The 121,896-nt window shown below is 41.5% G+C and overlaps 1 protein-coding gene across 8 annotated transcripts; it reads left to right on the forward strand.

Annotated features, from left to right (window-relative positions):
• The first annotated feature begins 1,341 nt into the window (after nt 1–1,341).
• On the forward strand, nt 1,342–121,615 carry TNPO1 (transportin 1). Of its 8 annotated transcripts, none has more exons than XM_059725089.1 (30): nt 1,362–1,423; nt 8,593–8,736; nt 22,582–22,692; nt 25,894–26,092; nt 26,420–26,612; nt 35,605–36,701; nt 36,888–37,001; nt 41,177–41,252; nt 52,922–53,071; nt 59,339–59,445; nt 60,731–60,864; nt 63,433–63,514; nt 68,875–68,997; nt 76,267–76,385; nt 77,545–77,605; nt 78,584–78,752; nt 84,452–84,604; nt 86,795–87,020; nt 90,740–90,911; nt 95,397–95,483; nt 96,832–96,939; nt 97,154–97,312; nt 97,394–97,481; nt 99,011–99,109; nt 99,279–99,374; nt 102,369–102,444; nt 103,320–103,419; nt 110,815–110,889; nt 113,946–114,088; nt 116,274–121,615. In XM_059725089.1, exons 7-29 carry the CDS (start codon nt 36,897–36,899, stop codon nt 114,051–114,053), a joined length of 2,673 nt encoding a protein of 890 aa, XP_059581072.1. In that variant the 5' UTR covers nt 1,362–1,423; nt 8,593–8,736; nt 22,582–22,692; nt 25,894–26,092; nt 26,420–26,612; nt 35,605–36,701; nt 36,888–36,896; the 3' UTR covers nt 114,054–114,088; nt 116,274–121,615. The 8 variants fall into 8 exon arrangements, with proteins under 8 accessions (XP_006268873.1, XP_059581071.1, XP_059581072.1 ...); XM_059725087.1 differs by having other exon boundaries at nt 26,543–26,612; XM_059725088.1 differs by lacking the exon at nt 8,593–8,736 and having other exon boundaries at nt 1,343–1,423; nt 26,543–26,612.
• Nucleotides 121,616–121,896: the final 281 nt, after the last annotated feature.

Here is a 121,896-nt window from a genome sequence, read left to right on the forward strand (position 1 = left end):
TCAGCCTGGAAAAACCCAGGCTCAGAGGGGACCTGATGGCTGCCTATAAGTATATAAGGGGTGTGCATCAGGATCTGGGGGAATGCCTGTTCACCAGAGCAACCCATGGGATGACAAGGTCAAATGGTCACAAACTCCTCCAAGACCGTTTCAGGCTGGACATAAGGAAGAACTTCTTTACTGCCTGAGCCCCCAAGGCCTGGAACAGACTGCCACTAGAGGCGGTACAAGCACCTACTCTGGATTCATTCAAGAAATGTTTGGATGTTCATCTTGCTGGGATCCTTTGACCCCAGCTGACTTCCTGCCCTTGGGGCAGGGGGCTGGACTCGATGATCTCCCGAGGTCCCTTCCAGCCCTAATGTCTATGTAATCTATGAAATGTGCAGTGTGTGGTGCCACAGATGGGTCTGTGGTGTCACATACTACACAGGTGCACTCATCTGGGCACAGCCCTAGTATGAAAGCTTTTCCTAATATCTAACCTAAACTTCCCTAGTTGCAACTTGAGACCACTGCTCCTTGTTCTGCTACCTGGTCCCTTCTAAACTCTTCCTTCCACCAGTATTTAAGACCCGCTCTTCTTTTTAATTGTCCACCAGTCAAGCTGCCCTTTGTTCTACAGTTCTGCTGTCTGTGAGCTGCTCCTGGCCATGAAGCATTGATTTCACAGCCCTGCAGATTGTTTTTAGTGCATGCCAGTGAAGTGCTATTTGTTTTGGCTTCTATTTTAGATGGAATAATATAGCCCTAGTCCCCTAGCTTATTTGTAAACCTAATTTCTTTTTAGCTGGAGAAAAATGTTATTTGGTATGTCATGACACACCTCACCATCTGCACCCCTCTTTTCCAAGTCCTAGATCCACCAGAGTCTGTCAGTCAGTACCCACACTGTCTAAAGGGGCGGAGAACCACCAGCCCACACTGTGATGGCAGCCCAGGCAGCTGGACCGACAACACACCAGCTTTAACCCACTAGTATTAAAGAGCATTAGAAGACTAGCAGCTCTGGTGCCACTCGCCTCCGAAGAGCTGGGGCACCAGATGCCAAGGAGTGCCACGGGCCTGGGCGCTGCTGTGAGGACTGCGCTGTTCTGAGGCCCGTTCAACTTCATTTGGGGCTTACTGGGCAGGGACGTTGCGCGGTCCCTTCATGTCCCCACGCAGCCGTGCCCGGCCCTCGCGTCGGCCGCCGGGGAGCTCCAGGGCAGCGGGGACAACCCCGCTCGGGAAGCGTGGCAGGCCCGGCGCGTGCCCGGGCCCGGGCCCGGGCCCGGGCCGCTGGGCGGGGCTCGGCCGCCATTTCCCCGCCGCGTCGCCAGGGTTACGGCCCCGCCCCACCCCGCCCCCGGCCAATCGCTGGGCCAGGCGAGCTCCCTTTGTTCGGCCATTTCGGGGCCGGCGGGAGCTTGGGGATGTGCGGGTAGGTGCGCGGCGCGGCGGGAGGGAGGAAGGGGTGTCGGGGCCCTGGCTCGCTGCGCCCGCCCCGCAGGGAAGGGAGCCGGGGCCGCATGGACCCGCTGCTGTTCCTTCCCCGGGGCCGCCCCGCTCCGCGGGAGGGTCGTGCCCGGCTGCCCCGGCGGCTTGCTCTGCAGGAACCTCCTGAGATGGGAGCTGCTGCCCTCAGTCCGGCGTGTGGAGCCCTCCCTCGCGTTCCGCTGCTCCGAGTCGTCCGTGTAATTGCTGAGGTTTTGTTTTCGGTCTGTTTTGGTTTTTAATGTGGGGCCTCTCGCTGCCTCCTCGGAGCGCTTCAGACCCACGGACCGAGTGCTCACGGCTCTGAGACTGGAGCCCGTGCCCGGTGGTGCTAGGGACAGCTGGACTGTGGTGTGGCCACTGTCACGCAAAGAAGCTGTGGGCAGGGTGGAGGATGACCCCAGCAGCCTGGTCTGGCCTCACTTGCAGGGTCTGCTCCTTGCACCTCGCTGTGATGCTTTCTGAAACTGCCTCGTTTTCCCCTTTATCCTCCCAAATATCACTCAGAAAGGTGGTTGTAATTTTTTAAATAGGAGATAAATGTGTCTTATTTTTTAATACATGGTAACTCTGAATTGATCGGAGAGAGCATTCATATTTTCTTTCAAATAATCTGTCGTTGGATCAAACTGACAAGTTGAGGGTAACAGGTAATTATTTGGAGGATGAAGGCTTGAGAAAATGGGGTTTAGGAAGTATACTGCCTCATATCTTTAAGTGCAAAAGCTGAGATTGACACGAATAGTGGTACAAACCATATTCTACCATGGGATGTGAGCAGAGAGCCTTGGTTGATGTGGGGGACTGATTCTGGGCAGCAGCTGAATTAAGTCAGCATAGCCTGAGGGGGGAAGGGTAAAAATAGGGACTTTTTACCATCTTTAATTTTCCCTTAGCCTGAGGAAGTGCATGTGTGCCCAAAAAGCTTGCAGAAAAAAGGTATTTTTTGTGACTACTTAGTTGGTCTAATAAAAGGTCTAAGAGGATAGTAGGTATCCTCTCTGAACCAAGAGTTCTAGAGTTTCGCATTGTTTTTTGTTTCAGACCAACACAGCTACCAAAAATACATCCCTGAAAAAGTGACAAGTGGCATTTTTTTCCCTAGAAAGTTTGGTTTCTATAGTCGTGGATTATCCAGTGCCCTTTTCTCTCTTCCTCTTTCTGCCGCGCTGCTCGGGCCACAGTTTGGGAAATCCTCCATATCTGAGAGTGCGCAGAAGCATGTTTTAATTTTAAGCTGCAATCGGAGTAACCTCTAGAACTATAGTGGCTTGTCAGCTGCTAAATCTCCTTATGGAGCTGTCCAACACCCATGAAGAAGAACTGAGTCTGATTTGGCTCTACACACATTCCCCATATCTGTGACCTCTTAGTCATGTTCCTGTCACAGTCTGATGCCAGAACTACAAGGAAGAGTAACAAAAGACTATTATACGTACTGGTGCAGCACTAAGCACCTTAACACAGAGCTGACATACAGGGCTGCAGTGGAAGCCAAAATCAGGGCTATTCTGTTTATATGAAGTTCTTAGCTTAAAAATTGTGACCAGCGTAGCTGCACTAGCATAGACTTGGTATTGGTGGTGTTGACACTGGGTTGTATAAACCAGAATTCAAAATGACTGGTTGGTAAAACTGCTAGCAGCTAGTTTGTGTTAGCAGTGTCACCAAAGGAGCTGTACTACTGGTGGGAGGTTTTTCTTTTTAAAGCTCAGTGTTGACAGAATTTTGCTATATTCAGTCTTTTTGCCTTTGTCCCAGTGATTGGGATATTATAAAGTTAACCCACTCCATTAAATTTTCCAGGCTGTACCAAAAATTTAAATGTTTCTGAGTAACTGAAGCTATAAGCCTGAGTTTTAGATTTCTAGGAGTCAAATCTGACAGAAGGTGCTCAGCCTGAAACCTTTTTATAAATAAGGGCTTACTGGTAAAAAAAATAAAAATAAAAAAAAATCCATTACACATTTTTAATTGCATATAGCATCTTCCATAAAAGTTATTATAGACTACTTTATGAAGTTGAAAGTGTGGTTAGCACTGTATGAGGCACAAGGTGCCTGCCTTTCACTCTTTTATTCTTTAAATAATTTAACCAGAGTGTGGCAGTGCACCTTTGGGTGCCTGGCACTTTAAGGACAGAGTCGGGCAGCAGCCAGTTGCCTGATGAGGGCAGCCATTTTGAGCACGAGGCTTATAAAGGCTGCAGTTTGCTGCTTCCAGCCCAGACAAAAACATCGCCTGGCTGAGCTGCATGGAACATCTAGCAGGTAGGAGCAGGAGGCTCTTGGTCCTGGGCATAACCTAAAAAAAACTGCACCCTGCCAGGGAAGGATGGCCTGGTGGGGCTCCTAGTGGTGTCGGGGCCCCCAAGAAATGCCAGGCCAGTTACGTCCCTGATGAAAGGTGAGGAGGGGCACCCTTAACCCCAGCCCCCATCTTTGGGTGGGTTTTGGAGGCAGTTGTGGGGCCCGGCATGGCAAGTGCAGTGCCACCTGAGCCTATGGGGGTGGTCGACCCCGAGGCCCTGAAGGAGGGTGGCACAGAGTAGGGCTGTAGGCCTGAAGGACTGTGCACGAAGGGCGCGTTGAGTAGGGCCAAACAGGTAGTAGGCCTGAAGGACAGTCCCAGGGGCACGTTGAATAGGGCTGAACTGGGAGTAGGCCTGAAGGGCAGTGCAAGGGCCAGCCTATTGAGTAGTCAAGTGTAAGGATGTAGTTGAGTGCGAGGAGGATGAGAAGTCCCCCGGGTGGGGTGTGGTGTAGAGGCCCTAGAGTGGACACAGTCAGAACCCCAGGAGTGGGGAGTAGGCTAAGGTATGTCTTCAGATGCCTGAGGCTGTAGTTGGGCGAGAGGCTGAGTTGGGGGCTCAACCAGAGAGTTAGGGGCAAGTCCTGACCCCGGTAAGTCCTCCGCTGCAAGGAGGTCGGGTTGTGGGTCAAAAGAAAACCTAAAGGTTAAGCACAATGACCTGCTGCTCCAGGGTCCCACAGGGACTCTGAGACACCCTGGAGCAGCAGTTGTGGTGTAGGTTATTGTCACAGCGGGGTCCTGCAGGAGGGCCGTGATCTCCTTGAGGCCCCCTCTCCGTGTCAAGTCGGCCCAAGGGCACCCTCTATTCTCGCCCGCCACATCTTTAATCTTAAGTTGGGAGGCTGCCTCATGCCCTCTTGGACATGTAGACTCCTGGACCCCTCATGGATCTTGTCCAGCACAAATGGGTGCTTCGGGGCACCCTAGCCTTATGGGCTACACGTGGCTCCAACCACCCCTGATACCACTCCCCAAGCCTCACAGATGGGATAGATGTTGATTTGTGTCTCTACGTACACTGACACCCCCTCCTGGGGCTCTCCTTGCCCACTCCGGGCCTTTGCTGCACCGTCGCCCTCTCTCGGGGCCTTCTCTGCGCTGCTGCCCCCAGTCTGGGCCTTTTCAATAGTGCCCCCTCCTGAGGCCTGCTATGCCCTTGCTGGGGCTTCTCGATAATTGCCCCGCTCTGGGGCTTGCTACGCCCGCACGGGGCTTCTTAAAAAGGCTACCCCTTCCTGGGGCTCGTTGTGCCCAACTTGGGCTTCTTAAAGTTGCCCCTCTCTAGGGCTTGCTACGCCCACACTGGGGCTTCTCAAACTCCCCTTCTCTGGGGCTGGGGTCTAAGCACCCCATAAGCTGCGCCCTCACGGGCGCCAGGGTCCACATGTCACTGTGGGTTCCCCCTGAGTACGCTGCGCCCTCACTGGCGCTAGGGCCCCCACACCACTGTGGATCCCTACGAGTATGCTGCGCCCACTCGGGCGCTGGGGTCCTCACCCTGTGTTGCGAGTCCCCAGTGAGGCCTCCTCCAACCCCATAGCCTCACTCAAGCCACTGGTTTAATAAATAACGCCAAAGCAAAACCACAAGCCCCTAGGCTACAACATAACTATAAGCTGCCTGGCTATAACTTATTATCATTGCTCAAGCCTCCAGAGCTATCATGAGCTGTACTTGCAATCAGGTGTCTTCCCATATCTTGGCTGAGGGAGCTCCTGCCTCTCCAGCTGCTGGCAGGGAACTACCAGCCTGGCCTCAGCCCTGGGCTTTATAAGAGCCAGGCTCTGCCTCCTACAGGCAGCTGACCGCTGGCAGGTGTGGATCGTTTGTTCCCTCCAGTTGCCCTGGCAACCCACAGATGGGCTCCTATTCCCTGCTAGGGCTCCCTATGCACTGCCAGAGCTTTTCCTCTGGCAGTTTCTGCCCCTCTAAGAGCAGTGCACCTCGGTGCTCTGCGACAGTTATGATTACATCATGTGGATGCCATCTGCAAGGCATGGGCTGCAGTGTAGGGAAGGCTTGGAGCTGCACATAGTACTCCCTGGTATCGGGGCTGGGAAGGGGCAGACTCCTGCATTATAACACCAGTTTATGGGAACAGCAAAGTCGTGGCAGGTGAGACTGGGTGGACTGCCCCATAGAGACAGGTGGGTGGGCTGGCATGAGACCCGGCCCCAAGCATGCCCCCTGTTACCCATAGTTAAATATTTTTTTTTGCCTTATCCCTCTAGTATTTATGTTTTTAGTTGAAATTAGAAGATGGGAGCTGAGTAGGTAGAAAAATGCAAGAAAACAATATCAGTATCAAGATCTGGAAAGAAGGCCTTTATATAAATAGTGTGGAGAAACAGAGGGCACTGGAAGACGCGCTGATAGTGACAAGGGGTTTCGTTTTCATCAGAGGCTTCATTTACAAACTCAGACTTTTTAACTAAAGATATGGGGTCTTCTTAAACCAAGCTATTAGTATGTTGGTGCAGAACACTGTGTAGGCACACACGCTTCAGTTTAAATAGGCTTATATTGGTTAAGCTGAAGCCAGTTTCTTCCTGATTTTAAGAGTGACATTGGTTTTAATTTAAACTAAAGAAAATGTGTACCAGTTTAAGCAAATGTGATTTGAAAATAGATTTAAATTAAACCAGCGCACCTGTCTTTTGTAGATAGTAGTGGAAGTTATACTGGTGGAAATCGGGAGCGATTCCAATGGTCTCTCTTAGGTTACATGATGTAAGAGAGATCAGCATTAAAGATAAACTTGTGATTAGTTGAAGGAGATCCATGGGGAGCAGTTAAACCAAAAAAGAAGGAGGTTTGAACTTTGTCTTGAAACAAATGAGAACCCAGTTAAGTAACTTTGAAATAAGGCTGATGTATGTAGATGTCTTCTTTGTGTGTGAGAAGAGTCATCGGTATGCTGGAAATACTGTGATCTGGAGAGCCGGGACTTTGAGACCATGGGGAAAAAGTCACTGAGTAATCAAACTGAGAGAAAACAGTCACTTTGAATGTATTCATTAGGGCTGTGTGAAATTTGAACAATTGTTTTGTTTCAAAACTGTTTTGATGCGTTTTGAGCTTGAAACAGCGAAATCAAAATGAAACAAAAGGCCTTGAAACAGCTTCAAAATGAAATGAGGGCACTCAAAAGGTTTTGAATTGTTTCAAGTTTTGAAGCAGCCTGGTGGCAGGAGGTGGGGGAGAGCCAGGGCTGTGCTCCACGTGGCTCTGCCAGTTGGTGGAGCCCAGCGGAGCTTCGAGGCAGCCTGGTGGTGGGAGGTGGGGAAGAGCAAGTGACAGAGCTGCTCTGAGCACAGCCCTGGCCAGTGGGTCTCCCCTGCCACCTGCCGCTGGCCTGAGCTTCATGGGGCTGGCAGAGCCGGTCAGAGCGTAACCCTGGCTCTCCCCTGCCTCCCACCACTGGGCTGTACTCCATCTGGCTCCGCCAGCCCCATGAAGCTGAGCTTGGCGGCAGGAGGCGGGGGAGACCCACTGGCCAGGGCTGTGCTCAGAGCAGCTCTGTCACTGGCTCTCCTGCTGCCGGGCTGAGCTCCATAGGGCTGGTGGAGGCAAGTGACACAAGTTTTGCTTGTCAGCACCTTGAGGTGTGGTTTCCCAGAAACCCCTGCACCTATCTCTTTGAAACTTGGCAGGCTCCATGCCCTCAGAAGGAGCTACCATCCCTGCAATTTTCATCTGAATCAGGCAAGAAATGACAAACTTACAGGCATTTTCATGATTCCCCACTGTAGCCTATGGGCAAAACGTCAAAATGCGTTGAATCGGCGAAACAATTTTGACAAAATAAAATGGAACAGTGCTTTGAAATGAAACAAAACAAAACACTGTCCCTTCGAAACGGCGAAACAGAAGTCAGAATGAAATGGTGCTATTTCACACGGCTCTAGTATTCATGATTACCAAATTGATGCGACTGTGTATTTAATTTTTGTAGTGCACCAGCAGATATAAATTTATAATAGCTTTTGGAAGTCACATGTGGTATAAGATCCTTAAACCTTTAGTATTTTAAAATACCACTGGCTAATGTTTAGCCATATTACCAAGGAGGTCCTGCTGACAGCCTTCTTCCAAAACGGCTGTTCCCTCTCTCTATTTGAAGAATGATTTGGGAATGATTGGAAACAATGATAAGGGCTACACAAGGATTTCAGGTATATTGTTTACTGTTGGACAATGTTGTTGCTACTGCCCTTTGAGCCAGCTCATATTTGTAATACATTTCACAATCTATGATAATGGTACACATTCTAAACCATAAACTTACATTATGTTGCATTTGAAGTTATTACTACGTGCAACCTGTTCAGTGATTTCATTGGTTTCACAGAAACTAGAATACCTATTGTCATGGAATCTAAGTGTTGAACAAAAATTTAAAATAGCATAGGGTAGCCTCCATGAAAATATTTCCACAGCCACCTTTGCTCACAGTATGGATGTTTAGTTCTGGTTTTGTTTTGACTCCTTATTTACTTTTTGCCCCTTCCCCTCTACTCTGCCAGATCCACCCCACAACTGAAAATATGCTACTAATAAGGGAGGGCCTTGTGAGAAATGAATCTTTCCTGTTGTAAAAACACATTAACAAAAGATAAGGCCTTAACAATTGGAGTCTAAGATACTTGGAAAAAGGTGTCCTGTCCCATTCTCGCACCCCGCCCCGGGTAGGAAGAAACTCATAGTACAGTTGTGGATGCTATAAATGGCCTTATTTTCCAAGTTTGGAAAAACTGTAATGTTTGTTAATGTAAACTCATTAATTCTATGTTTGAGTCCTAGGTCAAAATTCAGGAGACTTGAGGTAAAGTCCAGCATAAGATTCTCAGAGCCCTGGTTCTGCCTGAGGAAAATTCCTACACTTCAAGCACTGTGAAAAATGGCTATGGGTGTCCTCAGAAGGCAGCCCTGCAGATCTGCTAAATGGTAGGGTCCTATAAAGATTGAAGGTCAGAACGATAGGGTCCAATAAGGATTGAGAGTAAGCTCACAACAATGCAGCAGGAGGGATGCTATAACAGTAATTGCAGCTTGTGTAAACATAGGTACCCAAACTACCTTTAAATTAGCTACTTGGTTACTGCTAGTTGTAGCAACCCAGAATTGTGTGTGGGCTAAATGCTGTCTGTTCTTGGGTAAATTTTGCAGTTTAACAAGGTCTGCAGTACTTGAGTTACACTGTTATCAGTACCTGAGGTAGCTTCAGAGACAGTAATGAGTACAGTGCAGATATAACCATAGACTAGCCCCCAGGGTTATTCAAGTTAAGTTGAGACCTCTCCAAATCTTGTAGGCAGGCATGGATGGAAGGTCATAAAGATGATTAAGACTACGCTAGGGCCAGAGTGTAGTCTTAAACACATTTTCCCTCTTATCTCTCTTGATTGGGGTATGGAGTTTGTGGTTTACCTTTTAGAGATGAAGAATAGTTACACTTATGGTGTTTTTTGTATTGCTGCTGCCTTTGCTGTTGACAGATTTCATAGATTTCATAGACATTAGGGCTGGAAGGGACCTCGGAAGATCATTGAGTCCAGCCCCCCGCCCAAAGGGCAGGACGTCAGCTGGGGTCATAGGATCCCAGCAAGATAAGCATCCAGTTTCATCTTGAAGGTGTTCAATGAAGGCGCTTGAACAACCTCCGGCGGCAGGCTGTTCCAGACCTTGGGGGCTCGGACAGTAAAGAAATTCTTCCTTATGTCCAGCCTGAAACAACCTTGTAGTAGTTTGTGACCATTCGTCCTCGTCATCCCTTGGGGCGCTCTGGTGAACAAACGTTCCCCTAGATACTGGTGATCACCCCTGATAAACTTGTAGGTGGCCATCAGATCACCCCTGAGCCTGCACTTTTCCAGGCTAAAGAGCCCCAGGGCTCTCAGCCTGTCATCGTAGGGTCTGCTTCCCTGACCCCTGATCATGCGCGTGGCTCTTCTCTGGACTCTCTCAAGCTTCTCCACATCCTTTTTGAATTGTGGAGCCCAAAACTGGACGCAGTACTCCAGCTGCGGCCTCACTAAGGCCGAGTACAGGGGGAGAATGACGTCCCGGGATTTGCTTGAGAAGCATCTATGGATGCAAGCCAGCGTTTTGGTCGCTTTACTAGCCGCAGCATCGCATTGCAGGCTCATGTTCATCTTGTGGTCAATGATGACCCCCAAGTCTCTTTCTTCCATAGTGCTAACCAACATAGCACTGCCGAGCCTATAAGGATGCTGTGGGTTTTTCTTCCCAAGGTGGAGAACCTTGCATTTATCGGCGTTGAACACCATCAGATTCTCATCCGCCCACTTGCTGAGCCTGTCCAGGTCAGCCTGGATCACCCGCCTGTCTTCTGGCGTGGATGCTTTGCCCCAAAGTTTGGTGTCATCGGCGAACTTGGCCAGTCCGCTTCTGACTCCAGTGTCCACATCGTTAATGAAGATGTTGAACAGTATGGGTCCAAGGACAGAGCCCTGGGGGACCCCACTGGTCACAGGACACCACGATGAGTGACTTCCATCAATTACTACCCTCTGGGTCCGACCCCGGAGCCAATTTTCCAGCCAGTGGATCGTGGGGGACCCAAGGCGACAATTGGCCAGTTTCTCCAAGAGACGATCATGGGACACCAGATCGAAGGCTTTTTTGAAGTCAAGATATATGACATCAATCTCATCTCCCTTGTCCAGGTGATAGGTCACCTGGTCGTAGAAGGAAATGAGATTGCTCAAGCAAGACCTACCCGCAACAAACCCATGCTGGCTATCCCTTAAGATGTTGGCGTCGGCCAGTCCATTAAGGATGGCCTCCTTAATAAACTTTTCTAAGATCTTCCCTGGGATAGAAGTCAGGCTGATGGGCCTATAGATTAGGCAAAGTCAGTTCAACCCTTGTTGCCTATGTAGCTTAATCTATAAAAGGAGTATACTAACTATTGTTATCCTTAGTAAAACCTCTTTTTCCCCTCTAAAGAAGTGGAAAACCAGAATCATAGGCCCTCCTCAGCCAGAAGGGATTTAAACCCATATCTCCTACTTTCTAAGAGAGTGTTCTGACCACTAGGCTCTGAAGAAGTTTGGTTATTAGCATCCTCTGGCTGTCCTGTTGAAGTGGGGGAGCCAAGAATGCAAGAGTCATGGGGCCAGAAAGGAAACGAGGAAGTATGGTCATGTTGCCTGTTGCTGAGGGCATTCAGCTGGGAGAAAGTATTCCTGGCTCCTGCTTCTTGTTCTTGGGTTGGTTTCCAATTTTTCTTCAATTACTGGTTAATGTAAAATGCATGTCCAGCTCTGGCAGCAGGGATACCTCTGTGAATGTTTACAGGGAGCTCCTTGCATCTGAAGGGTAGGTTTAGAGAGAGCACAAGGTTGCTTTTCTGAAAATTTAACCTCTGGATGATGAAGGTTGCCATCCTTGGCAGAGTGGAAGCCACAGCTGCCATTGTGACAATGTATGAGAGGACAGGTAGAATGGAAATAGGACATCGGAAGGATTTGAAAGTAAAGGCAGGTAATTTGTGTTTGATGTGATACAAAGAAAGCATAGGGCAGAGGAAAGATGTTTTGTGCAGTACCACAGCATCATCCCTCACATCACTGGGGGACAAATTGCATATGTTATAACCAGAGGGGAGGATGTTGTGGTGTTCAAACCTGCCTTTAGGCACTGGTTTTTAGTGCTACAAAGTCTGTAGCAGTACAGAAAAAATAGGGCCTTTTGGGCAGCCACACATTCAAAGCCTCCTGGCGGAAGTGCAACAAAGGTACGCTGTCGAGCAAGGGGGTAGTAGGAAGCTGCTGTATAGCTCCCCCAACCCCCAGGAGAGTTTCAGTGTGCTGGACAGGTTCACTGAGAGGGTGGCTAGCAAGTCCAGCTCCTGGGTAGCCTGAGAACAGCCATTCTTAGGGGGGCAGCCCTTTAAAATTTCCACGGCTTTAATGGGCTGCTGATGTCTAAGCACCAGCAGCCCTTTAAACAACAGCAGTCCTTTAAAGTTCCCAGGTTGCAGGCAGCCCTGCCACCCTTGATGACAGGTGGTGAGGGTAATGGGACTTCCTGCAAGCTTTCTATGGGAGCAGGGTCTCCACTCTCCACCCCATCAGCCTCTGCTACTGCTGCTTGCATGGAAGCATGGGTGAGGGGGCTTCCTGCAAGCAGGGCAGGCACCACCCCCTTGTCAGCCCCTGCTGCCACGTGCAGGTGTCCCCTCTGGGTTCTGAAAAGTTTAAAGGGCATCATGCCTGCAGCCTGGGATCCATGAGTACTGTTGGATGGCATTTGAGAGTCCCAGACTGCAGGTACACTGATCCTGTTCATGGGCAACCTGGGAGAGTGGGAAAGGGAGAGCAGAGCTCTGTGGGATTGCGGGGGGTCAGGTCTTACTACCTGGACAGACTTTAAATCTGTCCTGGCATGACAAACAAGTTGCTGTTTAAATAGCAATATCATTGTGGAGTTGCTGTTTTTTGTGGCAGATTAATCATTTTTAACCTCAAGGCAAATTCATTTAATGTCTAACGTGTTATTTGTTGTGGGGTAGCTTGCATATGTCCCACAATAAGTGTAACATATGCCAGGGACCCAAGGTGCAAGATGAGGGCTTGTTTGTATGGCATTTTTTGTGTAGTTCTGTTTCATTTGTTTGTTCTATGTCAATGGAAGGGGAAAGCTGTATTTTAAGGCTGTTATAAATATTGGTTTTTTTCCTCATATACAACACATGCCTTTTCCCCTAAAATCAGATCCCCAAGCATGGTGTGAGTGTGTTAAGTGGGGAAGCTGGCTTTCTGCTTGGGTAGAAGCACCTCCTTTGATTTGTGCTCCATAGTACAGTAGCTGTGATATTACAGGCAGCTACAGAGTCATTTGAATTAATTGCTCCTTCATTTCGGAGTTATTAATTATCATTTCTCCTTTTTAATGGTCTTGATGTTCTACCAATCGAACTAAGCTTTCTCAGGGAAATGTTGCTGTGTTGTAGCTGCTCACAGTCTCTCTTCTCTTATATCACAGCCTTTTCAAAATCAGATCCACTCTTGGAGACCAGTCTTCAGCAACAGCTAGGGTTTTAGTTTTAGTTAATCAGGAAAGGGAGAGTGAGTCACATGATGATTAGGTTCTATCCCTGCTCAGTGCAGCAATAGCTCTGGGGAAAAAATCTCTCTTTTTTTTTTCTCTCTTCAGTCTGCTTTCAAAGAAAAGTGCATATTGTATTCCATGGCATGTTGTATACAAGAAAATACCATAACACTGCCCTGGAACTGTGGAGGAACCATGGTGAGGGCCATGGGGGTACTAATATTTTCCTTAATTAGGAATCCTAGGGAGTCAGGAGAAATATTTAACTTAAACTAAGATATTTTAACTACCTCTACCTTCTTAAAAGTTTAATAACATTTTTATGGTACAAAAATGACACTTTTCTTCCCATCTCATACATGGAAGAACTAGATTTGGGGCTCCTGAGGCAGCTCTCGGAGATCATAAAAGCTAAAGAGGCGGTAGTCGTGGGGGACCTAAACTACCCAGACATCTGCTGGGAGACGCAGATGGCAAAGTCCCACCGTTCACGCAGGTTTCTAACCTGTGTACAGGACCTCCACCTGACACAGGAGGTACACGGTCCCACTAGAGGGAATGCCTTACTGGATCTGGTATTGGCAACGGGGGATGACATGGTAGCGGACCTCCAGATCGGTAGCCATCTGGGGGACAGTGATCACCTAATAATACAATTCACCATAAGACGTCGAGTGGGTAAAGTAACTAGTAGGGTGAAAGTACTAGACTTTAGGAAAGCTGATTTCAATGAACTCAGGCGATTAGTCAAGGACGCACTGCAGAGTAGGAGTTTTGAAGTGATGGGAGCCCAAGAAGGGTGGCTGTGCCTTAAGGAAATGATCCTTCAGGCACAAAGGGAGACGATCCCGATGCGAGAAAAAAGAGGGAAAGGGGCCAGGAGGCTTCCTTGGCTGACCAGAGAACTCCAGGGCAGCCTAAGGGCCAAAAGGGGAGCACATAAAAAGTGGAAACGGAGAGATCACCAAAGATGAATATACCTCCTCTGCTTGCGCTTGTAGGGAGGCAGTTAGACGGGCCAAAGCTACCATGGAGCTGAGGATGGCATCCCATGTGAAGGACAACAAGAAATTGTTCTTTAGATATATAGGGAGTAAAAGGAAGGCCCAGGGAGGAATAGGACCCCTGCTAAATGGGCAGAAACAATTGGTGACGGACAGGGGGGAGAAGGCTGAACTCCTCAACGAGTTCTTTGCCTCAGTGCCCCTAAGAGAGGGGCACGACAAGTCTTTCACTGGAGTTGTAGAGAGGCAGCAGCAAGGCGCTAGACTACCATGCGTAGACCCTGAGATGGTGCAGAGTCTCTTGGAAGAACTGGATGCCTTTAAGTCGGCAGGCCCGGATGAGCTCCATCCGAAGGTACTGAAGGCACTGGCCGACATCATTGCACAGCCAGTGGTGGGAATATTTGAACGCTCGTGGCGCGCAGGGCAAGTCCCGGAGAACTGGAAAAGGGCCAATGTGGTCCCCATTTTCAAGAAGGGGAGGAAGGAGGACCCGGGCAACTATAGGCCAGTCAGCCTCACCTCCATCCTTGGCAAAGTCTTTGAAAAAATTATCAAGGCTCACATATGCGAGAGCCCGGCAGGACAAATTATGCTGAGGGGAAACCAGCACGGGTTCGTAGCAGGTAGATAATGCCTGACTAATCTAGTCTCTTTTTATGACCAGGTTACAAAACACCTGGATACAGGAGGAGGGGTGGATGTCGTATACTTAGACTTCAGGAAGGCCTTCGATTCGGTATCCCACCCCATGCTGGTGAACAAGTTAAGGGGCTGTGACAGGATAACTACACAGTCTGGTGGGTGGCGAATTGGCTAGAGGGTCACACCCAGAGAGTCATGGTGGATGGGTCGGTTTCGACCTGGAAGGGTGTGGGCAGTGGGGTCCCGCAGGGCTCGGTCCTTGGACCGATACTCTTTAATGTCTTCATCAGCGACTTGGACGAGGGAGTGAAGTGTACTCTGTCCAAGTTTGCGGATGACAAAGCTATGGGGAGAAGTGGACATGCCGGAGGGCAGAGAACAGCTGCAAGCAGACCTGGACAGGTTGGACAAGCGGGCAGAAAACAACAGAATGCAGTTCAACAAGGAGAAACGCAAAGTGCTGCACCTAGGGAGGAAAAATGTCCAGCACACCTACTGCCTAGGAAATGACCTGCTGGGCGGCACGGAAGTGGAAAGGGATCTTGGAGTCCTAGTGGACTCCAAGATGAACATGAGTCGGCAGTGTGACGAAGCCATCAGAAAAGTCAATGGCACTTTATCATGCATCAGCAGATGCATGACGAATAGATCCAAAGAGGTGATACTTCCCCTCTATCGGGTGCTGGTCAGACCGCAGTTGGAGTACTGCGTGCAATTCTGGGCGCTGCACTTCAAGAGGGATGTGGATAACCTGGAGAGGGTCCAGAGAAGGGCCACTCGTATGGTTAAGGGCTTGCAGACCAAGCCCTATGAGGAGAGACTGGGGCACCTGGACCTCTTCAGCCTCCGCAAGAGAAGGTTGAGAGGCGACCTTGTGGCTGCCTATAAGTTCATCACGGGGGCACAGAAGGGAATTGGTGAGGTTTTATTCACCAAGGCGCCCCTGGGGGTTACAAGAAATAATGGCCACAAGCTAGCAGAGAGCAGATTTAGACTGGACATTAGGAGGAACTTCTTCACAGTAGAGTGGCCTTGGTCTGGAATGGGCTCCCAAGGGAGGTGATGCTCTCCCCTACTCGGGGCGGGGGGGTCTTCAAGAGGAGGTTGGATATGCATCTAGCTGGGGTCATCTAGACCCAGCACTCTTTCCTGCCTATGTAGGGGGTCGGACTCGATGATCTATTGAGGTCCCTTCCGACCCTAACATCTATGAATCTATGTTCTAGACAGCAGATCTAAGATGTTGAAAAGGGGTATGTGGTGGCAGGAGAGAGCTTGCTGCACATGTGTTATGAGTATGCTGCACTGGTGTCTGGCATCAAAGATGGGAGCTGTCAGCAGTGCATGAGGGGGTAGTAGAACCACTGTGTACCCCTTCTGATCCATCCCTGATTCCAGAGGGAAGGAGAGGATAATAATTTGATTCTTATATGACTTAAATATGTGATTTCAATAAAGAAAAAAATGTATGTGAATCAAATGGGTCTCCAATAATTAATTAAAATGCTAGAATCAGACTTTTAAAATTATTTCACGGATAACTTTTCACTTTACATTAAAATCAATCAATATGCAACTTGGTAGATAAAAGATTAGCATTCAGACTCCCCATGTTTGGAGATTCTGTATGGCCAAAAGTGGAGTATGACCATATTTTCTGGCATATAACATACTTCCTGTATGTAGTATGTAACTTGATGTCAAAAGGGAGCCTGAACAGGGGAGGAGTGTGTGTGGGGGAGATCTTTGATTTGAGACAAGTTGCAGTAGTTAGGGAGCTGAGCCAGGTCCTAAGCCTGCTGCCAGACCTGTGCACCAGATAGGGTCCACAGACTGACCTGGTGCACTGGGTCCAGAGCTGTCTCAGACCTGGTCCAGTGCACTGATTTCAGTGCCTCATGCTGATTCCAGGACTGTGCATTGACTCTGGAGCCTTGCACTAGGCCTGACCTGGCACGTGGCACTGGAATCAGCACGCAGTCCCGGACTTGGTGCACCAAACCCTCCTGGCATGTGGCCCCAGAGTCAGAGCACATCCTGGATTTGGCACACCTGGTACAACTTGGAACATGGCTCTGGAGCCAGTGCCCAGGGTCAGACCCAGCACACCAGATCTGGGGCCATATGCCAAGTTAGACTTGGTAAACTGAGTCCAGCTGTGGACTAACTCTGCATTCTGGCGCAGTCCAGTCAGTATATGCTGGCAGGTCCAGAAATGTGGCGATGGGGAGTGTTGGTAGTGTTTAAATTATGCAGCTCTGATAGTCAGCCATCAACATTGCCACTGCTCTGTGTTCCTCCTCCCACCCACGGGGATCCTTCTTACTCATAAAATGTGCACCTCGATTTTTCCCTAGCTGGTTTTGGAGGAAAGGGTATGTGTTATATGTGGGAAAATACAGTAGCACAGGGACTGCAGGTCTACGCTTTGCTTTTCATATTGGAGTAGTTGCTACTAGAAACCTGATATTGACCTGGTGTGTAACCCTTCTAAGTATTGAACACATTAACCCAAAGCCTGCAGTCGTTACTGAGGCAAACTGACTGAAATGACTATAAGGTTTGGTCATATATTGTAACATAAAATCCAACAGGAGTTCAAAATGACAGTAAATGTACATGGGCCTCCATAGAGATAATAACATTGGATTATTTATTGATTTGGTTTTCCAGTACTTTGTCTGCAAACATTGTCAGTCTTCATAAAATAGATTTACACATTTTTACATTTACATTGTAGATTTACACTTTTTTATTTTCTCTTTCTTTTCTTTCACAGGGGACAGTTAAACACACATTTAATTAAATGTTTTGAGGACTTTAGATGGGTTGGAATCTTAGATGTTGCAAAACTTTTTGTAGAGTTCTGTTTGTTTCTAAAATGAAGCAGTTTATAGGGAGTTGTATAATTTTCCTTTTCTTTTCAGGTTATCTTTCACTTTGTCATTGCAGTTGAACATGAACTAAGCTCATCTGTTCTAGGCACCTGCTCAACCCCCTGTATTTTCATCTTTTTGTGGGGAAAATGGAACAGACAACTGCCTTTAAAGTTGCTGCCCCTGCCAGTATATGGGTTAATTTTTCCCTTAAAACTCTTTTTACTTGTGCTAGTAACAATTTTCAGACTTCTTTAAACATGTTTCTTGCATTTCTGTGAGAACTTCTCCTAGCCAAACAGTGTTAAACTGAATAACTATATTCAGTTCTTTTTAAAACTACCCTCTTCCACCTAGATATTAGTTCAGATAGGACCATACTGCTTTTATCACTTATTGAAAAGATGGTATTAGTGCTTACAAAGTTTTGTATGATGGTTAAGCTATTAAAACAGGACAGATGTGGCTCCAGTGGAAACCAGTTACCTTATTTCGTGAAGAGATAGAGAAGTCTCATGAGATCTGTTATACATGTAACCTTGTCCCATAACATGAAACTAGATATTTGAACAGCCTGTTTAAAGCAGGTATTAATTTAAGAGTGTTGTTGTTTATGAAATGCTGGCTAACAAGCTTCTGTAGCAATATTCTGAAAAGTTACTTTTAACAATTGTTTTAAAATTAGATATTGAAATTGTAATTATTAAACTGTTGGTAGACTCTTAATTTGTCACTTCATAGGGGAGTGGAAGTAATAGTGACCAATTAGTAGGAGCTGATAATGTGGCACAGGGAGAAGGGTTTGCTGGCAGGGGATTAAAGCTACAGCAAATTGAATCAGAATGGCAAATTGAACCAGAGTTTACAGTAATTAGGGAAGATCAAACTAGTTTAAATTAGAATATCCTATTTATTTGCAAATATTTATTCATCCATTCAGAGAGCCCTGCTGATCATGGAGCAGGGAAAGAATTACTATTTTAAAACCTCTACATATTTAGTTTCTTTGTTTCATTATTATTAGTTTAATAGTTTATTTGCAATAATGTAATGGTTTATTTTGCTAAAATGATATAGTAGAATTCACAATTGTATTATAGGCTTGGCAGAATTATATTTTTTATTTTGATGGCCAAAATCAATGTTTATTTTTAAACATTTATTTTTATTATTATTGATTTTTAAAATTTCAGGATTGAGTAAAATTAGGACTGTGGGGGGCAGACAATTTAGTAATGACAGTATACTTTTAAAAGCTTTATAAAATCACGTGTCAAAATAGAAAAAGTAAATATCCATAAGTCAATAAAGCCTATCTGCTTTAAATCATTTTGTTCATTTGGTAGTACATTTGTCTCATGGGATGGAGTGTGGGAGCAGAGGCCAGGTTAGGGGCTGCAGGCTGGGGCTGTGGAGGAGGCTTGTCAGGAGACTCCTGGCTGTCAAATGCTACTTAATTCCCCAGCTCCATGCTGCACCAGGAGACAGCAGCCACCCAGTCTGGGGTGGGAAACAGCTCCCTGTGGCCCCTTAGTGAGCAAGACCCACCTGGCAGCCACCAGTGGAGGGGGTGGCTTAACCCCTTGGTGGTCACAGTCTCTTGCCCCTCTGGGCAGCAGAGGGGCAGTGGCTGGGCCCTGGAGGCACCCTGCCCCAGTGATGCAGGGGACAGGCTGGGCTCAGTGGGAATTTGGTACCCAATCCCCAGCTGGGACCTGGACAGAGCAAATGGCCAGCGGTACTGGGTTCCTGGCTACCAACAGCCCTGCCCCTTGGTGATGGGACCCTACAGCAGTGTCCCTGTCCCATTTCCCCTCCCCCCCTGCCCCTCCCTCCCCAGCATGGCCCCCATTTCCTGAAGCAGCTGCCCAAACCACTCTCAGAGAAGCAGTGTGCGGTCAGTGGAGCCAGGGCTCCCCCCACCCTGCCTGCAGTGGCCGTTCTGTGTGTGCAAGTGGCATGCCCATGCCTGGATTTTCTTTACCCCCATCCCAGATTTTTTTTTCTTACGTCCTCTTTCTATACATTTTGATTATTACCAATGATAATATTTTTCTCTCGGTTTGCAAGTCTGAGGTGTAGTCTATGTTTAACGATAAAAATTGAATCCTGCCACACCTAATTATATAAAGATAATGTGACATGACTTGTTATTGGTAAAAGCATACAATAAAATTACACATTTACTAATTTAGGCAAAAATAAAATTTAACATAATATGTTATAATAAAATAAATTAAATAGTACAATTAAATTAAAATCAGTGAATTTATTTGATTTTTTTTTGGCCCTTGTTTTTTGTGCAAGTAGTGCAAATGCACTTACAGAATATAGACTAGGCTGTAAGTGGTTGGAGAGGAGCCAAATTGTGTTTGTTTGTTTGTTTATTTCCTTAGTAGCCCAGTACTTAAAAATTTTCACTAATGGAGAGCTGCGTTTTCCTCTTATTTAAAGAATGAACAAGGCCACAAATAGTGATTTAGGTTGTCTTTCCTGCAGGAATATATCTTGTCTGAATATGGGGTCTGATATCACCTCCCAGTGACGACTGTAGATCTCATTAGAGTTGCAGTTTCATAATGGCCTTGTTGTTTGTGTTTTTGTACTTCAGGTAGATAGGCTTCTAGGCCAAAAGAATACTTTCCATTATTACTTCCTTCTTACAGGAATTTTCTTATGTCTTTAATTGCTTGAACTAAAAATTAACTAGCAATCTAATGAAATAAATACACAGTGAAATACTTGGGGAGTGAATAATATTCACATAACTAACAAAAACTATATTAACATATGTAAGATTCTCAAATACTTAAAATTCACTGTTCGAAGTAAAGATGAAAGTGAATTTCCTAAAATATTACTTCTTGACCAGCGCTGATTCTTAAGTTTGAACAGGTACTTTTTCTCTTGGATGATTGGTCCATTCTTTATTTTAATCTTTGTTTGTTATAGAAATGCAGTGAAATAAAGTAAAATAATTCAATGTAAATATGTATGAAGTACATAATTACTAATAGAGTAGAGTTCAAACACTGTTGATCTATTTTGGTTGAAACTCTCCAGAGAATGTTAACTGATGACTTGTCTTCGTAGTGACATTTTCTCCCAGCACCTCAGCTGCTGCAGCCACATTGCTGCAAACCTATATTAAAGATACACTACTTGGTGTAAAAATAACTTGCACCACAGTAAGCTATAACTACGTAAGTTTCTTCTAGCACATCTGCATTTTCATTTGTATAGCTACATTGGTGTGGTTTTAATGGAAGGAGCAGGGAGAGCATAAATAATGCCCAAGTTCCCTTGCTTACACTTACAAGAACATAGTATGACTAGCTAATTGCCTGTCAAGAATGATGGGTGGGGAGGAGGGCTGGGATGGAGTCCCGCCACTTAATGCCCCATGCTGCTGCTCTTCTGCCTTGGCTCCCCCACCCTCTGTCTGGTCCTCAGCACGGTTTCAGAATCATGGCAGCATTTCCCCCATGCTTGGAGCACTCTGATTGGCTGTTTCTGTCAGCCAGTCAGAGTGCGAATAAAGTGTTATGGATGGACAGGCAGACTTAGGCTTTTATAATATTAGAATGGTTGTCTTTTGTTTTTTCCAACAAGGGTGTTACTATCCATCTTAGAACGAACTACTGGGTTCAGAAGATTCTTTGCGCTTGAACAAAGGACGTACTCACGGTTGTTCTCATTCTTGCAAAGCTTTGTTTAAGGATACTCACAGAGGCAGGCAATAGGACAGAGCAGAGGAATGGTCACTTCACATCGGCTCTAGGTGGCAGTCGTCACTCTGCATAGTTCTCTTGGCTTCGGAGTGTTTCGATCTCGGGGATGCGATAGCCTGCACCGGGGCTCTGCACAAGTCAGAACTCTTGCTAGAGTGGAGGAACTCATCGTAACTTAAGAATGTACAGCTTATATAGTCTGGAGTAAATAACGTGATCTCAAACTGGGGATTTGTTTATCTCAAGCTAAGAATTTGGGGATGAGTTGTGATCTAACACACTTGGTGTTTACTACGTTCTGCTGTATTACAACATTCTACTATCTAGGTTTATGGTTCGGTCACACACACAGCAAGAAGCTACGTGCTGTTTCGCTGGCTTACTATGGAGTCAGCATACAAAACTCTTGCTATTAGCATTTAGCAAAGCTCTTACTATCATAGGTTAATTTTCTATTATTTCCCACACAGATTTGTCACCAAGTACCATATATAAATATATTTCACTAGAACTATTAAATAGTCTCTAGGGCATGCTGCTAGATAGGGCTCTGAAAATCTTTGTTAGTAGAATTGCATAGACCGGGGGTGTCAATTTTTGGTGCAGGCCTGGGGCTTCTTGTGGTCTGGGCCCAGCCTGGGGCATGAGGAAGTGTTGGTGGCAGTTCTAGCTCCAACATGGGGCATTCGGCAACAGCTCCAGCCCCTGTTGTGTGCCCTGTGCCAAAGTTAGAGCTACTATTCACTGCGCTCTAGTGGCAGCTCTAGATTCAGTAGAGGGCATGTGGTGGGGGCTGACAGGGAAGGTAGGACTGGCGGTGGCAACAGGTGAAGTGGTCAGAGGCTGACTGGGCCTGTACCAGCCTTCACTTGCCCTCCTGCTGCTGATTCTGTGTTAGGCCACTCTCCCCGCCATGCCCCTTAACTTCCAGTGGCCTGGTGGGGGTCATCCTCTGAAAGTAATTTGCTCCTAGTATCTGTGACTACTTTTGACTTTTTATTGTAACAACTTGAACAAGTTGTTTAACTGAAAGTAAAGGATTTCTCTGAATTCCGATCTTCAAATTTTACTTTCTAGAGCAATTGGGGCATATGATTGCTTGAATATTCTGAAATAGAAGAAAGCTAGTGAAGAATGCTTGAAATACTCCTGGTAAAAATGTGGAAAATGCCAACTTTCTAGTAGATATTCAGTGTATATCGTATTAGCTGAGTAAGTGTTACTATCAAGTTCATGCTCTTTTCCCTTGTAGACAAATAATGCTATCGGATTTTGTCGTCTCTTTCAGTACAGAAATTAGAATTTTTCTAGAGAATTTTTCACACAGTATTTTAACTTCTGGTGATAACTTCTTTTTTTACATTGTGCCAAAGTATTCATTCTGTCTCCTTGTATGCTCCTTCAGAGTACTATTTTTGTATGAAATGTGTTGATATCACTTTTTATTTTGTTATACAGTTGAGGAGGAAATATGTTTCTTTATTGGGATCCACAGATGCATACATATAGATGCCCCCAAGATCAGAACTGCAATCCTCTTTTGAATGACAATATCCATATAGGGCTCAGGTTTGTTTGTTTGTTTGTTTTTTAACCCTCTTCCCCTTTCTTCCCTTCTTTCAGTTAAAGGCATAAAAGGTTGGGAGCAATTGCAACCAGTCCTCATTTCCTTTTGACACCCATGGTAGGGAGACAGAACCAGTGGTATTTGCCTACTGTTCCCGTTGTATTTTTTATTTATTTATTTATTTTAGTTTTTAATTTTTTTTACTTAGCCTTGGGTAGATAGATATAGCAAGCCTTTATTAGCCAGAAGGACCAGGTATTTATAAAGGTTGCACTTATTTGCAGTTCAACATGTTTAAATGCTTACAGCCAAAGACAAATAAGTATTTCCTTTCTTTATTCTCATGTTTTGTTCTCACTCCCAATTCAGACTTTTAACATAAAAAATACAAAAACCAAAAAGGGCAAATGACTTTTTAATGCATGCTTTGTGCCTGTCCTGTAATGATTTGATTTTTCTTGCAAGTGGCTACAACAACTGTTTTGACTTGATGAGAGCTGCTTTCAAATCTTTGTCCTTGTAGAAGGACTAGCACACCAAACACTGAAGACTATAGACCCTGTCCAAAACTCTACCAAATTGAACAGGCCTTATGGAAAACTTATAGCATAATGTATATATTTCAGATGTTAATTTTTAATTGTTACTATTTTAGGAAAGAATTGTGAAATACTTGATGCACTAGATGACTCTCTTTTTTTTACTGACTTGTCAAAATGCACTTGGAAACAGGAATTAAATGTGCACAAACAGCACTTAAATTTGTTTTTATTAATTAAATATAATTAACTTAAATATGCTGGATACATAATATAAGGTTTGTATTTAAAACAAAGTGATTCATTAAATGAAGAAAATGCTAATTGTACTTAGTGAACTGCTTTGTTTCTGGTCAGCATAGGGCAGATTCAGTTACCCAGTAGGCTCTTCAAAAGGGTTTTTGCTGGTCTTTTTCCTTAAAAGGAATTTGATTTAAATTTTAAAAACCAATTACAAATAAACTCATTGTTATTCTTTTAATATACCTTGCTATATGAACCAACATCTCACTAAAAGTTGCTTATTTCCCTTGATGAAATCTGCCACTCATCACTTTGTGTCATGCCTTTTCTTCCAGGCCTTTCCCTTCTTTGATCAGGAGAAAGATGCTCAAAAAGCAGTGCCATAGCAAGTGCGGGGGGGAGGGCGGCAACCACCCTAGGTGCTGAAACAAAGGGATGCCAACAGGTGCTGCCCAACTGGGGTGGGGTGCAGGATGGAGTCACTAGTGGCTCGTTTGGAGGGGTGTGGAGACAGCGTAAGGGTGACTCCCACTGCTGCATGCACTCCTGGGCAAGCATGGAAGGGGCATGTGCCCCCCAGGATCTGTGCACGGGGCGAGGGCCAGCTGGTGCTGTGGGCTTTGCCCTAGGCACCAAACATCATTGGTATGGCCCTGCTCAAAAGCTCTTAAATATTCAGCATATAAATGTTGAAAGGGCCTGGTTAATGCCAGCTGAACCAGGCTTATCAGTGCAGGTCACTACCATGGCCCAAATGAGCATCCCAAATGTCTTTGTTCTGATCCCCCTCCTATCATGTGAGGAAGAAGAGATTGAATTTTAATCCGTATCTTTGAGCAGATCCCCACCAAGTGATAAGGATGAGTAAGGGTAAGTGACTTGAGGCGATGTGGGCCCCAGAAGCTCAGGAGTAATATCCTTGCCCTCTTAAAGATTTATTGTCATTCTCCCTGGATTAATCTTTCTGGCCCTTTTCCTGTTGTTCAAAGACTTCAAATTATTGAGGTACTCCTCAAGAATTGCTGAATTTCTGATACTGAGACAGCAGTTAGAGAGAAATGTGTCAGGGGTAGGGGGTGGAAGGTAAAAAGACTTGCAAGCTTTGATATTCTGCATTCATCTGCTTCTGCTTGGGTAGCTATGCCTCTCTGGCTAGGGACAGACATTCAAAAAGTCTGAGCCTGAATTGATTCAATCTCTGCAGGTTAGTCTAACCTGGCTAGGCTAAATCACTTTAACTGCACAGACATCCCAGAAACGCAGGCACATGCCTGCAGTGGCTCAGGCTAGAATCTGGTGGGGGGGGGAGGGGTGCTAGACCAGCCTTCCCTTCCCTTCTACAGGGCTTAGCTGAGGGGGCATGGCCCCTCTGATTAGGGAGGGGTTCCCCCCCTTGATAACAGAGCATTTATCAGCTCTGTTATCAGCATTTAACACCCCATCAGAAAACAAAGCCTTGCTCATTACAAGCTCTTCTTAAACAGCTTTCTCCAAAAGAAGGAATGCAGGTACATTACCATCTGATCCGCTGATTACCTCCAAAAAGCCCTAAGTGGACACTGTCCTATCTGCCTTACACAGCATTAGCTAGCATACCACATGCTGGCTACAGTCTTTGCTGTGGGAGAGAGGAGGAAGGGATCTCTGCTTAAGTAGTGAGTGGTGAGGCAAGGGAAAGCCAGCAGATCCTGCTGTGCCTGCATGTCTCTGTCGGAGCTCTGGCCAGGGAGCAGAGGGGAAGGGCCAGCTCTGCTGTGGAGCGGAGGGCCCTGCCCAGCCCAGAGAGCATGCTGGGATGCTGTGGGTGTCTGGTTTAGCTTAAACCAGCAAAGGGTCTGAGACAGACTTTCCATAAACTGGTTTGACCTAAATCAGTTAAGTGTGATACCACATTCAACCAGGCTTATCTCAGACTGGTTTCAGCCACTTTCAAACTGGTTTCTATGCACTGAACATCTGTTCTGTTGCAGGTTTAAACCAGTTTCTGATCGCTTAAACTGGTTTATGTGTAACATCTGTCCCTAGCCTCTGTGGCAGCTTAGAGCTGACTAAGACCTTGTGGCAGACACCAGATTCTCTACCTCTTAACCTTTCTCTATGCTCTTAAGAGTTATTAGATGGTCCATACAGGAATTGATTAGGGAGCTGGTGGAGGTGCATGTGTAATCAAGTTATTATATATAATCACTTGAGGATATAAATCTGATGCTGTACACCCTGGCTCCTGCATGCACTCCTCTGTGTGTGAAAAATGTAAGTAAGCAGAAAGCCCAGCAAAAGATAAAGACTCCAGGAAACTGGATTTAGTTTGAATAAGTGCCTGTTTGTCTGCACTACTGTAGCTATAAATTACCAATTACTAGGCCATCTTTGCAAAATTATTTCACATGGGACAGGCTGTATCCTTTCTTATCTCTACAGATGCCAGAGAGAAGCTGAAAGAGATAATTAGGGAAAGCCAAATAGAGAAACAACAACCATGAATTCTTGGAACATACCAGCTGGATCCGTGACTGTCACTGTGACCATGCACACAGAGTTATAGCTACAAGCCTTGGGAATTCCTAAAGAGCTGCAAAAACATTAATTAAAGAATTTGCATTTTGAGGAAGTAGAACTGGTCAGTATTCCTTCAAAAGCTCTAGACTGCATTGGGTTTTTTAGGGGGGAGGAGGGGCATACTAACACCCCCTCAACTGCAAGTTCTTCAGATGTAAAGGCCATTGCAGTCATTTCCCACTTAGACTGCCACCTACCTCCAACCTTCCAGGCAGCATGTATGATGAGAGTCAAGAACTTTATTTGAACCTCCTAGGTGATCTTACTTCTCACCTTGACCCTTTCCAGTAGACTTGATCTGTTATACCACCATCATCCATCTGTCTATTGCTATACCCCGGGCTGTTGTTACGCATACAAATTCTTCCTATCTAATCCTCTTCCTCAGGGACTGTTCTCCTGAAAGCCAACTAGAATGAAGAGGCTTTTCTCCATCACCTTAAAGATCTAAAAAAAACACTTTGGAGTACATGGAAGAAGTTTGTTTTCATGATAATTCTTTCTCTTGAAGGTAAAAAGAGTGGAGTCCTGTTCTAGACCTGAGAAAGTTGAACTGATATATACTGTCACAGAATCAGAAGGTAACTTTTTTTTTTTTCCTTCCTAAAACTATTCTTTCTAGAGCAAAGTTGGCTTGTAGTTGCCAGCTTCTGGAATGCATACTTCTGTGTTAAAACCCATCTAGCCCACAGGAAGTACTGTATCTGTGATTCACAGTGGGATGCAGTCACCATCAGTATAAGATCTGTTTGGTTTCTCCACAGTATTTAAAGTCATTCCAAGAACACTGAGTTGTAGCAGTATCATATATGAGGAGATGATGCATGAATTCATATCTAGATGATTAGCTGATACAAGATAGGTCCAATCAGGAGGTTTTCAAAGCCTTCAGCTGAGGCAGCTGAATCATTTCGTGAACTACAAGAAAGTCTGTTTTTTCCCACCACAGACAATAGAATTCATAGGAGCCCTCAGCAACTCGACATTGGTGAAAGTGTCTATTTTCCTGAACACACACTTTTTTTCTCTTCAGTTGAGAATTCCCAGTATCAAATTTGAACCCAGCATCCAAAATATGAATTTATCTTGGACTTCTAGTTCACCTGTTAACCTGTGCTTATGTGATGCTTCTTGTCAGACTTCAGTTGCACCTGTTTTTCAAGCCTAGTTAAAGACTTGAAGTGGGCCACAAGATAGCAAACGATCGTGCAACTTGTCCCCTTGCATTGCCTATCAGTACAGAACTGGCGATTTATATTCAACACTGAAGAGAGATCTTTCTCTACTGCTCCTTTTATAAATATCGTGAATGCATCAGGATAAGTTGAGGTGTGTACCTCGATCACTTCCACATGTAAAGAACTTGGTCTGAAGAGAATGTGATTCTTTTGCATAAACATATTAGAGTTATGAGCAATGACATTAGCTTGTATGACATTCCAACCCATTCTACAGAATGTAATGGTGCAGATATAATTTATTGTCTAAACCAGTGGTTTTCAAACTTCCTAAAATCATAGAGACATTTCATATTACTTCTGCTGCTGCAGCCTCCAACCCTTGGCTCCACAGGCCATGTGAGCTAATGTGAAGCCAGGCGACGTGGCCCAGCAGTGGTGGCACACCACCTTCTGCCTTGCTCCACCATTATCCTCAATCTCTTTGCAGACCCCCGATGACCTATTACAGAACACCTTGGTTGCACAGAGCATAGGTTGAAAACCACTGGTATAAACAAACAAGGAGGTCCCAGCTCATGATTCCTGCATCAAGAAGCTGTCATAATGGACTTTGTACCAATAATGAGAGAGAACCCTAAAGGCTCTTCATCTTACAGGATTCATCAATGATCTAGAAGACTTTCCAAGCAAACAGTTCAACCTAGCCTTGAGCGCTCTCCAAAGAGATTCATCATCAAGCCAGTACTCCTATTGATAATGGAAAATCCCATTGTAGATCTCTTTGCCATGAAAGAGCATATGAAATGCTCAGCTTTTTGTTCCAGAGGAGACATGAACCTAGCTTCATTTCAAGATGTTTTCTTCATTGTGGGGCTAATGTATACATTCCCAGGATTATGTGCATACTCATATAGGACCAAACTATGCTAATTCTCATAAGCTAGAACTGTCTCAGGCCATGGACAGATGTTACAGTTGTGCTAGGAAAAACACCTTTTCAGCACAAAAAACTAACGCACAAGTGTTCATGTGGATTCTGGCAGAAAAAGCCTAGTATACAAACTACTAGCTGTTTCAAACAGCAACTTTACTATTTTCCAGTGCCATGCATGTAAAGCCTTTTCAGTTATACTTAGCATAATTGGGTGCCCTATGACCAACCTCCCAGTATTTCCAAAAGAGGAGGGAGGGAGAGTGGCTGGCTCCCTGATAGGCTGCCCAATGAAGAACTGTTGGAGCCTTGCAAGACCCCTGCTACTGTGGCACCTTGAACAATGTTGGCTCCGTCCAGCACTGTCCAGATCATAGTGCATCCTCCCGCTGCCCCTCGAACAGCGCCATCAAGAGGAGAAATTCCATACAGTGGATGTTTCAAGGACGTGTTCAGGCTACTTTGGCAGGAAGAACTTTTATACTATTCTCCTGTCTTTTCATTGCCTTCTCTAGGGCTTCAAGACATCTCTGTTTGAGGATATCAAAGTAGATGATTACCCACTATATATTCGCTGTATAGTAGTGGACTGATCTATCTGTCCTTGCAGACATAATGTGCTGTATTTCCATGCTCTTTACCAGAGCATGGAAATGTGTAACTGAAGCTTGCAAGATGGTTATATGGTATGACTGACTTAACCGTTATGTCCTTGGTCTAACTGCAAGATCAGCTGCTAAATTCAAGAGGGCAGTGTTGCAATTGCTCTTTAGTTAGTATAATTTTGGGTGGGTTCTGGAGCTCTTAACACCTGGATTGTCTTCACATTAACATGTGAAACTAGTTTTAAACACTCCTTATGCAGCTCAAAGCTATGCCATTCCAGGGCAGGATTATCTCTGATCTGTGCTTCCCAGCTCGTGTTGCATTAAGGTGTAGCCACCTTAGTCAACCTGTGGGTCATGACCCAAAAGTGGGTCACAAGAATATATGAAATGGTCACGATCAAACTTGAAAAATGGATCAACAAACTTCTTAAAAGGAGAAAGAAAAACATGGGAAACTCTGGCTATTTCCTTGCAGGCTCTCAGAGTTCCAGCCTACAAGTGGCTGTTTGTGGGGGCCCCCATTCCCACCACACCTGCCCCCCTTCCCACACACCCAACCTCTGCCCCACAGATGGGGGTGGGGGGGGAAGCTGGGACCTGGGGGTGGGGAGGCAACAGGTCAGAAGTGAGAGGCACTGGGTCAAGACTGGCCATCATTTTTTTTTTTTTTACCAAGACCCATTTGTAAACAAAGGTTGAGAACCACTGCTCTAGGTTACACCTTAATGTTAAACCTTCCCCCCATGCCCTTCCTCCACTGCTGGCCCCAATTGTGTCCACTACTCCCCCTCCCACCAGCTGTATGACTTGGCTGTTCCTTGGGGGAGCAGCCAAGGAAGGGTGGAGAGCAGCAGTGGTGGCTGGGCAAGCAGGTTAATGCTTCCCTACCTGTTTCCTAGGACAGACAGCTGGGCAGCTGCAAGTAGGTTGGAGAGGGCAGGGGGGAACCCTGAGGTGCAGGTCCTAGCAGTGGGGAAACCTGGGGGACCAGAGGGGAAGCCCAGAATGGGAGGGGGAGGGGATTTTTACCTTTTAGTTTGCCAGGCACTTGCTGGCCTGACATGACTGCTTCATACTCAAGTTAGCTCTAATGCTGATCAACATTTGTGCAGCTCAGTGTAAAGCAGTGCTTCCCAAACTTTTCCTTAGTGGGACCCCATTTATGACCCCATTTCCACAGCATGGCCCCTCACTCCCAACCCGCAGCCCCTTGTCATCCCACCCAGCAGTGCCAGAGCCCTGGCTGCCACCCGCAGGAAGCAGCAGCTGCTGTGGCTTCCTCTACAGGCAGTGTTGCTGGAGCTGAGCCTGTTTGGGGTGGGGGGGGAAGGATGTGGGCTAGCCACTGCAGGTTTGGGGCTCCTGGCCCTGCTGCTCTCCCACCATGGGCTCTGTGGTCCAGTGGGTAGGACCTGGAGCAGGAGGGAAGGAGTGCCATGCTGTGCCATGCCACCATGGCTGCCAAGCTGAGGTGCCCCCCGTTCACCTGGCCGCAGTGTGGGCACAACTGCACCACCACCAGTGCCATGCCTCACCTTGGCAGCCATGGTGGTGCGGTACTCCCTCCTACAATGGGTACCACCCACTGGGCCGCAGAGGCGGTTCCTGATCTGATGGAGCCGGTCTGGCTCAGCAGCAGCCCTGCACCCCACTGTGGGTACAGAAATCTCGGGGCGACACCATCTACTGATGTTGTGACCCCATTTGGGGCTGCGACCTGGTTTGGGAGCTGCTGGTATAAGGTGTAACAAGGCCCTGACAGTACTCCTATCTCCCACCCATAGATGGTGCATTACTTGCCAGTCATCACTTCTATCCTAAGAACAGGAACTACAATGAATCATGACATACTCAAAGAAGAAGAATGATTATTTGTCACTCTTTATCAATACGGATTCCATGACCCACCATCTGTCCACTTGACAGAATCCTGTAATTTGAGATTTTGAATTGGTGTGGGAACTGAGGTGGGGTTGTGGCTTCTTTGTCCTTTATGGCCATGGATATATGACAGGAAAATTATAGTGCAGTAGCAGCTCCTACAGATGCTATTATTCAAGAAGTTCTGATATTACATGTACCAGATAAAGTGCAGATCTGTGTTGATAATGACATCTTTAAAAAAACAAACAAAAAAATACCCAAAAAATAACACTTTTTTTTCCTTCTATCTGGAGAGCAATACACTCAAACACTCTATTTTGTTAAAGCATTCATCAGAATCATCAAAACTATAGCAAAAATTGCTTTGTATATTTTATTTTTTTTTTTTTATTTTTTTTATTTTTTTTTTTTTACTGTTTCATGTTATACTTGTAGGGTTTATCTTTAATGCTTCAGTAAGTATGACTGAGGGATTTGGGATTGGTCTTTATTCCTTGGACACAATTTTTTCCTAAAAATTCTCTTTAATTATTCTATAAATGTCATCTTCATTAGTATACTGGTAGGTAATGTAATTATGTTCCCCCACCTCAAGGGAAAAGTTTGCTTTCTTCATTCTAGATAACGATTCCTCAACCCGTTCCCCAGCATGTTGTCAAATGCTGCATCGTATTGGGTCCTTTAAATTGTCCATTGGTGTAGAAAATTCCAAGATTAGAAGGAAAAATCATGTAATGGGACTTGAAATTGTATATCATAATTGATTATGGTGTTTGCAAATTGCAACTGCAAACAAGTGGGACTCATAAAAGCTGTATCTTTCAGAAAAAATAATTTTCAGCAGCAAAAAGGATTTATTTTTCTTTTGACCAGGAAAACCTAAATTTAATTTCAACACAATGACATCTCTAACCCTTAAAATATGAATTGATGCAGTATAATGGAGCACCTCCTTGTTACTCAGAGCTTTTCTTAGAAGAATGAAATAAACAAGAATCTGTTTAACTTTGTTATTGCTGTTTAGAAGGCAATGAGTAATGATGAAACTGGCAATGTTTCTTTCCATCTGCTGCTACCCACAAAACCAGTACCAAAGGTAGACATTCAACAGAAATTTCAATTTCATAACAGAATTTTCTTCTGTTCAATCCCCTGATATAGATTAGGCTTAAGACCTGGTAACTCCTTAATCACGTTTTAAGTAGTGAGCAGGCCACACATTCATTCAATTAATGGTATGATAAAACCAGGAATAAATGACAAAGTTATTATGCAAAATTCTAATATAATAAAAGCCTTGGTCTGTTTGTTTGTCTGTAATGCTTTATGAGCACTCTGATTGGTTGTCTTGCCAGCCAATCACAATGCTGACTGAAACAACCAGTCACAGTGCTCTGCACAGACAGACACATATGGCGGAGTGCCGCCATGACAATGGGGACTGAGAGGCCAGAGGGGGAGTGAGGCCAGCGGTGCTGAGGATAAGATGCAGTTGCGTCTATATGGCATAATGAAATTTCATTTTAAAGACATGTCAACAAAGGGAAACAGCTATTCTACAATCACTCCCTGCATAAACCCTCTTATCCCAAACCAAGCGTCAGTGGTTTAGCTTACCCCACTTTTGAAACAGGGTATGCTAAAGCTTAGAAAAAGACATTTGTAGTGCAAAATAGGTACATCCACACAGGGAATTAGTAAGGAATAACTGTCTAGCTTATTTCACAAGAGCTTCCTCATGTAAGCAAGCTCTAAGTTTACACTAAAGAAAGTGTGTGTGTGTGTGTGTGTGTGTGTGTGTGCAAGCTTGCCTGTGCTCTGTATGAAAACAGTTGATTAAGCTAAAGAATCCATACATCTCTGGTATAGTAAAACTAGAGCTAGAAAAAATTTTTTTTGGACAAATAGTAAATTTGTCAAATGAAGGAGTTTCAGTTGTCCCAATATTATTAGTGAATTTAAATTGAATTTAGTAATTAGCTTGGACTGGAAAAGACTTTTCTGGAGGTAGTCATAAAACAGCTAGAGTAGGAGGCCAATGTTGTCATCCTTTATCCAAGAGCTTTGCTGTAAGAGCATTCCTCCATGTGAGGAATCTAGATTTTGGTTCCCTTCTTTGCCTAAGGGGATTTGAACCCACATATTTCACCTCCTTGGAGAGTACTCTAATCACTAAGCTAATTGGAATGGTGTAGTAGGAAGTGTGTGCATTACAATGTAGGGCTCTCCCCTTCCTGTTGACATTATTCCACCTTGTATGCATAAATATTCACTGAAGCGGAGACTTAAATCTATGCATCCCATCTCTTACAAGTGTCCTCACTACCAGTCTAATCATTCTTGCCTGCTCTATAAATATGTAAGTCATTTTATACAAAGCACAATAGATCCAACAGGGAGGACTGGTGGATTTTTACCCTACAGTGCTATATAATTTGGTGGCAAGGGTGGATCCAGCCTAGAGGCCAAAAGCATGATACTGGCTCCATCCCCCACTTAAAAAACAAACACACACCTAGATCTGCTGCTGCTGGATGGGTAGGGAATTTGTCTGAGGCAGGATACCCAAGTTAAAAAACCCTTCTGAGTTAGGGTAGGGAACTAAACTAGAAACTCCCATCTCTCAGGTCTGTAAGCTATTCTGAAGTAGGGCTCTCTCACTTTTACTATTGAAGCTCTTCAGTTTGGTATAAAATATTTAATTGAGGGAGTCATTCATATACATGTTAGGGGACTTCCCAGGTTGGTGGTTAGGACACTTGTGTAGGAGCTGGGACCCCTAGGTTACAGTCCCTGTTACAGTTAACCATTGATCAGTCATACAAAGTAGAACATTTTCAACAGGAGGGATTCAGAGCATGCAGCCCTGGACCTGGGAAATTAAGGCAGTTACTTAGGAGAGGAAAGAAGAGTTCAAATCTCCTTAGCAAGAGGGAAGAATTGAATCTAGATCTTCCACATTCTGAGTGCTTTAACCACTGACTTAACTGGATAAAGGGGAGGCAATGAATGATACCTGTCCAGTTCTGTGAATCTTAGTTATTTATTTCCTTTGCTTTTTGACAAGAGGCTTAAGTGAAATATCTCAAGTTAAAAACCGTCTTGGTGGAGGGAGGGGAGGGATGTCAGTGGCTCCCAGAGCTGTGGCAATTAACACTGCCATTCTCTATCCTGCTCTCAAATTTCTGGAGCTGTGGGGAGCCCTGCAAACCATGGCATAGAGCCATATCATCTGACTTGGGGTAGCAAGAGGAGCTGTGGTTGCCGTGGCTCTGGGAGTTGCAGAAGTTAATGCTGCCAACTGATTCCAGCCCCGTGGGTCAGATGACCCTGTTTCATGCTCTGGATCTGGCCTGCGGACTAGCCCCACACCATTCATTTGGCGTGTGGTGCTGGATGAGTTAGACACTGCTAAATTAGACCATTATGTGTTGATGAGTAGTTTTAGCTTTTGACAGAAACTTAAGTTCTTATTCATTCCCTCTTTTCTAGATGAATCTGGACAGCATTAGGGCATGATATTTCAATAGCAAGGCAGCAAGTAACAGTCAAAGAATCAGAACTTATTTTTTCTTTTTATTTCCCACCCTAAAGTGTTTATCTCCCATCTGGAAATACTTTCTCAGCTTGCTCACTGCAGCATCTTTCCTGTAGTATTTCGTCACAAAAATAAGAACGATTAAAGAATAGACTGAAAAAGGAAAACAAAAAAAGAGAATCCCAGCAAGGTAAAATAAATACTTGGTGTCACTACAGGCAGACAAGATTCCTTGGGTGAATTTGATATCTTTTATTAGACCAACCCAAATGGTTGGAGAATAGTTATTAAGCAAGCTTTCGGGTTCAAAAACCCTTCGTCAGGCTAAGGAAGTTTCAGCAGTTGGCGTGTGCTCTTCCTGGATGGAATGAAAAGTAAACAAGCCAGGGCCTGGGCTGGGGAGTCAGTTGCCGGGCAGATTATAATGTATCAAAAATCCATTTTTTGTGTGTCACTACACACATCGAGCAGGTTCCCAATGCTAAAGAATTGTGGAGAAGCCTGAACTGATTGTTCCCACCTCCACTGGAAGATTTGAGAGGTTGTGGGATTACCCTTTGCCAATTGTGAAGACTCCCATTCTTGGGAGAAAATTGCTCTGCTGCTCAGACCTCTGCTACTATAGATACACTCTTTAGAGCAGTGATTCTCAACCAAGGTGCCATGGTGTGCCACACACTATTAGTCCTTTTCACATGCACAAACACTACACTTGATTCACAAGATAAACCTAGATATTTCACATGGGAATCCAGTGTCAAAAAACATTGTAACCTGCTGTGGTCTTTCTGAGTTTTCTGCAAAAGAATTGCTTTATTATATTTCCATAGTCAAAAAATGAGTGAAAACAAAGAGCTGGTGTTTTCTGTGTCTGGTGTCCAGACTTTAACAAGCTTGAGTATTGCTTTAGAGAATTTAACTCTGACTATGGGTCCCTTATTGCATATACTTCAGCTTTCCTTTGGCTATGGACTGCTGGGCCTATTTCTCTTGCTTTTTTAGTTCCCTTTGCTGCCTTGTCCTGATCTTCCTTCTTGGATGCACACCTTGCTGGGGTTATTGGACCCTAGCAGCCTTTCCTGCCCAGAGTAGTGGGGCTGGACCCAATCATCTCACAAGGTCCCTTCTGGCCCTAAGCTTTTGTGAATCTGTCACTGGGAGTCCATCTTTTTGGCCAGTGTGCCATAAATTAGCCCTGTGCCCTCTGAGTGCCACTGCAGTACCTTTCCCCTGCTTGATCTGCTGCTGTTTTCTGCTCCCTGCCCTATCTGCCACTGTGCTGCCTTGTCAGTCTGCCACATGCCACACACAGAGGTGGCCTGTGCCACAGGTTAGCCACTTCTGGCACGTGACATACGTATGTTTTTCACATCTAAATATAATACATCTGTCTGGGACTCGTTTTTATCCCCTTTCCCTTTCTTTCCCCAGGGAAGAAAAGGCTCACAGATAGTTACTATCTCAAGGAGTCCTACTTGAAGGCTTTGCATCAGTCAGACAAGCTTTTACTGCTGCGTTTTGCCCAGATCTTGGCAACTCTGAAAATCGTTTGTGTGGAAGAAAATACTTTCGAGAAATCAGTGTCTGTTTTTGTTCTCTTTTACTGCCTCTGCATCATTTCTTATGGGTACCTTTTTGCACCTCCCTGGTCTCCTACTCCTCAGTCCGCATACTGTACTTACTTTCCAGCTTTATGCCATTCCTTCACCGCATTTGCCTGGCTTAAATAAGCTGCCTGGTTTGTGTGTTTCCTGCTGCCCGTGCCACTCCCCCCGCCAAGCTCCCAGCTTTGTTGCTGTTTTGTTTCCCCTTCCTACGCAGTGGCTGAACCCGAGCTAGCCAGGTAGGAGCGTAGCAGGCTCTTTACGGCTAAGATCCCGGAGAGCTGTAAACTCGATTACCACTTACATCAGTTACTGAACGGAAAGGGCTGAGAAGCCAGGCCAAGATCCTGAGTGCAGCGTGCGTGGGGCCCGCGGCGGGAGGACGGGCGCTGGCTCCGCTCCCCGCGCTGCAAGCCCCATGCACAGGTCGGCGTTCAACGTGCCGCGCCGGCGGCGCCTGCGTGCATCGGGTGGCCCTTGTCCCGCTTGGGTTTTTGTTTTTAACGGATTCAAGCTCATAAACATGGGGGCGGGGGGACTGAAAGGCGAGCGTCCGGCAGCGATGTCTGGTTTGCTCAGTGTCTGGTCTGTCGCTCCGTGAAACCGGCCCGTGGCTTGACAAGGACCGGAGTTGTTCCAGAAATCAGCCACGAGGCGTTTCGAGCCGCTCTGGCCGCGCGCGCTCGGCTCCGCTCCCCCCGGCCGTGAGGGGGCGGGGGCGGGTCCGGGTCCGGCCATTGCTCCTCTCCCGCTCGCAGCAGAGGGCGGGCGGCTTCGGAGCACTTGGCGCCGTCCTTCTCCAGGCCGGGGGCCGCCGCTTGCCTCCCTCCACGGGCCTCATTTCCTGGCCTCCAGCTGCCTGCGTGAGGGGGCGGAGCGTCTCCGACGCTAGGACCCGGGGCCGCTGGGCCGGATTGCAAATCGGTGCGCGCGGCCCTGTCCGGCTCAGCGCGGCTCGGTGCCGTTGGCTGAGGCGGGGCGTGCGGGGCGGGGGCTGGGCCGGGCCGGGCCGCGCAGCTCCTCTCCCTCCTCCCCTCCCCCCGCGCCCGCCTGCCCCCGCCCTCGGGCCTGCCTCGCTAACCGCGGCCGCCGTTGTCTGGTGTTTTGCAGCGCCCCAAGATGGAGTACGAGTGGAAGCCGGACGAGCAGGGGCTCCAGCAGATCCTGCAGCTGCTCAAGGAGTCCCAGTCCCCGGACACCACTACGCAGCGGGCCGTCCAGCAAGTATCCTTCGCCCGGCGCCGCCCGCCGGGGAGTGGGGCGGGGAGGCGGGCGCGGCCGGGCCCTGCCTGGCTCGGGGCCGCCACCAGGCCGGGAGCCGGGGCCCATGGCGCGGGGCTTGAACCGCCGGGGGAGTCCACCCCCATCCCCCCCGCCGGGCCGAGCACCTGTTGCGAGCCCGGAGCCAAGCGGAGCTTTGCTTTACAGCGCCGCGCTCCCCCGCGCTGGGCCCCTGCCAGCCCCGGCCCGGGCTGCGGCCTCTGCCGGCCCGGCCTGCGCCGTCTCGCCGGCATCCAGCGCGGGGCCGCGGCCGTGGCGGGCACGTGGGGAGGCGGCGCCGCGGAGCAGCCCCGGCCTGGCAAGGCCGCTTGCCGAGGGCTGGTGGGGCTAGTCTCCAGTGGGGCTTTGCGGGGCTTCGGCCTCCTTCCCCGTGAGGTGAGGCGAGGCGGGCAGCGGGCCCGGGGAAGGGGCGTCCCTCCGCGGGCTTGTCCCGGGGGGCGGGGGGCTGTAAAACAGCCGCGCCACGGCCTTCCCTGAGACCCCACCAGCTCCGTGCCTTCCCCGAGCTCTGCTGTCTGCCCCCTGTCCTGTGCACTGCCTGCTCTCAGGCTTTGCTCCTGCTCTGCCAACCATGGTGCAGCCTGCCCATGCTACTGTGCATGCGATGGGTTGCCCTGCACCAGCCAGAAAAGATGGCATTCGTTTAACTTTGCTTCCCAAAAAACCATCTCTCCCGATGTGGGGAGATAATATCTCTATGGAAAATAAGAAATGTATTGGCCTCTTCTTTTTGTTCTTTCTTTTCTTTTTTTTTACGCTAGGTTTATCTTTAAGGGTTACTGTGATTTGCTGTGGTCACTAAACTGATTTTTAAATTCAGTTGAAAGATACTTTCAGATGCTGACTGCATACAATTTTTTGTGGGTTTTGCAACCATGTTTTCCATTTTAAGATGTTTCTTTGCTATGTGAAAGTCTAGCTGACTGAGGAACAACTGTTATTAAGTGCCTAAAATAAAACACAAATTTGAAGTAAATGTCTTTCTAGCATTTTAGGTGCCACAGCGTGTTAGTGGTAACAGTGAGGCTTCAGAAATGGTTGAAATTTAGTTTTTAAACTTTCTCTTATTCTTGGAAAAAGCTATAGTTTTTTATCAAAGGATGTTGGAAAGCATGATTAAGCATGTCCAGCTTTTCTCTAGAAAAATAAATTTTCTAGACAAAATGAAGTCTAATGGCATTTTTGTAAGTTTTAACATCATTTGTAATATTCTCAAATCTATAGCAGGTAGTAGTATCTTAAAAATGATTAGAAACTGACTTAGAAGTGGAACTAGCTGCTTAATGGTTTGAGCTAAGAAACAGTAAGCAGAAAAAGGCAGAATGAAAAAGTAAATAATTATAATTTTCAGTATTTAATATTTGGATATGCTAATGATAGATAAAGTAACTGATTGTGGGACAGGAGGGAAGATTCAGAATCCTTTTTGATAATCCCAGATAGTCCTAACCTAAAGAACGTTGTAGTGTACTGAATGTTTCAGATACCAAGAGAAAGTCAAGTCAGTCCCGAGGCTGCTGTGACTGTTAGGACACCTTAGATGCTATGTATCATTGGTGAGTCTTTGGGCAAAGTGATGGGTGACACCCATCTCCTCTCCAGGTACAGATGGCTGTTGGCTTATAAGGAGCTCATCCATCCTTTGACAGATCTTGTTTATAGTCCTGCTGGGTGTCCACACACCCTCCTCATCCAGGCTAGCCCAGGTGGGGGCACCAGTTCAGTTGCTAGCAGCCAGACCCTGAAACAGACTGTACTTGTTTACAAGGTACCAGATAGCAGAGAGGTACCAAGAGAGGACTGGCCTGGCAGGACAAGGGGACAAAGGGATAGGCAAGACACTTATTACGTGACCTATTTTAATTTTTTTCATTCAGGTTCCTTTCAGTGGCACTAGTATCTCTCTGTTGTGTGGTAAGATGCCATACTTTATAGATGTACCTGCTATGGAACTCTGGTGCTGGCCCATAAGGGGTTAGGTAAGTGGCAGGTTTTTACTGTTGTACAGTGCAGTTTTGAAAAACCCTCTAACTTTCAAAAACTGTGCTGTATAATTAAATGCCACTTGATATATTTTTAAGCCTACTCCAGCAAGCCTTTATGATAACTGTTATGTCATATGGTGCTTAGTGGGGTAGATGCTATCTTCATCATATTTAAGTCATCTCAATTTTATTTTTATTTTCTTTTTTTTTTTTTAATATACCCTGCATTCCTCATTGCTTTTTGTTTTTGACACCAAACAGCATGTGTTCATATAACTTAAACAAATTTAAATAAAGTAGATTGCAGTGTACTTTAAAAACCATTTTAAATATGATGGTACCAGGGTCCACTGCCTTTTTGATTCAGGGACGTTATTAGTCCCAAAATAAAAGCAGTTGTATGTGGGAGAGACCTAATAATTTGAGGCTCGATTTGGAGCTCCTTTCAAGAAAAGAAGAAAGATGATGATCCAGCCTTCCAAGCCTGTGAATCCTGGACCAACAACGCTTAGCACTATTCCTCTAGTTCTTACCCACTATTCCCTCCACCCCCTCTACTTCCCCTTAGGAGAAGATGGTATAAAACTGATTTTTTTTTTGGCAACTATTAATCAAATGTTGCTCTTTGCACAGTTTTAAGGGGATATCTCCAAAATGGCCTCTCAACTGATCCAGATACAACTCTTCAGCATCCCAGTCTTGAGTAAAATTTGGCTGTTGGAATGTGCATTCATCATGTCCCAGGGATGTTTATGTGCACAAGTGACTCATTTTGCTCCAGCCATCTCTTTCCATTCTAGAGACTTGTCTGTTAAATGTTGTATTTGCTGTTTTCTGCATTTCCTAGCTGTTAGTTTTATTTTAGTGCTGTTAGTTTTTTTATTTTCAATTAAGTCATTACTTGATGCAAATATCTTTAATTTTAAGATTAAGTTAGATAAGTATATGAATGAGATGATATGACATGACAGTCTGATATTTTTGAATTGGACTTGATTTAGGAAGTCTTAGTTCTTTGATACAAACAATGAAAGATTAATAAAAAATAATTCTAATTTAGGAACTCTGGCTATCTAAGTCATAATAATTTTAAATGGCAAGAAACATAGTTGCCTGTTCAGCAAATAATCTAGATTTTTTTAAACATATTTTGTTTTACTGTGATTTCCTTTAATCATTTAAACACCTAACTTTCCCATTTAAGCTTTTAAAATACTGTTGGTGAGTAGAATAAGAATTAATGGCCACAGTGGATGCAAGGGAAATATAACAGAATGCCAGATATCTGTTGCTAGGCAAGTGACAGTAAAATACCTACAGATTGGAGTCACTGGAAATGACAAACTTTGGGGGGAAGAGGGGAAAACAACTGTAGGCCCGTGAACTATGTAACAGTATGACTCATTAGAAATACTATAATATACCCTATTGATTTCCTCAAGGCACATCAGAGCAAGCTGCCAACATGTTCTTTCAGAGAGTTGGTACTCTTAAGAAATGGGAATGTATATATGAGGCCAGTTTAGCACTATATAGTCACCATTTCTTAAAAACAAGCAATTTCATGTTGCAGTGTTTGTGGCTGTTCAGCATTGTCAACTCTGAAATCTCATTTTGGCCATGTTTTATTTAATAAGGTACTTTGTCATGTTCCTTAATATTAAGGGACTTATATTGAAGTCCAAGAGCAAGGATCATAGTTAATTTTTTGGCTAGTAGACCATACAGAGTCATTATAAACGGTTTTAATATTGAGAGGCATAATTTTTCTGAAGTAAAAATAAAAAATGTTACGTATGTGTCTTGCTGAACAGTGGGTTAGTTAGTAGATTGCTTAAGGTCTATGCTGCTTAAACGTTAAAAATTTTTAAAATGTGAATATTGCAAAGCATTCTCTTCCTGCATGGCTAGAAGTTAATTAAAACCTTTTGAGTTTTCATTTTCTGCACCAGTTGCTCAGAATTTCACTGAAACTGGATATAAGCTTTCGTGCTTCGGAATTAGGACTTTGCGTGTTGCAGAAGATAATTGCTCTTTGAAAGATTTTTCACTGTGGAAGTGGATTTAATTATTTAGAAGTTACTGTTATCATCAATTGTTACATACTTTTCCTTAACAAAATTTACTCTTTAGAAACTGGAACAACTCAATCAGTATCCAGATTTTAACAACTATCTGATATTTGTTCTTACAAAATTAAAATCTGAAGGTAAGTTCTTGAATTTATTCTCCTTGATTATTTTTTTTCTTTGTTTAAATCAGTTGAAAATTCCATGTTGTCAGATTGTTAATTAAAGAAATGGAGAATAGACTTAGTTGTTTCTGTAGCCAGTTCTGCTAGCTGACCTCCACACATGAAGCTCAGCTCACTCCGTTGGGGCTCTTTGGGTACAGAGGTTTGCAGGATCAGGGCCGTAAACTAGAAGTTGGATTTGTGCTAGCAGAGAGGCACTGGCAGTCTAGATTCTTAGGCAATAAGGATGCAGAACCTTCCTAGAATTTTTATTTCTCAGTGTTGGCATTGGCATTTTACCAGACAGCATACTGTTAGACCATCTGATAATCTTGCAAGTTGAGGGGAACAGGTTTTTAGTTAGTACAAGTGACCCTCGCCATTCATGGGGAATACGTTCTCGTATCCCCACGAATGGCAAAATCCGTGAATAAGGCACTGCGTTTGTGAATGCAGTGCCCCCCCAGCGGCGGGGGGCACAGTTCCGGCAGCTCTGGCGGGAGCGTGGCGGCGGCAGTGGAAGCCCGGTGGCAGCAAGCATGGAGCTCCCGAGGAGTTCCTGTAAGCATATCAAGTGTATTTAAAATGTGGGTTCAGCATTCGCAAATATTTGATACCGTGAATGCCAAACCCACAAATAACAAGGGTTTCCTGTATTAGGCCAAACAGCACGTGCTGTTTAAATTGCCATACAGTTTGACATACTTAATATCTGCTGGAGAGGGTCCATAGTATTTAAAAAAAATAAAGAAATAAAAAAGTCAGTGATCACTGCCAAAGATCTGTGATCACAGTCTACTGAGATCCTTTTGATTCTTTATTTCATAGGGAAATACATTGTAATAAATCCATTGGCTAATAAAGATTGCATTACTGTTGTGGGCAGTGGAGCATAGCGGAGTCCAAACTGTGTCCTCTATGAGTTGTGCTTCCAAATTTACCATTTATTTCCTTTTTCAAAATAGGGAAAGGGCCCACTGACAACTTTTTTCTTTATCAGATTCCTTCCAGACTGTGTCCAGTTGTCTGATTCATGAAAGTTTTGCTGCAAGTGTTCTGGGGCCTGCTTCAGTGTTGTCTTTGGCACATTTTTTGGTTTTCTGTCATCTACTTTACCATTCTCATATCACACTGGCATGTTTTTGCCTTATGTTTTTCTGGAATCTTCAGCAGTTTTTCCTTTGTACTTGACTCATGAAGTTATCTGTCTAAGTGTTCTGACTTGGAGAATTTCAAAACCATGCACTTAAACACTTGCTTCATAGTACCTTGGATCCTCTATTGTGTCTCATGTCCATTGATGTACATGTTTTGTTCAGCTTTGAACTAGTTTCTTGACTTGCATGTTTCCATAGAGCTTTCTTTTTTGGTTATATCTTCTCCAATAAAGGAGAGTTCCATAGTGTGTTAGGTGAGTAACTTCTGAGTACAACCAAAAGTAGGGAGATCCTCCAGAACTTCATGAAAATACCCCAAAGAGACCATACTGCTTTGAATAAATCTGAGACAGCCAAGAAGATTCCTGAGTAGATAGTGCCAGTGCCTTTCTCCTAGCACAAATCCAAATTCTCCTGCCCTCTTCTCAAGAAGCTTATCATTATGACTTTGTCATGTCATAGAACATCTCTGTTACGAACAGCATATTTGGATGCTCACAATTTGAGGTCTGTGCACAAAAGACAAATTCAGGACATGATAACAAGGGCAGATGCTTCATAGACTGTCTGAAACCTCTTAGTATGTATGTTCCATTTCTGTTTGTTTGGGTTTTTTTCCTTCCATGTGTATGGCTAAAAGGGAAAAGGAAATGAAGATACGAGTGCTCGATAACCTGGTCTAATCACATCTGACAGCAACAATGTATCGCTATCTAACCGTGTCCTTCAGTTTCTTTTTTCTTTACTGATTATATGTATATAATGTATATATTATATGCTTCTCTGTTGGGGGAGTGCGGTAGAGATACTGGCTGTTCTAAAATGGCTACCTTAGAACCACTGTTGTTCTTTGCCAGTGTGACAAGCCAGACTTGCTCAGGGAAAACATCTCAAGAATCTAATGTTAAACTCGGGGATTGAAGAAGGAGAGGGTATTGTATGTTAGCAAGGGGCAGAGGAATCATGGAAAGGATCTGTTCTGCAAAGGGGCTGCATTAGTGTGTATGTCGGCATTCATATCACACAGGTTCACTGCAGGAGAGCATTTCTTCTGAGAATTTATTCAGCCCTGTGCTGGCATGTTCTCTTTGTAGTTGGTGTTTTTTGCCTTAATCTTTATGCCTTAATTGACAGTGCTCCAGATGCAGGAAATTTTTATTTCAATTCTGGCACCTTTGGGTGCAGCCAGTTGTGGGACTTCCTCAACACTTACTACATTCCAAATGTCTCGTGCTAGCTTGGACAATTTCAAACCCTTGGTCAGATGGGACCAGCCTAAGGAATTTTATTTGGGTTTATTTAAATCTAAAATTGCTTCTGTTTTAAGTATGCATTCACTGGGGAGGAGCCATCTTTCAGTAGTTAACGTGCCGCTACATCTGGTTTTGGACCTTCAAGTGAAAGTATGGCAAGCCACTTGCACTTCTGCCTTGTCTTAAAGGCAGTTGAGAAAAAAGTCCCTTTAGGATGATCTTAGTAATCTCTTTTAAGGGTTTGATGGTGACATTGCTGAGAAGGAAGAACAGCTGTACTGTGAACCACAGATTTGTGAGCTGTCTTACTGAGCACTATTTTATGAATAGTTTTCACAGCTTTTCACTATATGTTGATTTATATCTTTATAATCCCTACCCTTTGGTTATGGAAGCAGGTTTTCATCTTTGTTGATGTTTTTCTTGAAGGGGAAATGCCAGCTACTTAAATGCTAAAAGGATAACATGAACATCAGGTATGGTTAGCCCTTGATACAGGTGAGGCAGTGGCAAAGGCTGGTGCTTTGAGGCACTTAACTATAGACAAGGGCCAGTTCAGAGGGGGCACTGTAGCACAAATGCACTTCTCTCTCAGTTGATGCTGTGGGAGCAGTGTCCCCAAGGGAAGTAAGACTCCCTCCCCTCCTTTCTTCATGGCATGTCTTATCCTGTCCTGCTTCACCCCACAACCGCTGCTGCCATTCCCACTGTCCCTGCTTACCCAAGGGTGAGGGAGCTCGATAGCCACTCCTGCTGCACTCCAGGTGGGCTCTGTGGTGAGCTGGGATAGCAGCAGCGTCAGCAGGCAGATTTCCCCACCCTTGCTTGGTCCCCCTGTTTCCTGCCAGCCCTGAGCAAGTATGAGAGAGGAACTTTTCAGCACTGCTCCTGTCCTTGGCCATTTCCAACTCCCTGTACAGCCGAGCTGAAGTGGGGCAGGAGAAGCCCTGGAGCTGATTTCCCACCCCCTCCTTTACTTTGAAATCTCATGATAACAGCAGGAGATGGAAAAATGGGAGTGACAGAAACAGCATATTGCAGACCTACTCAAGAATACAGTGCCATCCCTCCATATGGAAACACTTGTCTGAGCTGCAGTAGTCTGTTGACCCTGCATAAGCCTCATCAGCCATCTTCGGACACACAGATAAGACAGTCATGTAAGACGATCACCCTCAACTATGAAAGATTGCTGAAGAGAGGTTCTTTTCACTTACGGCATTTCTGTGAGTACAGGTACAGATAGGACAATGGCTGGTGCAACTATTTTAAAGTTATGACTCCTGTCCTCAGTGGTTGGTTGTGGAGATTTTGGAACACCAGAATTCCTTCCGGGGAGATTGTTAATACAAAATAGAGGACTACTTTGTCTTCGACTTGATTTTTATTTTTGGCAAACTCCATTTACTTTGTATTCCAGTACCTTCTTCCAAGTCTTTGGATAAATTGGATGAGGGCAACCTAGGAAACCTGGTTGGTTCAGTCATGTTCAAATTGGACCATCAATAGCTTGCACCAGTTTGGATAACTCCTGTTAGAGCAACAATTTAAAAAAAATAAATGAGGCCTTGTATACCTGTAAATGTAAACATAAATCTATTTGCACAGAAAAGATGACTCCCTAGCCAGATCCAGAGCATAAAACTACTTTTGAGAGAACGTATTCAAGTGAAAAGGTGCCAGTATTTTATAGGATGTTAATTGTTTTAAGCTGATTGTGAGGATTATCCTTAACCATCAGTCACCCAGCATTCATATATAAACCAAAATAAATGTTTGAACTTGTTCTATTAACTCTATATTTATTACTTTTTGGAGATTGCAGTACTTGTCTAGTTTGGAACTGGGCTGTAGGTTGAACAGCTTTATCTTCTGGAAGATATTCCTTTTGAGAGAGAAAAGTAACCAGCTTTTTAAATGGTGGTTTTATTCTCATAGATTTTTAAAATATATGGAAGGTCTGTAGTTGCCTCTGCTATCTTTTTTATTTTTAAACTGAAGACGGGGTGCTGATTTTTTTTGGCTATGTTAACAAGAAAATTGTGTTAAAGAATGGATGTTGATTATGTATATTGTTACAATTTTTTACTTTAAAACTAAAAATGTGAGCCAAGTCTACTTAATTGGATATTACTTGAACACTTTTAAAGCGGGTATATGGTCCTTTCACCACCTGTGGAAAAGGCATAATTGCTTGGAATATTTCTGTCATTGGTTCAGTAATTATTTCTAACGTGGGAGTCAGAAGTCTCCCTCCCTCCTAACCTGTTTTGTTTCAGGATGTCCTTTTAGTTGGATTTTTCTTAAAATTTCTAGTCTTAATAAGTTTAGCAAATTTGAATGTTGCATGCTTTGACATATGTATTGTTTAAATAAAATCACTGATAATAGAATGGGTTGGTTTTGACCTTGTTGCTGCCCATTATAGCTTACGTACTTGAGATGTACCTGGAACTTCCATCTCAAAGAATGAGCATCTTTGGTGGTTGCTCTTATTAGAGAGAGGCTAGTTATTCAGCACTGTCATCATTTCAACTGCTTTTCACCCACCTGCCATTTAGAGTTTTAGAATTCTTTTCTTACGCTGCTTTAATGTCTGCATCCTGTTTTTTTTTTTTGGTATGAACCTATTTTTATTAATTGTTTCACTTGATAAATTGGGAGACGCTTCCTGAACAACTAGAAGAACTAACTAGTTTAGAAGGCAGGACAGCTAGTAGAGGTATAATACATACTTTACTGCCATTACTGTTGCAGTATTGGCAACTCTACATGTCCAGAATTATTTCAAGATAAAAATGAATAGGTTCTATTTTTGAGTCCTGCTTTGTGACCTTTCAGACATAATTTTATAACTGAAACTTCTATTTCAATGAGTTGTGATGATGTATGCATTTTGATTAGGAATTGGGGCTTTAGTAAAAACAGTTAATATGATTATATGTTAACTCTTTTCATATTAAATCACAGTGAAGTTGCTCAGTTCTTGAGGAATGGGGATCCTGTTAGAACAGTACTTTCAGTGGAACAGAAGTATAGATAAAAGAATGCTGGTTGTATATCTGTAGTGTTGTCAGCCTATGTAATGTTTAGCACAATCCATTGTTACATATTTAAAGAGAATAATGTACTTTCTTTAAAGAAAATAAAATTTTACCCCATCTACCCCCTCCCCTTCTTTTGTGGCCCATTTTAAGTTTAAAGTGCTGGAAGCTATCTGGAGTGAAAGAGTTTGAAACTGTTAATGCCTCTGTACATAAATGATCATGGAGACCTATGGGTGGTCTTAAATTACCATAATCAATGCATGATTGATTTGTGTAATGGGTGAAAAGATTTGCCGCTTTCTAAATATAGGAACATGGGTTTTAAGTTCTTGCTTGACTTAAAGGAAAGGTTCCTTTGATGGAGTGTTTCTGTGTTGATGTCTGTTGATCTGTGTTTCTTAATAAGCTGGAGCAAATACATTTCTAAAGAGAGTACTCTAAGTAGAACTCTGACCCAGACAGACTGTAGAGAGACTATATAGCTACTGAGTTATAATATTTCCAGCTCAATTAGTCAGGTCCCTGCAGTCTGGTTAATAATGGTATTTGGATAATCAAAATGCAGAAATTTGCAGATTCCTACGTTTTCATGAACAGTGCAATGAGGAAAGAACAAATCCCCATAGACTGTCCTGCCTTCAACTTCTGTTTTGTATACTTATAAACATGATTGTCTCAGCTTTTGACTCTCTTCTCACCTTATTCCAGATATTTAATTGAAATGTAGTTAATAGATTTCTTAATTCCTCCACTTGAATTTGTGCTGGATATCAGCAGATAAAAGCAAAGAACTCTTATAAAATTGCAATATACTATAATTTTTGTGTGGTTCTTGTTCACTTGCTCTTATTGGCTAGACTGACAAAACTTTTGGCCTTGATATAGATTTAGCCAAGATATTACTGAAAATGTAAGTGAGAGCAACCAAAAGTTAACCCTGCTTATTTCACAGCTAACCTTCGCTGAAGGTCATTCCCTTATTTGCCACCTGTGGACACACTGGGTATTAGTACAGCTCTGTCCCAGAAAACTTTGCCCCCACCTTTTTTGTTGGGCTAGACAATCAGACACCCATCTTTTTTGGAGTTTAAGGACTGATAAACTAGTGACAACTCTCATCTCATATTGAAACTAATTTGCTTTTATTATTTTGCTTTATCATCTTCCCATTAAATGCACTTACCTTATTAGACTCGGGGTACCCCTCATAAAATGCCAGCTCTTAGCTTTCATGTGTTTCTTGACTGGAAAAATTAAATAGTTAAGATAAATAGATAATAATAAGAATAAATTTGTCTTCTGCAAAGAATTCAAATCACAGCAGATGAAAATGTATCTGATACTATGGATTCTTGTTTGAAATCTCTGGATTTCTCTTGTAAATAGTATGTAGGCATTTCCACACCTAACAGTGCTAATATTGTGCAGCACCATTAAAAAGAACTCGTGGTACCCCAAGGTGCAGCACCCTGGTTGAGAATCACTGAGCCATACAAATAAAGAGAGGATAGGAAAGAGAGAGGGTCTTCAGTGGAAGCAACCTAAACAATTTTTGCAATTTTTTTAAATAGCCTTTGTTTTAGATTTTTATATTAGAAGGTAAAAAGAATTAGGGCTCAGTATGCAGCAGGAGACCAGCCTGCTTAAAGGGGATGGTTTACTTAATGAGTTAAAGCTTAAAAAAGAATCTTACAAAAATGGGAATGTGACATATTATTAGGGATGAACAGAAAAGTATAGCACAAACATACAGGGAGAAAATCCGGAAGGCTAGGGTCCCAGTGTAGTCTCAGCTAGCCAGGGACATAAAAGGCAACAAAAATATCTTTCTACAAATATGTTAGCAGTAAGGAAGACCAAGGATGGTGTAGGCCCCTTACGAATGGGGAGGGCAGTCTCAAAGCTGAAGTATTTAATGTCTTTTTTTACGTCAATCTTCACAAATAAGGTGAGCTATCAGATGATAAGCATAGTTGGCAGCAAGAGTAAGTGAGAAGATAAGCAGCCTAGAGTTAGGGAAGATATCTGCCTTCTCTAGCCTTTTCTTTCAAGTCAGGAGGGCCAGACTAACCTGATGTCCTTCTGCAACAAGTTGACAGGCTTTGTGGATGGAGGGAGAACAGAATGGATATGATATACCTTGATTTTAGCAAGGTTTTTGGCACAGTCTCCCATGATGTTTCTCATTAGAAATAGTCTAGATAAAATTACTGTAAGGTAGGTGCATATCTGTTAGGATTGTGCTCAGTGAGTAGTCAGCAATGGCTCAGTGTTTAATTGGAAAGAGGTATCAAGTGAGGTTCTACAGGAGTCTGTCTTGGGTCTAGTACTAATTTAATATCTTCACTAATGATTTGGAGGATATGATGAAGTGCTGAGTTGTCACATTTGCAGATGACAGCTAATTGAGTACAGCTGCAGATAGCTGAAGACGGGATTAGGATTCAGATTTAAATTGGAGAAATAGTCCAAAATTGATTAGATGAAACGGAGTAAAGACAAGTGCATGTTCCGGCACTTGAAAGAACAATTAAATGCATAAATTCAGACTAGAGGAATGACTGACTAGGTTGCAGTACTGCAGAATAGGACCTGATAATTATAGTGGACTGCAGGCTGAATATTGGTTAACAAAATAAAAAAAAAAAAAGCCAATAGCATACTGGGCTTTTTTTAACAAAGATGTTTCTTGCAGGTCAAGGGAAGTGATTTTTTTTTTTTTCTTGTACTGTATTGAGCACTGGTGAGGCCTCAGCTGGAGTGCTATGTGGGCACCACACTTCAAGAAAGATGTAGACAAATTAGGAAGTATCCAGTGGAGAGCAATCAAAATTATTAAGAGTCTTAGAAATGTATGAGAAAAGGTTGGAAGAGTTGGGATGATGCAGTCTGTAGAAAAGAAGACTGAGGGGGGAATTTGATAATAGTCTTCAAATACAAAATGAGGATCATGATGGACTATGTCCTTTGGCTACAGGGGATAGCACAAAGAAAAACAATCTTAAATTGCAACAAGGAAAATCTAGGTTGGATGTTGGGAAGAATTTTCTAATTATGGGGGTGGTTAAGCATTGGACCAGACTACTTTAAGAGGTGGTGGAATCTCTGTCATTCAACCTAGTTTAAGAGCAGGTAAGACAAATACTTGGATGAGATGATTTAGACAGGAATTATCCAGCCTGAACAGGGGGGTTGGATACTAAGTGACCTTCTGAGGTCCCTTCCAGATCCTATTTTTCTTTCGTTTTATGATTCAGAATTTAATTATCATAATTTGCTTGTCTCAAGACTATCTTAATAATTTAGTCTCTACTCTTTCATCAGAGTATTACCTTGTCTGTGTTTACCATGTGTGTCTGTTGCATTTAAAAATGGTTATCATATGCCATGTAAACTAGGTCTTGCAATGCAAATGCACAAACTAAATGACTGAGTAAAATGAGATCTTTCACTCAGTTTGATACTATCTATCTGTCATGAGATATCTTGTTGAAAATTGAAATTGGTTAGATTCTATTTTTTAAGGTGTATGTTATAGGTACCAGTGGGTACATTCCTATTAATTTTGATGAAAATGAAGATACTGGAATAGGTAAATCAGGTCCCCAGAGAGATTTTTTTTGTGTTATAGGCAAAGGAAATTCTCTGTCACCCTTTGCAGTCTACTGACAACAATTTACAAATGGTTTGATCACTTGGTTGCATGTATTGCCTGATCTGGACACTCATCAGGGCCCTTTACCTTTTTCCTCCCAAGTCTGGTGCAGCTCCTTGCTAGTGAGGCTCTTTTTATTGTCAAATTCTAGCCAGGTTCCTGATCTCAGCCTCCATCTACGTCAGCAGTGAAGTTTGCAACCTTGTAGTTCACTTTATTTGACCGTGTGCACACGAGCACATACCGCCTCCCTCCCTACCGTTAGTCTATCTGGGGTGAATATTAGAGGATAAATGGTGACATTTAGCAAATCTATACTGTTTTTTTTGTTTTGTTTTCCTGGCTGTGTACTGTTCTTGATTTTTCTCCCCCCCCCCCCCCCCCCCCCCGCGGTTAAAATAAATAAATAAACATAGTAGATTTTTTTTGCGTGTTTTGTCATAGAAATTCTAAAGTCCTGATTTAAACAAAACTTAAATTCAGCATTGCTGGAGTTGCATTGTTATAGTCTCTTTCATGTTTACTGCAAGATGCAATGTGAAAATATGAAATCAAGTAACAGCTGTATTTGAAACTTTTCTGTTGTTTAAAACAATTCTAGGTATTTCTTCTAAATCTTCTGTTATACAACAAAGTAGTAATATTTTTAAATGTGTTCACTGGATTGTAAGCGTTTGGATTCCATTACAGCCATGAATGCAGTAAGACCAAACCCAACAAGTTTTCCAGCACACTACTTCTGCTGAACTCATGCATTCTTTTCAAACCATTTGGTATGTCTTCGCCATCATTCTGCACTTCTTTTAATTTGGAGGCTTCCCTTTCGGTCAAGAGCGCTGTAGGACGCAAAGAAATATAGTAGATCAGATGGCTGTACAGTTAGTAAGCTTTAGGACTGCTATGACATGAGTGTTTCTGGCCTGGCTGCAATATTTATGGCCCTTTTCAGCCATGGGTTGAGCTTGGTGCTGTCAACCTCTAGAGTGTTGAGGGGTACAAGATACTGTACAGGGATCTCATGTTTGAAAAAATAGATTATAGTTCAAGGGTCAACCACTCCTTTTAAAAGTGGCTATGCTGACATTACTGGGATTTTGTACATCAATCTCCCCTTAGAATCTCTATATATTACTGTCACCAGCCATTACAGTGGGTTCAGTGCCTCTTGAAACAGCCAGCCAGATTATTACATAAATGGTTACAATAACAGGAAAGGGACCTTTTATTTGTTGTTTCTTTTATCTGTGTTGTCTTATTGGTCAGACAGCAGATTTCATGAGATTGGGAGTCGTGTTCTGTTGGAGTCCATCAGGAGCCAGCATTCATCCCTTATGTCATCTTGCCCTATTCAGTTTGATTTTGTTATATATCATCTTGAACAAATGAATATTAGATATCTTCACCTTTGGTTCTTCTGTGTATCTCTACCATTTTCCCTAGCCTACTGTAAAAAAGATCATATTGCAAAAAGTGATGCACTGGCTTATTCTAGGAGCCAAATAAGAGGATGACAAGGAGTTCACAACAAGGCTTCTACTTTTGATACTTCCTTACCTTGGGTTGGGGGGAGGGAATGTCTTTCTCCTTGAGGAGAGTGAACAAATATACAGGCAGTCTCGAAGTCAGGATGACAATGCTTGGCTCCATCCTTCAATTCTTCAGGTTTGAGATTGCATGTCAAGAGCCATGAAATAGAGCTTAAACTCATACATGTAGCAATCCATCTTGTTCAAAGTAAGTACTTGAGATTCATGGTGCAGCTAAATGGGCAGTTAGTATGTACAAGAAAAAAGCTATGAAATGTATGTAAAGGTATATTTTAGCAGGAAGACTGCTTTTGGCTCAGTAATTTTTATAATACTACAAGAAAAGGTAGCAAGACCCTTAAAAATAAAAGCTGATGCGTGAACTCTGTCTCATCTGACTCTAGCCAAATTAATTGAGAGTGGAATCACAGATGATATTTCATAACAATTTTTAGAAGTGATACAGGTGTGATAACTACCAGAGGATTCATGCCACATATCTGTTTGTAAGCATTGCAAAACCCAGGCTTGTCTATTCAGAAATAACTTCAGGTGTGTAGCGAATGAAGGAGTTGATTAGAATAGTTCCTTGGTCTGTTCAATAGTAAGTAGTTCACTACATTGGCTTAGGGTTTAGCTGCACTGTTCCTAATTTATCTCCAGTATCTGGGGTAGTGAGATGAGATGGAAAAAGTGAATCCTAATTTCTTTCAGTATTCAGTACTGCAACAAGACTGTAGAGTAGCCAACAAAAAGCATCTGTTCTAATCAGTCTTTCATGAGTTCTAATTCTGCAGCCATTGCTACTTATGTATCTAAGATTTGTCCATGCATATTGATTGCACTTCATAGCCAGTGTTCTATTTAAAAGCAGCAGTGGAGATACTGAAATTTCAGTGGTACAATACTATGTATGATTCTTCTCTATAAAAGGATACATAATTCTAGAATTGTGCTGATGTTACAAACCTGTTGAAATCTGAATGGAAATCATTGTTTTATTGCAGATGAACCTACACGGTCCCTGAGTGGCCTCATCTTGAAGAATAATGTGAAAGCTCATTTTCACAACTTTCCCAACGGGGTAACTGATTTCATTAAAAGTGAATGTCTAAACAACATTGGTGATTCTTCCCCACTAATTAGAGCCACTGTAGGTGAGTTTCTGGATATATTTCTTCGTAGCTTGTTTTTCTCTCCAGATTACGTGTATTTCTGTCTTACCTCATATTAGTAGTGGGAAAATGAATAGAATCTGTATCTGCAGCTTATCAAGAGAGTGCTCTGATCATGAAAACTAAACCAAAATGATGATATCAAACAGATGAGATGAGTGCAGGTTAATAGCATATCTACATGTAAATCTGCATCTTAATGTATAAATAATGTTTCTGATTTTTTGTATACTTTTTACTTAAAAGCTGAATTGGAAATTCCAACATGTCTTTTCATTTATAAGTTAGAAGTACTATTTGTTCAGGTATGTTAAAATGTAAAAACTGCTTTCAGTATGTGCACCTAAAAATGGAATGAGATGAATGACAGGTGGTATCAAACTTGCATTTCAGCCTTCTGTTTGTAGCAAGAAAACTTTTTTATGTAACTGTGTGTCTGTATCTTTTCTACTGTAATGAATTGTATTATGGTAGAATCCAAAGGGCTAAGTCATTGCACTATTGCAGTATCTGCTTTTCAAACTTGTGGAAAGTGACAGTTTTCTGTTCTACTTCTAGTAAAAAAAGACAACTGATGAGGGATTGGAACATAAACAATATGGTCAAGTTGATAAGGATATGATTCCTTTTTTGTAGTTTTAACTTTGTTAGGCTTTAATTTTTTTAATATATTCAAATTTTGCTTTTTATCTAATTTTGAAGTCCAAATAGTTAACCTTGCAATCTAATTTGTAGTCCAAATAGTTAACCTTTTTGGCTAAATGTAACCCTCTTTCCTAGGTTAGATTGTATAGGTTAGTTTGTGTAGAGTATCATGGTTTGTCAGAACGGTGGTTTTGTGTTTACCCAAATTTATATAATCTCTCAGCAGACTACCAGTTGGCTAAGCTAGTGTGTTTTCCCAAACTTCTGATACCTGAGGAACACTTTTTTTGGATTTAAATTGGCAGCAAGCTTCACTCTTACACCTGAAAAGGACCGGGGGGGGGGAGTTTCCAAAACACAATGTATTCCAATCCCCTGCCAGAGGAAATATATCAGTGCTGAGATGGTGCTATTTTTTTTTTTTAACAGTACAAGTAAGTATATCCTCTTTAAGCCAAAAAAATTGTCTCTGTACCTATGGTTCTCAAACTTTTTAGCCTCTAGGCAACCCTCCATAACTTTTCTGAATTTCACAGCACCCCAGTTCAAAATCACTGAAGTTGATCTAAATTTAGAAGAGATATGGAAGGGACCTTTGAGGCTAATAAAGTTCAGAATCGCTGATCTTTGTGGTGCTACTTAAGGGCAGCAGGAGTGGGATCTCACTCTGTGTGCCCTGCTCTTTGTCCTTTCTCTTCCCCTTCCTGACCCCAGTTCTGTACCTTGGAGGGCATGGGCAGCCCCTGCTGCTGAGGCTGCTCGTGCAGGGTCTCACATGCCAGCAACCACTCTTGCAGCCCCTCCTGCCAGCTCTGGAAACATGTGAGGAGTGGAGGCAATGAGCAGGGCTCTAAAACACAGCTCCATCTGTGACTGGCTGATAGCCTTCCCCACACTTGGTTGCAGGCACAAGGGCTCCTTGAGGGCAGGGAAGTGGGGGCAGCAGTACCTGGAGGAGCAACTGTATGTGCCGTTGGAGTTGCTGGGGCATGTGCATAGTGATTGGTTGAGGGAGGAGAGCATTTACCTTCTTGCAAGGGGATCTTACAGCACCCTTGTGTGCCCTGGCATACCCTTTGGGAATCACTAGGCTAAGCAAAACATATTGGGTATACTCAGCCAATGGTCTTATTCTTTGAACCTTCTTGCTCCTTTCTATATGAATCCTCTCTTCTTGTCATATTTGGTGTGAGTTGCCTTCTCATGACTAAAACAGTTGCAAGAGATTCAGGCTGTCAAAAATACTGCAATGGTGGAACCACTTCTTCAACTTTTTGATATTTGTCACGTCTGACAAATTGATTAGGTAAAGGATAAAATCAGCCAAGGATTAATCCCTAGCAATAGCGACATCTGGTTTAAGCATTTTTTTCCAGCAGTCTTAAAACCCAATCGGGATGTATCCTGTTTCAAACAAGATTTTCTCCTTCTCTGGTGCATGAATCCATCAACAAATTCCTCTTTGATCTCTACTTTTACTCTTTCTGTTGGTGGGAACTGAATTAGTCTGGATGACTGTGGATAGGAGATCAACTCAAATGGATTTCTTGGCATAAGTTTTCAGTCACTAAGCTGTGATGGCCTGATGCACTTGTGCTGCCTGTTGCAAACCCTTATAGCATTGTTACTAAATAAATAATACTGCAGAGCAACTAGTAGAAAGGCCTAGTTATAATCATTGTCCAGCAAAACATTCACAGACAGTCAAGTTACTATGGATGCTTAAGGGTCTTTACAATTTATATTGTAGGCAGGTGTTGAGATGTATGGTACATTATTTACCTGGCTTACAGTAACCCTCCTGGATACATATGAGACTGTTACAATATTGGTTGGCTCAAGAGCATGTCTCAAAGATGGACAAACTGAAAAGAAGCCTAACCATTTAATACTGTATCCGCTGGTGGGAAATCAAAGGTAGCATACAAAAGGGAATAAGCCTCCCCTTGATGCCCACTGTTGTGATCACAAATGATTTAAGCTGTGGAAGCTGTTACTGTTTGGGAGCCAAATCTCTGCATCAACCATTTGGAATTTAGGGCAGTTTGCTAGGCCCAGATTTTTTTTCTGTTACTTCGCCAGGTGGACTGGGTCTTGATGGACAACCCTACTGCCATGTATTACATAAACAGGGGAGGGTATACCTCTGATCAAAAGCAGAGAAATTGACAGTGGTATCAACCATGAGGTCATTATCATACTTGGGTCTTTTGGGGGAGATCTGCTTGCAAGCATATCTGGCAAAACCAACTTGAATGTCACTGAAGCATTAATGGTGGACTATGTTCAAGAGATGGGAAACCTGAATATGTATCTCTTTAACTTTCAGGAGGGGGGTAAGGAGACTGAAATACCCCTTGACAAAAACAAGCAGAGAGAAAAAGTCCTTGTTGGATGTATTTTTTTCTTTTTTTGTTCCATACCAGTTCTCATGTATCCAATATACCTTCTACCTAGCCATATTTACTGCCAGAGTACCTGGAGAAAACTGAGGCAGTGCAATATGTACTCCAGTGATCTCAAAATGGTTGAGAGAGCCCTGGGAAGTGGATCTCTCTTTAGGAGCTTCTTTTCCACCTCCCCTGCATTTAGTCTTATTATTTCAGAGGTGTAGGGAGATCCTTTGTAGACCTAGGCATACTCCACCCATCTTCCTGGATGAACTGAGAGTTGTCCAGGAATAGGAATCTTAGGACAGACCATAATCCAAGCATATTGAATGACTGTTTTTATTAGGGTTTGTTGCTGTTTTCTCTAAAATAAATAAATAAATAAATATATCTGGCTGGTCTCGGAAAAAATCTGGCAAAATTGGAACTTTTCTTTCCTCCTAGAGTGGCTAGATTCTTGAAGACCTCCTAATTCAGTGGTCACCAACCAGTGGATCTTGATCCACCGGTAGATCTCAGAGCCTCTTGGAATCTATCCCAGGCTGGGGTGGGGGCCTAAGTAGCCGTCTGCACGCATGCACATGCCCTAGCCCAGCAGGTCAGTCTATGGGGGGGAATGGGCGGGGTCTAGATGGAGGCCCCTGCGGTGAGGGACAGTGCCGCAGAGGCAAAGCAGGGGTAAGTTGTGTGGGGCCCCGGCTGGGTGGGACTTAACTGCTGGGGAGGCGCACCCCCAAATAATTTTTTCTCCCTCTGTCTTGATCTGCACCCCCCCCCCCCACTCCCCACAGATTTACCTGCTGGACTGGGGGTGAGGCATGGCAGAAGCGCATGGTACATTGTGTGTTGCTGTTAAATGTTTAAATGCCTGAAGTGATTTCCTACTTGAAAAGGTTGGAGACCACTGTCTTAATTGTTGTTTCATTCCTGGCACCTTTTCTGGGGTTTAAATTTGGTGTTCGCCAATTTGGATTCTCCTTAGGACAGCATTCACGGTAGCTATCTATGGTCAGTGAGAAGATTATTTTTTTTGAACATGGGGCTGCAATAGCCATTCCTTCTTCCTACACTGTAGTGTAGAAAGCAAACTGGTATTGACATTTCTTAAGCTTCTTGCCTAAAGCTGTGTCAGGTTTTTTGGGTTGTTTTTTAAAGCATATTTCAACCCAGGCCAACCCATTTCTGATCTATGGGAAGTACATCCATGCTTTGGATGTTTAAAAGAGCCCTATTTTTTTTTTTTTCTTATCCAGAAAGTAAAACCTCTTAGTCTGGTAGGCTCCTTGAATTCTCCTTGGTATCCTAATCAAGTTGGCTTATAGGAAAATACTTGCATAGAGTTTGGTAAGATACAAGTGCCCAAAGAGTTAAGGACCCATTGAACCAGAAGCCATCTATCTACCTTTTCAGTAATAGTGTTCTATAGATGAGCAGGTTGAAGTTTGGGGCAGACTTTTTCCAATCTCTGCTCTGAAGTTAGTATTGCTTTCTTCATTTCGCAAAGAACTCTTTGCCCAGGAGGAGGAAGAGCAGTGGAAACATTGTCTGCTGATGAAAGTTTCCAGCAACTCTGTTCTGGGCTGTATTGAAGCTCCCACTAAGGAGAGATGTTGGCAGGGGTGGGGCAGGGAGAAGCTTTAGAGATGATAGAAGAAGGTTGTGACATTGCTAGGAAGATGTCTGGGGAGTGGGGTGGGTGGGGAAGTCAGGAAGAAGGGATGGATCTGAGAAATGAAGCGGGGACAGTTTGAGGCCGTAGCAATTGTTTTGTTGGTTAAGCTTGTGGGTTTGGAGCTCCAAATATATAGGGCAGGGATTATTCCATATGCATTGGTAGCATAACTTTACATACAAGTAATAGTCTTTAGTTCTTGAATGATAAGTGTCGGGACCCAGGGCAGCCGGCCAGCAGCTCTCCCTGACTCCCACCCAGGCAGATAAGGGTCCGGGGCCTTAGAAGGCTATCAGGCGGGTACTTGTGATGCTTGGAGTGGAATTAATTAGGCGGACGCTTATCGGTTGCAAAGCAAGATTGTTTACTCACGTCAAGGTGGTGTAAGACGGAGGTCAGAGATACTTAGTTAGTTACAGCTTAGAGATCGTCGTTCAGTCGTTCTGCAGATATATATATATATACGGGCCGGCGGTCGGCTTATCGGGCATGCGGGGCAAGGGTATGCCAGGGAGGTCGCGGCGGGAAGACGCTGACAACTGATCAAATTGTCAGATTTACTCCAAGGTGTGGGCAGAGTTGTCTTCGACTTTGCAAGAAATGTAAGCGGGTTTTGTTTGTATGATAGCCAATTGTTTTTCGCCATGTCATAAATCTAATTAGAATCGCCAATTATCTAGCGGTCTTTGCTAGGGTGTTATTTTCACAGGGTTACTCCTTGTTTTCTTTGACCAATTATAATGATTTATATAAAGCAAAGAAGGCAAAAGTTTTTATTTCTGTTAGTGGCGCAGCAATAAATTTCTTTTTGACATGCGCAGAAAAAAGCGGTTACTATCATTATTGTTAACCCTTAGTTAACCTAGTGCAGAAAAAACTGTTTTAAATGGTTATTACTTGTTTGTGACATGGGCACTACTTAATTTGGTTGTGACAATAAGTAATAATTCCTGGGGAAAAAAGATATTCCTGTACACTCCTGACAGATAGTTGACTCAACAAGCAGAATTGGACCAAAGCTTTTTGTTGAACTTCAGATTTGCAAGAAGAGAAAATTTATAGTTCAGCTGAAATAATAAACTGTCCATGTGAGAGAAGAGACAGCTGTTTAGTGGGGAAGCTGAGGCATGGATGGTGTTAGCAGGTGTTGCTTTTTAAAGCCTTTAGTTTCCACTGCATTATTACATCAGAGGGATTCAGTAGTGGTCCAGCTCAAATGGGAAGTGAGTACTGCGTTCTGGCATTTTTTCTAAATGAATTAGTTAAAGGTGGGGGAGTGATCTATCCTTTTATTGTTCAGTAGGTCTGAACTTTCTACATCGGAACAGGGAGGAAAAAACAGCTTTCATACTCCCAGACCCTTTAAATAGAGAGTGAGTTTAAGTAACAAGTAAAATTTCCTTCCTTTTATTTTTCTCCATTTTCAACTAAAGTAAATTTATTCTTTGAGAAACAGTACTGAAGGGGGAGAAAACTATTGCTCCTCTAGTGTGTATTAAAGAGATCCTTAATTCCTTCTTTCCTTTCTCTGATACATTCAAGGTATTTTGATTACAACCATTGCCTCAAAGGGGGAATTGCAAAACTGGCCTGAACTCTTACCAAAGCTTTGCAGCCTGTTGGATTCTGAAGACTACAATACGTGTGAGGTGAGGAAGTTTGTTTCAAATAAAAATTGTTCTCAATGCTTACTTTATTAATAAAAATGCATCCAATTTCTTCTTCAAAGAATAGTAAGTCCTGCTTCTGATTTCTTTCCATCTTTGCCTTGTTCTCATTCTTTAATAGTGACTTAACTTTTTGTCTTAATGAGATACCAATTTTTTTTGTTACTTTTATTGTAGGAACTTTAAAAATCTCAATGGGTAGAAACATTATGTTAGACTGGTGTCAGAATTGGTTCTTTTTAGATAACTAGTGTCATCAATCAGTGGATGTGGACGTCAAGCCTTGGTTGATGGATTTAAAATTAAAATTATTCATACAGTTTCTGTTTCTGCCATCAAAACAGATTAATAGGTGTCTCCCAGGCATCGTCCTATGAGTAGTTTTCTTATACCACTTGATTTAAATTATTCTGTAATGGATCTAGAAAGCTGTTCCTAGACTGTGTGCTTATTTTCATGGAGATTTGATAGCAATAAGAAATGTCCAAGATGAGATCTAACCAGTCATGGCCTAGTAAGACTATTCAGATCATCTAGGTACACAATTGTCATGTTCATATTTTATGAGTGAGGAGAAACTACCTCAAAATAAAGTTTAAATTAGCCTTTTAATAATTGTATTACTAATGATTAAATACAAGGCAGAGCACACGAACTGCTGTGGTACATATTTGAAATTTAAGTACAGCTAAAGAATACATTTGACACATTCCACGTCAGTTTTAGATGGACAGAAGTCAGGGCCATCCCTGGAGTGGGCGAATTGGGGCGACCTCCCAGGGCCCTGCGCTTTGGGGGGGCCCTGCAGAGCTGGGTGGAGCAGCCGCGGCAACGTCCCCCACTCGCTGCCAAATCTGCCACCAGCTTCCTTGCGTCCGTGGGCGGGGCCCCACACAGGCTGATTTGCCCCAGGCCCTGCACTCTGCTTGGATCATCTCTGACAAACATTCTTTATAGTTGATATATTTTAACAAACATGGCAAGAAAATTAATCAGATGGGTAGACTAGAATTGCATGCCAAAGTGAAACCTTCACTACCATCTACCCACTCATGCTGTGATCTTACTGGTAAGAGAAACTAAAATAACCCTTTTTATTATGAAATTAAGCTGAAACTTGCCTATCCTTTTGAGGTCCTTGCTGCACCTGCATTGTCACTGTTATTAATACACCGTGTTCCCTAATATAAAATTCAACTGCTTATGGAATTTGGATGATTTTATTTTTTTTCTGCAGAAAGAAAATACATTTTTCTATCTTTAACAGGGTGCTTTTGGTGCTCTTCAGAAGATATGTGAAGATTCTGCTGAAATCTTAGATAGTGATGTTTTAGACAGACCCCTCAATATCATGATCCCTAAATTTTTACAATTCTTCAAGCACAGCAGCCCAAAAATAAGGTAAGTTTATTTGCAGCACTGCAATCTCAAAATTAAATTTAATGTAGGTAGTTTGTAAGAGGCTTTATAGAAAGTGTTTTTTAAAATGCATTCAGTCAGACAAAAAAAAAAAAGTAATCCTGCACGTCTAAGGGGCGGGCAAGTGAGAGAGAACCCTCAGGCTTCATTTTTATATCTGTAACTTTATATATCAGATTTACTCAGTTAATAAGTAAATATGGTATTTGTCTTTCAGCCTGCAAACAGCCTACAGGATTTTGAAAGGCTGACTAGGTTTCCTGGCTTGCTTAGCTCCAATAATGTGATTTAGCAACTGAAACTTAGTTGATACATTTCTTCCTTGTGAAGTATTACCCATAATAGAATTCAACTTTTCTAAAGCTATAGTGACTGTTATAGGAAGAAGAAGAGTAAAGAAGTAAAACGTTGTTACTTTCCTCAGAACACTTTTTACAAAGGTTGCTTTTCTTTGTTATTTGAGTTTTGTTAGACTATTTTCTTCATTTGGATTGGGTCAAGTTAAAAGGGTATTCATTTCCCTGTTACACTAAATAATGTAGAACTAGAAATATTTGCAAAGTGATAACTGAATAACACCTATGGCCTGCTGATTAGGCATGAATTAGTGTGCCCATCAGTGCCACATTTTGAAGTGTTTATAGGACCCCCCCAAAAAATCCATGTTGATTTGTCTTTAGAGAGGCAATGTAATATTTGTCAAGGAAGTAACTAGCTGTTAGTACTTTGAATTTATTCTGGTTCCATATTTGGAAGTTATTGTCTAAATGAAAAGAGAGGGTTGCTGGGAAGACTGTAAGTGAACATATGCATACGTTGGTTAAGTGACAGCTCAAAAGATATGATCCATAATACCGACGCTTGCAGAGGGAAATCCGAGAGATAGATGGTGGTGGGGATGCAGTTAAGACGAAGTTGTGGTGTTGGTTTCACCACTGAAACATCAAAACCCTGACTAGATGAAGTATGAGGAAATCCACCATAAGGATGAGCTTTTTCTCTCTAATGATGGTATGAAGTTAGGGGCCAAAATCTTTTATTTTGGGGACTGTATTCTTTTTATCATGCCACCCAGGCTGTTTCATCTGTTTCAGCTTGCTGTAGGGTGTGTTAAATCAGTTTGGAGCTTCTTGCATGGAGGGGATCTGTGAACTGCATCCTACCTTTAACTTATGGTCCTTGGTGGTAGTTTTCTAAGGGTAGGAGGTATTAGTAATACCATTACATATTTATGCTAAACTTCAGGAAAAATTTTCTTAGAGGTGACCTTCCAGAAATGGGCTAAGCAGAATTCATTTACAATTTTTTTTTTTTTTTTAAAGCTTCTAGAGACACCATGCAAATTAATTCTATTCTTACTTTTGAAGATATGTGTCACAGCTTTTAAATTTTTCGTGAAACACTGTTTTTATTGTCTTGTCAACATTGATGCAGGACAGAACTAGGAAGCCATTTTTTTTTAAGCAGAAAGAGGCTGGTAATTGATAAGATCATAAATCATTTAGTGATTCCATGTAAATGTCTCATAAAACAAAACACATCCCTATATCTTTTAAGTGATTTGTCCACTTCTGTAATCTTTTATTGCTTTGTCCATATTTGTTGCCCCTCCAGATATGAGGGAGGGAGGGAGTCTCTGTCTGTCTGTCTGTCTGTCTGTTCTTTGAGAATTGAAGTGGTTGTAGCTTTCTTTATTCCCTGTCCTCCATACAAACCATTCCCATTAAATATAAACAGTACTGTTTTTGCAGACTGTTTGCTTGGCAGTAGGGAGACAGATTCATTAAATGTTCATCACTTTGGTGTGTAAGTCCAGCATTCACACTAATACGCAAATAATTGTTTTGAGACATTCAGTTGCTTAATATTTCCAGACCCAACAATTTTTCCTAAACTCAAACTAACACTCATTCCATTGCTTTTCATATCTTTTAATTGTGTATTTTCTTAATATTGTGCTTCAGGGTAGCCCATGATATAGTATAAGGTACTTCATAAAATGCCTCTAATTTTTTCAAGAATTTATGGGGAAATCTTGGCATGCCCATTTTCTAGAAAGCAAGGTGAGTTTTTAATCAGGGGAGCCTGTCCAACCTCAGAACAGAAGAACCCAATTCTACCCTGGCTATTTCTCTGATTTAATATGGAAAGATAACAGGCTGAGAGGATCTGTATATGGCCTAAGGCATAGCATCAGTATGCGTTCATTCCATCTTATCCCTTTATCCTGTAGAAATACCTATTTTATTTATTGGTCTGCATGAGTGAGGGCTGAGGACTTAGTTATTCATTCTGACTTCCGACAGTATTGGAGCAAACTTAATTAAGATGTTGTAGCCTATTATTGGGATTTAGTCATAGCCAGTGTGTTGTCTTGCTGCTCTCACCATTTCTGCCAAGTTCATTAGATATAACAGTATATTTTTTTGCTTTGCTCCCCTTCCCTACAGATTTTCTTTTTCTTTTGGATCATTATATGCAGCTTATATACATGTTCTGAGAACAGTTTCTTTTCCATCTATTTTAAGTAACTGTTTGTTCTGCTTTTAGGTCCCATGCTGTTGCCTGTGTCAATCAGTTTATTATCAGTAGGACTCAAGCTCTTATGTTACACATTGATTCTTTTATTGAGGTAGGTGGCTTTTCTCCTAAATTGCATGTTGTTTGATTGTTCTGCAAAATAAAAAAAAGTGCTTTTACACTTTCCACGCTTCCTCTCCCAAATCATACTAAAGAGTTAAAGTTGTCTCTTGTCCTTTGCCCTTAACCCTCATTGACTGCTATGGATTCTGATCTCTGGCTTGTTGTAAAATGATTTTTACAGTTATGTTATTATTCAAGAAAACAAGTAAAATCACTTTGTTAGAAAGACTCATCAATATTGTGGGTGTGTGTGGGGGCATGTTCTTCTGTTGTTTTGTTCAGTTAGATTGCATCACAACCAGATTTTCAAGTTGTGCACAATCAGGAAAATTGTAAATGCTGTTGTAATTTGTGAGTGTTGTTTACTTTATGGTCTAATTTTTCCATTTGGAGCTTTATTGGAAGTCTCTGTGTTAGACATTTGCAGTAATTATATAGACAATTATCAAAAGCCAATTGTGGAAAAAATGCGATCTTTCAAATAATAGTCTTCAACAAAGGTCTTAATTGACACCTATAGGTACAATGATGTAGATTGCAAGTGTCTGCAGGGGTAACTGTACTCTGGATAGGGATTCACCTTTACATTTTTGTACTTGTGCCATACTGTTTCAGGCGTAGATTCAACAAACTGGTTACCCTAACAAAGAATCACAGTGAAGATGTGGCAGCATGGATTTTAGTGTCTTAGCAGTAAGAATGCAAACATTCCAGGGAGCCATACTGTGGTTGCTAATATGAACTAAAGCACGTGCTCTCATAGAGGATGCAGACAGAAGTGACAATTTTTGCCCTATCTGGCCACGGAAAGCAGTCTATAGTTGTGACCAAACATAAGTTCATGGCTACAGACAGCTTAAAAATGGCCAATCAGGTGAAAATCTGACTCCTCATTGCATGAGATATCAAGATAAAGATGTTTTAAAATATAGCATTTTTTGTAACTTGTGTTTGTGAAGCTCCCAGGCTGTCACCGTTTTCAGAATGGGGGGGGGGAAGCGGAGGGGGTTCAGTCTGGGGGGTTTTCAGCCCCCCTGGATGGTGGAGTGGGTGAATTGGAGCCCCCCTGAGGAGGGGGTTCGGGGCTCCAATTCACCTACTCCACCCTTCAGTGCCAGCTGGGGAGCCCCAAGACCAAGCTTTTTCTGTTGCCTTTACCCCCCTCCCATTCTGAAAACAACAAGCACTGGCTGAGAGCCTGGTTGTTCCTATGGAAACCTGGTTGTAGACTCCCAGCCCCAGCTAGATTTGCCTCCCCCTGGAACCAACAGTGAACTTCTGTTTGGTCCAGGGTAATGTTGCAAACTCAGAATGCTTTGCAGAATGGGTTCTGAGTTACAGCTGGCAGCTGCACCTCTGTCTGTACCTGTGCTATGCTAACTATTTTTAGGTAATGCATATACCATGTTCCTTTGCTTGTGCAGACACAGCCTCATGCATGTCTGCTTTTGAAGTTACACTGAGCTTCTAGAGAGTCTTTACAGCCTTTAGTTGATCTGCCCATATCTTTAAAGGATAAAGTCAGTAAGAGTGCCTATTGTTGGACTGTGTTGGCAAATTCAGATTGTGCTGTATATGTATTCTGACCTTTTTTTCCACCCCCACAAGTGGACAGTGTGTTCAGCATTCCTGTAGTGTAGCAGGAGCTGTTGTGAATCTGGGATGAACAGAGTTCTAAGTATGAGTAACGGGAAGTTTGCAAATACATGCTCTACTAGATTGTTCTTTATTAAAACAGCTCCATAAGTACTGTATTGGAAGTTTGCCTTGAATTTGTCCCCCTCCAACTGCTACAGTAGGGAAAATAAATCGGAGTGGGGAGGTAGCTAGCCCCTTTGTGCTCTGCTTCCCCCCAACTTTTTTCCCTGGCAGCCCCTTCCCCCTGTCCTTACTGTCACACCCTGGTCTCCCTGAGCACAGGGAAGCAAATTTGAAAAAAATCTCACTTTGAAATAAACATAGCTGTAATAATTTGCATATAGTACCTATACGCTTAGTTCATTCAGAATTGATGCATGATACCTGGTTCGAAACTGCTGCAAGTTTTAGTACAGGTAATCCCTAAACACTTCTGTGCAGCACTTTTGCTCCTACTTATACGTAGTACAAACTGGGTGCAGCTACATGTGCACTTTACTGCAGAGTTGTCTAATTAGTTCCTCAGACAGTACTATATTATGGTGGAGTACTTTACTGTATTAAAGCACACCTGTAGGTGGTGACCAGGGGCATAAATTGTGACCTGTTAGCCCAGCCAGCCTGGGGCTTGCTTGGCCCTGGCTCAAATTGCTGCTATCTGCGGCACATATGTAAACACTCTGCCTGGGAGCAGTTGACTCTGGTATGAACTGCTCCAGAGTTTATTGCATTGCCTTAATTTCATGTGTAGATGCACCTACTGTGCGTGACATTAGTCCAAAGCCAAAGGCTTGTCATTTACCATATAGTTCATTAGGCTGGCTCCATTAGAGTTGACACTATTTCAAGCCATGGTGCATGGTGACCCCAGAGCTCTGCATTGCTTAGTACGTGTATATATTCCAGATACTGGCCCTTCCGCAAATGTTCAGTGTATTAATTAGCCCCCACTCATGAGTGGAATTGGGTGATTTTTGTCATGAGTTCTGGGATGCTCCAAAAAACATATAAGCAGGTGAGGTGCAGGGCAACGTGCTCTTGCTTCACCTCATGGTGGGGCCATACTAATCATATGTGCCAGGTTGAGAGGGGGCAAGAGAGGGATTGTGGGTGAACTTTGGGTCCCATTCCGTGATGTTTGCCAGCTATTTAAGGTGAAGAAACAGGAATCATTAGAAAAAGGCACAGCTTGCCTGTGGGAGTGAAGAGGAAGTGAAAATGCATGTTTTATAGTGGCCCACCATGACTTCAAAATGAATTGGCAGCTAGGGGGACTGTGCTTATTGAGCATTACCATGCGTTTTATTCAGATATACTGCATTAACCTGTCCAGCATATTTGCCTGATATGGGCCATGTGTTTTGCACTCAGGCTCAGTGTTGGCTGGATTTAATCAACTTCATAGTTGGTTTCCATTACTGAGCATGTGGTGCTTTTGGCAGCAGTTTAATGATAGATAGGGACTTACTCAAATCTTGGGTTTTTTTGGTTTTTTGCAGAAAACTGAAAAATGGTGGTGTCCCGGAAACACTGAAAAATGGCAGTTTCCACGATTTTGCTTGGAATTGCCAAAAGAAAATCTTACTAAAAAATTAAAATGCTGGCTCCCCGGTGGGAGCCAGCAACTGCTGTGGCCTGGTCTTGCAGACCACCAGGGTGGGGGGAGCCATTGGCACAAAAGAGAGCAGCCAAGATGGTGACTGCTCTCTTGCTGGTGATTGGCCAAGAGGGCTGCCCTTCTTGTGGCCCCACCCCTCAGCCAGTCAGGGGTGAGGGGCGGGTTGCATGAAGGGCAGCTCTCAGCCAATTGGCAGCAAGGGACAGGGGGCTTGCTGTGAAAATAGTGCCAGGTGCTGTAAGCAGCCTGCAATTTTTCCTTTACCTTGATGCCTTTTAAGTGGATCCCTAATGGTAGACAGTGTATTTAGCAAGATTTCCTTGTATGTAATTATAAGACAAGGGGCTTTTTTCCCTTTGTCCACTGGGGGGGAACCTCATCTTGTATTTGAGTAAATATGGTACGTGACCGTAGAAGGCACTTTCAGTATAACTACTACATGAGTTGCTTACCTTTTTTGTACTGTGATTTGTATTTACTTATAAAGAATTTCCTTTTCTGTTGGGGTTAGTAAACAGCTGTATTGGGTTTTCAGACCTATCTTAAAGTAATTTGTGTGTTAGGCAAATCATAACCTGGAGATGGAGGAATATGACAATGATACCCTTTTAAATTTCATCCTGTGTTGTGGTCCATCTCCATGCTTTTTTTCCTCCACTTTTGAGTGTGAATAGTAGAACCCACCTGCCTTTTCCCTGGAAATACAGGGAGCAAGACTCATTGAGATGAATAAAGCCTGCTTCAGTCTTACAGGTTTGCGCCACTGAGCATTTTGCTTAAAGTTTGCAACCATAAGGAAACTTTGTATCTTGATTACGTCTTTCAAGATTTTCTATGTAGTTACTAAGATTCTGGGTCAAGTTTCTGGGCCCTGAGCTTTCAGTGAACAATAAACACGTTTCCAGGAGTCGGTATAATTGTGATACTAATGCCTTAATTCAGTTCTAGTCAATACATATTTAAAATATTATTGAGTCTCTTTGCAGCTCTGTAGATACTGGCCATGTCTATATGAGACACTTACTGCACAATAGCTCATTACTGCACAGTAGGGGTGTGCAAAGTAGGCAGTATTTGATTCGGATTCGGCCTGATTTGGGGGACAGTGATCACTGTCCCGACTTTGATTTGGTCGAATCTGAAGATTCAATTCTGATTTGGAAAATCAGCGATTCGGCCATAGATGCAGCTTTATATGTTTTTTCTATGTACCTTGAGGTACCAGGCACAGCTCATGAATGCTGAGATGGTGGGGCAGATGGAGTGTCCCACAGGAGTGCATGCGATCTGCTGCCCAGTGTGCGGGGACCCCCTCCCCGGCTTGGTGATTGGCTGTGGGGGGACCCTGGGTGCCCCCCCAAACCCAGGAGGTGGCACCAGTTGCTGAGCTGAGGATTGTGTATGGGGGGGCCCTGTGCACTCCTCAGTGAAATGGAAGTACTTCTGGTCTACTTCTGGGTGAGCGCGTGGGATACACCTTATGCACTCCCGTGGGATGCTCCATCCACCCCACCATCTCAGCATTCGTGAGCTGTGCCTGGTACCTTGAGGTACGTAGAAAAAAACATAAAGCTGTGTCTATGGCTGAATCATCAAATCGGAAGCCTGCGATTTGATTCAGAGAAATTAATGGGTCTCCTGATTCGATTCGGAGATTCAGCCACCAAATCGGGCCGAATCTCCTCCAAATCTAATCAGTGACTGAAGCTTTGCACAACCCTACTGCGCAGTAGCATTGCAAGGCACAAACCATGACAACGCTGCTGCACGGTAGTAATGAGCTATTGCATAGTTGGCGTCACCACAAAGCCTTGCGTTGATGCTACTGCACGGTAATGCCAGTTACTGCGCAGTCATTTAGTACTTGAGTATCCAGGTATTAAGTGACTACGCAGTAACAACTGTGCAGTCAGCATTTCATGTAGACAGCCACTGGGGTGTATAAATGTCTTTTGGTGCATGCCATTGCATTCTGAGCATGCGCAAGCATATATTGGTATAATAGCTCTCCTTGCTATCTGTTGTAATTTGAATTATAAGAACTTCCTTATGTACAATATTGTGATTAGAAACATTTTAATTTCTCTTAACAGAACCTCTTTGCGTTGGCTGGCGACGAGGAGCCTGAAGTACGGAAAAATGTCTGTCGGGCTCTTGTGATGTTGCTGGAAGTTCGAATGGATCGTCTTCTTCCTCATATGATTAGTATAGTTGAGGTAATTCTCATCTTCCTAAATTGCATGCACAAGTCTCTTTTGGAATAGAGAAATTTTAACAAATGGACAAGTGGCTGATGAATGCCAAAATAATGTTAGTTTGGTTTTCTTGAAAGATAGGTTGGTTTTGGCAGCTGAAACTACCATTCTGTTTCCTAGGTTATTTGCAGATGTGATGACTAGTTCAAATAAACATATATTACTGACCTCTTATTCATTCTGAAATAAAGTTGTAAGCTCACTAAATAGCCAAATAGATAATATTTGTATACAGATGTCAGAAGATGTTATTTGAGCTTGAAAAATGAATGCCCTATATAGGTATATATGAACATTTTGACAAAGTAATGGCTATTGGTACAGCAGCATACCAGAAGAAATCTATCCCTTAACTTCTGGGGCTAAATCTTGTCCCAGCTGAACACTAAATGATTCAGAAATAAGTTTTTCTCTCTCTTGTTCTGGCTGTTAAAAACACATTTTTCATTTAATAGAGATAATATTTGTATGGCATGTTCCAATTTGAAATGGAGGCATTTTCGTTGGTTACAGCCTGAAACTTACTTCTGCATATGGTAGTTACTTTGACTGTTTAGAAAATATAAAGGAAGAGTAGTACAAAAATCCCTGCAAGAAGGGAAGGGAAGAGTTCTGAGAGAACTTGTAATGTTGCTCCTTGAAAGGTGCAGTGGTAAAATATGTACTCTAGTTGAGTGACAGATTAAATTGGTACAGACATTAGACAAGTAGTTGCACCTCTAGCATAAGGGTGGTAACAAATAGAAGGTAGTAGCATTCATAAGTTAAAGGTGGAAGACTATGTGGTATTATGGCGGTTCTGTTGATTAAAATCTTAAATACTTTTCCTCTCATGCAATACCTCTGTATCTTATAGTAGTGAGTGCTTTGGTGCCATTAAATGCACAGAAAATAAGTGTTCATATTTTTTTCCCCACTGGGCACATCCTCTATGATATTTTGCTCTTGGTAGAAATACTATTCTTTCTGTGGAACTGCAGTGATAATTCTGAATTTTTTTAAATCTTGAAACAGTCATGTGCACGGTCATGCCTCCAAGGAGACACCAGAACTTGATGCAGGAGTTAGTGAATGTCCTAAGTGTAAATGCTCCTTTGAGTTGTCATTATAGATTCCATTGTGCTGCATTTGACTGGATTTGTGGTTTAACTAGTGATGCATAGGGCCATACATGCATGGATGGAGTGAGAGAGAACATGGCAAGTTTCTAGCCTGTTACTTCAGGCTAACTTTTTTTCAAAATCTTTTACAAATATTCAGAACTATTAATGTTCATGGGAGTTGAAACTGAAAATCAGGTAGCATCCTTGTGGTCTAAATTTCTTTGGTCAAGCTGCCTTCTATAGGTTGTCTCAAATGGCAGATTTGGAACCTGTGGGGTTTACAGCCTGTCAGATGCTAATAGATTAAGCGTCTTCTGTCTGGGGGTATTGCACATTCCAACAGAAGCTCAATATGATTATTCTTTTCCTAGGACTCCACCTTCTGGGATTAGTCCATAAAGTTCTTATTGTACAGGGGGGACACGCATTCAGAATCCTGCTTATGGGGGAAAATACAGTACCTGTGAGATAAGTACTTGATGTGTGAAATTGCTACAGTGAGGATAATGTAAAGGAAAGAGATGTCACTATTACTAAAGCCATCCCCAGAGTTTATTTTGACACTGATGCCAACACCTCTGTGTCTACATTGAATACTAGAAGAGAATGCTCTGAGCACTAATGCAAAAATTCTTAGGAACTCCAAAAAACTGCCTCCTGTATCTTCACAGATGGTGCAGTTCATAGGTTTTTCCTGATGTGGAATAAAACTTTTATCTTCCAGAGAACAGGTTCTTTTCTCTACAATAAATAGTAAACAGTTTATATTTGAAACTAATAACAATAGGTATGTCTGTGACTGAGGTCAAGGGTGTATATGTCGTGTGTCCTGCCAGACTACCTACAGCATCTGTGGCAGATGCATGATAAAGTGGGTCACAGCCCTTGTCTCAAATCCTGTAAAAATGTGCTTGGTGTTTAGATCCAGTATATATGAAGAAAGGAGTGTACCACTTAGGGGTGCACCGATAAAGATTTTCCTGGTGGAGACCAATAGCCGATTTATTAACCAACCATATTGGTTGATACCAATTCAATAACTGATATTAACTGCAGGTTGAGTTGCACTTTAGGTTAAGTCACATTGGGTTGGGCTGGGCTAGGCAGCTCAGCTCCACCTGCTGCTGCTCCCTGCTTCAGTCACAACTGCAGCATTCAGCACCTTTTTACAGTGCTGGCCCCAACCCACAGTCCATGCCATACCAGTGCCTGAGACACTGGCAGCTGCTCTGTTTCAGCCCAGTCTGGCCTGCCAGTGAGGGGATAGGAGTGTATCCAGGGCTACTTCAGCTTATGGGAGGGAACCCAGGCATCTGGGGGCACTGGCCCTATGGGCTGAAGGAAACCCAGGTGTCTGGGAGCCCTGGCCAGAAGGCATAATTATCAGAGAACATTATCAGCTACGACAGCCAAAAAAAGCCAATAACTAATAATGTAAATTTCCCTTTTATTGGTACTGATCTGATAGGTAACCAGTATATCAGTGCACCCCTAGTGCCTTTTTTTGGTCCTCTCCTTTTTACAGTTGCCCCAGCTTGTTCCTGAAGCAGTCATGTAAAACCATATTCAGATTCAAGGTGCTTGGTATTGAAACAAAACTTGAATGAACTGAAACTGAGGATCAGTAGACTAGTCTATATATCATCCATGCTTATTCTGCAGAACTCTGTAGTGCAAATCTTGACAGATAACACAATATGCTGCCTAAATTAAAAGCTGGTGCTTCTTAAATTCATGGTGTCATGGAGCAAAGAGAACGGTGTCAGCACGGAGTGGCCCATAGACCTTTCAAAAGATATTAAAACAAATAAATGGTTCTTTTCTTTTATTTCATAAACAAAGAACAGTGGATGAAGTGGGGCTGCTCATGTAGTGAAAGTGTAGAGCAGTGATATTTTTTTCTTTTTTAAACCAAGGTACTATGGCATCCTGGGGTGTCTTAAGATTCTTTTAAGGGTGCTGTGGGTTGTCACACTGTAGGTTTGCAAATGTGATTCACAAGATAAAACCAGAGATTTCTAATAGAAAGATCACAATTAATAGATTTCTGAGTTCTTTACAACAGAAAAACTACACTTTTTTTGGACTACAGAAAAACAAAGTAAAAACTGAGCTGGCATTTTCTGAGAGGTACCTTGAGTCTAAAAAGGTAGAGAACCACTGGTCTAGAGGTTTTAACATTAGTCTTAAGTGTGGCCCCAAAACTATATGACGACCTTTTTTTTGGTTTTCAGTAATATTTAGGTAAAGTTAAGATAAATACTGGAAATGACAATATGGAAGTAAATGAAAAACTGGATAACATACAACATGAATTCACCAAAGGTTGGAGTGGGCAGATCATGCCAGACTAACCTGGGCAGTTTTTTTTAAATGTGGTACATCTCCACTATCTTGCCTTCAGGAAAGCATTTGGCATGGCACCACATGGAAAATGTAGTGAAGCTGAAAAAATGAGGATCAGTAGAGAAATTTTAAGGAATTGGCTGAAGGGGAGACTTGCAACAGTTAGGTTTAGAAGAAGTGCCATGTTACTAGTGAAGTTTCTTAAGGATCAGTTTGGGGACTAATCACATTGTTTTCATAAATGATATGTGCAAAAAAATGGAAATATACAGTGGAACTTATGGATGACACACATTTGGGAGGTATAAGAATATCATGAAGGCTTGGAATATCATACAGGAAGTACCGGATGACCTTGAAACTTGGACTAATAGAAATAGAGTGAAATCCGCTAGCACCAAATGGAAGGTCATATACTGAAGAACTAATAACAAAAGCAAAATTTAGTCTGGGAGTCAGTCAGTTGATAACAAGTGAGAAAAGGATTGTGGTATATTAGTTTGGCAGATAATGGCTATGAGCTAGCAGTATGATGCTGGTGAAGAAAAAATGAATGTGATCCTAGGATGGGTTGTGATGGATTGTACTTTCAGCAGAGGTAGAGAAGTATTAATGCCTGTGTCCAAGGTACTGGTGAGACCTCATCTGAAATCCTGTATAAGATAATGGTCACCTTTGTTCAAAAGCAAGCGAATGTTCCAACTCCAGACTGGAAGAAGAGCTACTAGGATAATTGGAGAATGAAGATCCTATCATGAGAGGATATTAGAAGAGTGTGATTGTTTCAGTATAACAAAATGAAAGCTGAGAAGAATATTATGTACTATCAGGAAATGAATTGGGAGTAAATGCTGGAGAAAGATAATTTGTTTTAGCTCAAGGAAGATGCTGGTCCTCGGAAGATGAATGGTTCTAACAGATTCCACTTAGTCTTATGCACATAGAGCATCCTTATCAAACAGTGAGCATTTCTCAAAGGAAAAAATGTCACTTTTTGCTAAATGGGGGGTAGAGAGATGATTTGCAAAGGGTAGCTTACTGGTGATGGAAGCCTACAACATAGATATTGGACTTAAATCTGGATGTAAAGGCTGTGGGATTTGTGAGCATCTGATCCCTTTTGCTAAAGTATTAATAATTGTAGTGTCTCTGCTTTGGAAACACTTGTTCTGAACTTTATTGCAAACCTTTTTTCTTAGACTGCAGATAGTGGTGATTTGGTCTTGTACTGTAGAATGTGCAGAAGCCCAAAGCATGGGAAAGACCCGCAAATTCTGCTGTAATAGCTTTGTTTCCCATAAGATAATTTCCCATTCCCCTACATAACATGCCCATTCATAGCTGTAGCACATAATTGAAATTACCTCCCGAGAACCTATCACATTTTTTAAAGTGTTTTTAGAATGAAATACTTTTGTACTCTCTCAGCTAATTCACTCTTCAGGTCTCTGCTTTTGTAATGATCTGTAGGCTTTATAGCTGGCAGGCTAATATTCCTAGTTTCCTAAACTGCAAGTTGGAATCTGCTTGTGGGTCCCCAGGCTATCATGGAACAGTTTAGAGGACATACACTATAATTGGGGACCTACCAAATCACAACGGGAGTGGGCTGCGCGGCAGCTCCTTTAATCCTGCAGGTTCCCCAATGCACGTCTCCGGTCCCTCCCTACCCCCCACCATTACTCATTGACTGAGGGGCCCCAAGTGGCCCTGTTGCTTGTTGCTGACTGTCCATGAGGCAAAAATGATCAGGAATGTGTGGTGGGGTCCCTCTGCTAGTTGGCAGGAAGTGCACGGGGGAACCTGCAAGATTAAAGGAGTGGCCATGGAGCACACTTCCACTGTGAATTCAGTAGGCCCCAAACTATTTAATTAGGGCCTGGTTTAAATTGTGGTTCCAGCTCACTAATACCGTGGCCTGATTGTGGTGGGGGCTGCCATTTTTGCGCTCAGATGGGGGGGATCTTTACTCCTATGGCTGCTGCAGACTGGGGAAAGCATCCCCCAGTCAGCAGCAAAAGCTTAGAGGCCTGGGGAAGGGGGAAGGGCTCACAAAAGGGACAGGGAGAGGTGAGAGCTTGGGGATGGATAGGGGAGGTGCTGTTTGCTCCTCTGCCCATGTTTTCTCCCAACCCCTGGCACCCCAGTTCTGCCTAGAGGAGCAAACAGCTCCTCTGTCTGTGCTGGTGTCAGAACTGTCTGCTAAGGCAGCCCCTAAGCACCCTGCAACCCCCTGCACCCCAGTCTTCCTGGCCAGAGGAGCCAACAGCCCCTATTCTACTCATCCCCAAGCTCTCTCCTTCCCCTGTCCCTTTTGTGACCCCTTCCCCTGTCCCCTGGGCTGCTAGGCATTTGCTGCTGGCTGGGGAATGCTTTCCCCAGCCTGCCTCAGTCAACTTGTTACAGTGAAATGCTATGAGATGGCCACTTGTTGGTGCAAATCACTTTTTTTGTGTGTGTGTGAAAATCACTTAATTTTGTGATTTTCACAAGAAATGCGAACTTGCAGTTTAAACCAGGCCTTAACTATAATCCAGAAAGTAATGCAGCACTGCACAGTGGGTAGTATAGTGAACGTGTGGGGCTCCTTAGCTGCTCTTTTGGGGCAATAGGAGCCTATTCCCACCAGCAGAGGCTTGAGCTGCAGAAGTTGTTGCTGGCTCAGCTTTGCTATATTTCTGAAGTGAAGCTGAGATCATGGTGCTGGGACAGAAGCAGAGGCTCTGGCTGAATCAGCTGGGTGAGCCCACAACTGACTGAGCATGTGCTGCTGGTTAGCATCAGGCCCTCTACTGACCTGGTACTGGCTGCCTGTGGCTCAGTTCAGCTCCAGAAGAGAAGAGGGTCAGGCAGTTTGGATCAGCCAGTAGCACCTGCGGTGTCACGCAGCTCCTAGTTAACAGAAAAGCCAGTGTTTTGCTCTCTTTGCTGTTGCTGCTGCGGCCTGGGTTTTTCCCTGGCAAAATACCATTTGTAGCAGTATTTTCAAGGAACACTTTTTTTCTTCCATTTCTTTAAAAACAAGAAAAACAAAACCCCAAGGTGTCTCTTATTTAGGGCATGGTGCTTTGCATAGTTGTTTTTAAGGTGTAAGGGTTATAATGAAAGGAGCGGGGAGGGAGCTGTAGTTGAAGGAAGTTTGAATGAAATTGGTAGTTAAGCACTGGAGGCGACACATGCATGATATAACTAACATGCATAAAGTTGGGGTTTGATTTGAAACTATAATGGGAGTTTTTTAAGGATGTTTAGCTATTTACATGGTCATTGAGTTTTTGCTCTTGCTAGCAGTAACACTTGCTTTGCCCCTAATAGTCACTGTCTCTTTGCTTTTTTTGTTTTTGTTTTGCTACATATCCTTGCTGAAATTAAGATTATGAAAGGAACTATGTTTTTTAGGTATTAAAACATTCTTGTATTTATATATTTGAAAAAGTAATGTGGAGCTACTTTTTGCAGTATGTAATAAAAATGGGAAGAAAAGGGATTTTCCATTGTATGTAAAAGCAAGAAATTTATAGAGATCTCAGAGATGACTAACAAGCTTAATCACTGAATCCCATAGTATCTAAGTCACATAGTGTTAAGCAGAACAAAGATCTTTGCCAGAGACTAGTCAGAAAAATAATTCATTGCAGCTATTATATTATACCACTTTTAACCTGACTGATCGTAATTGCAAGCTGCAGAGTTAAATTACTAACACTTGTAGTTTTGATAGGTTCACTTGGATGTGAAGAAGTCTGAAACTAATAAAATGGTTTCTTTCAATATTACATAGTATATGCTTCAGAGGACCCAGGACCAAGATGAAAATGTGGCTTTGGAGGCTTGTGAGTTTTGGCTGACCTTGGCTGAGCAACCAATTTGTAAAGATGTACTATGTCGCCATCTTACTAAGTAAGTTTACTTTCAAACAAATGTAGGAAAAAAAACCTGACAAGCTAAGAACTATAAGCTGAATTATCTTGTGTTTGTGTGCCTTTAAGCCTGTTTTCTAAAATAACTTACCAAGTGTTTTAAATCCTGGGGAGGGAGGAGTTGGATTTTTTGCTTAGTTTTAGAACTAAACATTGGCATTTTTCTCCTGTTTGAAGAGCGAGAGAGAGAGATCCTCTATCAATTTATATCTATACGCTTTTAATTTAGATACGTTTAGAGGATACTATTTTTTTTCTCCCACCTTCCCTCTGATTTTATAACCATCAATCAAAAATATGTTTTTTTGGCAATTTGCTACTTTTATTTAAATGTGCTATTGCGAGAGAGAATTTATTTTATGCAGCCCTTGTTAGTACTGGCTTTTGAAAATCCATAACAAAAACTTAGAAAATTCCCTCCCCCCATCAGTTACAACAGTAAAAGTTTTCAAGAAATTTAACAAATCCCCAACACTCTTTTCAGTCAGTGTGATTTAAAATATAACCAAGATGATTAATATATATACAATATCAATCAACAGAAGGTGTTAATAGAAACCTGTTTTAACTTGCAGCCATGAAGTTAAGCCAACTATATTTATCTTCAAGTTGAAAAAAGATGCCAATGTTTATTATTTCATTTAATGATGGGCTTTCTTTACATCATTTCTCCTTTTTTTGTATGTGGGCAGTACTGAAACTTACTGTGGTGATACTGTTGCACTATAAGGTTAGACTTTGACTATGTCATGATTAGATATAACAATTTGTACACCATGTCAAAGGAAGCTGAATTCATGTTCAGGGAAACCTGGCAGTATTCAGAAGCTCTTAAGAATGTGTAATATGATTCAAACACAATTTTAGACTGAGGGAAGCCAAACCATGATTAAGCTGAGTGAAGTTAAATTTTTGTAACTTAAAAATCGACTTTTTAAGCTGGGAGGTTTAGGTGCTTAGCAACTTTAAAAATAAGGTTGCTTCTATTTAGAAGTCTAGTTCTCGGAACCAGGTTTGAAAGTCATTATTACTGCATAATGAAAGTAGTCTGAGAAAACAGAAATTTGGCTGTGTTGAACATTATATATTTGACTGATTTTATGCATTTGTTTTAACAAAATTAAAAATTTTCTTTGTAGGTTAATACCTGTGTTAGTAAATGGTATGAAGTACTCAGAAATAGATATTATTCTGCTGAAGGTGAGCAAGTTTTTCAACTTAATGCATTTTTTTGATTAGTTACCTCTACATTAGTGTCCTAGGAAACATTCCATGTTATATAAACCATTTCTGCTATCAAGAATCTGTCTAAGGAGACTGCACTCATTAATATTTCTGCCAAAGAATAGAATTACTTTCATGTTTCTGAACAATTAGAAATATTGCTCCCATGTGAATTCTTGCCTAGTTCTTTTATTCCGTTTCTGGAAGAATCATGGCCAGAGTATAGAAATTAGTAGTACAGGCAGTCCTTGACTTACAACGTTCCGAGTTACAGCATTTCGCACTAGCACCGTTTGTAAATTGACACCCTGTTTCAACTTTCTGACGTCAGTTTTGACTTTACAACCCTTGATCTGATGCAACGCCACACCAGTGAACAAGTTTGCTGCATTACCTATGTCTCTGGAGAACATCTGTCCAAACTGCCTTGGACACTTACTTTAAGAAGGCAGCCAAGACTCCAGAAAAACCTGCAGCCAAGAACCCTTCAAAAAGTTCAACCAAGAGTCCTTCAAAAAGTCCAGCAAAGTCACCTCAAAGACATCCTTCCAAATCAATGATGGCTATTTACAATATAAATGAATTAATATATTATTTATCTATAATTGATTGAGTACAAAATTCTGGGTTAATTTTGGTGAAAATAGAGTACTGGGCCTTGGTTCAGGAACCAATCTCCATTTATAACATTGCAACTTGGAACTGTTTTTCCCATAGGAAACAAAGTTTCAACTTAAGACTCAATTTTCAGGAACCATTATGTCGTAAGTCCGAGGACTGCCTGTAGTTTTTTTGGTCATCTTGATTTGGCAATGATCCTTAAATTAATTCCAGCTTTCACAAATGTATTATCCACTATTTTATATTTAAAATGTAAGAAATATGGTTGTACTGGTTGAATCTGAAACACTAAATGTGCTTGCAAATTAACTAAATGCGTTGTTTAAATGGTAGGGGGATGTTGAAGAAGATGAAGCTATTCCAGATAGTGAACAAGACATAAGACCACGTTTTCATCGTTCACGAACAGTGGCCCAGCAGCATGAAGAAGATGGTATTGAGGAAGACGACGATGATGATGATGAGCTTGATGATGATGATACTATTTCTGACTGGAATTTAAGTAAGTTAAAGTACTGTATGAGGTGATGATATAACAACTTCTTGCAACTCAGAAATCCCTTTCCTTTGGGCTCAGTGTTTGAGTGCAGCGATAAGGAATGCTGAGAAATTACATTTCCAATAGCTCTATTCATGTTCCTGAATCCATTTATTGTATGGTGCGCCCCTCAAATGAACCACTCGCAGCTCAGTTCTGTGCCCTGCCCCAGCCTGGCTGGGCAGCTCCAGCCCTGTTCCCCCAAGTCACCAGGGGAGCCTTGGTCTGCCCCTCCCCATGCCCCTTCCTTCCCCCACAGTGGACTTACCAGCTGGACACTGCTCTCCATGGAGCCATTAAAGAATCCATTAATTGTATGGTGGTCTTTCTGGTGCTTAAAAAAATCTATGGTATAGCTAAACTTTGTAATTACAAGCTAATTAACTATAAACTAGGGCTGCACTGATTAGAGATTTTTTGGGCTGTTACTGATGGCTAATTTTTAACAAGCCATATCAGCTGATACTGATCTGATTGCCTATATGTTGCCTGGCAGTGTGGAGAGGAGTGTCCAGCTGGTAAGTCTGTTGTGAGGGGAGTGGGGAGGGAAGGGGTGGGGGCGGGGCAAATAGAGGCCCCGCAGCATGGGAGAGAGTGGGGCTGGGGCAGGCACTGTACAGGCAGGGTGAGACTCAGGATGGAGCCGCAGCTCATCTGCGGGGGGCAGTTCCAGCTGTTGTGCACATACCCTGGGAGTGCCATGGGGGGTGTGCCCCCGCTAGTCTGTGCACGGGGCCATGGTGGGCACAGGCAGGCTGGGGCTGAGGGCGGTGCCAGGCTCTTCCTAGAGGGAGGGTTGAGCCAGGCAACGCTGGGAGGAGGGGTTGGGGGGGAGGGAGGGGGCTACGACAAATTTTGGGGTGACTGCAGCCCTTCTGCAACCCCCCTCCCACTGTTGCTGTTGCCTGCCTTGAGTGCAGCCTGGACCAGCCCCCATGCCAGGAAGAGCCTGGGGCTGCCACTGGCCCCAGCTCACAGCAGCAGCCTGCCTTCCCCCTGCACACAGATTCAGGGGCACACACACCTCCCCCTGAACCTCCCGGGGTGCATGCAGTTGTGGGAGGTATGCCCCTCAAATGAACCACTCATGGCTCAGTTCTGTGCCCTGCCCCAGCCTGACTGGGCAGCTCCAGCTCCATTTTCCCCCCTCACCAGGGGAGCCTCTGTTTGCCCTTCCCACGCCCCTTCCTTCCCCCACAATGGACTTACCAGCTGGACACTGCTCTTTGTGCTGCTGGGCTGTGCTTCTGACCACCTGCGTACTGTGCTGTGGCTGTGCACATGCACGCAGCATTTATTGGTGACGTTATTTGCCATATCGGCCTAAAAAAGCCGATTGCTGATAATGTCCATTTTCCACTTATTGGTGCTGATACGATATGGGACTTATGTATTGGTGTACCTCTACTATAAACTAAACTCACTGGATATGGTATACAGGACCTACCTCTCTCTCTTTCAGCTCAGATTAATGACAGATTTTGACTTCTTTGTGTTTTTCCTTAAAGAAAAAACAAGTAAAAGTTCTAGAAAGTCTCTAATACCACAAATTATGGCTGAGCTGCGTAGTGTGCTTAAAAGGAAACTTGAGGACTTCCTGTATTACTCCCAGATTTCCTTTTTTCACTTGTCGTTACCTGATAATGATTCCTCTTCGTCTAATCTTGCTTCGTTTGAATTAACTAAGAAAGGTTGGATTTTGTTTAGTTTAGAGTTAGAAACAGAAGAAATTCCTAGGTAAACCATGTGATGTAAACCAATTGTAATATTACTGCTTCTGTCATCAGAGCTTGCAAGCTCTAAGAGCTTGCAAGTCAAAAAATTTAACACTAGTTTACAAATAGTTTGGAAGTTGTTTTGTTGAAATATCCAAAAGGTAGGTCTTGGGTTTGCTCATTACCCCATCTTAGTGGTCTAAACTAAAACTGATTTTTATATAAATTACTGAATTTTCTTACATATAAAATCTTACCTTAGATCTAGACAAATTACAGAGGTGGGTGGATGAGAATAGGTTGGAATTCAGCGCAGACAAGTGCAAGGTGCTGCATCTAGGGAGAAGGAACCTGCAACACACCTATAGACTGGGAAACACCCTTCTTGTCAACAGAGTGGCAGAAAGGGATCTTGGAGTCATTGTTGACTCCAGGATGAACATGAGCCGTCAGTGCAAGAAAGCGGTCAGTAAGGCTAAATGTACCTTGTCGTGCATCTACAGATGCATCACAAGCAGGTCCAGGGAGGTGATCCTTCCCTTCTATGTGGCATTGGTCAGGCCACAGTTGGAGTACTGCATCTAGTTCTGGGCACCGCACTTCAAGAGGGATGTGGCTAGCATTGAGAGGGTCCAGAGGAGGGCCCACTCACATGGTCAAGGGGCAGCAGAGCATGCCCTATGAAGAGAGACTAAAGGGCCTGAACCTATTCAGCCTCCACAAGAGAAGGCTGAGAGGGGATCTGGAGGCCATTTACAAACTAACCAGGGGGGACCAGTGGGAATTGGGGGAAGCTGTTTCCCCAGGCACCACCTGGAGTTACTAGGAATAATGGCCACAGATTGTTAGAGAGAAGGTTCAGGCTGGACATCAGGAGACATTACTTCATAGTTAGGGCTGCCAGGCTCTGGAATGGGCTCCCAAGTGAGGTGGTACTCTCCTACCTTGGGGGTCTTCAGGAGGAGGCTGGACAGATATTTGGCTGGGGTTATATGACCCCGGCACCCATTCCTGCCCGGGGCAGGGGGTTGGACCTGATGGTCCGTTTAGGTCCCTTCCAACCTTAAGCAGTATGACACCTTTTCCCCCAAACTACCCAGGAAATTGGGGTGCCTATATGTGAGGTAAAGGGTTTCCCAAGGTTCTGGAAATTTGGTGCTGGGGTAGCGGGTTGAGCAGCGGTAGCATTGTCATAGCTCTGGGATTCATACCAATTGATGCTGCTGCTGCTGCTTTCCCTCCTTCCAACCCTGGTCCTCAGATTTTTACCCACACTCCAAGGTAAAACCTCCTTTTTCCTTCTTGGGGCTTTCCAGAAATAGGGGGTGTTATATTTGGGGTGCATGATATATTTGGGGGGGTTTTATATGCAAGAAAGTACGTTTAAAAAAAATAACAGTTGGAGTTCCATTTTATAATAGAACCCCATATGGACTAAGATTTCACTTGCAAATTTTTTTTGTTGGTCTTTGGATTTGAAAGTGGGTTTGGCTTTTTTTTGGGGGAGAGCATGCAAGTGCCACTGCCCATATCCAAGTGAATTATATTTAAGGTGCACTCTTGTGATGGTAAGGATTGCATAGTGAGTGTTCCCCAAAGTGTATAATCATTTAATGGGAAAGCTTTCAAACAGCGAAGGCATCTTGGAATCCATTAACGGACTGTTGTCACAACCATAGGTTTGGTGCAAAGACGTTTGTTGGAGTCTTACGCAGGAAGTAGCCAATTGCTCATCAAGAATGATGGGCAGGGGGGAGGGACAGGCCTGTGTCCCGTCCCTGCCCTGCCTTGGGGCTGCCCGCCCTTCCCCGCCCCCAGCTGCTTGGGGCCAGGGCCACTCCCCACCTCCCCCCTGCGTCTTCAAGCCAGGGCTGGAGCCTGGGCTATCGTGTAGTCCCGTCCCGTGTCCCGTCTCCCCCCCCCTTCGCTTCAGGTTGGGGCCATGGCCATTTCTCCTCCTCCTTCCCCCTCCCCGCTACTTTTGACTGCTGCCAGGGCCATTCCCCTCCCCTTCCCTTGGGCCCCACTGTCATGGCAATGCTCCCCTGTCTGCATAGGGCACTCTGATTGGCTGCTGAGACAGCCAATCAGTGCATGAATAAAGTCAGACAGACTTAGGCTTTTATAATATTAGAATTTGAAATTTCTTCTTGTGCAGTAGCAATCTTGGGAGTTGTAGCAGCTGTGTAAGATACTGGAAGTGGGTAAACTCTTCTACTCCTCATGAAGTCTTTAAAAAGAAATTGTCCTATTGTTTTTTTAAAACGTTATCATCTGTACACAGAGCCCCAGGGGAAATGAGTTTCATGAGCCAAGCATTTTGTGTGGAAAAATTTTTCAAGATTGCAACCCCCACCTACAGGCCTGTATAAAGTAACAAGCCTTGTTAAACATTTTTTGGCAAATTACTTTCCTCAGTCATTTTGTCGTGGCTTTAAAAGATACAAGTGCTTCATACTTGGCTCTTAGTTCATTTAAACTTTCCTCAGTTGTATCAACCATTCAGACAGTTGGCTCAGAGGTGCAATTTATTGCCTCAGTCTTGAAAAGGATATAGGATTATCCCCTGGACCTTTGAAGCACAGTCCTAAAAGGATTGCTGTTGTTTACATGGGTCTTTGCATTGGTTACTCATCTGACAGGGAAAAGCAGTTATCTTTATCAGAGTAATTCTTACTGACTTACAGTGTAAGAGTATGTTTATTAAGTGGAAATATCTTGGAATAGGACAGCCAAATGCCTTTACATTCTGGAGTAGGAAAGGATCTCTGTTCATGCAACTCTATTGTTGTGGGAACTGTATAGCCTAGTAGCAGATTCTTCTTGAATCTAGAAGGCCTACAGACAAACATGTGCTTTAGAATTGAAAATACTACAGCATACAGGTTTGCAGCAGGAACTTAGTCAAGTTGTGCTGGACTTCTGACATTGCTTCTTTAGCGCTTCAAGGCTGTTTACTTTTTAAGAACTTGATCTTGCTCAATGTTTCAATTTAGCCTGCTTCACAAGCATCCCAGCGCTCATGACTGACTTCATTCTTGCAAGGTTGTTTAAACTTAATAGAAATGTGGTGCCCAGGGGAGGAGGGAGGGGGTTTCTTGGATTTTGAAGAAATCTGCTTCAGATACTGGTAGTGAGCATTTGAGTTAAGATTTGAACTTTAACACACTACTATTTAAACAGTTTACCAGGATTATTCCTTTCGCTGGCTTCTCTAAGTGGAATAGTTCACCTTGTTGTATACACAGCAACTGTTACTCATTAAGTCATTGTGTATTCCAAAACTGAAAGTATAAGTTATTAATACCTTCCTTTGTTAGTTACTTGGTAAGCAGTTCAAGATTATGCAGTGTTATAGCTAATGCTTTGAAAAGGATTGTCAGTGATTTGATATCATATTTGAACAGGTTTCAGGAACATGCCAGTGCTTATAGGCTTGTTGTGGTTTGAAGTGCTTTTCTTTTTCCATCCATCCAAAGAGGAACAATTTCTACCAGAATTTTCTATTTCATAAAAGCATAAAGCTGTTTCATAAGAGGGCTCAAGTGGAGTGTTTCACTACTTAATTTTTCTTGCAAACAGTTCAGTGCTTCCCACTCTGTTAGCATTGTTCCATTTTGATCACTTAATGGTAATTATTGTGCAAGATGAAATGCCTTTTTTTTTCTGCATACCTTTACCACAAATGTCTAAAGTCTCTGCTGTGTGGTCCTTTATTTCTTTTTGAAGGGAGGACCTGACCAAAGTACAGTGTCACTGCTCACCCCTAATTGTGGCCCTAAGGTAAAATAGATATTTATGCACTACAGTGAAATGGAATTATTGCTGCACTGTTCGCTCAGTGTATTGACATTTTAGTAAGAGCTGGAAAAGGAAAATTATAACATGATCCTAATAACTGGTTGTAAAATAGAATATGTTCAAATTGGGTATATTACTTTTCTTCAGGGAAGTGTTCTGCTGCTGCACTTGATGTCCTTGCCAATGTATTCCGTGATGAACTTCTGCCACATATTTTGCCCCTTCTGAAAGAATTGCTCTTCCATCCAGAATGGGTGGTCAAAGAATCTGGTATCCTGGTTCTAGGAGCAATTGCTGAAGGTAAAACAACTTTTACATTCAAGTTACAGTAAAATTCTTGCTTCTCTGGTAAATTTCTTGAAATATACATGGGGTATTGGCTGAAATTCCTTGAAATAAAAATGAAGGCCATTTGAGTGGCTAATGTTAAATGGGTTCTGCTACTTTATTAATTATCATCTCTTTAAGGAAATCTTATGCCTATTGTGCATGAGCAATTTAACCAGTACTGGTGTCAGTGTGCAATATTTACTATTATTTTCTAAGCTGTATAATTAGATCTGTAAGTTTTCTGCCACAGTTATTTAGGCTTGATGTTTCAAATACATGTTCTTGACTTGAGAATAGTTTTCCTTGGTGTGTTGTTTGTTTGTTTTTTCTTTAATCCCTTTATTCTTTATTTTACCAAGTAGATTAAGATCCAGTTAAGTAAAGTGGAGTTTTAATACAATTAACTTTTTCATGGAACATTCTACATAGTCAAGAGGGTGTGAAAAGTTAGTTTAAATTTTAAACGAATCACAAAGTACAATAATTTTTCACAGTACAAAGTTTGGTAGTAGCTTAGTTTTAGGTTTCAGATAACACCTGCAATATACATATTTTAGTTCTTGCATGGCATTTCAGTTTGGTTATGATTGAAAACTTTCTGCAGTTGACTTCTCTGCTCTGAGGATTGGCAAAGGTGACCAGCTTGCCAAGTTGTTATAGTTCTAGCAAGTCTTATGCATTGGACTTCTAGAGTCTAGGTGCATCTAATTCAATAATGTTAATGTAAAAAAAATATCATTGAAGATGCAGTCAAAAACTAAGAAATTAGGAGATGGCAAATCTATAACTGACTGTTTAATCTTAAAAATTAACCAGTTAAATTGTTAGCTTTCTTTTATTCCCCACCCACATTCATTTCCATTGTTTTTAATAGAGAACTGTAGTCCTCTTTCAGAGTTCAATTTCAAAGTGTGGTGATGCATCATATTTCCAACACCAGCGTTTTATGAGATGTCTAAATAGACATTTATTTTTTTTTACCTTTCCTTGCTCCAGACTAACTCTTGGCACTGGTCTCTAGGGTTTAATGTACTCAGTCCTGGATATTAGGATCAATCTAAATGTGTGGATAGATGAAACATTTTTTCAGTTATTTTTGGGTTTTTTGTTTTTTTAAAGTAGTGAGCGGTTTATGTAGACCCCCTAAACTGGTGTAATTTAACACAATCTGAAAGTGAATTTCCCTTAAAGAATAATGGGTAAAATTCCACCCATATAAGTTGCACCATTTTTAGGTTTCTTTCTTTATCTACTTCCATCTGCAGTTCGTCACTTTCTAAATGCTAGCGATGTTATTACTATTCTAATACCATTTTGTGGTCAGGTGCTATAATAGCATCTGCTTCCCCTGAATACTTGCGCATCTGTCCTTATCCTGGAGTAACATGGATAAGTATACAAATCTGATGCAATTAGCACTAGGTTATGTGGAAGTCTGTGCAGACTTTAATATGAAGTCAAATGTATAGTCTTGGGGTAGGCACCCTCCAGCACAGGTGCCAGAGCATGGCGCACACAGGCATTTTGCTTGGCATAGAACAGTCCTGGGAAAGGGCCAGGACTATGCTGCCACAAGTAGGATTGGGCCTCTCTGAGCTGCCCCGCTGTCTACCCCTGGCACGCCAACATCTTACAAGTTGAGGTTGCAGGTGTTTTGGGCACTTTGCTCAAAAATGTTGCCCACTCCTGGTATAGTCTATGAATTATGCTCTGATTTTAGAATTCAGAAAAAATCGGTAATCTTCAGCAATCATAACTGAAAAAAGACTATGACGAGAAAAGGAAAGTAAGGAAGATAACATTTTGAACTGTCTCCTTTCAACATGTATTCTTTCTCCCCCCTCACTTAAGAAGTCTGTGGTATGAGAAACTGTTGGGGAGCCACAGTCTATTCTTAGATTCCCTTCTCCATCAAGTCTGTTTTCTTTTGCAAGCAAAGGTAGCCACGATGAGACTTTTAGACTATTTTGTTAAGGCAAAAAACAACAGCTTGATATACAAAAGGTAAGAATTTTCAGAAGCATAATGAGTGAAATATATATTTTTTACTCTTACTTTTTTTTATATTGGTTAGGCTAAGCAGCCATCTGAAATGTGAAACAAGTTACTATGCAAGCCTTACTAATAGCATGGCTCTGTTTCAATATTTTGTCTTTATAGGCTGCATGCAGGGTATGATTCCATATCTTCCTGAACTAATCCCTCACCTTATTCAGTGCCTCTCTGATAAAAAGGCTCTTGTGCGCTCCATTACATGCTGGACTCTTAGCCGCTATGCACACTGGGTAGTTAGTCAACCCCCAGACACATACTTGAAGCCATTAATGACTGAGTTGCTAAAGCGTATCCTGGATAGCAACAAGAGAGTACAAGAAGCTGCCTGCAGGTAAGTCAGACCCCAAACAAAAAGGTATTGTCCATAGTACTAGCTATTCTAAGACCAAAAAACTGTTGTGTGACGTTCATGTATTAAAACTTTCTTACTTTGGGGTATTCATGAGCCCCCTTTGGTGATTTTTTTACAATCTGTTTTTTCCTATATTTTCTAGTTTGATTTCTTAAGTGGAATTTCTTTAGTGAATTAAAGAAATTTATTGCACTAAAAGGTATATTGTCTCTATATGGCATTTTCAGTATTTAATGATAATTATGATGTTACCTTAAATTGGAAGCTAATCTTTTCACTGGATGTCAGTCTTTTTGCATTCATGTATATGCCAGTGGAAGTGGACAGCTAATTCTGTAACTGAATTATACAAATTCATTATATACCTTGGAATTTCCCAAAACCTGTGGGCCATAACTCTTGCAGGACCTGTGAAAGTAGATCATGGGAGGCTGTACAAAAATGTAACACGTGTTAAAAAATGTTAACTTTTACCTTTAAAAAATTAATATAAAACATAACCTTTTTCTTTTTTTTGTTACCTAATAGCATTAATAAATGGCTCATTGTAAGCGTATGCAGGAAATATGTGCAGAAAACTGCTAGAGCTTCTGTTCATAAAATAATAACAGGGTGGGGCTTTCTTAGATTAATGATTTTTTTTTTAATGATACTGTATTTGACTAATTCATGGAACACAGAGTCAGGGGTAGAGTCCCATTCTGCTAGACTATACGCACATCTGAAACAGACATGTCCTTGACTGAAAGAGCTTGCTACCTGAATAAATAAAATAGATATGTAGCTTATTAGTAACGTGTTCATTAAACATGTTTTGAATTTTTAAACATTTTTCTTTTTATGTTTAAAAACCTCCTCCAAATTTTCACTGTTAATTGTGTCCAGCCAATCTACTTTCCTGTTAAGTCAAAAATCCATTTTTCCCTTTAGTGATAGTTGTACAACCCTTTCAAAATAAGCAAGAACTTGCTGATGTAGGAATGCTGACATAAGTTTTCAAATCTATTGTCATCCAGAGGAGCAATCAAATTAGACCAGATAGGCCATGACAAAATGTTCATTTAGTTAAGCTGTGGTACAGGCTGCAGTTGTTGAGGACCATGGCTACTGATAGATGTGATGGAAGGGAAAGAACAAATTGACAGTGTTCCAGTGATAGCTTTGAAGAGCAGGTCCCAGCGGTTAGGAGCTGGGTCATGAAACCAAGGAATTATCCTGTTCCCTTAAACACACAATTAGCCTTTATATCTGCAGTTAAAAGGGGAGTAAAGCCTTACTGAACCTCACCTGCTCTGTGATAACCATCTCTGTGCTTGTAATTACATCAGAGGAAAAAGTACATTTGGGTAGCTTCCCCTGAATGGAACTAGGCTAACTTGCCTCAGCTTACTGTAAGTTGGAGCAGACTGCATGACCAGTTACTGCAGAATACCTGAGGTGTGATAAGTATCAGTTCCCTGTTTATTGTAGGCACACAAGCTATTCCTGTGCTCGCAATTACCCGTGATGTAAAAGCTGAACTAGTTCAATTTAGCTCAGCTTCGTTCTTTGACTTCAGCTATAATTGAGATGTAATTGTGGATGCAGGGACAATTAAGGCTGCTCTAAAAAGTCATCCTTCGCTATTAAAGTTAGAAGCCTTGGGGCCTTAATTTACAGGAGCGGAGACTTACTGAGTCTCAGCTGCTTTGTGGCAATTGTCCCTGTGCCTGCTTTGCGTCACCATGAGTGAAAGCCAAACTAAGACCAATCAGGCCTGTTTTGTTCAGGGGTAAGCTACCTTGGCATGGCTTTCTTTTATGGAGCAGTAGGAGCAGATACAGATACTTAAAATAGCCAAGGTGTGGTTATGGTAAAGTTGGAACTCCCTGTTAATTGCAGGCACACGAAAGGTTACCAGTGTTCTGGGAAGTCTCTGCCTGATGCTGAAAGCACAGATCCTGTGCTGTTAATTTGTAGGGGGTAGAGATCTAATACACATTAGCTAACTCTGTAGTAACGGTCTGTGTCTTTTGGTTATTTCCCTCAGCAAAATAGCTAAATTTGTATTCTTGCAGCTTTCAGTTACTAGGATAATTACAGGTATAAGCAACTTGTGCTTCCTGCAGTTAGCAGGGAGTGGGGACTTACTATGGCTCAGGTACCCCTTAGTAAGCGATCACATGTCTCTTTTGACCCACTGTCAGTGAGAGCAAAATCAGGACAATTTAGACCTGCTCTAGTTTAGTGCCCTGTGGGGCAATAGTGACCTCAGGACCAGTTTTTGTAGAACAGCTGAGGCCCAGTAAAGCCCAACATCTGTTAATCATAGCATGCAACCACTGATAACTGCATATGGAATTGCACCGTTATCCCTAATACATTTAATTAGAACTGGATAAAGTTTGGGAACTGCTGATCTAGAATAAAAAATGCTATGTTTGATGTTTGTGTATCCTGCACCACAACAACTGGTAATTTTTTTGAAGTTTTGTCTACAAAGTATATGAAATTGTTGTAGTTCCTGCAGTCTTTAGAAATCAAACATCCTTTGAAAAAAAAATAAGGTTACATTTTTGAGAGAACATGAAACTATGGTGAATCAAGACATCTTATTTGCTATCCTTACAAATTGCATAAAAGTGTAGTGAAGGTCTGCCAAAAATATATTGTACTTCAGTCAGTAGTTGGGTTTTCCAAGGTCTGGAGCAGCTACAATTGTTATAATACTGTCTCTTCTCACCTCTGTGTAACTTCTGCATAACCCCAGACCTAAAACTTCTGTTTTTGCCAGTGAGAATCCTTCTTGGGTATCCCCAACTTGAAGAGCAATTGTACCAGTACACTTATCTCCTGCTGGCTTTTTATGCCTCAGGTGGAAAATCTGGGTACCAGGTAACATTGTTACAAGCCACATAGTGTCCACAGTTCCATTGCTTTGTGAAAAATGGCACTTTTGCAACTGGTAGTGGAAAATAAGAGGGGCATGGTCACTTTCTTGTATGGGAGTCAACTTTTCTGGGACAGATTAATATTTTTCTTTACTTCATAGAAACCAGACCAATACAGTCTTTGTGCTCTCTGATCACAGTTTTTCTCTTTCCCTAAATGTGCCTATGGCATGGCATGTTCATGCTTCAGGACCCCATTTTGGGAATTGAAGCCCCATTGTGTGCAGTTTTATGTAAACGGCTCATATTTTGATTAAGACTGGAACGTGAAAAGGCCCTTACTTCCACTGACTGACTTTTGCTTATTCTGCTCTCCATATCTTTGTTTTTATCCATCTGTCTCCTGTCTTAAATTTTAATAGTAAGCTCTTGAGGGCAGGGACTGTCTTGTATGTTTTATACAGTACCTAGTACAATGGTTCTGGGACCTTTATGGACAGTTTCATTACAGTGGTATGCAAGAAGCAATTGTTAATATGAACTTATGTCCAAAGATATACAAGTTCCTGTTTTCTTTAATTAACTCATAGTTTTTTTTTATAATAGTTCTTTGGTTTTTCTGTACATATATAGCCTTCAAAAATATTTCTGAATTATGTTCATCAGAACCCTAGAATTGGATTCACTTACTTTGAATTGAAGTAGACCTAGCTGTCTAACTATCAGTGCTGCCCTAAAAACACTACAAGAATTTGAGGGGCAAATAGCATTTAAGTGGAAATGGTATTATTTTTTTCCCTTAGACTCACTACCTTGTTTCATTCCTAGTGCCTTTGCTACTCTAGAAGAGGAGGCTTGTACAGAACTTGTTCCTTACCTTGCTTACATACTTGACACTCTGGTCTTCGCGTTTAGTAAATACCAGCATAAGAATCTTCTTATTCTTTACGATGCCATTGGAACTTTAGCAGATTCTGTAGGACATCATCTAAACAAACCAGTGAGTATCATGTATAACATCTTGTAAAACATTTAAGAAGTGCTAATTTTTTTTTAGAGGTGCACCAGTACTTGGTCCATATTGTATCAGCACTGATAAAACGAAAATTGACATTATCAGCAATTGGCTTTTTTTGGCTGATGTGGCCAATGCTGCTGTTAAATGCCACGTGCGTGCACATGGCTTCAGCATTCATGTGGCCAGGAGTGCAGCCTGGCACCTTAAAGAGCAGTAAGCTGGTAAGTCGGTGGGGAAGGTGGAGGCACATTTGGGTCGGAGGGGAGCAGATTGAGGCCCTTGGGGTGAGGGAGGGAGTGGGACAGGGGCAAGCACTGCACAGCTGGGGTGGGGCGGGGCGCAGGACAGAGCTAGTGGCTTGTCTGCGGGGGTGGGTGACTCCTGCCGCTGCACGCACCCTCAGGAGATTCATGGGTGGCATGTGTCCCCTGGATATGTGTGTGGGGTGAGAGCAGGTTGCTGCTGTGGGCTGGAGCCGGAGTCTGTGCCAGGTTTTTCCTAGAGGCTGCGGTCAGGGTCGGTGGCAGCAGCGGGAGAGGAGTTACGGCAAATTCTGGGGTGTCTTTAGCCCCTTCTTCACCCTCTGCTGAGAGGGAAGAGCCAGGCAAAACCTCCAGCCCCAAGCATGCAGTAGCAGCCTGCCTGCACACAGATCCAAGGAACACGTGCCCCCCATGCTTGAGCTGTGCGCAGTGCTGAGAACTGCCCTCCCCGCGCCCCCCCATATGAGCCACCGGCTTTGTCCCACACCGAACCCTGGCTGTGCAGCACCTGACCCAGCCCTACTCCCTCCCTCTATGCAGGGGCCTTGTGTTAGGAAGGGCAGGGGGAGAACATCTCCTTCCCCCACCCCCCCATTCCTTCCCCACCCAATACACTTACCAGCCAGACACTGCTCTCCAATCTGCTGGGCTGCATATCAACAATCAAATCGGTATTGGCTGATACAGGTGGTCAATAATCAGCCATTGGTATCGGCCCAAAACATCTTTATCGGTACACCTCTAAATTTATTTTCTATATTAAAATGTACATTGAATGAAATGGATAGACCTTCCTTATACTTCCAGAGGCTGTGTTTTTAGATTAACCAGTATACTAGTATTTGCCATCTAAGAAATAAGGAACCTCATCTATGGAGTTCTACAGGATGAGCAACCACTGCCACTGTATTAGTGCTTAGTGATTACTAAAATATTAAATTTGTCCTGCTGGAATTTTTTTTAAATCCTTGGAATAGTCTCTCCACACAACTTTTAAACTGAGATAGAGCAATTGGTAGGGGAGAGGAAATGGTGGATCTTATTCCACTGATTTTGATAGCAAATATATGTTTAATTCATTTTATGTACTTTTTTTTCTTAAAATACCAGAGTGGGCCTCTAGCTGACTTCCTTTAGTAGAAAGTTATGGGGGGGGGGTGTTCTTTTTGGGGGGTTTTGTTTTAATAGCTATCATGCCCAAATCTAAAACTGTTTGTTCAGATTCATGTGCAGAATTGGACTGTAAAACCTTTTCTCTAAAGCACGATTTTCTTAGTGCACCATATTGAACCAGGGGTCTTTATGTTCACCTTTTCAAGGTCCATACAACCATTTAACTGCACTGTATAGGTTGAGACTGCTGGTGCTTAACTTAGTTTATTAAACTATCCTGCTTCAACCTACTTACCATTCGGCTACGTCTTCTAAAAAGGTTATCTTTTGTGTTCTGGCTACAGTGCTTTCTTTTTTTATTTCCTTCAAGCTTTATCATAATATGGCATGTTTCTCACTAGTGGAAGTGACCTTGTGTGTAGAACTATTGTTAGAGCCAGGTAAAACATTTTCTGAAGATTTAGTCACTGAAAAATGAGGTTTTGGGCTACTTGAAACTCTGAAAATTTGGCATCAACGTGGTTCTGGTAAAAATGAGGAGGGGATTGTTCAGACTTTTGCTCCCCATTCTAGTGACACTTTCATTTTTGTGAATTATCAAAATTATAAGAAAGCATTAAAACATGGGTGGGGGAACAAAATATAACCCTGTTTTGTTTGTCCTGAATTTGTATTATACAGTGCCTAGTACAATGGTGCTGGGGCCTTCAGGGGCAGTTCCGTTACAGTGCTATGAAATAAAACCTTTTTCTTGCGTCCAAAACTTTTTTTTCTCCTTTTTGCTTTTCCAGACGAACAATAAAAACAATGTTTTTATTTTTGGTTCATCCAGAAAAAATTTTCTTTCATTTTAGTTCAGCAAGCAAACCAAAAACTAACTTATTAGCACAGCTTGGGTCTTTCATGTTTTTCAAATAGCACTTGAAAGAGTATTGCCTCACATGTGGATGACTTTTACATAGCATCCTCCAGAGCCTTACTGGATACACCCTTCCGGTACTTGTATCGCACGATAGACATTAGGTGGTTGAGTGGGTAGAGTAATCTCACTGGATTTTTGGAGTGTGGAGGCTAAATTACAGACATCTCTGTAACTGTAGTTACAGTCATTTTATCAGAAGCATCCTATTCTAGATGAAAGCAATTTTATCTATCTGTGGTAGTCTCCGAGACGTATGTTTTATTTTCTAGCGTACAACACCTTTTTCCCCCAAAATCAGGCCTCCAAATTTAAGCTTAAACTGGCTTATTTGAGTTATTTGCCATTCATTCCAGGGACAAACTTGTCAGATGAGGAACTGATGCAGTTTGGATGGGCTATGCATGTTAAGAGCTATCCTGTTACTTTTTTGTTTCAGTTGTTGATTTGGATCAATTACTGACCATCTCAAACGTGACATCTGTGTATAGCCTAAGAGTCAATATTATTAATGGGATAAGAGTTTTACTTTTATAGGGCAAGAGTCTAAATTTGGATCATTGTTAGGAATGGTCAGGTACGCAGAATTAACACTAGTCACACTAGTGGATAAATTGAGACTGCAGCTTGTGGACTTGTAGTTCCAAGCCTATATCTCTTCCTATAACGCAAAGCATTGTAATTGAAGCTGACCTTTTTTTTAAATTGATGTCCAGAAAAAGCAGTATCCAAAACAAAATGGTTTGATTAAACAGAATGTGATTTTATGAAAAGAAAATTTAGAAGCCAGGAATTAAGGGAGAGGGAAAAAAGCCATTTTAAGCTTTTACTTTATATTTTTTAAAACATATATTTGACCACTCTTTCCTAGAAACCTTCCCAATTCATTGTTGGAACTTGAAATTTACTTTGGCTCATCTTAATTTTATGGATTTTTTTTTTTAAAGTTGCATATTAAATACGAGCTAAAGTGAAATTGTCCTGCCATTTTGACTGTAGAAAGAGGTCATTTTTGTGCGTACCTTGTATGTAGTTTGCTCTTCTATTTTATGCATTAGAAATTACTAAAATAGTGGATAAAAATAACCATGTGAAGATCATTGCTTTATGTAAACAGTATTAGGTTTTAGCATTAGCATTTTGCAGCATATGATTTATCCTGGCACATCTTAAGGGCAAAATTCCTATAGAGTCAAATATGATCCAAATTTTGTTCTCCTTAAATTTCGGAAATTGTTATACCACGAACAATGTGTTACAGAAATAGTTTCCAGGTATAGACATATGTATTTTTTTAAATGGCATTGGTGATGTGGCTGGCTGCCATTTTGAGGCTGGGGGAGGTAGAAGGAGAGCGAGGTTTGAGAGGTGGTGGAGCTGAAGGGCTTTACTTGCTGGAGACGTTAAACTCTGTGTCCGGTGGGGAAGCCAAAAGGCTTCCCCTGCTGCGGACCTTAAATCCCAGGTTTAAACTTGGCCCTGGAACCCAGACAGGCCTCCGTCTCAAACCTGGAACTGTTCAAGCTCGGGCTGACATTTGGCTGATTTTTAAATGCTGTGCGCATCTGACTTTTTACTTGACAGCACAGGGAGAGCTTGAGATGATGATAATGGCAGAATTGGAATCTGATCCCCGATCCCAAAATCACATCTCCTGCCATGAACATGTGACATGGCAGGAGGCAGAATTGCTGGGATTAGAGATCAGATCCCATTGCACCATTAAATAACATGCCAGGAGCCTATTTCATCTAACTTACCTTCAGTATGAGAAGTTGGTCGTTATGTCTTGAGGCACCTAAAATATTAATTGTAAAAACATTGTGTAAGTATTATTGTTATAATTACTTCCTAAAATCTAATCTGAGAAATAAACTGTGACCTTAATACTAACTTCTATTAACTGCCATGCAGAGGGGAGAGCTAATTTGCCCAGATTTTACCTACATTTCATGTCTTGTCATAAAGAAGTAAGGCTGGAAGGGTCCTGAGATCTAGTCCAACTTTATTTGAAACATTCACAAAAAAGAAAAGGCCTTACGACATGAAAAGAGAAAATGGGGTGTTGTAACTGATCTCATTTTTTTTCTAGTTCTTTTGAGGTAGAAAAAGTGGATCTGTTTGGGATTTTAAAAAAGCTTTCAGGATTTAAATATTTTCTACTGTAAATAGGAATACATACAGATGTTGATGCCTCCACTAATCCAGAAATGGAATATGTTGAAGGATGAGGATAAAGATCTCTTCCCTTTACTAGAGGTAAATGTTACAAAGTATTCTTTTTGGTAATCTTTTTACTATTTATTCTGTTTAACAAAACTGTATTATATATTGTTGAGGTGTATCCTAAGGCTGTTAGTTTTAACCATATACTTAGGATAATGGAGTTGATAAAAATTATTTCTTTTATGAAGTGTTCACTTGGGGCGTGAGTGTGAAGGGAAAAGAGTAAAAATCTGTATTGTGGAGGTGGGGGATCATTTCTGGGCAATGCTTCATGCTGGCTGTAAATAATATTTGTTTTTTTGTAACTAAAAATAACTTTTGGGACTGTTTTCTCCCCAGGTAAAGATTTCTAGGTTGGTTTTACTGATGTCTTCAAGGACTCTTTCATTAATCCAGTTTTTTTTTTTGTGCATGTGTTGTCCCGCCCCCTCCCCCCTTTCCATTTTTTTTTAGTGAACTTTTACTCAAATAACTTTTATTTGTATAACGCTTCTTAGAGAGATCCCTATAAGCCAGTGCTTCCCAAACTTTTTTCCTCGTTGTGACCCCATTTCCTCAGCATGACCCCTTACTCCTAACCCACTGGACCCAGGGTCTGGGTCCAGAGCCGACCCAACCCTCCCTCCCAGCAGTGCCTGAGCCCTAGCTACCACCCATGGAAGGCATCAGCTGCTGCGGCCAGAGTGGACTGTGGAGCCCGGCATCCACCCTGCCCCGTCCGCACCCCTGCGGGCAGTACTGCCGGAGCTGAGCCCATGGTGGGGGAGAGGATGCAGGCTGCCTGCTGCAGGCTTGGGGCTTCCTGTCCTGCTGCCCTTCCCCTGGAGGCTCCGTGGCCCAGTGGGCAGGACCTGGCTTAGGAGGAAGGAGTGCTGCACTGCCATGGCTGACAAACTGAAGCCTACTCACCCAGCAGCAGCGTGGGCTCAACTCCATGCTGCCACTGCTGCTGCTGTGCCTTACCTTGGGAGTCATGGTGATGCAGCGGTCCCACCCACTGGGCTGCAGGGGTGGCTTCTGCCTGGAGCTGGTCTGGACTAGCTGCAGCCCTGCACCCCACTGTGGGTGCAGAAATCTCAGGGTACATTTATAATGACCCCATCCGCTGATGATGTGTCCCCATTTGGAGTCACGACCCAGTTTGGGAACCACAGATATAAGCTATCTTGGGAACTAACTTGTATTTCAGAAGTCTGAGGTGTAAAAATTGTTCAGTTGTTCATAACTACTGACTTCCATTACTAATATATAGAAGTATGTGAAACAGCATCTACCCAGAAGGCTTACTTTTCCCCCTCCTTTCTTCTGTGCTTAAATAAAAAGATGAGTGTAAGAACAGGCATACATTTTTTTATTCCTATGTGTTGCTTTTGTATTCTAGTGCCTGTCTTCGGTTGCCACTGCCTTGCAATCTGGCTTCCTTCCATACTGTGAACCTGTGTACCAGCGTTGTGTAAACCTGGTACAGAAGACTCTTGCACAAGCCATGGTATTTTCCTATTATTTTTCTCAGGATTTGCAGAGTGTCTTCTAAAATCAGTATGTTTAGTGTCATAAGTTGGATGAAAATAGGGATTTTTAGCATACCCCTTAAATTTAGATAACGTTATCATAACTGAGGCAATCCTTGACCTGTGTGTATCATATAGAGACCTCATCGTGATTCATTTAAAATGTGTTCTTTAATCAATGTTTTGTTACAGTTGCACAATGCTCAGCCAGATCAATATGAGGCTCCCGATAAAGACTTCATGATAGTGGCTCTTGATTTACTCAGTGGCTTGGCTGAAGGACTTGGAGGCAACATTGAACAGCTAGTGGCTCGCAGCAATATCCTGACATTAATGTACCAGTGCATGCAGGTGAGAAGAGTAATACTGTAAAACTGTGAGACTTAAAACAAATAAACAAACCACTAAAGTTGGCTGCTTCCTTTTTTATAGGATAAAATGCCTGAGGTACGACAGAGTTCATTTGCCTTGTTAGGTGACCTGACTAAAGCGTGTTTTCAGCATGTTAAGCCTTGCATAGGTATGTTTTTGTGTTCCTTCAGTTTTCTTCTTTCTCATATTTATAATTAAATAAAAAGTTGGGTGGTCATCTCTTATATATCACATTTATATATATTTTTTCTGTGATTTAAAACAGATGCTATAATGTGGCCAGTTGTTACTACCCCATTAGCTTGTGTTTCTGGGGAGGGAGCAGGCAGATAGAGGGGGTTATCCTGAATCAGAGTATCTTAGAGTCCTGGTAAAGACTGATACAGTAGAGACTTTAAAACTACTTTTCACTGGCAGAAAAATTAATGGTAGACTGTAGGCAGCAATTCTATTCATCCCTTGAGTGTATTCCTCTGGGGCTTGTTGGGCAGCTTAATGTAGTATAAAACAGTTAAATTTTCCCTCCTTTTACTAGTAAGAATGTCTGGCCCCATGTCTTGCTAGACCATATATGTTTTAAAACATTATTTTCCCAATTCCTTACACTTTTTCAGGTAGTTTATTTCATAAGAGCTTTTATACTGTGTTGGTTGGCCTGCGTAGCTCAATTGCTGTGATCTGGAATGTTCAGACATCTGGAACTAAAGCAGTTTGTTTTTATTTGGTGTTTTGAGAAATAGCGTTCCTGAATTTATGCACTTCAGTGCTTGTTTTAACAGGATCTTAATTATTATGTTCAGGTGCCTGAACTAGAAGCAAGTGTAAAAAGCTTAACTGGAGTTTGTTTCCTTTGCTTCAGTAACCCTTAGTCTTTTAAAACACTAGCCTCTTCCCTTCAGTAGGGACACGTACCATAAAGACTCTTAAATCTACTTCGGACAAGTTATTAAACTTGCTAGTAGATTTTTACATTTTAATTCATTATTCTTGATTTAACCCATGTCTCTCTCTCTAAACCGCCATGAAGGCAATATTATTAGAAAGAGCTGGTTGCAAAGGTGTGACTCGTGACATGCCTTCTTATATAATAACTCTCTTCATCTAACTTGGATTTGGGTCAAATGTCTTGTATCTCTTCCCAGTGCATGGTGTTAAAATAGTAATTATGTTATGGCCAGGTACAGACATTACATTTATACAGGTGTAAGTGTTTGGAAACTGTCTATACCTGTAACAGAACAGAAATTCAGCACACTTGAACTGGTTTAAAAATGGCAGAACCCGGTCTAAGACTTGCCCCCCACACCAAAGGGTAAACTTGTGTTCTGTTTGCCACTGATCTGAATTATGCTGCTTATAGAAAGCTGTGTAACTTGGATTGATTCCACCTTGGACTTTGTAAATGTCTGTACCTCGCCTATGTATCCAATCTTTTTCTGCATAGCAAATCAACTGCTTTACATGTGACATTGCTGAAGTTTGGTGGTAAAAGTCTCTAGCTTCTTGTAGGGGGTGGGGAAACTTAATATAACTTTATAACGCTTGTCTAATCTACATGAGGCAGTCCATGCATTTAAAACATTTTCCCACCTAAAACTATTGATTTACTGAGAATTTCTACTAGTGGGCCAGGCAGCTCTGTTATCTGTGTGGTTGTAAAATTGTTGTTCTTTCTAGCTGATTTCATGCCAATTTTGGGAACCAACCTAAATCCTGAGTTCATTTCTGTGTGCAACAATGCCACGTGGGCAATTGGAGAAATCTCCATTCAAATGGGTAAGATTTAGTTTTCTTTAAGTTTAAATGCAGTCATGTTTCATGCTTTTATGACTGTGGTTTAGTTTAGCATAATACTATCAACAGAAAACTTTTACTTGTCCTGTGTTAGTTTTTGAAAATCAGTCTAACCTTTTCTGATTTCTCTCTTTCTTTTTGGCTGTTTTAGGCATAGAAATGCAGCCTTATATTCCAATGGTGTTGCACCAGCTTGTAGAAATAATTAACAGACCCAACACACCAAAGACGTTGTTAGAGAATACAGGTACCCTAAACTGAACCATTCATGATGAAGGGAATTATGGAGTTCTGTTTTTAAAATAAATAAGTAAATGAATAAATTGCTTAGGGAAATCAAAACAGAACTGTTGTGTAGTTTATCCTATTTGGCTTTTATAAGCAAAAGCAACTTTGTATTGCAGAAGTTTTTACAAGTCTCAGTCTTTGAGTAAACCATCTATCATATCTAGATTCTAATGAATACTCTTGTTAATCTAAATACCTTTCAAATTTGATTTGTATTCAATCTGACAAATGTATACAGTAACACACAGAGTCAGAAGTTTTATTTTACCAGTGGGTTTTGATATATTCTATGCAAGTGCATGCTTATATGTGTACTGTGTATATATGTCTGACTTTCAAAAGCTTAAAAAATTGGCATATATAAAAGCAAGAAAAAATGAAGAGTTAAAAATTGAAAATGAAAGATCAGTGAAAAATTTAAGTAAAATCATTTTATATAAAAATCTAGATCTGTGATGGGTAAATTTACTACGAGAGAATTAAAGTGGAAACACGTATAGTTGTTAGTACTTAATTACTTGATCAGAAATTATGAGAACTACTATAATGATGGCATGCATGTTTTATGTTCTGGCCATTGATTATGGCTTTAAGATTGGGGGCTGTCAGCAAGTGTTGTCTTAATTATAATCTTGAGTTTCTGAGGCTTGTTTCTTTTGCATTTTTAGATGGCATGTTCTTTTATAAAGAGCGCCTTCCATACTACAGAAGAGTTGAACAATGTTTTTTTTTTTCTGCGTGTCTTCAGTATATTTACTTTTTGACCTTTTCTTAATGATTGAGCATCTACAGTTACTGCTGCTTATTTCCCTCTTGATGAGGGAACCATAGAGTTCAGGCTAACCTCACGATCTCATGTCGCTGACATTGATTTTGAGAAGTACAGAATTACAGCTAAATTCAGAGAGAGTAGGATGAAAGACTTTGAAAAAGAACACTTTATTTCAGTGCAAGTTTATCCCCAATATTTGGTGAAAATAATAAGTGTAAAACTTTTTTTTTAAAGTTTAGTATGGAAGGTGAGCTTAATAAGAAAAATGCCTGGTTGTTTGACATATGGGTACTTCTTTTATTTTAAAAGACATCATTTTTGAGCAGCTGTACTTTATGTGAAAAGGCTGAAGAATACTAATACTAACCAATACATTCTGCTCATATTTTTTGATGTAGTACCTGTACCTGACAAGCATCCAGTGCTCAAGTGCTTGTTTCTGTTAGTGTTACAGAAATTATAGAAGCATCCAAACATTAATTTTCTGTTTTATTCTTTAATAGTTAAATGTGGATGCATAACTGCAAATAAATGTTGAATGTGGTGTACTTATCAGAAGTTTGTTGTGGGATATCACACTGCATATTACAGTATGCCTGGCACATTATTTTTTCTACTTAGCCTAATATTTAGCAGCGCATGCTAAGATGCCAGCCAAATCCACACAGTTGTTACATATTGTGCTTTTTCTGAATTTTTCTCTTGGGATAATTATGAAGAGCCACATTCAGTAAAAATCATCATTGCATAGAAAATGGTTGCATAAGCTTCAGCTGCTGCCACCTCCTCTTTGTGTAGATTTTCAAAATATGGTAGATGGATAGAATTTGTCAAATATGGCTGGCTTACTTAAAAGTGTTTTCTGATGTAAATAACTAACAGTATGTCTTATGTCAAAATGCCGCTAGTATTAAGTATATTAAAACTGTCACTGCTATAAGATTGCCCTTTAAAACTAACCCACAAATTTTACACGCTGTGAATATTAAAGATAGGGAGAAATAAAGAAAATATTATCTGACGGATGTGCTTTAACTCCATGTCATATGAACCAACTTAACCTGAAACTTTTAGTATATCCTGCATCAAACTTTACAGGAGAGAGCATCATCTGCTTTATTGCATGTTTCATGGGATTGTTCACAAATGCCTGTTTAATTAGAGTGTTGCATAGTATGTCTTTTGAACATAGGTTTCCTTTCTCTGCCTCATATGAATCTGCTGGATTTTAGTATTATTCATGTAGTTTGCTTCAAGTAATCCTTAAACATTATCCCCCACCCTCTCCTTTTTCTGAAAGATAAATCTTTGGCAAGTTGAGTGAACACCATTAAAACACACTTGTGTGATAACCTTATTATCAGTCTACCCCTTGCAACAAAAGCATGCTAAACTATCTTCAGTCAGATGAACAAATTAAAAACTGCTTTTTCTCCTAATGCCTTTGTACCAGAAGTAAGTCTCCTTAAAAGAAAAATTGTTGCAAACAGTATATACGTCCAGATTAACTATACCATGAAAAACTACAATAGACCTCTTCATCACTGTAAATTATTTTTAGCAACAAGGTTTTTTCTTAACTAATGAGGAAATTAGTTTTAAAATATTTTTAATTAAAAGAGTTTTTCTGCTAATATGTTCAGATGGATCAAAGAACATACTCAAAGTAACTGCTCTCTAGATGTATTTTTACTGTTGACATTTAATGTGCTCTTTTAACTTCTGAAATCCAAATAGTGCAAACTGTTAAAATACTGAGTCAATTATTTTTTTTTAAAAAAATGAAAAGGTGTAAGTGACTTTTTACAAAGAAATTCGAAATAATATATTTGAGTGGATTGTTTTTTCCATTGATTTCTGAGGTGTGATTTTGAAGGCAGTCAATAACTAAAATCCAAAGGCTCTTTGATTAGAAATTGTGTTTTTGGTGTTCTCTCATTTACTTTTTTTTAATTTTTATTTTTATCTTGGAGAGTATACCATATATGTTGCTGCCTCTTATCTTAGGGGGTGGTAATAAACAGCACTGGTGAAATCTTATGTTTATTATCATACACAGATTCTGTTGGTTTCTGTTTCTGAGTTATTTGTTGTTTTTTCTTTATTTTTTCTCCTTCCCCCTCATTTGCTCATGTCTTGGTTGGCGTTTGGTGGTGTATAACCGTGATTGCGTTACCTTAGCAATAACAATTGGTCGTCTTGGTTACGTTTGTCCTCAAGAGGTGGCCCCCATGCTACAGCAGTTTATAAGACCCTGGTGTGTATTATTCAATCTTTTTTTTTAATTCATTTTTCTTCTTTCTTTCTTTCTTTCTTTCTTTCTTTCTTTCTTTCTTTCTTTCTTTCTTTCTTTCTTTCTTTCTTTCTTTCTTTCTTTCTTTCTTTCTTTCTTTCTTTTAGATATATTTTCAGTTGGTTACAAAATCACAATCCTTAATCATTGCCAACCATGTGACTAATCTTGTCCTATCAGGTTTGTGAGTTTTTTAGTAGCACCGTCATGTATTCTTTATGTTGTGGCTAACGACTAATTTATGCATGGGATAAGATTGTCACATGCTTGCTGTGTTAAAAAGCTTGATTATGAAAGAGCATTTTAAAATCCACCAGAATGATAATACAATGCATGCGAATACTGTAAAAATGTTAAACCGTGCATTACTTTACTTTAAAATTCAGTCTGAGACTTGAATTGTTGTAAGGAATACATGTTTATAGATTTGTTATGTATAAAATAGTTTGCTTGCTGCTGTAAAAGTTAAGTAACTGTTCTGTAAGTGGTATCTGACATACTTCATACTGTCACAGTATACTGTATGTATTTTCTAATACTGATAGCTCTTGTAGTGTGCCTAAAAAATTCAGTAGTATTTAATGGAATACAGGTCACACTTTTTTTAGTAATTGTACCTGTACATAGAACAGTGTTTTAAGGTTGAGTTGATGTATGAGTTGACTTGTCTATAACATTGGAACTGAGAGCAGATAAGCTTTGTATGAAAAAGATGCTAACATTTATGGTAAACATGCCTTCAGTGTGACTCTTGCTCCATCAAATACCGTATCTACTTACTTTAATTAAAACAGAGCTCCATTCTATTTTCTAATGTTCTTTTTCCCCCAATTTATCAGGTGCACCTCTCTGCGGAACATAAGGGACAATGAGGAAAAAGATTCAGCTTTTCGTGGGATTTGTACCATGATCACTGTCAACCCCAGCGGAGTAGTCCAAGTAAGATACTTGCATAAGCCTTGATTTTTCTTGATAGGTTCCTAAAACTTAAATCGAAGAAGAATAATACACATGTAGATCCAGAGGTGTTATAGATAGCTATAGATCCATATATATAAATTTTTGAACTCTATAATTGAAATATACAGAGTTAAACTTATTTTACTTTCTTACTTCAAATATACCTGCATTTAAAAAACAGTGCTCCCTCCCTGCTATCTTGTGGTGAAGTTCTTGGAATTGAAATGTGAATACCAAAGATACAAATTTAACTCCAGATTCATAGATTCATAGATGTTAGGGCTGGAAGGGACCTCAATAGATCATCGAGTCCGACCCCCTGCATAGGCAGGAAAGAGTGCTGGGTTCAGATGACCCCAGCTAGATACTCATCTAACCTCCTCTTGAAGACACCCAGGGTAGGGGAGAGCACCACCTCCTTTGGGAGCCTGTTCCAGACCTTGGCCACTCGAACTGTGAAGAAGTTCTTCCTAATGTCCAATCTAAATCTGCTCTCTGCTAGCTTATGGCCATTATTTCTTGCATCTCCCAGGGGCATCTTGGTGAGTAGAGCCTCACCAATTCCCTTCTGCGCTCCCATGATGAATTTTATAGGCATCCACAAGGTGACCTGTCAACCTTCTCTTGCGGAGGCTGAAAAGGTCCAGGTGCCCTAGTCTCCTTGTAGGGTTTGGCCTGCAAGCCCTTAACCATATGAGTGGCCCCTCTCTGGACCCTCTCCAGGTTATCCACATCCCTCTTGAAGTGTGGCATCCAAAACTGCACACAGTATTCCAACTGCGATCTGACCAGTGCCTGATAGAGGGGAAGTATCACCTCCTTGGTTCTGTTCGTCATACATCTGCTGATTCATGATAAAGTCAGCTTTGCTGATGACTTTGTCACACTGATGACTCATGTTCATCTTGGAGTCCGCTAGGACTCCGAGATCCCTTTCCGCTTCCATGCTACCGAGCAGGTCATTTCCTAGGCAGTAGATGTGCTGGACATTTTTCCTCCCTAGGTGCAGCACTTTGCATTTCTCCTTGTTAAATCACATTCTATTGTTTTCTAACCATTTGTCCAACAGGTCCAGGTCTGCCTGTAGTTATTCCCTGCCCTCCAGTGTGTCTGCTTCTCCCCACAGTTTTGTATCATCCACAAACTTGGACAGAGTACACTTCACTCCCTTGTCCAAGTCACTGACAAAGACACTGAAGAGTATCGGTCCAAGGACCGAGCCTGCAGGACCCCACTGCCCACACTCTTCCAGGTCGACACTGACCCATCCACCACCACTCTCTGGGTATGACCCTCTAGCCAATTTGCCACCCACCAGACTCTGTAATCATCCAAGTCACAGCCTCTTAACTTGTTCACCAGTATGGAGTGGGGTACCATATCAAAGGCCTTCCTGAAGTCTGAGTAAATGATGTCTACCCTTACTCCTGCATCCAGGTGTTTTGTAACCTGGTCATAAAAAGAGACTAGATTAATCAGGCACGATCTACCCGTTACAAACCCGTGCTTGTTTCCCCTCAGCATAATTTTTCCTGCTGGGCTCTCACGTATATGAGCCTTAATAATCTTTTAAAGGCTTTTCCAAGGATGGAGGTGAGACTGACTGGCCTGTAGTTGCTGATCCTCCTTCCTCCCCTTCTTGAAAATAGGGACCACATTGGCCCTTTTCCAGTCCTCTGGGACCTGGCCCATGCACCATGAGTGCTCAAATATTTTTGCCAGTGTCTGTGCAATGACGTCAGCCAGTGCCTTCAGTACCCTCGGATGGAGCTCATCCAGGCCTGGTGACTTAAACGCATCCAGTCCTTCCAAGTGACTCTGCAACATCTCAGGGTCAATGCTTGGTAGTCTGGCCTCTCTACAGTCCCATTGTGAGACTTGTCTTGCCCCTCGTTTAGGAACACTGAGGCAAAGAACTCATTGAGGAGTTCAGCCTTGTCCCCCCTGTCTGTCACCAATTGCTTTTGCCCATTCAGTAGTGGTCCTATTCCTCCCTGGGCCTTCCTTTTACTCCCTATATATCTGAAAAACAATTTTTTGTTATCCTTAACTTGGGATGCCATCCTCAGCTCCGTGGTAGCTTTGGCCTTTCTAACTGCCTCCCTACAACTGCGAGCTGAGGAGGTATACTCCTTTTTAGTAATCTCTCCCTGTTTCCACTGCTTATATGCCCCTCTTATTGCCCTTAGGCTGCTCTGGATTTCTCTGGTCAGCCAAGGAAGCCCCTTGGCCCTTTTCCCCCACATCGGGATTGTCTCCCTCTGTGCCCAAAGGATTGCTTCCTTAAGGCGCAGCCACCCTTCCTGGGCTCCCATCTCACCAAATCTCTTACTCTGCAGCGTGTCATTGACTAAACACCTGAGCTCACTGAAGTCAGCCTTCCTAAAGTCTAGCACTTCCACCCTACTAGTTACCTTTCCCACTCTGCGCCTTAGGATGAATTCTGTTATTTGGTGGTCACTGTCCCCCAGGTGACCACTGATCTGTAGGTCCCCTACCATGTCATCCCCTGTTGCCAATACCAGGTCCAGTAAGGCATTCCCCCTTGTAGGACCATGTACCTCCTGCGTCAGGTGGAGGTCCTGTACGCAGGATAGGAACCTGTGTGAATGGTGGGAATTTGCTGTCTGCGTCTCCCAGCAGATGTTTAGGTCCCCCATGACTACCGCTTCCCTAGTCCTTATGGTCTCCGAGAGCTGCCGCAGGAGTTCCAAATCTAGTTCTTCCCCTTGGCGTGGGGGTCTGTAGCAGACCCCTACCACCAAATCCCTTTCCCCTTGACCTCCATGTATCTTAACCCACAATCCTTCTACTTTCTCCTCCTCCGATTCCATTTTTATAAGGGTTGATGTATAACTCTCCTTGACATAGAGCGCAACCCCTCCCCTTCTCCCCACTCTATCCTTTCTGTACAGCTTATAGCCCTCAGTGTGTACTGCCCAGTTGTGGGTAGAGTCCCACCAGGTTTCTCGTAACCCCACTAAGTCGTGTTTTCTGCAGGCAGGAGTGCTAGTTCATCCTGCTTGTTCCCCATGCTTCTAGCATTAGCGTATAGACACTTGAGCCCTGTGACTGGTGCCTTTGTGGCCCCCCGGCTCTGATGCCCAATGGGCCCCTTATTGCTTACCTGTGCTGTACTGCTGGATGTCCCATGTATTGCAGGTTCCTGATCTTTTCCTTCTGCCTCCCCGTCTCTCTTTCTGCCATCCCCTCCCCCGTAGATGTTTTAGCGTTCCTTGCCCAGAATGCTTTAAAATGAATTTGTTGTACCATGGCTTTCTATTTTTATGTCCATTCAAGAATTAAATGTAAAGAAACAAACAAATACATATACATTATTTATTTATAACGTTAGCCTCTTTGCAGGGCATACTCCCTTTAATAATTGAATGCTGCTTTTGTTTTTATATTATTCAAATCATCAGCCCTTACAGATCTCTGTTAGAAATTACATTTATATTAAATATTGTAACATATGTCTTATCTAGTTAGTAATATAAATGGGTGTCACTATTTGTCGTATCTTGAAGCTTTATTGCAAAGATTAGAATTGATCTTTTCAGGGTTTTATTTTTACTAAATTTTAATAGAGTTTCAGTATCACAGTCATCAGTTATCACCAGGGATCTGGGTTTTCTGTTTCCCATGGAAAAACAGAGAGAACCACAGATTTCCCATTTTTATCAGAGCAAAGGTGGATGTTTACCTTTTAGAAGAGAACCTCTGTAAAGAGCTCTGCAGGCTGGCTGAATTCCAGCCTATAAGAGCTGTTTGCAAAAGGGGTGGGAAACCCTCAACCCTGCCCAGCTGCAAACCCTGAGTTGCAAACACTGTGCTTCCGCCCTGCTGCCCTCCCCCAGGTCCTCTGGAGCACAGTGTGCGCAACTGGCGTGGCCGGGCACAACGGAGCCACACATGAAAGCTGCCTGCTGTTGCAAGCTCTGTGCTGCCCTGGCCACACTTCCTCTACATGCACGGGGGCAGTGCACATCTGCCCTGCCCCTGCCCCCCACACAGATCTGGAGGGTATGAGTCCCCCTGCCCCCCAGGACTGCACACTGCTGCCTGCCTGCTGCAGGCTCGGGCAGGGTCAGCTCCCAGTGGCAGAGGGGGAGGTGGCTCCTGCTCCTACTGTAGCAGCCGCTGCCTTCCGTTGGGGGCAGGGGGCTGTGGACCTGGGTCCCTGGCCCCATAGCCCTGGCAGCTGGGGCCCCCTCCAGGAGGGCTGCAGGACAGGGGCTGTTGGTAGGGGGTGTGGGGCACAAGCAGGGCTGGAGGGCCATGGTGGGGGGGAAATGAGGGACATCAGCAGGGCTGTGGGGGTGCTGTAGGAAGGCATTTAATTTTAACCATGGATTTGGGGATTTTTATCACAGAATTTGTGATTTTTTTTTTTTTTTGACAGAAAACCAGGATCCCTGGTTATCACTGAGTTGTTGCTGCTTTGTTTTAAAACAAATACCTATTTAAGAATTCATTCCTATTTTGACCTAGTAGTGAGAATAGCGTTTCTTTATTGCATGTAGTCCTTTTGCTTGTTTTCATCACTACGTAATGTTTGGACCACAGTATGACCTGAATGCTAGGCTGTTATGACAGATCTATCTTTTGCCTTTGATCTAGTCACTTAACTGACGGGCAGCTGGGTGGTTTCCTCAGATGGGGATACTACTTGCTCCAAGGCTTTATGTATGAAGTGATCAGCCATTCTGATAGATGGTGTTATGTATTGTATCATTTCTTTTTTGTATGTATTTATATGTATATTTTTGTGTACTTTATATGTATATGGGACTTTTTATTTAATTAGTGTAAAGGTTGTTATTGCCTTGTTCACTGAATAACCTGACAGCACTGTAGGGGTGTGGCCAAGCTGGGGCAAAGCAGAAGCAGTGACTTGCATGCGCATCAGGAACTGGATGGCTACCAGCAGTGGAGTCCCCTTCCCCCCAGCTCACATGCACCCAAGTCACCATTGGGGGTGATTGTCCCCATTGTCCCCCTTACTTCTGCCAATGTAACTTGAGCAAGATTATTTCAGATCCTCCTAGATCAGTGCCAGTGAAACTCCACTATGCAATGTGTTTATGCTCATATTTTTACAGGAGTAAGTTCTAGAGATATCTAGGATTTGGAGGGTTTGGGGGTTTTTTTAAACATTGGTCTTTCCATTTTTCTATTGTGTCTGAAGTCAGGCCAGCTGAATACTGAGAGATGCCGATAGCTTTAAAAAAAACATTTAACTATGTAGTGCTTTGATTCATCTCTTAACATGATCTAGAAACAAAAGCCACAGTTCTAAATAAAGGATGCCAGAAGTTAAGCTTTTGATTCAATATTTTAAATAACAGTTAATTATTTAAATGCTAAAGTAATAAACTAAAGTTAAATGCACTGAACACTTGGTCAGCAATTTCTTTTAATGCTGTGTGCACCAATACTGCAGTGGTGAGGTTCTTGTTGAAAACCTAGACAGAAAAATTAGAGTTCCATTTCCCACCTTCACATCCCCCCACGCTCCTAGGCATGAGGTATACCTGATTTATACTACATAGTTTTGCTGGCAGAATTTCATGATAGCTCAGCTCCCATGTGACAGCAGAACTCCTAAATTCTGCTGACACAGTAATACCAGCTCTGTGAATGAGGAGGCAGGAACTACTGGGGTATGTGCTTTCCCCCCTGCCAGCTTCCCTGTGAGAGCTGCTGGCACCAGGCTTGTAATGACTAGCAAGAAAGATTGTTAAGAAGATGGTAATAAACTGTTCTGTTTCCCCAAGGCCTGGGACAAGTAGTAGGCCTTACTTGTAGCAAGGGAGATCTAAGCTGTATGCTGGAAAGAACTTTTTAATTCGGGAGTTAAGTGCTAGAAGAGATTAACAAGAAAGGTTGTAAAATCTTCAGTATTTTAAGTTTTTAAGTTGACGTTCGAGTAGCTTTTATTGGGGTTCCTTTAGATGGGGATGATCACACCTTGAACTGAACTGGACTCCTGATGTTCCTTCCATCCCCTTTTCTCTGATTCTGTATTCTTCTTTAAATACAAGCTTGTTGTTCATGTAAGACTGAGGGCAAAGCATTGTTTTCTTGTTTTAGTCGATTATAATCTTTTGCAGGGAGCAGCTACAGTCTATCTAAAATGTGCTCTGAAGTTTTGAATTTTGTCTTGATTGATTTGGCTTAGTGGGGAGAAGGCAGGTGTGATAGTCAAAGATGCATTGTTACCATGTAGTAAATGCAGTTTGTCACAATAATTTTGGTAGAGCTGGTCAAAAAACCATAACCAAAATGGTTCCAACAAGAATGGCAGAGCAGTTATCTTTAATATGCTGATTAATGTAAAATTTTAATTTAAAATTAGAAGGGAAAGAATGTTTTGGCATTTTTGAGTGGAAATTTATTTATTTTTTTTTCATTTCTAAACTGTCTTGTATTAAAAGAAGCTTTTGGTGGGGTTTTTGTGTTTTGGTGGGGTTTTTTGAAAAATAGTTTGAATCTAAAAGGTTGAAATAGATTGTTTTAGTTGACCCCTCCTGCCCCACCCCCCCAAATTGTTTTTTTTCTTTTAGTGAAAAACTTAAGTATTTTGGTTTTTCATCCTTCTCCGGAATGGAAATTTTATTTTGAAATCTTAGTCACTAAATCCATTTTCTAACCAACTTCTGTGTGATTCTATATCACTATATTACATTAAAAATATAATGTCGTAAAGGTGGTTTGTTAACTCCTCACCAGTCTATGTCAGTAAAAATTCCTGTATTCAGTCTTGTATAACCTTCAAGGATAGTGAAACTTCTTTTGTTGGCTTCTTTCTGGTAATAAAAACAGGATTCAATTTACTGTAAAAGCTGGTATGTAATGTTCTAGAAGAAAGTGTGTCTTTGTTTTTACTTTGTCATTCAGGAATGGTTTATGGCAATTTGAACATTTTACATTTTTGGTCCAGTTTATATAGAGAGTTCTCTTTTAATCAGCGTAGCCTAAGAGAAGGTTGATATAATGAAATGTAAGAATGTGGAGATTCTGAAATATGGTGTCATCTAATTTTTATAGATGTAGCCTGTTAGCCATATAAGCTGGATTTTTCCAGAGCCGTAGCTGAATTGTGTGACAGTAGAGCAAGTACTCCTGGAAACTCTGCGTGTCCCAAAAACGTGGCATCAGAAACTTCCTGGAGTGGCAGTTGCATGCACAGACAATTACTTGTGTTGTTTTATACATTTTTAATTTTACTTTTAAATAAAGTAAAAACATGTGAGTTGAAATTCAGGTTCCTGCACAGTTCATAAATCCATATACGATATTGATTTATTCCTTTTATTAATTAGAAAAAATAAATTTGGAATTTCTAACCTGTGATGTTTAATCTTGTAGGACTTTATATTTTTTTGTGATGCTGTTGCATCGTGGATTAGTCCAAAAGATGATCTCAGAGACATGTTCTGTAAGGTAATGTTCACAATTTAATAAACTATTCCAACTGTGTTGGCTCCTTTTGCGTTTTCCTCTGCCTCACTATCTGTTTTTTCCTATGTTCCATTGTACTTCATCTGTTATGTTCACGAAGAACCATGTAGGAAAAATATTGTCCCCAGTATTAATGCCATAAATCTGAATTTTGGTTAAAACTTTGCCAATACAAAAATGTGATTTATATTTAATAACATACCGTTTACACTTAGTTTTTTAACTGAAAGGGGAGTCAGCCATGACACTTATGCCTAGTATTTTGCACCATACAGAAAAAAAACATTTTTACATGTGTTTTATATATTTTTAATCTTCAATTATAATTCCTATTTCTAGAAATGAGCTAGAATTTTGTCACATTGTCACTTGCTTTATATTTTGATAGGTGGAAAGAGTAGCAAGTAGAGAAATCATACAGATAGGAAACTGTAGAAAATATTCCCTTTTGGCATTCTTTTTTATCATAGTTGATTTCCATTATTTCTAAAAACTAAAATGCTTTGTGCTGATTACTTGTCATGCTGGTGTTGGACAAAAAAGCCTCTCAAATTTAACTTTTATAACAAAGACTGGCTAAGCAGAAACTTAAGTACTGTGGTCCTCGCTTTTGTACTTCATGCATTATGGTCATAGAGAATTCTATGGGAATAGATCGTTACTGCTGGTATTAGTGTCATAAATTTGGATTTTGGACTAAATCTCGCCAAAGCAAATGTTTTGAAAGTGAATCACAAAGGCACTCTTGTGCCTGGAAATGTTAAAAGAAGAAACATTTGGAATAAAAAATGAGAGGACTAAGAAAGATGCTTTATGCTGTTTGAGGTCTATTTATCTAAGCTGGCCTTGGGATTCTGAACCATCAGCTGAGACTTTGGAAGCTTGTTATTTCTTGAAAATTCAGCTTTTCGTAACTTTGGCTAAAATCTGGCAGCAAATAGGCACTCCTTTAAGCTTGTTTTCTAGATACATTTTTCTTTTTAAAAAAAATCCAGTTAAGTAGGCCAGGTCCAGTTGTGCCAGGTCTTCTAAATATAATTACACTAGCCATCTAGTGGGGACCAATGAAGAAGGGGTATGCTTTGATTTCTCATTGTCTTTTCAAAACATGTTCCTGGTGACAGATGTTCTAAAGTTCCTTTTATATAAGATCTGAAGTTTTGAGGTCTGAGAAGGTACTTTTTTTTCCAGGGTAGGATGGAGAATATGTATTCTGATGTAAAGTTGTGAAACAGCAAGAATAAGCCTATTCTGATTCTTGAGTCCTTAGATGAAGTTTCTAACAAAGTCTTTCCTCCTATCCAGTGCCAAATACAGAGTGCCATGATGGCCGCTATTTGTGCCTTGAGTTTTACACTTTACCTCATTTAAGAGCCACTTAACTTGCTGTTTTGAATCAGTGTTTTCTGGATATGTGCATGTTCCTCAGCTTAGTGTCCCAGAGTTTCTAAAACAGATTTTTTTGCTTACTGTTACTTTTTTAAAAAGGAGGGATCATCAAATTTATTTTCATTCTTTTGCCCACAGCCACATTTCTGGACAATAATATATGAAAGGCTCTCTTCTGTTTCTTCTGAAGTGGGATTTACCTTCATCAGAAGAAAAATGCTCTTTTCTTCCAATAGCTGGGTATCTCTGAAGTATGGTAGGCTGTAGCATTTTAAATTTTGATTTGGAAAGAATTTTTTGGTATGTTGAGACCTTCAGTTTTAACACTGAATTAAATAAAGCCTCTAGGCATCGACTAAAGTCTTATTGACTGAGGGACTATTCACTGAAAGTCAAGATTCATTCATTCTTTTCACATATTTTTGTAAACACTTTTTCCTTATGACACACAAGGATGTTTCAGTGAAAGAAATGTGAAGTTTAAATTTGGGCCCTTAGTTCTTAGAATCATAGACAGTTAGGGTTGGAAGGGACCTTAAGAGGTCATCTGGTCCAACCCCCTGCTAAAAGCAGGACCCCAACTACATCATCCCAGCCAAGGCTTAGTGTAGCCAGGTCTTAAAAACCTCCATGGATTCCATCACCTCTCTGGGTAACCTGTTCCTAGGCTTTACTACCCTTCTAGTAAGAGTCTTTCCTAATATCTAATCAAAACTTTCCTTGCTTCCCTTGAGACCATTGCTCCTTGTTCTGTCATCTTCCGGGTAACCTGTTCCTAGGCTTTACTACCCTTCTAGTAAGAGTCTTTCCTAATATCTAATCAAAACTTTCCTTGCTTCCCTTGAGACCATTGCTCCTTGTTCTGTCATCTGCCACCGCTGAGAACAGTCTAGCTCTATCCTCTTTGGAACCACCCTTCAGGTAGTTAAAAAGCTGGTATTAAATTCCCCCCTGCCCCCCTCCCCCCGGTCTTCTTTTCTCCAGATTCAATAAGCCCAGTTCCCTCAGTCTCCTCTCAGAAGTCATGTGCACCCTAGCCCTTCTTGTTGCCCTCTCCTGGACTCTTCTCCAATTTGTCCACATCCTTTATGAGGGGTGAGGGGTGCAAAACTGAACACAGTACTCCAGATGTAGCCTCACTACTGCTGAATAGAGGGGAATAATCACTTCCGTTGATAGTTCATTTCTTGCTCCAGACATTCACATTTGGTAAAATGTTTGCTTTGGTTGTAGTTCCAGTTTTCTTTTAATCTGTTGTCCTTTTTAAAGGCAAATACAGGTATACACATCAAATACATGGAGAATATCAGAATTTCTATCTGCATGTATTTATGTAGTTGTATAAAAATGCTCTAAAATGACCTTACCTGATAAGACATTTTTATATTAATACATTTTAGAAATATTTAATAAATATTTACTACATTTTCCCTTGTTCAAGTGATTGCTAAATTTCTTTATTTCTCATTGCAATGAAAGTTTTAGCTAGGGAATTTGGGTAAGACAGATCAAGGTCAACACTTCTTAGCCCAAATATTGAAAAATTTGGTGCGATTTCCTTCAGAATATATTGATTGATCCAAAGTGTTTCACAGGCTTAAGATTTGAGATTCATTGTTAGAGGTAATATATATTTTTTTTACCCTTAGATCCTTCATGGATTTAAAAATCAAGTCGGGGATGAAAATTGGAGGCGTTTCTCTGACCAGTTTCCTCTTCCCTTAAAAGAGCGCCTGGCAGCTTACTATGGAGTTTAACCTCATGCACTCAAGCTGCAGTCCCATAATTAGAGGTAAGTTTAAAAAAAAATTAAATGTAGCTTATAAATCTAATTGTTAAACAAGTATTATTATCTATGCTTACTTGTTAGTCACTGCATAGGCTATATTTGTATAGTATTAATTTGTATTTGTAATATTAGTATAACAGTAATTCAGTCTGGTACTTTTTTCTTGAGAAGAGTTTCTCTTTGAATGTGGCAGCTGCAGTAACAGCTTTTGCTTGTTGTAAAGTCACTTTCACTAAAGGTTACTTAGCCTTTTCACCTTTGTACCTTTTGAAATTTAGTGTGCTTGCTTTACTGAGGAGGCAAGTGTCAGGCAAATCTCTATTCAGTCATGTAAGCAGTAAAGGAAAATGCCTTTTACCTTTTCTGAATAGTAGAAGCTGATGGAAGTTTGACATTTGACAGGTATATTGGATCTAGAGATGCTGTGCTTTTATTGGCTTGGTAAAAACAGGATTGTATTTGACAGAATTAAGGATTTTGCAGATCTGTTGTGTAAAACAGAACAATTTCCCAGTATTCCTGTTGAAATCTGCATGTATATATAAAGCAGCAATTTCTGTTGAATAAGTAACATACAATGATTCAAATGGAAGTGCATGTGCATATATAACAATGTATAACTTAAGTTTTAACAAGTAGACTGTGAAATGTGCCCCATGAAGTAGAGTATTGAAGACATTGAACTTGGAAGGAAGCTTGTTTTTTTTTTTTCATCTGATAAGTAGATGTGTGATGCATATTAAAAGTGGGAACATTTGCCCAGACAGACAGGCACATAAAGAGCATGACCAGTGCTTTTGCACTGTCTGGCCTCATGAGTTTCTCATTGCACACTAGCTGATCCCTTCATTGAATAAGATTACCTCTCATGTATATGCTGATGCATGATTTCATTCACTGTAGTAATGTGATACCAGATGTTAATGAATTTAACCTTGCAACATACCACTTTACAAATATAGATGCATAAAGGTTATATACTTGCACAAGGGAGCCTGTCGCAGAATTGGAATTAGAATTAAAGTCTCCCAAGTTCCTGGTGCGGTCCCTTAATCACAGATCTATTTTTCAACTCACATCAGGAACATGTTTCATTCTTAACTTACTTTTTTTTGCAGTAGTTATATTGTAACTAGAGTTGATGTATATCCTGGAACATTCACTGTGCAGCCCTGCCTCATCTGTTGTCTGAGGTGTACATTGTATGTTCTAAAGGATGTAATTGGTAATTGGGTTATGAGGCACGATTCAGGTTGTACCTGCAGCCTTTAGAATTCTTTTATTGCTTTTTAAGGCTAAAATGAAATAGTAGGAAAGTAGCACTAGAAGGGATCTTATGTGAGGTCAAGTCTAGCCCCATCCCTGACAAAACCATCCCAGCCAAGTGTCTGTCTAACCAGATGGACTCTGTTCTTTCAGTGTACCTTTTTTAATGGAATTAAAGTAAAACTGATTTACATAATTTTGTGTGGCAAATAGATGACATTTTGCAAGCCAATCTTAAGACTCTTTATAGAGTCAGGTTACTATAAGGCATCTTCTGTTAGTAACTCCTCATGTGCATTTTTGAATGCATTGCTGGGTTCCTGAAAAATCATATCAAAAGTGAATAGATTTGAAGCACTTAATTTGAAATGTGATTATAAATGACATTTTTAGCTCCTGTTTTTGTCTCAGTGCCTCCATAATAAATACATCAGTTTACAAGTTATTTTTCTCCTCACTTGCAGACTTGTAAATCCAAGCCAGGCTCTAAAAGTCATATGGCAATTTAATACATATTTTGTGTTATCCACCTAACCAAAAAATAGATTTCTCATTAATTTGTTACATATTGGGTAAGAGGTTTTTGGTTTTTTTTAAACCTGAAAATATCAAGACTCATGAAAATTGTTTGTGTTAAGGTCACATTGTATGGAATTATTAGTGCAGCTGCCTTTTAACGGCAAAAATTTGATTATTTTTTTCTGAATTTATAATGATAGGTATATATTTTGAGCTTATCTGCAGTCTTATAATGAAAGACAGTGAGTATCTGAACACCAGATCTAGTTAAAACATTTTTTAAAAAACGGCAGTTGTTTTTACCATAAAAATTCTTTAATTTTTTTCTGAATATCTTTATTCAGTCTTGTTTTGAAATGTGTAACTATACCATGTTTGTTTTTGTTTTTTGTTTTCTTTATAGGTCCTTCAGTCTGGGAGACTATGAGGGAGCCTCTGCACCCAGGGAAAATGTTACCCTTTACTGGGGGGAAGGGTAAACCAGTAGGGAATACAGTACAATCCCAACCCTACTGGGAGGGGCGGGAGGGAGGTGTTGCCGTCACTGTATTAAGTCGATGTTGGGAAATGTTTTAACATCTGGAGCTTTTGTGGGTGGAAATCTGTCTCCTATTACAACTCTGCACTGGATGTGAAGAAGCAAAAAAGAGAATCTATTCACAAAACAGCACATTCTGGAATATGGGGAATTGTACCAAAACAAGAACCATATAATTGAACCATAGGGATACGTAAAGAGGAAAACTATTTTGCGCACAATAAAGGAAACCTAAGAATGGGGGTTAAAAACAGTAAATGGCTTTTAAGTAAGGTTTTTCTACATTATTTCATCCTGCTTGATGGGATTCCTAGGTATTTGCATGTTAATGAAGAACTACACAAATGAAGTTAGTACAGTTAAAATGCAGCTTGCTGCCTGTATTAGGAACAGGCACTTGCAGTGTACAATATAAAACCCCATAATAAAGAATAAAGGTTAACTTTAACAAAATGAAGCAACCTGCAAGATGCCAAATGAGTCACTCCTTTCATTTTTTGGGTGGGGGGAGGGACATTTCAAAGGAACGATTGACATCTTCATTTTTACATTAAAAACTTTAAACTAGTGGATATGATTTGATGGTTGTACTTCATTAGATTTAATTTCTAGAGTAAGGCATTATTCTAAACGTGCAGTTTAAGGTTCAGGCATGCATTCTGGCTCATAGTGATCAGAAGTAATTTAAATAGTGGGAAAGTAGCATGCTTGCATCACATAGAGTGAGGATTGGTATACATTTACCTATGTTGCGCCAGTTTTGTGTTGCAGTTTACCAATTCAATATAGCCCTGCATTTAAACTTCCTTTTTAAGATTCTGTGGATTTTATTTTTATTAAGAATATAGATATAAAGTACTGTAGTTTACAATTAGGCCTCGAAATACCTTTTTAGAATCTGTTAAGAATAAGATTGATATTGTATTGTGTGTAACCTGCACAATGTGGAAAGCTGATATAGCTGTGCAAAATATTTGCCTCTGTGCTGTCAGTGTGATGTGCTTTCTGCATGGTTATATACTACTAGTGATTTTATCAGAACTTCTAAAAATGAGTTATATGGTAAGACCTGTTAAAGGCTGCATAAATGTTAGTTGGCACGTAAAGACAATTGTAGAAATTGATGACATGATTGCTATATTTGTGTTTATTCCCACTCAACATAGTACCTTCTATGCTTTCTTTTTTTTGTTCAAAGCATGATCTTAGAGATGTTTAAGTTAATGGATGTAATGCAGGGTATCTACACTGTATTGGCGCATGTTGGTGGCCCTTTGTGTCGTAGTTAAATGCACAAGGGTGCAAGTTAAAAGCTACAGAGTGAAAGTTGGTTTGGATCCTCTTCATTTCATTTGTTTAGCTTTTCTGTTGTGTTTTTTCTCTACTTACATGTATTCCTGTGAATAAATCCTTGTTAAGTTAACCCTTTACTTTTCCTTCCATGTGTATTTTCTTATGTACTGTGAATGTGAAACCTAACTGGTACACTTGATCTTGTGTCCATCTGAAAGTGGCAAGTCTTTTATTAATTTAGATTGCCTAAAGAGTATCCCATGATGATAAAGGAAAATGGAGAGATTTTAACTCTGCTGGTCAGAGGTGAAGCCACACCTTTCCATTTTTCAAGTGCTGCATAATTAATCTGCAAAACAAAATTAAGCCATAACAGCCTTTTTATAGTTTTAGTTTTCTCACCTTTGCATTGCAGAATGAATACTGGATAACAGTTTTTGTAAGAACTTACTCTCCTTTGCATGATTCTATTCTTTTAAAGGTGTTGAATGATTTAGCCATTGCACTGAAGTGTGAGCTGTGTGTGTGAAATTTATAAGTGCTGTTTGAAGAGGCTTTTTTGTTGCTGTTGTTTTTCTTTAATGCATGGTAGCATGCACAAGTTCTACACATTTCCCCTTGACCTCCCTCCCCCCCCCCTTTTTTTTTTTTGGCTTTGCAAACTTGGTTAAAATATATATGCTTGAAAAATAGTATTTGGGCATAAACTAAATAAAGTGAGTAAGTATCATGTATTAGCATTACTGAATTTAATTCATTTGATCAAAACTGCACGTTATTTGCTTTTAAAATCAATTGCTTGGTTAGAAATTACAAAACTTCCCTCCAAATTATTTAATTTAAATTGAAAAAGTATTTTTCTTTCCATTTAAAGAACCCATTTAAAACCCAAATCCTACAATTATGCTACTAAAAAATAACAAGGTAGAATCTTGCCTTAGACCAAAACTTGTTTAATTTAAACAGAAATTAAAATATCAGGGAATAATTTCTGATGTTAACGTTTTGTAGTCTAGAAGTCCTACCTTAATTATACCACAGTGGTGTTAAGAATGAAATTGTTTAGTTTAAATAAATTACAGCAAACCCTTCTAGCTGAAAAAATTGCCTGTCAGATTAGCATGTTACACATTTATGCATATATTTAAAAAATAGGTATTTGTACAGATGTGAAGTGATCTGGTATAACAGTAAGGAAGACCATCAAACCAATGCAGAAATAAGCAGTACTATCAAATTATATTTTTAGTTTACTAGGTTCTCTGATGGTATATTTTTAAAAACAAAGATACCACATTCCTAACATGTAGTATAGTACAGAGATTTGCAGAAGCCATTTAGGTTATAACATGAGGTAAGAAAAGTTCTGATTCATCATTAACAGTTGTAATTCAATTTATTGCATCATGGGATATATAAAAATTATCTTAATTCTTGTGGTGTAGTCTTGGCAGTTTTTGAATGTTGACTGAATGTTTATACTGGTAGAATTGTGTCTTTGTTACATTCCAGTGTTTCTGCCTCTTGGCATGCTAAAAAAGCACGGCTTACTTCATTTGCTCCTTACACACTGAATAAAGTGCTGTTAGTGTGCTGAACTACAGAAATAGCCGCTGCTAAGTGATGATGTAGATTTTCTACTTGAATATTTTTGTTGTAGGAACCTCAGGAGGTCAGTGTTTACTGTTTTTATATATGCCTTCTTTCTCCTGTTTGAGTTTCCCTTTTTGAAGGATTCTAACAGTGAACAAAAGCTGCTGATCAACCTAAGTTGGTAACAGAAAGTGTATTTAAAATCTCTTTTTGGCAGTTCTAAATTGCAATTTAATTGAATCTTGATGTGGAGTTCAATACTACAGTCTTTCATTATGCATTCAGGAAATGTCTTTTCATTAAAATTTTAGACCATTTCATGATTTTAGCCAATGTAAACGAAAATATCAGTTTTGTAAATTTTCTGGAGCTCTATTATTTTCTGAATTGGTATGTAGATATTAAAATTGTAATAAGCTAGTTCTTATGCATTGATTTATTGCAATGAAGAGGTTGTACTCAATAGATCACTTTTAAAAGAATGGGTTTAAAATTTATAGCCATTATGATTTTTAAAGTTATGAAGTAGCATAAATTTTTATAATAAACTGTTGATATTCACTGTGACTTTTGTTAAGACTTTTACTTTAGCATTGATTTTAATTACTTAAATTGCATATACTATGTAATATAATCAAATGTATATTTTAAAATGGCTTTCCTCAAGCAAAATTCATTGCTACTTAGATATGAAATATTAATGTACTAGCTTTATCTCAGGTGAATGCTCTTGTACCCTTTTCTCAGAATACGTGCTTACAAAATGTCTTAATTAAATCAGCTTCTGTGATTCATATTAGACAGTGTTGTCTTAAATTCTTAATTTAAATTAACCACCTACTGTGGGACAACAATGGTTTAGCTTCACTTAAATCACCTATTTATTCATATTGAATATATTAACAGGTAAAGGTGCAGAAACATTCTTCCTTAGAGGAGAATGCATCCATGTGTAACAGCAACTAAAACACTTCATAGATAGTACTCAAATGCAGTATTGCATAGGAAATATTTTCAAATATTATAAAGAACCAGTTATAACTTGGCATTGGTTGCTCTCACAGCTATTTTTGTCATGTAGGCCGATAGATTTTTTTTTTTTAAATACTACATAGGATCTAGATTAGATAATGTTTTTTATTGTAATCTTAGGTGAAGGTTCAGTTTTGTAGCAAAACTGCTGCTGTGATCTTTAAAAAGCCATGCAGTAATGTTAGACACTGTAATTTTACATGCTCATTAAATATGAGTTATTGGCAATATCAAACTATTCACCATTAGGTACACTAGTTAAAGGCTGCAGACAGACCTGGTAAGATGCATCTACCAGGCTGCTAAATATCCTTTTCTTTTCTTTTTTTTGGCTGCAGCTAGTTTGTTTTTTGCACTTAATTGATGGAGCAAGTCAATTTTAGACTATCCTGTATGAAAACTGTAATATGGTCAGTTGTTGCAGCTTGCCTTCCAGAGTAGGTTGTGCTAAAATAATGAAGATGCTTGTAAATCCAAATGTATTTACATGAAGGTAATAATGGCTGTGTTAAAAGTGAATTGTATGATTTATTAGAATAAATGTTTAAACAAAAATCTTCATGTAAAGCAGTGTCATTATAGAACACTATAGTACTATATACACTATAGTACTATAGCTTACATAGTAAGTATAGTACACTATTTTTTCTGCAAGTCAGTTCTGTTAAACTATTTTTCACCTTAGATGTGTATCTACTGTGGGTGAACTGCAAAACTAGGAAAGCCTGTGTGACTTGTGGTACCAGTGATTGGGCAGCCATTATTACAATGCTTTATCTGATTATGAAAAATGTCAGTAATAGTATGTTATCCCTCAGAAAGAAAGGGGGGAGGGGCTTGTCATGTTGTAAATGACCTAATTTATTAATGAGTGGTTTCTAAAATTTAAAGTAGTTCAGAATAAAATGACTGGACCTTTCTGCTGACAACTTAGGTTGTATGAGTTTTGCTTAAAAGCTTTAAATCCAATGTTTCCTTCACCTGCCACAACGTTAGAATGTTTCCTTCAAACGTATCCTCCTGCAACCTCTCAAGCTGTACTAAATTGAGTGATATTTCTTGAAGTCTGCCTCTGTGCTAACAAAACTTCATTTTAAATAGAATATGGTTTTAATTTTTGATAAGCTGCTGAATTTTAAAGAGTTTTTGGGGCCACCAAATATTTTGGATCATGCAGAGAATATATATTGTACTGTAGTAATTTTGTATTTACATTTGTATGATGTGACATAATAGATGTGAATGTTATAATCACTGCTTGACTATGTTAATAAAGTTGTTTAAATATAGATGTTGCATTCTGATTCTTAAAGAAAAATGAAAATTTAATCTGGACTTACCCATGACTTTTTTTTTCTTACTTAATAGTGCCCTCTTGTGGCTCAGCTATGTCGATTCTGAAGGCAGTGATTCTTGTGGCTTTGGAATGAGCAAGACTTTTCTCATATTATCTGAAAATAAACAATTGGACCAAGTAACTATTTGGTTTAGATGCCTAGTTTTCACATTTTAGTGATATGTTGTAAAATTTTGTTTCAGGCAAAAGAATGTACCTAAACTGAATAATTTG

Source organism: Alligator mississippiensis, chromosome 3, assembly GCF_030867095.1.
Source record: "Alligator mississippiensis isolate rAllMis1 chromosome 3, rAllMis1, whole genome shotgun sequence".
Classification (NCBI taxonomy): domain Eukaryota; kingdom Metazoa; phylum Chordata; order Crocodylia; family Alligatoridae; genus Alligator; species Alligator mississippiensis.

Excerpts from the sequence above, each read along its gene's own strand:
- TNPO1 (XM_006268811.4), top strand. The coding sequence starts at position 36,897 with ATGGAGTACGAGTGGAAGCCGGACGAGCAGGGGCTCCAGCAGATCCTG. Across the intron at positions 37,002-41,176 it reads CGCAGCGGGCCGTCCAGCAA|AAACTGGAACAACTCAATCA; the intron begins GTATCCTTCGCC and ends TTTACTCTTTAG. Across the intron at positions 103,420-110,814 it reads ACCCCAGCGGAGTAGTCCAA|GACTTTATATTTTTTTGTGA; the intron begins GTAAGATACTTG and ends TTAATCTTGTAG.